The 121,012-nt window shown below is 51.7% G+C and overlaps 10 protein-coding genes and 1 long non-coding RNA gene across 26 annotated transcripts; 5 read left to right on the top strand and 6 right to left on the bottom strand.

Moving 5' to 3' along the window:
- Positions 1-254: 254 nt before the first annotated feature.
- Positions 255-7,042, bottom strand: CPLANE2 (ciliogenesis and planar polarity effector complex subunit 2). 2 transcript variants are annotated; one of them, XM_034401606.3, is made up of 6 exons: positions 6,938-7,042; positions 4,211-4,841; positions 2,714-2,866; positions 2,342-2,466; positions 2,088-2,224; positions 255-1,236 (listed from the first exon to the last, which is right to left on the bottom strand). In XM_034401606.3, the coding sequence occupies exons 2-6, from the start codon at positions 4,416-4,418 to the stop codon at positions 990-992; spliced, it is 870 nt and encodes a 289-aa protein (XP_034257497.1). In that variant the 5' UTR covers positions 4,419-4,841; positions 6,938-7,042; the 3' UTR covers positions 255-989. The 2 variants fall into 2 exon arrangements, with proteins under 2 accessions (XP_034257497.1, XP_087735128.1); XM_087879002.1 differs by lacking the exon at positions 6,938-7,042 and having other exon boundaries at positions 4,211-5,176.
- A 104-nt stretch (positions 7,043-7,146) lies between these two features.
- FBXO42 (F-box protein 42) lies at positions 7,147-24,727 on the bottom strand. 2 transcript variants are annotated; one of them, XM_034401605.3, is made up of 10 exons: positions 24,431-24,727; positions 19,185-19,457; positions 17,853-17,969; positions 16,365-16,499; positions 11,725-11,878; positions 11,517-11,627; positions 11,328-11,424; positions 10,280-10,336; positions 9,161-9,280; positions 7,147-8,427 (listed from the first exon to the last, which is right to left on the bottom strand). In XM_034401605.3, the coding sequence occupies exons 2-10, from the start codon at positions 19,441-19,443 to the stop codon at positions 7,288-7,290; spliced, it is 2,190 nt and encodes a 729-aa protein (XP_034257496.1). In that variant the 5' UTR covers positions 19,444-19,457; positions 24,431-24,727; the 3' UTR covers positions 7,147-7,287. The 2 variants fall into 2 exon arrangements, with proteins under 2 accessions (XP_034257496.1, XP_087735127.1); XM_087879001.1 differs by lacking the exon at positions 24,431-24,727 and adding an exon at positions 22,824-23,157.
- A 674-nt stretch (positions 24,728-25,401) lies between these two features.
- On the top strand, positions 25,402-32,008 carry SZRD1 (SUZ RNA binding domain containing 1). 2 transcript variants are annotated; one of them, XM_034401565.3, is made up of 4 exons: positions 25,402-25,467; positions 28,922-28,971; positions 29,260-29,514; positions 29,892-32,008. In XM_034401565.3, the coding sequence occupies exons 1-4, from the start codon at positions 25,417-25,419 to the stop codon at positions 29,992-29,994; spliced, it is 459 nt and encodes a 152-aa protein (XP_034257456.2). In that variant the 5' UTR covers positions 25,402-25,416; the 3' UTR covers positions 29,995-32,008. The 2 variants fall into 2 exon arrangements, with proteins under 2 accessions (XP_034257456.2, XP_034257457.1); XM_034401566.3 differs by lacking the exon at positions 25,402-25,467 and adding an exon at positions 25,660-28,384.
- A 568-nt stretch (positions 32,009-32,576) lies between these two features.
- On the top strand, positions 32,577-39,260 carry NECAP2 (NECAP endocytosis associated 2). Of its 2 annotated transcripts, none has more exons than XM_060684499.2 (8): positions 32,577-33,022; positions 33,390-33,490; positions 34,240-34,353; positions 35,085-35,166; positions 36,474-36,582; positions 36,836-37,004; positions 37,658-37,757; positions 38,623-39,260. In XM_060684499.2, the coding sequence occupies exons 1-8, from the start codon at positions 32,928-32,930 to the stop codon at positions 38,666-38,668; spliced, it is 816 nt and encodes a 271-aa protein (XP_060540482.2). In that variant the 5' UTR covers positions 32,577-32,927; the 3' UTR covers positions 38,669-39,260. The 2 variants fall into 2 exon arrangements, with proteins under 2 accessions (XP_060540482.2, XP_060540483.2); XM_060684500.2 differs by having other exon boundaries at positions 32,580-33,022; positions 34,240-34,344.
- A 126-nt stretch (positions 39,261-39,386) lies between these two features.
- Positions 39,387-66,796, top strand: CROCC (ciliary rootlet coiled-coil, rootletin). 5 transcript variants are annotated; one of them, XR_015729941.1, is made up of 35 exons: positions 39,387-39,874; positions 42,885-43,070; positions 44,271-44,354; positions 45,648-45,745; positions 46,299-46,464; positions 46,665-46,771; positions 47,684-47,899; positions 48,001-48,097; positions 48,411-48,503; positions 48,627-48,833; positions 50,306-50,505; positions 52,476-52,658; positions 52,942-53,086; positions 53,741-53,887; positions 54,238-54,468; positions 54,855-55,048; positions 56,035-56,162; positions 56,742-56,908; positions 58,052-58,231; positions 58,644-58,778; positions 59,185-59,328; positions 59,499-59,737; positions 59,993-60,152; positions 60,702-60,869; positions 61,638-62,016; positions 62,100-62,293; positions 62,392-62,512; positions 63,382-63,545; positions 63,811-64,022; positions 64,169-64,393; positions 64,525-64,674; positions 64,878-65,078; positions 65,300-65,431; positions 65,720-65,848; positions 65,953-66,796. XR_015729941.1 is itself a non-coding variant. In XM_087878997.1 (35 exons), exons 1-35 carry the CDS (start codon positions 39,734-39,736, stop codon positions 66,037-66,039), a joined length of 5,814 nt encoding a protein of 1,937 aa, XP_087735123.1. In that variant the 5' UTR covers positions 39,387-39,733; the 3' UTR covers positions 66,040-66,796. The 5 variants fall into 5 exon arrangements, 3 of the variants coding, with proteins under 3 accessions (XP_087735123.1, XP_087735124.1, XP_087735125.1); XR_015729940.1 differs by having other exon boundaries at positions 63,811-64,026; positions 65,300-65,619; XM_087878997.1 differs by having other exon boundaries at positions 63,811-64,026.
- Positions 66,791-71,291, bottom strand: MFAP2 (microfibril associated protein 2). 4 transcript variants are annotated; one of them, XM_034401579.3, is made up of 9 exons: positions 71,239-71,291; positions 69,360-69,441; positions 68,944-69,021; positions 68,785-68,817; positions 68,386-68,466; positions 68,183-68,221; positions 67,876-67,963; positions 67,441-67,514; positions 66,791-67,225 (listed from the first exon to the last, which is right to left on the bottom strand). In XM_034401579.3, exons 2-9 carry the CDS (start codon positions 69,397-69,399, stop codon positions 67,122-67,124), a joined length of 537 nt encoding a protein of 178 aa, XP_034257470.1. In that variant the 5' UTR covers positions 69,400-69,441; positions 71,239-71,291; the 3' UTR covers positions 66,791-67,121. The 4 variants fall into 4 exon arrangements, with proteins under 4 accessions (XP_034257470.1, XP_034257472.1, XP_060540484.1 ...); XM_034401581.3 differs by having other exon boundaries at positions 68,944-69,018; XM_060684501.2 differs by lacking the exon at positions 68,183-68,221.
- On the top strand, positions 70,225-97,527 carry LOC148111875 (uncharacterized). 2 transcript variants are annotated; one of them, XR_015729942.1, is made up of 3 exons: positions 70,225-70,365; positions 88,728-88,870; positions 97,433-97,527. It is a non-coding gene; the product is annotated as an uncharacterized LOC148111875 (long non-coding RNA). The 2 variants fall into 2 exon arrangements; XR_015729943.1 differs by lacking the exon at positions 97,433-97,527 and adding an exon at positions 91,306-96,758.
- ATP13A2 (ATPase cation transporting 13A2) lies at positions 72,592-97,617 on the bottom strand. 2 transcript variants are annotated; one of them, XM_087879000.1, is made up of 29 exons: positions 97,449-97,617; positions 94,229-94,302; positions 92,357-92,524; positions 91,659-91,717; positions 90,792-90,894; positions 90,461-90,540; positions 90,240-90,317; positions 88,850-88,919; positions 87,686-87,820; positions 87,180-87,246; positions 86,586-86,717; positions 86,187-86,354; positions 85,943-86,053; positions 84,873-84,919; positions 83,656-83,844; positions 83,363-83,569; positions 82,543-82,656; positions 81,658-81,814; positions 81,032-81,152; positions 80,219-80,343; positions 79,679-79,821; positions 78,720-78,830; positions 78,338-78,417; positions 77,056-77,208; positions 76,230-76,326; positions 75,002-75,225; positions 74,663-74,814; positions 74,390-74,562; positions 72,592-74,106 (listed from the first exon to the last, which is right to left on the bottom strand). In XM_087879000.1, the coding sequence occupies exons 1-29, from the start codon at positions 97,480-97,482 to the stop codon at positions 73,936-73,938; spliced, it is 3,543 nt and encodes a 1,180-aa protein (XP_087735126.1). In that variant the 5' UTR covers positions 97,483-97,617; the 3' UTR covers positions 72,592-73,935. The 2 variants fall into 2 exon arrangements, with proteins under 2 accessions (XP_087735126.1, XP_034257469.3); XM_034401578.3 differs by lacking the exons at positions 90,240-90,317; positions 90,461-90,540; positions 90,792-90,894; ... (2 more) ...; positions 94,229-94,302; positions 97,449-97,617 and having other exon boundaries at positions 81,658-81,811; positions 88,850-88,943.
- A 4,712-nt stretch (positions 97,618-102,329) lies between these two features.
- SDHB (succinate dehydrogenase complex iron sulfur subunit B) lies at positions 102,330-108,303 on the bottom strand. Its single transcript, XM_034401571.3, has 8 exons — positions 108,080-108,303; positions 107,809-107,954; positions 105,802-105,887; positions 105,530-105,666; positions 104,299-104,412; positions 102,971-103,072; positions 102,705-102,827; positions 102,330-102,579 (listed from the first exon to the last, which is right to left on the bottom strand). The coding sequence occupies exons 1-8, from the start codon at positions 108,149-108,151 to the stop codon at positions 102,502-102,504; spliced, it is 858 nt and encodes a 285-aa protein (XP_034257462.2). The 5' UTR covers positions 108,152-108,303; the 3' UTR covers positions 102,330-102,501.
- Positions 108,304-108,330: 27 nt separating this feature from the next.
- LOC148111874 (uncharacterized) lies at positions 108,331-118,076 on the top strand. Of its 3 annotated transcripts, XM_087879005.1 has the most exons (12): positions 108,336-108,599; positions 109,925-109,971; positions 110,346-110,484; positions 110,661-111,808; positions 111,917-112,154; positions 112,345-112,579; positions 113,225-113,271; positions 113,392-113,560; positions 113,745-113,791; positions 114,268-114,314; positions 114,446-114,563; positions 115,325-115,433. In XM_087879005.1, exons 6-12 carry the CDS (start codon positions 112,363-112,365, stop codon positions 115,352-115,354), a joined length of 675 nt encoding a protein of 224 aa, XP_087735131.1. In that variant the 5' UTR covers positions 108,336-108,599; positions 109,925-109,971; positions 110,346-110,484; positions 110,661-111,808; positions 111,917-112,154; positions 112,345-112,362; the 3' UTR covers positions 115,355-115,433. The 3 variants fall into 3 exon arrangements, with proteins under 3 accessions (XP_087735130.1, XP_087735131.1, XP_087735132.1); XM_087879004.1 differs by lacking the exon at positions 115,325-115,433 and having other exon boundaries at positions 108,331-108,599; positions 114,446-114,611; XM_087879006.1 differs by lacking the exons at positions 108,336-108,599; positions 109,925-109,971; positions 110,346-110,484; ... (1 more) ...; positions 111,917-112,154; positions 115,325-115,433 and adding exons at positions 115,806-115,943; positions 116,100-116,430; positions 116,506-117,447; positions 117,637-118,076 and having other exon boundaries at positions 112,381-112,579; positions 113,418-113,560; positions 114,480-114,563.
- LOC132709783 (vomeronasal type-2 receptor 116-like) lies at positions 113,282-118,031 on the bottom strand. The gene is made up of 2 exons (XM_060684514.2): positions 117,292-118,031; positions 113,282-117,194 (listed from the first exon to the last, which is right to left on the bottom strand). The coding sequence occupies exons 1-2, from the start codon at positions 117,880-117,882 to the stop codon at positions 116,943-116,945; spliced, it is 843 nt and encodes a 280-aa protein (XP_060540497.2). The 5' UTR covers positions 117,883-118,031; the 3' UTR covers positions 113,282-116,942.
- Positions 118,077-121,012: the final 2,936 nt, after the last annotated feature.

Below are 121,012 nucleotides of genomic sequence, written 5' to 3'. Positions count from 1 at the left end.
CAAGTCCAACACACATAACAATCCCCAAACACACTCCCACCCACCACAAATTCCCCACCCCTAAAACCATCCAAACATCCACACAACAGACTAAATAATACTCTCCAACAGCTCACTGATGGTGGCCCTTTAGTTCATTGTTGAGTGCAATTATAGCTCTGGGATAAAAACTATTCAGAAGACGTGCGGTCCGAGTTTTAATTGTTCTGTATCTTCTGCCAGAAGGCAACAGTCCAAAAAGATGGTAAGCAGGATTGTAAGCAAACGATTTATTATAAAACATGGAACAGATGGTATGATTGGCTGGAAAAGGAATCTAAAATTAATGGATGGTGTATAACAAAAGAGAAGATATTATAATGAAATGTTACATTTAACGTGTAGTAGGTATGCATATAAAATGTATTGATTATATGAATAAGTATGTAACAAACAAAATGTGTATGTATATAGTCGGCTGAAAGATCAATTGGATATTACTAAAAATGCCGGTATTGGAAAGCTGTAAAAGTGTAACTCAGGTTTAAAAGATGTAAACGTTTAATTGTAAAAACAATTTAAAAAAATAACAACCACCTGTGTTGAATGTTGACTTGCTTAGGATGACTTGAGACAAGAGGTGGGTTTTTTTTCTTGGGGCATCTGTTGGCCGGAGAGAATTCAGGGCAGAGAAGCCACCGTCGTTTCCAAGTAGGTGAGATCCAATTTGCTCTTACCTGGCAAGAGAATCCGTCACGAACCTGCAAATAACTCTTGGGAAGCTCACAAGTTGGATCCGTGGAGGCCTTGCCCTCCCAGGCTGCCTTCTGTCCCCTCTGCCTCCTTAATGCATTTTTACCACCGAGGGAACCCAGAATTCGGCCCAAGGGGCTTCCCTGCCAGCAAAGCAGAGATACAAAGATTCTGATGCAAAGATTGGAGTTTAAAGGCCATTAAGGAGCTATCAAGGAGTTCCGCTGAAAGAAAACCCATGCGGCAGAATCAGGATTTCAGGGAGCCAGCGCTTCTGGGACCACAGGGCTCTCCCCTCCAGAGACTAGGCCGGCCGCCACCTGGTCCTGCCTCCAGAGATGTTCGGCGAGCCTGTTCAAGAGTCGGGCCACCTCAGCTAGGCCAGCGTATCCATCCGAGGGCTGCTCGCCGACGTTCTTTGTCCGCAAGATCGGCAAACCCCAGGTGTGGGAGAAAGCCGCCATGTCCGATTCCGTCACATCCGTGTGGGCAAACTGGTCAAACCTGGAGACGGTTGGTCAAGGAAGTGGAATCGCCAAGCGCTAAGAAGGGCACCTTCCGAGCCCATACTCGGCCTGAGCCAATTCTTCCACTCTGGAATAGGCTACGGCGAGTGTCAGCAACCCGCGGCTCCGGAACCGCATGTGGCTCTTTGGGCCCTCTGCTGGGGCTCCCTGTCCCATCACTGGCTGGTCCCGCCCCTCGCCCTCCCCTCCCAGTCACTCCTCACCAGGCCTTGGAAATCCGAGAGATACAGACAGAGTGGGGGAGAGAGGGAGAGGGGGAGAGAGACATGGATACACACCGAGAGAGAGATACAGAGACAGAGGGGGGAGATAGAGAGGAAGAGGGGGAGAGAGATACAGAGAGAGGGGGAGAGAGGGGAAGATAGAGGGGGGGAGATAGAGTGGGGAGAGAGACATAGAGAAAGGGAAAGGGAGAAAGGGAGAAAAGAGTTTTGTGGATCCCGGTGTTTTTTAACAACTGGTTCTCTGCCCTAATGACTGGCTGGGTAGGTATGGCTAGGGGGTCATGTGACTAGGAGGGAGTGAGTGATGTGGAGTTGACCACGCCCAGCCAGGTTTTGTGGCTCCTGGAGTTTTTTTTTTCTGTGAGAAACGGGTCTAAATGGCTCTTTGAGTGTTTAAGGTTGCAGACCCCTCTTAATCCTTGCAATGGTTGTATTTTAATCTAGTGGGGTTTGAAGGGTTATTTATGTTATTTCTTTGATCAAGGACAGGCTGCAGGAAAGAAAAAGACAGATATTGTGAAAAACCATCTTAAAAAGAGGCAGGCTGCCCCCACCCCTCCCCCAGGGCCCTTCCAAGTCTGGCGAGAAGCCCTTTAAAGGATACTTGGTGCCCACAACCATTCGGACCACGTCCCTGGCTCCGTCCGTCACGCGAGAGATTTGGTGAGGGAGGTCGAGAAAGGACGCGCGATCCGTGAAGGAGAACAAGAAGAGGACGGCGTCCGCTTTCTCTCTGCAGGCCTGCGGGGAACGGAGGAAAAGTCAAGAAGGCTTTTCCCAACTCCGAAAATTAATAGGGGGGTCTACAAAGCGGCATCGTCATCTCCCCCATCCCTGCACCCCAGGACTGACTCTCACGGGTAAAACGTGGTCAAATTTTCTCAGCACGGCTTCGCCGCAGTCCCAGAAGGAGAATCTGAAAAAGAGCACTCTGCCGCTCTCTCGCAGTTTTGCCGGCCAGTAGACGAGGCTGGTCTGAATCCCTGGGAAAGAAAGAGTCGCTTCAGCTGGAGTCATCCGGGGAGGCGACTCCTAGAAAAGCCCCCCCTCCCCGGGCTCAGGAGAGGGTCTCAGGGCTGTCTCGCAGAAGGATCCCCACCACCCCATCCAGTTTGTGGAGCTCTGCCCTTGCTTCTCCTTTAGCCTGGGACAGCTGTCCTGAGTTTTAGGCTTACAGGTGCATCCTTTGCCTTGGGGACAGGAGGAGGAGGAGGAGGAAGCAGGAGTCACCTGTGGTCTCGTGATGCACCAGGGGCACCTCCAGACCGGCCAGCTTGGCCACCAAAGCGGTTTTTCCCACGCCGCTTTTGCCCGAGACGAAGACCTTGTAACCGGCTATGTCGGCAGCCGCATGTGGAGCCAGCACCGGCCTCTCGATCAGTCCTGGGGAGAGGGAGAGAAAAGCCCCTTTGAGAAGGCCGGCTCTAACAGCGGCTAGAATTGTATTTGCACAAAATTGGAAAGCAGATAAAATCCCATTGGAAGGAGACATTATAAAGAAAATTTTAGAATGTGCAGAAATGAATAGATTAACATTGAGAATAAAAGATAAAGAGGAGTCGATGTACTTCAAGACATGGGAAGATATTTATGATTGGTTAAAAAGGAAATATGAATAAGGGTATAGAGATAAAATAGATAGAGAACAGATGGGAGAAAGCAATTAGAAAAATAGATACCCAGATGATGCCAAGTAAAAAGAGAAAGGGGGGGGCGTTAAAAGGGGGAAAATGAGATATTATAAAAATGTACACAAATGATGAAATAAAAATAAATATTAATCGACTAAGAAATTGAAATGAGAATAAAGATAATTAGAAAATCGGGGCTGCTCGAATACCACTTTAAATTGAACTGAAAAGGGAAAAAACAAGAGAGAAGGGAAGGAGTAGAGAGAGAGGAAGGAAGAAGAGAGGAGAGGAGAAAGAAGAAAGGGAAAAGGAGAGGAAGAAAGGGAGGGGAAAGAGGAGCAGAAGAGAAGGCTAGAAGGGAAGGGAAGGGGAAGTAGGAAAGAGAAGGAGAGGAAGAACGAAGAAAGTAGGAGGAGAGAGGAAGGAAGAGAAGGGGAGAAGAAAGGGAAAAGGAGAGGAAGAAAAGGGAGGGGAAACAGGAGCAGAAGAGAAGGCTAGAAGGGGGGAAGAAGGGAGGAGTGGGGGAAGTAGGAAAGAGAAGGAGAGGAAGAACAAAGGAAGTAGGAGGAGAGAGAGGAAGGAAGAGGAGAGGAGAGGAGAAAGAAGAAAAGGAAAAGGAGAGGAAGAAAAGGAAGGGAAAAGTGGAGTAGAGGAGAAGGTTAGAAGTGGGGAAGAAGAGAGGAGTGGGGGAAAGGAAGGGCAAGTAGGAAAGAGAAGGAGAGGAAGAATGAAGGAAGCAGGAGGAGAGAGAAAGGAAAAGAAGGGGAGGAGAAGAAGAAGAAAGGTTGGGGTAAAAGTAAAAGGTAAAAGAGCAGTCCCGAAAAAGTTAAAATGAAAAATGAAAGTTAATTTTGTTTGTTTAAAAAATCAAAAAGAAATAAAAAAAAAAGAAAAGAAAAATGAAAGTTAAAAGATAAGATGAATGAAAAATGATGGATAAATGAATGTACGTATAAATGTGTTTATGAGAAATTAAAAGAAAAAACTTAAAAGAAAAAAGAGAGAGAGAAAAGACCGGCTCGCTAGCGAGGTGATCCTTTGCCCCGAATCCCGGGAAGCGCGGAATCTCCCGGGGGTTTCAGCCCAGCGACCTCACCGAAGGTTCGGCGCTGCGTCCGGCGCAAGAGCGAGCCCGAGTAAGCTCTGCCTTCCTCCGTGCCGTGCCAATCCGGGTCGATCACGGATCCCGGGCGGACGATCATCCTCGCCCTGCGGGGAAAAAAAAAGGACTCGGCTTGCGCGAAGGCTGCGCCGCAGAAAGGTTGCCGATCCAGGGCTAGGATCGCTTCCCTTCCTTCGCGCATGCCCGTACCGGCCACTTTCACTTCTTCCTCCCCTCCCCTTTTTTTTTGGGTGTGACGTCAGATCGGTGTGGCCCCGCCCCCTGGCAATCCTGGCACTGGGGACCCAGGTGTAATCCGAGGATGCTGGACAAAACTGGAGATTTTCTTTCTGCCAACGCAGCATCTCCTGCGGCGGGGCTACGCCGGTTGCCTCGCTTTTCCGTATAAGGAAGGACGTGGGGGTCTCCGTCCCTGCGTCTGGAGGAGCCTGACGGTGGCAGGAACTGGGCATGGCCAGTCTGGTGGAGAGAAGGACCAGGGGAGACAGGATAGCCGGCTTCCAATATTTGAGGGGCTGCCCCAGAGAGGGGGGGGGGTCACGCTATTTTCCAAAGCACCTGAAGGCCAGACAAGGAATAATGGATCTTGCAAGAGATTCAAAACCTAGAAATAAAGGGAGAAATGTTCTGACGTTGAGAGCCATCAACCCGTGGAACAGAAGTTGTGGGAGCTTCATCACTGGAAGTTTTCAAAGAATCTGGGCTGCCACCTGTCAGAAATGGTGTAGGGTCTCCTGCTGGGGGGGGCGGGTTGGACTAGATGACCTCCAAGGCCCCTTCCAACTCTTGTTAAATCTCTGTGTGTGTGTGTGTGTGTGTGTATGGAGGGAGGGGGGAGGATAGTAGCTGCCTTAAGTCACCCACTGCGCTGTTCACTTCCAGGGTGTCTTGGGGGCGGGCTCACACGGCGTGGAGGGGACGGCCGTGGTTGTTGCTCCTGCAGGAGGAGGAGCCCAGAGGGAACTGAACAGGTGTGTGCATGTGCATCATTTACCGCTCTCCCATTAGAAGGGGAGGCAAGCCGCAATTCTGCAAGCGACTGGGGGTGTGGGTGGGTGGGTTGCAGCTTTCAAACGTGTCCGAGTCCTTTACCTTGAAAATCCCTTCAACGTTGAGTGACCAGAAACTGGAGACCGGTGGAGCTGGAAAATGGCTCCTTGCGGCTTGTGAAAGACTTGGGCTTCCCACCCGTGTCTTTTCCCTCCAGTGGGTGTTTTTAGTCCTTCGAGTACGTGCAAGGTGGAAAGGCCTAGGAGGGCATGGCCAGGTGTAGCGTCTTGGGGGAGGGGGGGAAAGGACTTTTAAGAGTCTTGCCAAACTGTTCCTAAGGTGTGTGTGTGGGGGACGGGGACACAATCAAAATATCCCTGCAATCTGGGCAGCCTGCCAGGAAGCTTCGACGTGCAGCTTTTCTCTCTGCTGGGAAATAAAAGCCCAGGCGCACCCCACCCTCCCACCCCCCGAAAGGGGGAGTGTGGGAAAAAGCCACAGGGCTACAAGCCTGGCACAGGATTCCCACTGTGGGCAGCTGCCAGCTAGGAGAGCCCACTACGCTCTCCCTTTCCCCAGTTCACTGCCCAAATTCACCCCCACCCAGTCATTAAGAGGGGTTTCTGTTTGGGTGACCAGAAGCAAAGACTGAGATTACATGGCAAGATATTCAAGCATGCTGCATTGGAGGTGGCTGACATTCCCACACTTCCCCACAACCCCCCTCCCGATGTCCCCCTTGCCTGAACTGTGGGAATTGGCTGAAGCCGTGGGCCTTTCAAGCAGGATGTGTCGAGCGCTGCCACTCAAGCTGGGGTGGGGTGTCTGCCCAACAGCCCATCCTGACCCTCATTTGAGCTGCAGCTGGTTCTGCCCTTCCCCTTCTTTTGCCCCCTCCCCCCCCCACATTTCAGGGGTGAAATCCAGCAGGTTCTGGAGAACCGGTAGCGGAAATTTTGAGCAGTTTGGGGAACTGGCAAATACCACCTCTGGCTGGTCCCAGGAGTGGGGTGGGAATGGGGATTTTGCAATAACCTTCCCTTGGAGTAGGAATGGAGATTTTGCAGCATCCTTCCCTTGGAGTGGGGTGGGAATGGAGATTTTTCAGTATCCTTCCCTTGGAGTGGGGTGGGAATGGAGATTTTGTAGTATCCTTCCCTTGGAGTGGGGTGGGAATGGAGTATTTGCAGTACCCGTCCCCTGCCATGCCCACCAAGCCATGCCTACAGAACTGGTAGTAAAAAAAATTGGATTTCACCACTGCCCCATTCCCTCATTTGGGGCTTTGTTGGACTACCTGGGGCGAGACCTGGACCTCCCATCAGAAGCTCAAAGCGTTGTGGCACCACCACAGCGGTAACACGAGTGGGAGCAGCCATTCCCCTCAGCCCTCCTTACTTGCCCGTGCATGGCTCTCTCCACCCTGTATGGGAAGTCTTGGCTCATAGACTGCTCTGAATGAGGCAGAGCCCCAGGGAGTGGGGGGGTCACTCCTGGTCCCTGGGGGCTTCTGCTTCTCCTGCAGGCCCCCCTTCAAAACCCCAACGCCCACCTTCAAAGACTAGGAGAAGGCCGCAAGGGTAGAGGGCGGCCGTCCCTACAACAGGGCTGGCTTTTGGATGCTTCTTCAAACCTCCCGCCTGGCTGCCGCGTCCCATTGGTGCCCCGCCTGGCCACTTGGCATTTGCCCACACTGGCATTGGAACTAACCGAGGGCCTGGCTTCTTCTCCCTGCCTGATTTGACTGCCCGCCTGCACTCAGCTCGGAGGCTACTCAGCTACGGCCAGATCCTGCTCGGCCAGGTGTCCCCCGAGACGCGTATCTTTGAGCCTGGCGCATAAACTGTCCTTTCTCTTGATAGAAAAGGGGCTTCAGCCTGGCGCCCATGCTGGGAATTGGGAGGAAAGGCTCGGTGCCATTTGCGTAGATCTCTTTTATTAGTGGGTGGAATGCCACAATCACAGCCTGCTTGACAGCGTGCCCAGGGCAGGGCTAACGGGTTTGAGGGGGAGCCTCCGAGCCAGGGCAGCCGAAGAGGGAGGAGGCGGCCCCGGCCGCATTATCTCTTTGCCCGCACGAAGTACAAGGCATTTGTTTTGGGATAGTACTTGACGTTCTGCTTCTTGTCCATCAGGCCGCCAAAAATGATCACTTCCCCCCGCCCCTGGACCACCGTGTGCAAGCTGGTCTCGGGGGGTCCCACCACGGAGCTGCCGTGGAACACCTTCCACTGGACCCGTCCGCGCCCTTTGACCTCCTTCACGTCCAGCACATACATCTGCATGGGCTTGCAGTTCACGCTCTGGTAGAGAGGCTTGCCGACGTTCAGCGACTGAGGCGGGTGATGGCCCAGGCGGCGAGCAATGGGTGGTAAGGCATGCCCATCTCCTTGGGCAGAGCTGGGTCGAGCGGTAGCAGGAACGGCTGCTTCGGCAGGGTTGGCGCTGCTCTGGCTGCCTGGGGACCCCGGCGAGGACACCCTGGGCGGGCTTCTGACCGCCAAAGTGGGCAGGGCCTTTGAAGAGAGTGTTTGGACTGCCTCTAGGCTCCGCCGCAGGGCGCTAGGAGAGACAGCTCCCATCAGGGAGCTGGACACATGAGGCGGGGTGTGAATGCCGTTGGTCTGATCCGGGGGATTCCTGAGGCCTATCGTGCCAACCGTCCTGTTTTCCACACCATCCGGCTGGCAAACCAGAGAAGGGGGTTTGGCCTCCCAGTTCAAGTCTACGGCGGCCAGTCGCAGGTCCTTCTGATCGGGGAGAGAGCCCCGCCTGGGTGCCAAAGAACGACCCGCCTTCAGCTCATAGCCTTCTGCGACGGAAGCCGTGCTGGGCGAGAGCAGCTGGAGAGGGCTGTCTGGAGAGGCCCCTCCTGTGGCGGTGGCGGCAGCAATGCTGGGAGACAAGACCTCACTGCCGTTCAGCACCGGCGAACTATCGTCTCTAGCCGGCGACAGGCTTCCTTCCCGGGACCCGCAGGGCGTCTGCCTCTGCCCCCGGGGTCTCAGGGTGCCCCAGCGGCCATTCACACAGGGAGCCTCATCTGCTGTCCGAACAGGAGACTGAGAGCGGCATTCTCGTGTCTCGGGAAGCAGGGCGGGTGGCGTGGCGCTGATGGGAGAAGGACGAGAGTTCAAGCTAGGGCTGAGCGGCGCCCTCCCGCTGGGGGCTTGGCTGAAGACGACCACGCACTGCCCCACCTGGAAGAGAAGAAACAGTTAGCTCAAGACGGACACAGGACCGGTTCCGCAGAGCAGCCTCCCCGGAAACTCCTAAATGCTGGACTCGACAAGAGGCAGGGGGAGAGGAAAGATCCCACTGGGCATTCCCCCCACTGTGCCATGTCAAGCAGCCCACTGTTAGCTTAGTGCAGTGATGGTTTACCCGTTTTGGTGCCGAGTGCCCAAAGCGCGTGCATGCGCAAATGCACGCATGCGTGCCCGAACCCCCAAAATACAATGCAAGTGCCCCTTGCGCATGCACCCCACATCCGTGTATTCATGTGTGCCCCTGCGCATTCGCCCCAGCCCCCCCACGCCCGATTTTGGCTTTCAGGTTGGTGCAGGTGGCCTTCCAGGCCCAAAACAGGGTACGGGGGGCACGCACAAACCCCAAAATGCAATGCGAATGCCCCTTCGCATGCATCCCGACCCCCGCGCATGTGTTCCCTGCATGCCGCCCCCCCTCCCCCGTGCATGCGTGGCAGAGACCTGAAGACCGGCAGGGGGCTTGCACACATGCGCGGTGGAGCTGGGCTGCGGCAACTGTGTGCCACCTGTGCCATAAGTTCACCATCACGGGTTTAGTGCCTTACACCACACTCTTAAAATCGGAGCTGCCACACACCTCGGCTCACCCCCTTTCTGGGTTACGAGGAGGTACGGAAGAGGAAGGAGAATTTCTACCAGGGATCCCTTTTGCCCTTCCCTTCACCTTGCATGCCGGGTGGCACCACAATTCCGGGGCTCCGTGGTCTTCGTTCTCCACCTTCAGGGGCTGCCATGCCCACGGACGGTCAGATCTCATATGCAGCAGCCAGGCGTCCTTGAAAAGCTGCAAATCGGGGGAAAGCTGAAACACCCGTAGGACGGGACCCTCCTCCTACCCCTTCTGCCTGGCCCTCCTCTAGCGTTGTTCTCTCGAGAGCAGACTTAGCAGTCCTGAAAGGTTTTCGTCACCTGTCTGGCATGCTCTATCTTTCCTCCTTCTGGAGAAGACGGGTTTTTTTTAAATATATTTTTTATTATTATTTTTTTAAATATACATTGTGTGTGGACAGAGTTGGTTCTGGGGATATCATTCATATTAATCCAATTCGCAGTAACAATATTAATAATCTCTATCACATTTATCAACATTATATTATTTAAAAATACATAAACAAAAAAATGCCTAACTCCTCATCTTTATCTCCATTTTTCATCTGTATCTTTCTTGTTCAATCTAAACATTTCTCTATTATGTATAGGCAAAGTTGTTTCTGGGTATCATTCATATTAATCAAATTCACGCTAACAATGTTAGTAATCTCTATCACATTTCTCAAATTTAAGTAATCCTCATATTATTTTAACATACATTAAAAAGATGCCTAACGTGTAAACTTCTAATCTTTCTATCTATTATTTTTGTTCATTCTATAAAAATTTATATTCTAATATTTCCCCTAATTTTATTTCTGCCTCTTTCAGCTTATAGTCAGGCTACTTTAATATTTAAAGGGCAATTCTTTCTATCCATCATCTCTTCTCCTCTTTAGTGCTTCAATTCTTATCCATTTTTTAATTCGCCTCCCATACTCATCTTTGTCTCTATCTTCATCTCTATCTTTCTTGTTCGATCTAAACCTTTGGAGAAGACGGTTTCTGCATCACCTCCCCAAGGAGTAAACCTTTGCTAGGGGGCAACTCGGACCTGGTGGCCGGAGGAAGATGTGCATCGCCCCCTGTGTTGACCGGAGCCTTTTCAAACAGATGCCGTGCCAGACACGAAAGTCTTGGAAAGGCAGAAAAGGGGGTGAATGGCAGGACAATCCTAGCTTTGTCTACTCACCGCATTTGGACCTCCGCAACCCCCAAGGATCAGGATGGTTTCGTCGTCTATGACAATCTATGACAACAGGGAAAGAAAAGTCCTAGAGAGCTCCAAGAAGGCCTGGCTGGCACAGGCAGCAATGCCATCAGCTGATGGGGAAGGAGTTCCAGGGACATTCCTTCCCACCCCCTTTGCAAACCGAGCTTAATATCCCAAATCTATGGAGGGAAGACCAATTGGGGGTGTTCTGATCCAGCTCCCCAAACACGACCAATCCTCTGATGTGAACTCAAAAGATTCTTTTATTAGGAGTGCCGGCAGCCCCAGCAAAAAAGTTTCTCTTTGAAATGCAGGCTAAAGTCTGGCCGGCCGGCTGATGAATAGTTGTCTGCCACACCTATTCATCTCCGCCCCCTGCCTTTTATCCCCCGAGCTAGGGTGGGGCCTTGCTAGCAGCGGTGGCTCTTCCTTCCCAAGGACTGGCCCACGGATTTCTACTGCTCTCCTCTCCTCTGCCTTCTGTGCATCAGGCACTGGACCCAGCTGTTCCTCCTCTTCCTCATCAGCCACCTCCAGACCTGGGGACTGTTGACTCTTCATCTGAGGGCTGACGGACGGCCCAGGCTCCGTCTCGGTCTCTCTCTCTGCAAGCTCCATTCCCTCTTCCCCCTCGGAGCTGTCAGGTTGCCCTGATGCTGACTCCCACGCCTCCTCCTCCTCCTCCTGATTTGCTGGAGGGGCTGGCGGCCGACAGGCCACAACAGGTTGCCTCTTCTGGGACGATGCCATTTCTGGTGGGAAATGGTCTGCCAGTCCCTGCTCCCACTGGCACTTTCTTGACTCTGGGAAGGCCTGTCTCTGGGCAAAACTCTGTGCCCAACAGTCTGAGTTTCCATCTCCCGCTTCTGCCAGGAAGGACCGACACCAGAGGCAGTTGCTTGCTTCCTCTCAATATTACTGGAAAAACCAGGGCTTTAATCTGACAGTTGGAAGACTCGTTTCCTTGGGAGGAAAAGCGGGATGCTTTCTGCCTGCCTCATTTACGGTAAGAGCTGCGAACGCTAACCTGAGATTGGCCTCCTCGTGGGTGAGGCCCAGGGCCGGAGATGTTTGGCTTGGACCAGGTCCAGTGCTCCAGATCGAGGACCCATACGTCGCTGCTCCTGCAGGGGGAAGAGCGAGATGGGAGGAATTCGGGGACGGCTTTTCAGAGAGCGTAGAGATTCGGAAAAAGGAGGAGCGTTGGGAGACTTACATCTGCCGTGACCCCAGAGAGCCTCCGAAGACAATCATCCGGTCCTGGATCACGCAGGAGGAGTGGCCGGCCATCGGAGGAGGGCCGTGGGTGGTCACCACGCAGTTCCACCTGGAGGAGGAAGAGTGGGGGTTTAACGCTAAAAAAGGCGGGGTGCATGTGTTTTCTCAGTGAAAACCAGGCGCCCGAAACAGTTAAACACTCTTACCAATTTTTGGAAGGTGAGTAGGTGTGTATTTCGTCAAAGAACCTCTCCGGCTGGTGCAGGGGGTAAGGGCTCGGCCGCGTCCAGCCGCCAAACAGCACCAGCAGGTCCTTATACACAACAAGGGTGGCTCCGGCTTTTGGCGATGGGTAGGAACCTGCAACAGGAGAGGGTTTTTTTTTTTTTTAGCCGATGTCCCCCAACGGGATTCCGGACCCTCGCCTGGTGGTTTTGAGTCTATAGATTAAACAGTTTTTGGGAAGAGCCATTTCCTTGCTCAGTGTTCTGACTTAGGCCTCCCAAGAGCATGAAGCAGACTCCTTGTCCTGACAAAAACCCCTTTTTATTAGGTTACTGTGAATTCCTCTCATTCACATCCAGCAAAGTCTTTCAAGGGAGGATTTACAGGCACAGACCTTATCTGGCTTGGAGAGCTGCCAGGCCGATATCTTCAAAACTTGGCAAGGAGTCACGAACCAATTAAGCGAACTAATTTGTCTCCTGCAAACTCCACTCCCCTTTCGCTCCTCTTTTATTCCCTCTGGGAGGGGCCATTCATCGTCCACCTGTAGCTTTACTCCTGAGTCGACCCTTGTTCTTTAGCTGTTCCCTTCATCTGGCAACTCTGAGAATGCGCACACTGGGAACAGGCTCCAGCTGTTCTTCTGCCCCACTGATGTCCGACTCCGAAGGCAGCTGATAACTGGCATACGGCCCTGGCCCCCTCTCTGCCTCCGACACAGAGCCCTCATCAGAGCCTTCCCAAGACTCCAGGACTGGCCCATGCTTCTCCCCAACCTCCTCACTGTCCGAATCGGCTGCTAGCTCTCAGGAACTTAGTGTTTACTGGCTGGATGCCTTTCCTGTCGCCAATACGGAGTTCACTGTATGACTACCTGTATTGTCGTCTTTTATCGACCTTGCAGGGTGGAGTCTGGGCAACTGAATGGAGCTAGCAGAGTGTTTTAATGGCCAGATGCCCTTCCTGTCGCCAATGTAGAGTTATTATTCAGCAGATATATATTTTCATTGTGCCCGGAGAGAGAAATATCTGCCTCTACACCTAGGATTGAACTCACAGCCTCCTGATTGTGAGGTGAGAGCTCCACCTCTAGGCCACCGCACTACTCCATGTTCAAAGCTACTTATCCTCCTTCCCAATTTCAAGGGTACCACTGGACGATGCTCCTGGCAAGAGAAATAGGAGAGGCCCCACTGGGCAGGGCAGGGCTGAGTCCAGAGCCAGAGGAACGGGGGAGGGGGGCCCCTCTGTCTGCCTTCAATCCTGTCTCCTACGACTTGCTGAGACGTTGAAGGGGGGCCCGATTCCAAAGAAAGCAAGTCTGGGGCCAAGAATATACTGAGACCAGATGACCAGGCAGCTCTCTTCCCTCTGAGAAAACGGGGGTGGGGGTAGTCTATTGCCCCCTCCAAAAAGCTGTACAGCAAAGGTAAGTGCAAGGGGGAGCAGCTGACCTCACTCCTTGGGAACTTGCCGCTTTTGACATGTTCAACGCGACCCCCAGGGATCCTAATTGGGGAGGGGGCTATTTATGGCCTGGGGGTCTATAAAACGAACCGTCCCAGACTTTTCTAAAATAGGCAGCTAAAGTTAGAGCCCTGGAACCCAGCGGTAGGGGGGCTCCGGTTGGCAATTCCCCGGAGAAAGCAACTGAATTCCGCAGGAGGCGGATAAGGCAAGCGGAAGGAAGGCCTGGCCCCAAAATAGCCCCCTTTGCCCACTGGGGTGCTCAGAAAAACAACCCAAAACGGCAAGGGAGCCCAAGGGAACCTAGCAGCGATCAAGGGCCTTGATAGTACAGTGGTCTAAGCACCCTGTTATTAACACAGCTGCCTGCAATTTACTGCTGGTTCGAATCTCTCCAAGGCTCAAGGTTGACTCAGCCTTCCATCCTTTCTAAGGTAGGTGAAATGAGGACCCAGTTTGTGGGAGCAATAAGCTGACTTTGTATAAATATACAAAAGGATGAAGGCTATTGCTTAACGCATTGTAAGCCGCCCTGAGTCTCCGGAGAAGGGCGGCATATAAATCAAATTAAAAAAGGGGGGGGGAACTGGGGGGGCGCTGAGGGCCCGCCAGGTTACCCCAAGTCTCACAAAGTAGCAGGTTAGAGGTTCCGTTTCCTAACAGACGGATGTGTGTCCCGGAACGGGCTGTATTTCCAGGCACCCATTAAGAAACTTCTTGCTTTCATTTGCTGGAAGTCTGCCTTCGGGAATTTAGCTCCCACGGTCGTTTAATCTCGTCGGATGGTGGGGAGGAGAAAACAAGCTCCGGAAACCTGTAATTGCCGCTCTCATTAAGCAGTTAACTTGTAGGGTTTTTTTTTTGAAAAGGCGGTATTGCCGGCTCTTTTCAAAGGGAAACGTCGTGAGAAAGACCCCAATTTAGCTCTAAGGACGTTTTGCCAGGAGTTTGGGAATCGAGGAGGGAAAATAAGAATCACACTTTGAACGGGTCACTAAACGGGATCCATATCCTTCCCTGCAGATGGTTAATGGCTCAGGGATCCCAAAGGGAAGAGCCGATAACGCATATTCCACTTGTCCTGGGGTGGGATGGATGGCCGGGTGATAGTTCAGCTCAGTGGGGAAGTAGTAGGGTGAGCGGAGTGCTTTGGGCTGCTATGTTCAAAGCTACTTATCATCATCATCATCATCTTTTATTGACCCCATAATCCCTTGCGGGTGGAGTCTTGGGCGACTGAATGGAGCTGAGTGTTTATTGGCCGGATGCCTTTCCTTTTGCCAATGCGGAGTTATTATTTAGCATTGATTTATTTATTTGTCCAACTTGTATGCCGCCTTTCTCCGAAGACTCATTGTGCCGAGAGAGAGAGAAATATCTGCCTCTACACTGAGGATCGAACTCACAGCCTCCTAATTGTGAGGCGAGAGCTCCACCTCTAGGACACCGCACCACGGCTGCAAATAAAGGCTTTTAAAAAAAATCTTTTGGGACTCCAAAACTTTCTAACAGGGGAACTCTGGAGCAAGCGGCACTTGCCGGACTGTGACACAAGCCACTCAGTGGTGCTTCTTCCCAAGGCTGAGAGGACGGAGCCCTCTGGGCCTGCTCTTTTCCAAAAAAAAAAAAACTGGGCTGCAGGGATTGGCCACTGCCTTCCTGAAGAGATGGCTGTTGTCCGCAGTCTCAAACCTCAAAAAAGTCCCCTCTCCTTCCCCTTCAAAAAGCAGCGTTGGCCGAAAGGGGGGAAACGCTGGCTTGCGGTTAGGGAAGGACGCCCGTCCTTGGGCCTGGAGCAGGGGTGGGCTTCAAAATTTTTAGCAAGGGGTTCTCTGCCTGGTGGGTGTGGCCATGGTAGGCATGGCCTAGTCAGCCTCCTGCACCACGGCTGCGGTGTGTGTGTTTTTGCCCTCCCCGGGCTCCGGAGGCTTTTTTTGAGCCTCCGGGAGGGAGAAAACGGCCTCCCCAGGCTCCGGAGGCCCTCCAGAGGCCAGAAACGGGCTTCCTGAACTTCTGGTAGGCCTGTTTTTCATCCTCCCTGCGCGCACTTATTTGCTTCCAAAACTGGCCATGCGGGGACTCATGGGAGGGACAGGCGGGGCCAGCCAGGAGTGGGATTTGGGGGTTCTCCAAACTGCACGGAATCTTAGTTAGAGGTTCTCCTGAACCCCTGCGAACCTTAGCAGCCTTGGAGTCTTCCTGCCCCTTTCTACATTTAAAAGGCCTCCCGAGTTAACCTTCTTTTAAAGGTAGGCCTCCTGAGCACCTAGCCAAAATGTATTTTGTATCAACACGCAAAGTAAATAAGCTTGGGATTTGAATGGGTGGGGGGGGGAGGGCTTTTGTTTATGACAAAAGGGTTGCCCCTCCTGGTGTGAACTGGAGGATGGTGAGAACCTGCTGATTTCCCACACTCTTTTTTTCTGGCTGGTGGCTGTAACTAGCAGGGACATGTCTGATCAGCTTGATCAAATACCTGTCCCAGGAACGCCCAGGGAGTCCTTGGCCTGGAGGAGATGGTGAGAAAAAAGGCAGGCGGCAGGGCAAGGCCGCCAGAGAGCTTCCCACCCCTCCCGGAGGCGAAACAGGAGCTCACCGGGGTCATCCCTTCGGAATTGGCCAATTAGAGCAGGGGGTCTCCAAACTTGGGATCTTTAAGACTTGTGGACTTCAACTCCCAGAATTCTCCAGCCAGCCATGGCTGGCTGGAGAATTCTGGGAGTTGAAGTCCACAAGTCTTAAAGGTCCCAAGTTTGGAGACCCCTGGATTCGAGTCACCTGAGAGAGTTGGGATGCCCTCAAAGAGGCCACCCACAGGGGATTTGGGAGTGGGGGTGTCCCTTTCCACCTGGCTTTTCTTTTCAGGGAGAACCTCTTTTCCCCTTGCGCCATAATACTGTCTCCTCTCCCAATAGCTAGAGAGCTGTGAAGGAGAACAGGAGATTGGGGACACCCAACCCAAAAGGCAGAGTGGAGGAAATCAAAAGAAGGCTGGGTCCCTGGAATCAAGTTTGCCTCCACCTGGCCGCAGGTGTCACGTTTCTCCCCACATGAAGGCAGACAGTGCCCACCCACCCCCCCGCTGCTCTTTTCCCCCAGAAATGGGGCAGGTGCTGCAGCTACCGGGACACCCCCCCCCAGCCGCGCCCCTCACCTGAGGCCAAGGGCCGGATCCATTCCTTGCTGTTCAGGTCGAGTCTCCAGAGGTCGTTAAAAGCTGCGTTGCAACTGCTCTGGGTGCAGCCCCCAAAGACGTACATGGACTGATTGGCATCGTAGTAACAAGCACCTAGAAAGCAGCAGAGCAAAAAAAAAACAGGCCAGCTTTAGAGCTGCTTCTGCCAACACCCCAACATTCTCCCCGCTCCCCCCCCCGCCCCGAAAGCCACAATTTCTCCTTTGAAAACCCACAAGGTGTGTGCTACTCCAGTTGATTCTTTTTGTGTATTATTTAATGCCCCTTTCTGTCCTGAACACAATCCTTCCACCCAGGGGTGGGATCCAACCGGTTCGCTGAGTGCGCCAAACCGGCAGAATCCCATTACTGCATCCACCCTATCCTGCAGGATCAAGCGGGATTACGAGTGGTTAGAATGCAGCATTGCAGGCTAATTTTGCCGACTGCCAGCAGTTCAATCCTAATCGGCTCAAGATTGACTCAGCCTTCCATCCTTCCGAGGTCGGCAAAACGAGGAGCCAGATTGTTGGGGGGTAAACCGCTTAGAGAGGGCTGTAAAGCACCGTGAAGCGGTATATAAGTCAATATGGTGGTTTACAGCCTCCTCTAAGTGGTTTACCTCCCAACAATCTGGCTCCTCGTTTTACCGATTTCGGAAGGATGGAAGTGCCATTGCTGTTGCTATTATTTAATCTCCTCTGAAACGGAGGAATCTAGACAGATTTTATGCTTGCCCCCAACTGACCCCATACCCATTGTGACCGCCTGGGTTTAGAAAAAACGCTGTTCCCTTTACATAGCTACCCAATCTTAGCATTCTGCTCATCCAGATCTCATCTGGAGGGAATCGGAGAAGTATAAACACTTGAAAATAACTACAGCGAGAGATCGGACTCCGTAGAGGCGGCTCCAGAAGAAGCTTCTAGAACCTTCCGCTTCCCAGCTAAAACAAGGGAGGGGCCTCATCTGTCCTCAGCTGCTGCAGCCTCGCTCCACAGCCTGTGCCCCCATCCAACCTCTCCGGGAAAGGTAAGAGTGTGGGCTTCCCCAGGGGGCTAAGAGCAGGGGTGAAATGCTCCCGGTTCGGCCAAACTGGTAGCGATGGTGGCTGGTGGTTTGGAGAACCGGTAGCGATGGCGGCCGGTGGTTTGGAGAACCGGGAGCGATGGCGGCCAGTGGTTTGGAGAACCGGGAGCGATGGCGGCAGGTGGTTCGGAGAACCAGTAGAGATGGTGGCCGGTGGTTCGGAGAACCGGGAGCGATGGCGGCAGGTGGTTCGGAGAACCGGGAGCGATGGCGGTGGGTGGTTCAGAGAACCGGGAGCGATGGCGGTGCAAGGCTCCGCCCACCCGCCCGGTCATCATTACGTTTTTTACCCGCTGCACATGTGCACAGGGTCCACGCGTAAACAAGTTGGGAAGGTTTTCACCTCGGGAGTGGCGTCTTGGGCCACTTAGTACTTACTGTGCGAGAAGCGCTGGGTGATGGGAGTCCCCGGATAGGGATAGGTGCGGCTCTCCCACTGAATGTTCCCTTCCTGGACGGACTTGATAAAGCCGTGGTAACACTGGTGGGCGACACCTGGAAGAGGAGGGGAGAGCAGCGAGAGAGTGGGACTGGGGATGGATCTTCATTTGCTTCGGGGGCAGCAAACAGAGAAAGGCCGAGTCTGCCCTGAGGGAGCTTTTGGGGCACTTTCCAAAGATTTCAGGGGTCTACCTTTCTCCGCTTTTTTTTCCATAACACAAGAGGCCAACGCACTCTTTGTGTTCTCATGCCCGAAGACTAGTAGTAGAAGAAGCCAGCATCTCACAAAAAGGTCCTCAAACTCTTAGAGAAAAGCCCAACAGCTGGGGGGCGGGGGGAAGGCTAGTTTGCCACCAATCCTCCTCTTCCTCTTTTAACGACTCTATAATCCCTTGAGGGATGGAGTCTGGGCAATTGAATGGAGCTTGAGTGTTTACTGGCCGGATGCCCTTCCTGTCGCCAATGCGGAGTTGTGTTCAGCAGATATAATCTCAGCGTGCCCAGGCCTCTACCTAGAATTGAACTCACAGCCTCCTGATTGGAGAATATTTGTAGCTCAGGGATGAAATGGGGGGTGGGGGGTGGGGGTTCCTCGGTGCTCTCTCTGAGAGCAAAGGAAAGATCCAAAGGCGGGAGGGGGGAAATAGTCTTCCTTCCAGCCCCCCGCCCTCTCTCTGCTTTACCCGTTTCTGGCATTCTCATGAGCTCTAGAAATTTCTGGAGTTGCCAGGTTACACAACGCTGACACAACTGTCTGCTTGCCCGGTTCCAGGGGTGGGCTTCAGATCCTTTAGCAACAGGTTCGCTGCCCCATGGCTGGGTAGGCGTGGCTATGGTGGGTGTGGCCTACTCGGCCACCTACACCATGGGGGGGGGGGGAGTTTTTCACCCTCCCCAGGCTCTGGAGACTTCCCCTGGGGTCCGGAAGCCGGAAACAGGACCGTTTCTGGACTTCTGGGAGGCCCGTTTTTTGCCCTCCCAGACCTTCCGCGTGGCCCCTTCACGTCCCTGGGCCGTGTGGAGACTCCTGGGAGGGGAGGGACGGGGTGGGTGTGGCCAGCCAGGGGTGACATTTGGGGGTTCCCCGAACCCCGGCAATCCTTGGCTAGAGGATTGCCTGAACCATGCTGAACCCCCAGGAGCCCACCCTTGCCCGGTTCCCATCATTGCCCTTTTGCTGAACGGCCGAACTTTCTCCCAACCTGTTTGGGCCTAGAAAAGTACCCAGAAGGGGTTAAAAAAAAAAATACACACACAACTTCGCTGTACCTTTGATGAGCCGATACCACTGCTTGCAAACGAGGGCGGCTGTTTTGTGCTCCTGATACGGGGAGAGGAAGGACAAGATATACTCCAGCACCTCTTCTGGCAACTCCTGCATGGACCGGTGAGGCCGAGCCCCTCCCTCCTCCTCCTCCTCCGGGCGAGCAGCACACACTCCATCCTCCTGCTCCATGGTCCCTTCTGCCACGGCGTCCTCGGAATCCACAGCCATGAAGCTGTCGTCGTCGCTCTCTGAGTTAGCCATGGCATTCCAGTCCCCTGCTCCCCCCCAAAAAAAAGAGGGAGGGAAAGGCTATGGGTTATCGGCTGGGTGGGGGGAATCCTTCTCTTAGCAGCCCACACCAATTCGTTGAGCTGGGCAACTCGGGAACCCCTAGAACAGGGGTGTCAAACTTGATTTCATCGGGGGGCCGGAGTGGACGTGGCCAGCTTGATGTCACTCGTGTCAGGGAGGGGGGCGCCTGTGGTGACTCGAGTGATTTGCCGATGAAAACAGGCTCCCAAGCTCCGTTTTCAGCTGGGACGGCCTCCTGCAACCCTCTGCCAGTGAAAACGGAGCTCTGCAGCCCACCTGAGCTCCATTTTCGCTGGCAGAGGCATTGTGCGCCGGTCCTTTGCTTTTCCAGGCGACCCCATGGGCCAGATCTAAGCATCCCTCGAGCTTGACATCCTTGCCCTAGAAAATGGACTCAGGAGGTAGTCATCTGCTGAGTCCCCTGCCAGCATATCCATTTGTTTTCCTGGGAGGGTGCGTGAGAAAGGAATATTTATATATATGTGTATATATTTTCACATCCCTGTGCTCTGCTCAGAACCCTCCTGGCACCCACTCCCAATGCACAGGAGCATCCGGGCAACTCGGGAGCAACTGGGATGGGGACTGCTCTGTGGACATCCGGCCCTCCTTGCAGATCCTGAGGCGACGTTCCGAGAGCTTTTGGTTTAGGATTAGAAGCAGCCGTTCTGTCTGTGGCTGTGATTGATCGATCTTCGGGTTCTTCCAACCTAAACTCAGTTCTTTCCTTGAAACGAGGTTGCAGTGATTGTGCCTTGTTCACCCCACTTCATGCAGTCCGCTCAATGATCCTCCCCGCCCTGGACAGACAGGTATGCTCCAGGGGTGGGGTGGGGGGGGAGACACAGGCCTCACCTGGATGGGCAGGGAGGAGCCGGCACACCTCTACTCCCCCTACTTCTCTGGGAATCTGTCGGCCCTCCCAGGTAAACCTGGCAGGAAACCTCCATCCGGTGAGCTAATGCTCTTTATTACCAGTTTCCATTAACACACAACCTTGGAAGCTGGATGATGTAATACAAAGATCTCGCCACCATCCTTAATCAACTGAGCTGACTGTTAATCCATTGGGGGCTCCTGCCTCTCTCGTCGGATTGTTTCCTAAGGCAGCACCTCTTCCCCTACCCCTAAGGTCATCTGCACGTTCAATTGAGGAAGAATGGGAGGAAGATGAGATCTTGTGGGAGCTTCAGCCTTTTAAGATGCAGCTTGCTGTAAAGAAAGTGAAGAAGAAGGGGCCCGGAGGCCAAAATCCATGAAGAACGGTTGCAGGAACCGGGCATGGCTAGTCTAAGGTAGAGAAGGACCAGGGGAGACATGACAGCAGTCTTCCAATATTTGAGGGGCTGCCCCAGAGAGAGGAGGGGGTCAAGCTATTTTCCAAAGCACCTGAAGGCAGGACAAGAAGCAACGGATGGAAACTAATCAAAGAGAGAGGCAATCTAAAATTAAGGACCACACTAGAAAAAAGATTTTGAGATTCTAGAAAGAGTGCAGAGAAGAGCAACAAAGATGATTAAGGGACTGGAGGCCAAAACATATGAAGAATGGTTGCAGGAACTGGGTATGTCTAGTCTAGTGAAGAGAAGGACCAGGGGAGACAGGATAGCAGTGCTCCAATATTTGAGGGGCTGCCCCAGAGAGAGGAGGGGGTCAAGCTATTTTCCAAAGCACCTGAAGGCCAGACAAGGAATAATGAATGGAAACTGATCAAGGAGAGATTCAGCCGATAGATAAATAAGGAGAAATTATCCGATGGTGAGAACCATCGACGAATTGAAGAGCTTGCCTCCAGAAGTTGTGGGTGCTTCATCACTGGAGGCTTTCAAGAAAGAGACTGGACAGCCACTTGTCAGAAATGGTATACAGGGTCTCCTGCTTGAGTGGGGGTGGGTTGGACTAGAAGACCTCCAAGATCCCTTCCAACTCAACTCAACTCAACTCAACACTCCATTCTATTCTCCATGCTGGTTGGGGAATTCTGGGAGTTGAAGTCCACAAGTCTCAAAGTTGCTAAATCTGGAGATCCCTGTTCTAGAAGCTGAAGGCAAAAAATGGAAGAAAGGCCAAAGAGTTCTGAGACTTTTCCCCACTTCCTTTGGGAAAAAAGGAGCAATCTTCGGACGGACGTCTTACCGGAAAAAGCTGTTTGAAAGTCTTTCTTGCGGCTATTTGCTAATTACATCCTCCCAGATTGTTCCGATCGTCAAGTAACACTTCCTTCGGGAAAAGATCAAAGGGGTGACAGTACCCGCTCACCTCCCACCCCCCCAAGGATCAAGGAAGATGTCCATCCCTCCCTCCCTCCACCGCCAAGCCTCCTGAGAATCTCTCAGATGTTGTGCAAGTGAATCACGACTTTTGCATAAGGCCTGTTGCTCATCTGAAAAAATATGGAAGGCTGCCCACATTGGATCAGAAAGATCCATCCGGGAATCTTTTTCCTTACAGGAAGTTGTGGGAGCTTCATCACTGGAAGCTTTCAAGAAGAGACTGGACTGCCATCTGTCAGGAATGGTGTAGGGTCTCCTGCTTGAGCATAAGTGAGACTGGATGACCTCCAAGGTCCCTTCCAAGCCTGTTATTTTAATATTCTAAAGACTCTGGGCCGACCAACAAATTCCACTTCCTTACCACCACAAGTTTCTGCGCGTATAGAAGCTGCCCCCCTCGCTCCCGGCCAAAAAAAGCATTTGCAGCTTAAAGGGGCAGCCAACCATCTTTTGAACCAAGACTCGCAACTGCCCCCAGGAGGCATCCCAGTCTATCCATCCGTCCATCCATCTAATTCAATTCAAATTCAAATCTAAATCTTTATTATCAGTCCACAATATACCGTGTTCTCCCGAAAACCAGACCCTGTCTTATATTTTTTTTGAACCCTGAAAGAAGCGCTTGGTCTTATTGCTGTGTGCTCAAAAGCCCGATTAGGCTTATTATCAGGGGGGAATGTCTTATTTTGGGAGAAACAGGGTATGTACTATGAGATTGGTTCAGCTCCCTCAGTGCACCCCCCACACTCCCCACAGACAATACAACTCAAAGTGAAGACCGAAAATCCCTAACCCAACAAATTGTATTAACAAAAAACCCAGTCCTATTTTGCACCAGTGTGAACATGTTACACGTTGCACCAGCCCTGCAAGTCCATCATACTATGTAGTAGTAATCCATCCATCCATCTATCCACCCACCCAGAGCAAATAAGAGGATGGGGGGAGGGTGTTTCAACCTATTTTCCAAAGCCCCCAAAGGCAGGACAAGAAGCAACGGGTGGAAAACTAAATCCAAGGAGAGAAGCAACCTAATAAAGAGGAATTTCAACCAACCTGGGCTATTATTATCCACCCACCTAAGGCAACTGGTGTTGCGTTCAGGAGGGGAAGCAACCTGGAATTCAAGGAGAAACTTCCTGACGGCGAGGACAAGTTAACCAGTGGAACGGCTTGCCACCAGAACCAATTTCGTTGTATACACGATGTACCACGATAATAAAGGCTATACTGTACTAAGTTGTGGGTGCTTCCATCACTGGAGGTGTTTTTTTTAAGAAGAGATTAGACAGCCGCTTGTCTGGAATGGTATATACACCCGCTCAAGCAGGTGGCCCTATATATATAGGGACCTTGGAGGTCTTCTAGTCCAGCTCCCACTGCTCAAGCAGGTCTCTCTCTCTCTCTATATATATATATATAAATGTTTATGTATGTTTGTGTGTGTGTGTGTATATATATACATATACAAACACACACATATATATATACACATATACATACAAACACAAATATACATATACACACATATACATACACATATACCTACATATATATATATATATATATATATATATATATATATGTGTGTGTGTGTGTGTGTGTGTGTGTGTATACCTATATATATATATACACACACACACACACATACACACACACTTTATATATACGTATACATATAAACACACACACATATACATATATATACTGTACACACATATACATATTTATATATACATAGGTCTTTGGTTATTCGGGTTTTCTCCCGCGTAAAATTGGAGGTTTCTTGGCAACGTTTTGACGAAACGTTGCCAAGAAACCTCCAATTTTACGCGGGAGAAAACCCGAATAACCAAAGACCTACATACAAACACCCGCGAAAACCTCAGAAAACATTTATATATACATTTACACACACACACATATATACATATATACACACACACACACACACATATATACACACACCCACATATACACACACATATATACATATATACATCTATCTATCTAAAATTTATATTTTTGCTGATAAAGAAATAAAGGGAGACTATTATAGATCTATTTCAAGAATGCCCCCTCCCACATGTTGAGGTAGAGCAGGAGTCTCAGTAAAAACACACACACACACAAACACATATATATACACGTATACATATTTATATATACATACATACACACACATATATATATATATAAAGAGAGACCTGCTTGAGCAGGAGGGCTGGACTAGAAGACCTCCAAGGTCCCTTTTCCAGCTTGATTGAGGGATTCAGCGCAGAGCCAGCCAAAGGGGAAACGCCCCGGTCGAAAAAACCTCCTCCCCCATTTCTCCCCCCCCCTTTTCTTTTTCTAGCGGGCTGCAGGGCTTTTATAACACTTTATAAATGGATTAAATTAAAGGAAGGCCCGGCTCGGCCCAGGACCTCCCGCTTCCCTCCCTCCCTCCTTCCCTCCAGCCTTCCTGTCTCTGCGCCATCGGCTTCCCCGGGCTTGCAGAGCCGCTTGCGGGGCCGGATGAGCGGCAGCGGTCGCCTCGCCTCCCCTACCCGTCCCTCCCTCCCTCCCTCCGCCGGCCTTCGCCCAGGGCCACCGTCCCCGGGGCAAGCCGTGCTTGGGCGGCGGGAAGAAGTCGGCTCGGATCTGAGGGGAAATCGCCTCACCTGAGATCGCGCACCCCACCCTCCTCCTCGGTCGGTTTCACAGCGCTTCCTGCCGCTTGGGCGGGCGCCCGTAGGCCCCGCGGAGGCCGACTTCGCGCACGGCTTGGACCTTCCCGGCCGCCGTGGCCGCCGCCGCCGCCGCCATCTTGCAGCTGTTCCCAACCGGGAAGAGAGCGAGAGAGGGCGCGAGGAAAGGCGGGGCGATCTTGGGCGCGAGTGGGGGGGGGTGGGACGCATGCGCGCGCAACGCGTACACGCGCGCGCGGGTGGGGGAAAGAGACTCCGCCTGGAGGGCGTGGAGCGCATGCGCGCGGGCCAGCCCCCAGAAGGTCAAAGCTGGGAGGGGGCGGGGCGGCCGCCATGATAGGCGTGGCGGAAGGACGGTACACGGCTGGGCAGGCCAAAAAAAAAAATTGCGCCCGTAGCTTTTGGCTGCTTCCCCCTCCTGCTCCCCGCCGTTGCACACTATCTTCGGCAGGGAGATTGTGTCTCTCTCTTTTCCACGCTCGTGGAAGAGAGACTTAAGTTGCGTGTTTTGCTTCGATAGGCGGGCTAATGGGACACTCGCCCTCACAAGGCCGCACATATCCACTTTCGGGGGTGGGGAGGGCAGGTGAAAATTCCCCGCGAATTAGTAGTCGGGATTTAAAATGTAGCGAGGCCGAGAGACCAAAAAAAAAAAAAAACCTTTCTGCGCTAATTGGGAATGGCTGAGGGAGAGGACGCGCATGCGCAAAACCCTTCCGAGGCCGTCTCTTCTGAGGCGGGCGGGCGGGCGGGCGAAGAAGGCATTGACATCGGCCGGCAGGGGGCGCTCCGCGCGGCAAGCCAGCCAATCCCAGGAAGAGGGACCGTCGGCGCAAGCGCGTTGGCGCGAGCCGACGCCAAAGGGCGGGGCCCGGCCCGGCCGCGTCCCGCCGACAGGCTAGGACTGGGCGCCCGCGCGCATGCGCTCCGGGCGGGCTGGCGGCGGAGGGGGCATTACAATGGAAGATGAGGAGGTCGCCGAGAGTTGGGAGGAGGCGGCCGACAGCGGGGTGAGTCCCGCCGAACGCCGCCGAGTCCCAGCGGGGACCCCGGGGAGGAGACGGACCGTCCCCTCCGAGGGTGGGAAGGGCGAGAGCCGGGTGGGTGGGTGGGTGGGCGAGGCATCCCGGGTCGGCCGAGGCTCTTTAGGCCTCTTAAAGGGGCCGTGCCCCCTTTTTTTTTCCCCCACCCCAGCACGTGGTCTCGGGGCCACCGGCTTTCCCTCTCGGCCGGGAAAGGCTGAGACGCCGGGCGGGACAGGCGGGAGCGGAGATGATGAGCCCTTCCGCCTGCGGACGAAGGAGGAAGGGAGGGAAGAGCCTCCCCGTTGCAGGGATTATCCTGGAAGTGGATTTGGGGGGTGGGGGTGGGGGTGGGGGCTGCAGATTGGAGCCAGGGAGGAAATCCTTGATTTATGCAGGCAGTCCTCGACATTACGACCACAATGGAGGAAACCCCCCCCCCACCTTGACATGGATGATGTTGTTGAGTGAGACTTTTCCCTTAAGCGAGTTTTGCCCCGTTTTACGACCTTTCTGGCCACGGTGGTTGTTAAGCGAATCACCGCGGTTGTTAAAAAGTGAGTAACCTGGTCGTTCAAGGAATCTGGCTTCCCCGCATTGACTTTCGCTCGTGGGAAGGTCGCAAATGAGTGAAATCCACTTATCGTCGCAAATGGGAGCGTTATCTTCTGTGCGTGCACACAGGTGTCCTCTGTGCATGTGCAGAGTGTCAAAAATGGGACCTGATGACGTCCGGGCGGGTGGGTGGAGCCTCCCGAACGCCGGTGCTACCGGTTCGCCCGAGTCGGATAGAACCAGCTGCATTTCACCACCGGTTGCAAAAGGGGATCATGTGACACACACACACAGAGGATGCGGCAACCGTCATAAATAACGAACCAGGGTCTGAACGTAAATCACGTGACCGTGGGTGGGTGGGGGGGATGCTTCCAACGGTCAGAAGTGTGAAAGATGGGTCGCGAGTCGCTGGGGTTTTTTTTCTCCGGTGCCTTTCGTTGTCACTTCGAGCGGTCACTGAATGAACCGTCATAAATCGAGGACTAGCGGTAAATGTAAAAGGGGTCGCTTCCCGAGAAACCTTTCATTCCACGCTTTGCCGGTGTTGTATGCGCCGTCCCTTTGCGGGCGTCTCGCTCTGTGCCCTGTGCAAGGGATGCCCCTCTGCTGTTTTTCGTGCATTGATTTTGGACCGTTGTTTAATTCTTCCAGGACTGCAGAGCAGGGGCTAAAAGCAGGCACATCCCAGGGAAGGAAGGAAGGAGGGAGGGAGGCTTCACAACTGTCTGCCAGGAACCCAAAGGGAAGGTTACTTGGGGAGCCCTCCTGGCTGTGTTCCTACAACCCATCTCTTTTAGGAATGCAAGAGCTCCCGCCTGCCACTTCCGATTCCCACTTCTTTGCCCACCCTTTGGATGAAGGGAGGACTATGTGGGGCAGAGAAATCTCTATAGAGTAGGGGTCTGACACAAATTGGGGTCTCTGTATGTGTATATGTCGCTGTCATTCAGACTTCTGGAACCTCACCTGCAGGTTTGACAGCCGCTTCCCGTCCTTGTGTCCGTTCCGTCTCAGCCTAACGGATTTGGCGCCGGACTTGTTTCCCATAACCCTCTGCGGTCACCTTGCCTTTTCCTTCCTCGCACAAATACTCTCACTGAATTTCGCTGTTACCATCTGTAATTTTTAGTGACTATACTTATTTAGGGACGCGGTGGCTAAGGCGCTGAACTTGTCGATCGAAAGGTCGACAGTTCAGCGGTTCGAATCCCTCGTGCCGCGTAACAGGGTGAGCTCCCGTGACTTGTCCCAGCTTCTGCCAACCAAGCAGTTCGAAAGCAAGTAAAAAAAAATGCAAGTTGAAAAAATAGGGACCACCTTTGGTGGGAAGGGAACAGCGTTCCGTGCGCCTTTGGCATTGAATCATGCCGGCCACATGACCACGGAGACGTCTTCGGACAGCGCTGGCTCTTCGGCTTTGAAACGGAGATGAGCAGCACCCCCTAGAGTCAGGAACGACTAGCACATCTGTGCGAGGGGAACCTTTACCTTTACCTATACTTATTTATTGCATTTATATACCGCTCTCCCCCTCTCCAAATCTCACAGAGTCGCTCTGGAGTAAGGTGCTGGTTGGCTGCTTCTACCGGCTGCAAATAATTTAATGGGAGGGAGGGCAGGACAGCTTGTAGGGAGAATCCATGCTCTGAATGAAATTCAGCAGGGAAGGGAGGCGGCACCCTCGCCACCGAAAATGGCGGTGTTCAGAGAGGTGTCAACTGACCTGAACCCCAGAGCCCAATTTTGGCCAATGGGCCCCATGTAAAATGAACTGCTTGGATAAGACGAAAATCTTACCAAGGGGGTTCGTGTGCGTTGAGTTCGCTGGAGAAGAAAAACTCATTCAGCCAAGCGAGCTTCCCTTCACTTTCAAAGATTAACTCGCCCTCCAGACTTTGGACTACAAAGCAAATGCAGTTACACCTTAGCGGGAAAGCTGTTAAGGGAATGTCTTATTGCAAAACCCAGCCGCAGGAAGCAGGACACGGCTGAAGTGTGCTGTCCCTTAGGCCTGGCCTCAAGGAAAGGGCCACCGGAGCAACTATTCCCTACATAGCCAACCAAGACAGCCGTGGTTGAGCTGGGACCACGTCCCTGCTCTGGGAAACTGCCACCCCTTCAGACACCGTCATGCCTGAAGGAGAGTTCAGCCGCCAACCGGCCAGGCTGTTGGGCCACCTCTAGCGGCATCGCTGGCTTGGAATGAGAGAAATGGTCTCCCCAAGTCTCGGATGGAGAACAGGTTCTCATCTTTCTGGTTACCGATCTTTAATGGTGACATCCCCTCCCCTCCCCCTACCATGGTTTTGCCAGTGAGAATGACCGGGCATGCCCTGTGCTCATGATGGTAAGTATGCCAGTGGAAGTTATCCGAGGCACTCGATCAGCCGGGCCAAAGGCACCGCCTGTGACTCTCTATAGCAGAGAAGCCCCGTCTGATAATTTTTTTTAGCTGCTGATCTGGGCAACCTACAAAACCAGGCTCTAATTTTATCTCGCCGTTTGCTCAAATGCGAAGCGTCAGCAGACCGCAGCTGCCAGTCGATCTCACGTCTGGCACGAGCCCATTTCGATTCTGATCTGTGGATAAGGTTCACCCTGGGCTCCTTTCCCAGGGAAGGCCTTGGCTTTCTCCCTCTGAAAAGCAAGGGATTGAGAGGGTCTTTCTCTCTCTCCCCCCCCACCCTCTTCCCTTCTTTCTTTCTCTCTCTCTCTCTCTGTGGGAACCTCTTGATGCTTCAAAGATGAGTTAGTTAACTGATGTGGCATTGTCTTGCTGGGAAAGGGAGGGCCAGGCTTGTCGCTTGGTACTGCAAGGTGTCTGACACCCCCCCGCCCCCACTCCCCGAGGGATGGAACTTGACCCACTGACCTTGCCTTGCAGGAAATAGATAGACGACTGGAAAAGAAACTGAAAATCAGCCAAAAAGAAAGGTAAGAATCATTCCGTAGCATTCACGGCTGGGAAAAATAGGAGTGGCGTCCTGATTTTTGTTCTTTTTTAAAGATTCCGTCTTAAAAATGAACAGCTAAGCCCTGATTTCTGCTGATTGGTCAGAAAATCTGGATGGGCAACCAAGAGAATAAGCTTGCGTTTCGGTGAATAGGCAGAGGGCCTTAGTTCAGAGGACCGGTTGAGAGGTGGGGGGTTTTTTGGGGGGGAGGGGGCAACAGCACAAAAAATATTGTTTCCCGCCCTCCCCCCACTCTTTCCTTTTATAGCAGGAAATCCAAGTCCCCACCCAAAGTGCCGATCGTAATTCAGGACGACAGTCTTCCTTCGGGCCCTCCTCCGCAGATTCGGATCTTAAAGCGGCCCACGAGCAACGGGGTACTGACTAACCCCAACTCCACCAGCCGACCTGCCTTCCCAGTGAAGACCCTGGCCCAGAGGGAAGCCGAATACGCAGAGGCCAGGAAGCGGATTCTGGGCAGCGCCAGTCCGGAAGAGGAGCAAGAAAAGCCTATCCTTGACAGGTAAGGGAGCCCTGGCGCAGCTGCTGCCGCCACTGCCACTGCCAAATTTCTCTGCGCCACTCTCCCTGCTGCCTGAGGCCAAGGTCCTGTCCGTGCCCAGAAGATGCGGCCTGCTGGCTCAGCTCAATCCTGTCCCATTGGGCTCAGCTTAGGGGAAGAGGGGGAGAGAAGCATGTTCAGAAAGCCGCTTCGAGGGCCTTGGGTCTTTAATCTGAGGGGGATCGGTTTCCCAAGGGAGGGTCTCCTCATGGGCCTCCGTGGGGCTGGGCAACCTATCCTCTTCTTAAAGCCGAGGCTAATCTCTCCTTTGGACTCCCAGGGAGGGGAGAGCTTTTAACTGGACTGAGTGTTCTTTCCCCCCTCCACCCTTCCCTCAGGCCCACAAGGATCTCCCAGCCGGAAGACTCGAGGCAGCCCAGCAATGTGATCAGGCAGCCGCTGGGCCCCGACGGTTCGCAGGGCTTCAAGCAACGCAGATAGGCTTGGCTGGCCGACCAGCCGGTATGAAAGCAGGGTGCTCCCCTTCCTCAGCAGACCAATGGACTTGAACCACAGGGGCGGGACTTGCCCGAAGCGTCCCCTTGGCTCTTTGCTGCCTCTCGTGACCCTCAGCCCAGGCACTGGGACTCCTGCTGCGCCTCCCCGTAGAATTGACATGCCAAGGTGGGCGCACCGTGGGAGGAGCAGGCAGCGGGGCAGGCTTCTCCTCCGGGGGACCGGGTTGCTGCAACTTGCCTGCTGAAGCGAGGCTCCCCGCCCCTCACTCCCCGACAAAGGAATGACTTCTCCCGTCGGCTCCCTCTGGCATGGGAAGCAGGAGGGATGGGGAGGGCTCTGCTTCTCAACATGTGCGTGTCGGTGCGTGTTACATTTGGAGCAAGGCGGAAACGCGACGGGTGGGCAGAAGGTGTACGCAAAGGTTTGATCCTTTGCTTTTGGGGTGGGGGGACGGGATGGCTTTGGAGCCCTCACGCACGGGAAGTAGAAGCAGCAGCAGAAGAAAAGAAGGGGTGTGTTAGCTGTTTAACGTGTTTTATCTCTTGAGAAACGGTAGTTGCTAGTGTTGAGAGAAGAGGGGAGTTGAGAGAAAGCGGCGGTGGGCGACTCTTCCTCTTCCTGCTTGCTGCCGCTTTGGAACGAACAAATGGAGGAGGAGGAGGGCGCGTGTTGGGCCCGTCTTCCTACCGGGCCAGCTCCGCCGCTTCGTGAGCTCCGGCAAGAGACCCCAGCGCCTCTGCCTCCGTGGGATGGAGTTTGGGAGCCCTCCCGGTCTCGACCGGCACTCCCTTGCGCCTCTTGGTGCTGCTTCCAGACAAAGAATGGGGGGAGGCCTGCTTTTCGCCACTAGGACTCTTGAGCTAGGAATATAGAGTAGTTCCTGTCTCCCATCGTGTCCTGCTCGGTCCTCGGGAGGATGCCCAAGTGTTGCTTGCGCTGGCCATGGACGTCAGGCCGAGCTGGTGAGGCGTTTGGCCCCGTTCGTTCTTGGGGTCAGTCCGCTATTTGGAAGGCAAAGAAGCGGGCGGACGGGCGGGCGGAGAAGGAGTAAGGTCTAGAAGTCGGTAAGAAGGTCTCGAAACGGGACGGGTCACCAAAGACTCCAAAAGTCTTGAATCACGGGCCTAGATGCCGCCGTTAGGAACCATTTTCAAGATGGCCTCCCCCCCCGCCCCCCGGGGGGGAAGAATGGATTTGCAGTGATGGGAAGGCTCACTCCGTGCCTGGCAGGGCCTCAAGCAATACTCCTTTTAGCTTTTTCCCAGGTGGTCAGACAAAAACAAAAAAAACACTGGAGGGGGCTGGTTAGGAGACCCCTGCCCCGCGCGGCAAATGCCAAGTGTCAGGACCAGCTGGGGCTTTGCTCCTTAGCAGCCATATTGAGTGTGGGGGAGGGAAAGGCCCTCCCCACACCACTTCCAGGTGCCTGGGCTAGCTCGCTTCACTGTGTTTTCCCAAAATCTGCCTTTCTCGGGTTTTCGCTGCCTGGTTTGAGGAGGAGAGAACCGGTGTGTAGAAAGAAAAAAGGGAGAGGAGATGGGGAGGGGGGCGTGTTAAGTGTCTCTCTTGTGTGTGTATGGGGTGTGTGGTGGGGGGGGCGGAGGTGGGTTGGCGGGGCGGGATGTGCCGGAGGAACGGTGTCTCTTTGTACATCAACACAGGACGTGTATGGAAAACGCCGCAAAAGAAGGAAGCGACCGGTCAAAAAGAGAAGTAATAATAATGATGATGATAAGAGAAATAAAAAAACTACCTGTGTACAAAAAGTGAAGGGAAAAAAAAAAAAACACAACCGGCTGGCTCTTGAGTGGGTACCCTCTCTTCTCTTTCCATCCCTGCCTCTTTCTCCCCCTCCCCCCCTGTTTGCTTTGCTGACCCCCACCCCAGATTTTCCGGCTGGCCTTTTTTCTCCCCCCCCCAAAACAGGGGCTGCCTCCCCCTTTTAACCCCTAGAGCTGCCTCGCTCTCCAACCTTGGTAACTTGAAGCCTGGCGGACTTCAACTCCCAGAATTCCCCAGCCAGCAAAGCTGGCTGGGGAATTCTGGGAGTTGAAGTCCGCCAGGCTTCATTGCTCTACTATTGCTGCCCCTTCCCAGAACCAGGAAGAGGTTTTTTTCCCCCCCATCGGTTCTTTTAACCGCTGACTTGGGGGGGGGGCATCAAGGGGAAGGCAAAGACCCCCACCACCAGTGACCCAATCGGGGAAGGGGGCACTGAGGCTCAGCCGATCCCAGGGTTGGGGGGGGGTCGTTGCTGTGGACCCGCGGGCCGGGAAGCAGCGCCCTTCTGGGGGGGGGAGGAGGGGGGATAGTTTTATTTTTTTGGGGGGGTCCCTGCGTTGGGGCAGGGGAGGGATCGACGGTAAAGCCCCTTCCCCCCCACCCCACGGAGGCGCTCCGGGGAACTTCTCTTCCAGGCAGAGCTTGCCATGCGGACGAAAGATTTACACGCTGTGTTTAGTGAAATAAACGCGTTCACTTTTTTTTTTTCCCAACGTTGTCCTTTCCTGCTTCTTATTCGAGGGGTGGGGGGCAGTTCGGCGGTTCGAATCCCCTAATAAACAGGTCATCTGCGTGTGCAGGGGGTTGGACTAGATGACCTCCAAGGGACCCTTCCAACTCTTACTGTTTAAAAAAAAGAGACGGATCGGAGTCTTTTCCTCCTCCCCACCTCCAGTCCCACCCCAGCGTCGCTGCAACCGGAGCGGACCTTCCGCCGACCCGCCAGAGGGCGCCAGAGCCGCTCTATTAAAGACATAAGGGCGTGGGCGGGGCTTCTCGTTTCCTCCCCACCCACTCACTTCCCCGCGGCTAGGAAGTGACGACAGGTCGTTGCCTAGCGCGGAGCAAAGGCTTCTGCGCATGCCCGGAAGAGCCCAGCGGTTTTGGTGTGGGTGTCGGTGGGAGGGGCGAAGATGTCGGAAGGCGAAGACTACGAGTCCGTCTTGTGCGTCAAACCGGAGGTTCACGTCTACCGGGTGCCCCCGCGGGCCTCCAACCGCGGCTATCGGTGAGTCTTCCCCCATCCGGCGGTCGAGTGTCGCTTCGCCCTTGTGGGGGCGGTGCGGGGTTCCCAGTCCCATCATTCCCTGGCTGAGTGGACCGGCTCCCCTGCTGGGTTCTGGGCATGCGCAGAGAGATCTGCACGCATTTCCCATTACCCCCCCTTTAAGCCAAACGTCGCCGCTTGAAGGCTTGTGGACTTCAACTCCCAGAATTCTCCAGCCAGCTCTGCTGGCTGGAGAATTCTGGGAGTTGAAGTCCACAAGCCTTCAAGCGGCCAAGTTTGAAGACTTCTGCCTTAGCCGGTGGTGGGGAGACTCCCCAGGGTGAGAAACAGGGCTGGAAGGCCGGGCTACCTTCGCTTTTCCTCCTAGTGCCGCGGAGTGGCAGCTGGACCAGCCGTCCTGGAGCGGCCGAATGCGCATCACAGCCCAGGGCAACGTGGCCTTCATTAAGCTGGAGGACAAGAATTCGGGTAAGGGGCCGCCCTCCAGGTGGCTGAGGGTCTCTCGGCAGAGGGGTGGGGAGGGCACGGCCCAAGGGATGCTGTTGGGCGGGCGGGCAAGTGTTCGGAGACTACAGTTGGTCCAGAACGCAGCCGCAAGAGCAGTCGTGGATGCACCTAAGTACACCCACATTACACCAATTCTCCGCGAGCTGCACTGGCTCCCTATTGTTCTCCGGTCACAATTCAAGGTGTTGGTTATTACCTTAAAGCCCTACATGGCTCAGGGCCAGGGTATCTTCGAGACCACCTTCTACCGCGTAACTCCCAGCGATCCCACAGAGTTGGTCTCCTCCGGGTCCCGTCAGCTAAACAATGCTGGCTGGCGGGCCCGTGGGGAAGGGCCTTCTCTGTGGCTGCCCCGGGTCTCTGGAACCAGTTACCTCCTGAGGTCCGGACCGCCCCCACCCTATTGGCCTTCCGAAAAGCGGTGAAGACTTGGCTCTTCCGGCAGGCCTGGGGCCGTTGATCTCGCTCTTGCGATCTTGTGAGATCCGGCCATAACTGGTGTGAATGGGTTTTAATATTGTAATTTTTAGATGTTTTTATAATGGTTTTTTTTTAAATGCATTGTAAGCCGCCCTGAGTCTCCGGAGAAAGGCGGCATATAAATCGAACTAATAACAACAACAACAACAGCAGCAGCAGCAGCAACAGCAGCCAGAAGCAGCAAGCGGATCGGCTGCCCACCTGGCACTCCTTCCCTTCTCTTCCCCCAGGAGAACTTTTCGCCCAGGCTTCCGTGGACCAGTTTCCTAGCATCGCCGTGGAAAGCGTGACAGACTCAAGCCGATATTTCGTCATCCGGGTCGAAGATGGGAATGGTACGAAGGGTGAGATGCTTTGGATCCTGCCCTCCTTGGGTGGGTGGGTGGGAAATCCGGTCTTTTTTGGGGGAGTGGGGGGAGGGAGGCAAAGCTAATTGTGATTTTACCTGGAAAGCCTCCTCTTGTCTGTGGCATCCGAGCCCTGTCCTTGGTGCTGATGGAGGAGACTTTCCCCCAGTGCTAGGCAGAAATGATTCTAAGCGAACCTCGTGAAATGCTCTTCACTCTTTGTTTCCTTCCTTTAAAGTAGTGTGCAAGGCTGTGGGCAGCCCTTCCTTGGGGCCATCCGCCTTCCCCCTTCTCTATTTATCAGGCTGCTTCCCAACCTGGGGCCTCTTCTGCGAATATTCTTGAATTCTCTTAAGCTTCCGCTTGGCTCTCCTCTCGCAATGCCTCTCCTCCTTTGATAACGCCGAATCTTCTTTGCTATCTATGGTAACTCTCTGTTAACCAGCTCCACGGGCACCTGTGCGGGGCTGCGGCCCATCCCTAGCAGATAGAGAGAATGGAGGTTGAACCTTTTTGGCACCCTTCCCTAGTGGGCCTGTGGCTTCTCACCGGGTCAACAGCCTGCGTGGAGAGGCCCCTTTTGGCCGGCTCTGCTGCAATCTGGAGCTACATGTGTGATGCTTTGGTATGACTCAGCTTTCCTGAGGTCTTGGTTCCAGGCTTCCCGGTGAGCTAATCTACAGCCAAGCGACTTTCCGCCACCTTCCTGAGCTTAGTTTTCCTTACAGGGCGCCGTGCATTCATCGGAATTGGCTTTGTTGACCGAGGGGATGCTTTTGACTTCAATGTGGCGCTGCAAGATCATTTCAAGTGAGCAGCCTTTCCTTGGTGCCAGGACTCTTGCCGGAGGCTCTTTTCCCCAGGAAGGGAAATCAGCAGAGCGGTCTCCCCATGACCAATCAGACAGCTGGTCCTTCTTGACGTGCGCCCGCCACTCAAAACCTGGCAAAAAATCTGGCATCTGGGAACAAAACGGACAACCTTTATTTATATCATGTTATTTACGTTTATTCGCTGCCCGTCTCGGCTGTCACGCAACTCTGGGAGATTTGAAATTTGATGAAACAATATAAAAGAATCAACACAGTTAAGACAAGGGATGTATTAAAAATAAAGAGGAAATAGCTAAGGTAGTTGGGGGCAGATACAATAGAGCGGAGGTGGGGTCTTCTGATATTATAACCAACTCCAAGACAGCACATGCCCCCACCCTGGCTAATCTGTAACCTTGGCAGAATGACTCCATTTTAGCAGCCTTCCCAGGCATTGGGTGAGCACCAGTGGTGAAATTCAAATTCTTTTAGTACTGCTTCTGTGGGCGTGGCTTTGTGGGTGTGGCAGGGGAAGGATACTGCAAAATCCCCATTCCCACCACTCCTGGGTGAAGGATACTGCAAAATCTCCATTCCCACCTCAGTCCAGGGGAAGGATACTGCAAAATCCCCATTCCCTCCCCACTCCTGGGGGAAAGATATTGCAAAATCTCCATTCCCTCCCCACTCTGGGACCAACCGGAAGTGGTATTTGCCAGTTCTCCGAACTACTCAAAATTTCCGCTACCAGTTCTCCAGAACCTGTCAGAACCTGCTGGATTTCACCCCTGGAGAGCGCCCTCTGAATCTGGCAGGGTAAGGCAGGGCTGTCAAATACGGGCCGGATGTGTCATGTGCTGGCCACACCCATGCCTGATTTAGCAAAGGGGGGGGGAAGTCCGTGACATGTGACAATGTGAGTTTGACAGTCCTATTCTAGAGGGATGGGGAAAACCATAGAAAACTCTCCAGTTCTCCTTGCCTCCAGGTGTTCCAGAAAGATCTCAAGAGCCGTATCTGGGCCAAATGGGGGAATATAAGATCCAAAGCAACGAGGTCGGGCGGGGGCACAGATTCCATCACTGCTTGTTTCTCACCCCTTGTTTCCAGCTCTAGAGGGAAATACAGATATGGGAGGAGGCCACCTTTGCTACGTGGATTTTTTTTTTCCAGGAATAGAAACGTCTGTCTTAAGTAACTGGCTTCTCCAAGGGGAAAATTCTTCCTTGTTCTGCCCGCATCTTTTCTTGCTCTCCACCGCTTTGTTTTCTTTCTCTCTCTCTCTTTTTCTCTCTCTCTCCGCAGGTGGGTCAAGCAACAGACCGAGTTAGCCAAGGAAGCCCAAAACCCAACCCAGGGCCCCAAACTTGACCTGGGATTCAAAGAAGGGCAGACCATCAAGCTCAACATTGCGGTGAGAAAGGCCTTGTCCAGGGGTTGGGGAAGAAAGACAAGATGCACTCAAGCACACTTATAAGGTGGTGCAGTGTCCCCGTCAGCTCGGTGGGCGGTTTCTGCCATGTTTGAGTCGTGGGAAGGGGAGCAGAATCCTGAAGCCCGACGTTCGGGAAAACCCTCCTCCTCGGGCTAACTTCCATCCTCAACTGGGAGGCTTCCGAATGGGCCTGAAAGCTTTTTGGTCTCTCCCCCCCCCCCCCCACTTGCAGAACATGAAAAAAAAGGATGGCTCCTCGGGAAGTAGGCCAAGAAGTGCGGACTTCATGGGACTCCCCCTTCTTCCCCCACCTCCAGGGGGAAAGACCCCCTTCCTCCCCACACCTGAAGAAGAGCTTCCCTTGCCTCTTCCGGGAACCTCAGCAGATGCCGTCCAAACAGGTCTGTGTAGGTCCTCGGGGGTGGGGGGGGAGGTGAAATCCAATTTTTTTTTTACTACCGGTTCTGTGGGCGTGGGGTGGCTTAGTAGGCGTGTCTTAGCTTGGTGAGCGTGGCAGGGGAAAGATACTGCAAAATCTCCATTCCCACCTCACTCCAGGGGGAAGGATATTGCAAAATCTCCATTCCCACCCCACTCGGGCCAGCCAGAGGTGGTATTTGCCGGTTCTTTGAACTGCTCAAAATTTCCGCTACTGGTTCTCCAGAACCTACTGGATTTCACCCCTGGGGGGGGGGATTCACTTTGATACCAAACTGGAAAAGGGAGCTCCTGCTTTGAGACTTCTTTAGTTGTCTGGTGGTAGGTGGGGTCAGCTGGGGCCTTTTACACCCACTCTGAGGACCACAGACCTCATTTTTGCCCATCATCTAGCTGTCCCTTAGTGCAAGGGTCACCAACCTTTCGGACCTCAGGGACCATTAAATTCATAATTTTAAATCCCGCAGACTACGTTATGCAAAGGTCTTTTTTCAGGAAATGGATGCATGCTAAGTAAACAGGGCTTCTCTTTGCCAGCTCAGACAAAAGCCCTTTCTGCGAGGAACATCTGGAAACGGGAAACACAAAGCTAACCTCTTCTTCTCCCCACGCTTAGTTTGCCAAGCAGATGTTGCCGGGTCTCAGCCCTCACAGCCGCCAAGTTCTTCAAGAGAAGCTTTTGCAGACATCTGGGGAGATTTCACTAAAGCTTCCGGGTGAGGAGATGCCCCTTTGGGTCATGTTTTGGGAGGCTTAAGTCCTGCCCTGCCAGCACATTATCCCGCTTCCAAAAAAGGACAGGTAGTGGAACTATTGGGTCCATACAGTGGGGAATTGTCTTGAAGTCCTCCACCATGAAAAAGTTAGCATTTCTGTCCCTTTTAAATTCTTGTAATATAGTTTAGATCTTACCAAAGAATTTGCCAGTCCCACTATTTACCATAATTTTCGGATTATAAAACGCACTTTTTTGTCTCCCAAAAGGAGGTGAAAATGTCTGTGCGTCTTATAGACCGAATATTGCTGAAGCCCCATCCACTGGCCGGTCGTTTTTTTTGGCCTCCGCACGCCCTGTTTTCAGGCCTTTTTAGCCCGTTTTTTCCAAAAAAATGGGCTGAAAACAGCTTCAAAAACAGGCCAAAAAAAGCCTCGAAAATGGGCTGAAGGAAGCCCGAAAACAGGCTGAAAAAAGCCTTGAAAACATGCGCACAGAATCGTCCCCTGTCATCAAGCCAGAAAGGTTTTTGGGACCGCTGGTATTAGCGCATAAGCTTTCAAAGATTCTGGCAAGAGGGGCGCCACGGATGACAAGTCATCATTTCAGGTGACTTCTCTTTTCCTCCCTCGGAAATTCTTGCGGGAGTCCTTAAGAGCGTCGGCGGGGGTGTCACTCCGGCATGGACACTGGCTAAAATTCCTGGAGGTTGTTAAGTGCCCCTTGCTGAGCGCAGGAACTTCCAAGCCCCTCTGCCCCCCGAAAAAAATGAACCCCCCAGATGTGGCTTCTTGTTCCATCAGGTGTCGGGGTGATGGTAGTGGTGGAAGTCTGCCGCTCACGGCCTGTGTTTTGTCTCCTCGAAGGTCCGGCTCTCAACCTCAGCAGAACTCCGACTGGGTCCAGTTCTGAAGCAGAGGCCCAAAGGCCAAAGAGTGGGACCCCCCCCCTTTTGTAACCCAGAGACCGGGAGATGGGCCGCGTACCCCGTTGCCTCTTCCGACGGATCCTCTGCCTGGATGGGTTTCGGCTTTGGCTTCGGACCTTGCGGCGAGGCAGAGGAGGGCTTCCCTGCCGATCACCTCGCGCCCTCTCTCTCTCTCTCTCTTCCGCCAGCACCTGGGACTTGTGTGGTTTGTGTGAGTGTGTGTTTTGTGTGTGTGTGTAGGGGGCTGCAGTGGTTTAAGTGCCAGCCCGCCGCTTGTGAAGCGGAGATTTTCTCCGCCTGCTCTTCTGTCTCCCTTCCTTCCCAAGGGGGACCACTGTACTTTGGTGGGGGCTGTGCACAGTTGTGCCGACTCCTCGGCCGAGCCATAGGATAACCAACAATGTTGGTTTAGGGCTCAAGAAGAACCCAAAAGTGTTGGGAAAAGCGTCCGCTGCTTTTGGGAAGGGACTCCATCCCTTTTCTCCTTGCTGGACTCCTGTCGGGTCACTTGAGTCCAGTTTTGACCGTCTCTCCTGCACTCCGTTTCCGAATTAAAAAAAAAACTTTTCCCGCCAACTCAGTCTCGCAGTTCCTTGATTTGACCACTTGGGGGTGTGGGAACGTTTCGCGGGTTGAGCCGGAATGGCCTCGGGCGGCCTCCGTAGGCAGACAAGAGTGGGCAACGCGCACGCGCAACGCTTTTCATGCCCGGCGCCATAGCAACCGGCGTTGTGAGGCGAGCGGGCCTCGCGCCTTTATTTATCCCCGCCGGCGTCTGAGGGCAGAAGCCGCGTCTCCCCGTCCGGGGTTCGCAACGCGGGCGCTCGACGGGGGAAAAAAAGGGCCTCGGCCTCTGTGACGCGAAGGAAGACAGCGACGACCCTCCAGCGCCTTCAAACACCCCCCCTCAGACACACACACACACAACCCCCAGCGCGCGCGCGCAAAGGGTGCTGGGAGTTGTAGTCGAGCGCCCGACTGAGTGGGAGTGACCCCCCCTCCTCCGCCGCCGCCGCCTCAGCCTCTTCTTTCCCGGGGGCGAGCGAGAGATGTCGTCGTCGTCCCTTCTGTCCGTGCAGGAGGAGAACCGGCTCCTGCAGCAGGAACTGTCCCGCGTGGAGGACCTGCTGGCCCAGAGCCGAGCCGAGCGCGATGAACTGGCCATCAAGTACAACGCTCTCAGCGAGAGGGTAGGGGGGGGGAGGGGGAGGCGGGGGTCCTGGGGGGGGAGGGGGAGGGGAGATGGGTCTTGGGAGGGGGAGAAGGAGGCCGACGCTGCCAGAGGGACCCTCGCCCCAAAAGGAGCCGGGTGCAGGGGGGTCCTCGACCTACGACCGCAACGGAGCCCGAAGTTCCTGTTGTTAAGGGAGAAGACAATAAGAAGAGAAGAGAAAGAATAATAGAATAGAATTAGAATGGAATAGAGAGGAGAGGAGAAGAGAAGAGAAATGAGAAGAGAATAATAGAAGAGAATTAGAAGAAAATAGAAGAGAAGAGAAAGAAGAGAAGAGAAAGAATAATAGAATAGAATTAGAATGGAATAGAGAGAAGAGAAGAGAAATGAGAAGAGAATAATAGAATAGAATTAGAAGAAAATAGAAGAGAAGAGAAAGAAGAGAAGAGAAAGAATAATAGAATAGAATTAGAATGGAATAGAGAGAAGAGGAGAAGAGAAGAGAAATGAGAAGAGAATAATAGAAGAGAATTAGAAGAAAATAGAAGAGAAGAGAAAGAAGAGAAGAGAAAGAATAATAGAATAGAATTAGAATGGAATAGAGAGAAGAGAAGAGAAGAGAAGAGAAATGAGAAGAGAATAATAGAATAGAATTAGAAGAAAATAGAAGAGAAGAGAAAGAAGAGAAGAGAAAGAATAATAGAATAGAATTAGAATGGAATAGAGAGGAGAGAAGAGGAGAGAAGAGAAATGAGAAGAGAAAGAATAATAGAGTAGAATTAGAAGAAAATAGAAGAGAAAGAATAATAGAATAGAATTAGAATGGAATAGAGAGAAGAGGAGAAGAGAAGAGAAATGAGAAGAGAATAATAGAATAGAATTAGAAGAAAATAGAGAAGAGAAAGAAGAGAAGAGAAAGAATAATAGAATAGAATTAGAATGGAATAGAGAGGAGAGAAGAGGAGAGAGAAGAGAAATGAGAAGAGAAAGAATAATAGAGTAGAATTAGAAGAAAATAGAAGAGAAGAGAAAGAATAATAGAATAGAATTAGAATGGAATAGAGAAGAGAGAGAAGAGAAATGAGAAGAGAAAGAATAATAGAATAGAATTAGAATGGAATAGAGAAAAGGAGAAGAGAAGAGAAGAATAATAGAATAGAATTAGAATGGAATAGAGAGAAGAGAAGAAGAGAGAAGAGAAATGAGAAGAGAAAGAATAATAGAATAGAATTAGAATGGAATAGAGAGAAGAGAAGAGGAGAGAGAAGAGAAATGAGAAGAGAAAGAATAATAGAGTAGAACTAGAAGAAGATAGAAGAGAAAGGAGGAGAAAAGAGAAGGGAAAGTAGAATAGGAATGAGAAGAGATGAGAAAGAATAATAGAATAGAATAGAATAGAATTAGAAGAAAATAGAAGAGAAAAGAGGAGAGAAAGGAGAAGAGAAGATAAAGAATAATAGAATAGAATTAGAAGAAAGAAGAGAGGAGAGAAGAGAAAGAATAATAGAATAGAATTAGAAGAGAATAGAGAGGAGAAGAAGAGAGAGAAGGGAAGGAGAATAGAAATGAGAAGAGAATAATAGAAGAGAATTAGAAGAAAATAGAAGAGAAAGGAGAAGAGAGAAGAGAAGGGAAAGTAAAATAGGAATGAGAAGAGATGAGAAAGAATAATAGAATAGAATAGAATTAGAAGAAAATAGAAGAGAAAGGAGAAGAGAAATGAGAAGAGAAGAGAAAGAAGAAGAGAAGAGAAGAGAATTATAAGAGAAGAGAAAGAAGAACAGAATAGAATAGAATTCTTTATTGGCCAAGTGTGATTGGACACACAAGGAATTTGTCTTTGGTGCATACGCTCTGAGTGTACATAAAAAGACAAGATAACATTCATCAAGAATCGTAAGGTACAACCCTTAATGATAGTCATAGGGTACAAATAAGCAATCAAATCATACTAGGAAACTATTAGGAGACTATTTGTTAAGTGAGTTTGGCCTCATTTTTTTACGACCTTTCCTGTCATCGTGTTTCAGCGAATGGCCGCGATTGGTAAGTGGGCAACGCGGTTAAATGAATGTGGCTTCCCCCATTGCTTCTCAGGAGGTCACAAAAGGGGATCACGTAACCCCAGAAGGGACATTGCACCCGTCATAAATGCGAGTCAGTCACCAAGCCTCTGAATGTAAATCCTGTGTTTGGCTGGGCTAGGGCAGGAGTCTGCAACCTTAAACACTCAAAAGAGCCATTTGGACCCGTTTCCCACAGAAAAGAAAACACCGGGAGCCACAAAACCCTTCCTGTGCCTGACTATTTCTTGAGCGGCCACAAAATTAGCATATGTAGTTGAATTAAACCTTCTGTTTTCTTCTGAAACTTTACTTTTCTTGGATTTATCCATGGTTGGCCTACCGGGAGTTGAAAAGCTCAATAAATTGCGTGCTGGTGGGTGTCGCACATTGGCGGTTGTGAGGCATATTTTGAGTGACAGGGAGCCGCAGCAGAGGGGTGAAAGAGCCACATGTGGCTCCAGAGCCACAGGTTGCTGACCCCTGGGCTAGGGGAACACAGCTGGGACTTCTGCTCTGTAAGATTGTCTTGTCCTTCCTTCACCTAATCTGCTGGTTGCCTCAGTAGCCCTCCGCACACTTCCCTTCTGGCCTCTCTTCGGGTCCCTCTGTCAGGTGGCTCGAAGGAGGGTGTGGGGCGGCTCGTAGAAGCAGCATTTCGACCCGACGCTCTGCTTCTTTTCTGAGCTGAATTGTGACTTAGGGGCGGGCTGTACCCAACAAATGGGGCTAACCAGGTGAGCAGAGAATAGGAGGAATGTGGCGATTCGGCCAAAAGGCAGGCAGCTGAGTCCCCCCTCCTCTCGAGAGAAGGGTTGCGCAGTGAGCTCCACTCCTCACTCAGGCTGGTTCCTCCAGTCCAACTCACCTCCCAGAGCAGCCGCTCTTGTGTGTGTGGGAAACCCGATGGGCGCAGTGTTAAGGCAATCTCAGGTATGTAGTAGCTGGTTGTCTTTGACTCAGCTGGAGGATGCGCTGCGACTGGAGACGGGAGAGCAAGAGAGCCTGGAGAACAGGAGCCTGGCCAAGCAGAACATCGAGCTGCGCCGGCGGTTGGACGAGGACCAGGCGTCCTACAAGCGCAAACTGCAGGCGTACCAGGAGGGACAGCAGCGGCAGGCGCAGCTGGTGCAGAAGCTGCAAGCCAAGGTGGGTTGGGCAGCCGCTGGAAAAGCCCCCTGTGTGCCTCCAGGTGCTTCAGGCTCATTGGCCTGTGTGTGTGTGTGTGTCTTTTGATTGCAAGGCGCTTCCCTGCCTCTGCCCTCTCTCAGTCCTATTTCAGGTTCCAGTTCACCTGAGTTAGATCACAGAGTAAAGCTTCGAGGATTTTCCCTCTCGGCTTATGGTACTTATGCTTAAGTCTTCGTTTAGGTCTACCGTATTTTTCAGAGTATAAGTCGCACCTTAGTTTTTGGGGAGGAAAATAAGAAAAAAGCTGATTGGCAGGTGGGTCGGCCACTATGCCCTTCTGCAGGGGTGAAGTTAACGCTGGCATTGCAAGACCGAGCTAGCTTTTCCTTCAAGAAGATCTGCCCTGTCTTGGAAGCCAGCAGTAGCCAAGATGCAAGGTCTCCTCCACCTGCTCGCTGGGCCAATGGCTGCAGTTGTGTCTGCTCGTGTTGTGGCCTGTCGGCTGCCGGGGCCCCTCCTCTTTTAAAATTTAAAAGAGGAGCAAAGGCACGTGGGCCTTTGCAGGAAGCAACGTTATTAATTCTGTTCAGTCTGAAGTCTGAAGCTCTGTTTGATTCTGGACCCCGTTTGGCTTTGCCAATTAGGTCTTTGGCAGCATGTCAAGGGAGATAAAGGTGGGTGATTATCAGCCTTATCCCGAAGGACTCTTTCCAACTATTTGGGACTCATCTGTGAATGAACAGAATTCACAGCTGTTAAAATAAAACAGGCTTTTGGGACTACTTGTGTGTTTTACCGACTCAGGAAGCCTAAGTCAGAACAGGAGAAGAGAGGGGAAATCTATGGACTTCTATGGGCTGATCCTTGGGATGGAAGAGCCACTGCTACTAGTGAAGCCCCACCCTCACTCTGGGGATAAAAGGCAGGGGCCGGAGATGAATAGATGTGGCAGACAACTATTCATCTCCCTGCCGGACAAACTTGTTAGCCTGCGGTGAGAAAGAGAGACTTTTTGCCAGGGCTGATGGCGCTCCTAATAAAGGAATCGTTGATTGATTACAAAGGGTTTGTCGTGTTTGGGGAGCTGGGTCAGAACAGCTCGGCACAATTTTATTTATTTTTATTTATTTTACTTTGATTTATATGCCCCCCTTCTCCGGAGACTCAGGGCGGCTTACAATGCGTTAAGCAATTTTCTTTTCCTTCCTTCCCTTCTAGGTTTTGCAGTACAAGAAGAAGTGTGGGGAACAAGAGCAGCAGCTGCTGGAGAAATCCACAGAGCTGGAGCATCAGCAACTGGTGGTGAGGGGTGTTTTTTCTTCAGTGTAGCAGGCCAGGGCGAGATCACTGGGCCGGGTGGCTTCTTGGTGCCAGCTGTCCAGTGCATAGAACTCCATGTGGACTTCAGGGCTGTGTGTGAATTGTAGAATTGCCGTCCCCCATCTCTCTCTCTCTCAAGATTATTTTTTCACAGTGTTTTAAGTCCTCCGCTGTCGCTACCTTCATCGGCCCACTTTCTCTGCCTTGGGGCTGGTTAATGTCGTAGCCCAATGGCACCAAGTTCTCTTGACAGACCCAAGTCCTTCAGAAGTGGCATTATGAATAGAGGGCTCAAGGATGGAAACAAAATTGGTTTTCATGTTTTGAGGTTGAACCTGACCGAGATTTAAAGCTTACCCCAAAAGATCCCAAGTCTCGGATACTCAGAAGGAAAACCTTGATCCTCTTTGGATCTGTGGCATCAAGAAGCCACTTTCCTCCCAGAGAACTGGGATCTCAGGGTGAGGGGAATTTTTTCCAACCGAATAAGCGATCTAGTCATGGAGTTTGCGCTGAAGGGGGAAGTGGCTGGGCTTAAGCAGATGTTCCAAAAGAAAGAGGCCTAGCTTAGAAGAACCTCATGTTCTGACCTAGGCTTCCTGGAAAGCATAAATCACTATTTTAGTCCCCCCAAAAAACTCTTTTATTGAGGCGGCTGTGAATTATGGTCATTCACAGCCCGTAATGATTCACAGTCTCTGACGATTCCGACAGACGTCTGCTCAAGTTGACACAGTCTTTCAGGGTAACGTTGATAAGCACCCACCTTTAGCTCCCTTGAGTCCTAATTGCCAATTAGTTTTGCAAGGCCAAACAGAGCAGAGTCAAACGGACTTCTCGGAGCTTGAATTGACTATATGAACTAATTGCTTCCTGCAAAGGCTCACGTCTGTTTGCTCCTCTTTTATGTCTTATGGGAGGGACCAATCAACTCCAAGCCTTACTCCTGAGTCGCCCTTCTTTTTCTTAACTGTTCTTGCCTTCTGGCAGCTCTGTGCATGCTCGCACTGGGAACAGGCTCACACTGTTCTTCTGCCTCGCTGATGTCAGATTCCGGAGGCAGCACATAACTCCCAGATGGCCCTGGCCCCCTCTCTGCCTCCGACGCAGAGCCCTCTGAGCCTTTCCCATGTTCCTCCCCAACCTCCTCACTGTCCGACTCTGCTGCCAGCTCTTCAGGCCGCCGGTGGACCACAACACCTCAGCTGAACCCTGGCAGGTATGCTGGGACCTGGTCCTTCATTTTGTTTCATCTCTTGCCCTTTAACCCTTCAGGGCCACTTAGACATGTCTGAGATGCATCTATGTCACGACGAGGATCCTAGCAACGACCTGGAAAACGCTCTGATCCGTTTAGAGGAGGAGCAGCAAAGGTGAGTCTGAAGAAAAGCTACGACTGCCCCGTCTCCATTGGTTTCGTGTACAGGCAGTCCTTGATTTACAACAGTTCATTTAGTGACCGTTCAAAGTTACAACAGCTCTGGAAAAAGTGGGTAATGACCGTTTCTCACAGCTACGACCTTTGCAGCATCCCAGCAATCACGGGATCTAAATTCAGATGCTTGGCAACTGACTCGTATTTATGACCGTTGCTGTGTCCCCATGGTCATGTGTGATCTCCTTTTGCGACTTCCTGACAACAAAAGTCAATGGGGAAGCCGGGTTCACTGAACAACCGGGTTACTCGCTTATCAACTGTAGCAGTTCACTTAACGGTGGCAAGAAAAATGGGGCCAAACTCACTTAACAAATGTCTCCCTTAACAACAGAAGTTTTAGGCTCCATTGTCATACGTCGAGGACTGCTGGTATTAGTCTGATTCCCTGGCCCGTCCGCTTTGCCTCCAGCACCCCTGTAAGTGGGGTGAACATTTCCTTGTCCCGCTGGGCATTGGGCAATGATGCCCTTTTCCCCTCTAACCGTCAGGAGTGCCAGTTTGGCCCAGGTCAACGCCATGCTGAGGGAACAGCTGGAGCAAGCCAACGTGGCCAATCAGGCCCTCAGCGAGGACATCCGAAAGCTGACCATGGACTGGACGAAAGCCCGAGAGGAGCTGCAGCAGCGGGAGGCAGAGTGGAGGCGAGAGGAAGAGGTTTGGGGCTGGAGACCTTTAGGGACAGGAACGGGGGGTGGGGGGGGGTGGCAGGGAGAATTCCTTCCAGATTGAATAGGCCGGGCAACAGCTCGACCAAATTGGAGGTTCCTGAAGTCCTGAGACGACAGTCAGAGTCCCCGCAGAAGTCAGTAGGAGCTGTCCTCCTCCTTTCTCTCTCTCTGTCTCTCTCTCCTCAGTCGTTCAACGACTATTTCAGCAGTGAGCACAGCCGGCTGCTCACCCTCTGGCGGCAAGTGGTCAGCCTCAGGAGGCACTTCAGCGAAACGAAGAGCATGACGGAAAGGTTAGCGTTGGGACTAAGGCGTGGGCAGGCAGAGCTATCAGCTTTGAAACTGGAATTGGCAAGGCGAGAAGCCCTCAGGAACGGAGCATCCTCTCCGAGAGCTAAAGGGGCATTTCCCCAATCAAGCAATCTCAAGACATGTACTATATCAGTGATGGCTAACCTTTTTCTCTTGGTGTGCCAAAAGTGTGCGTGCGGGCCGGCACCCATAATGCAATGCATGACACACACACCTGTGCTGCGTGTGCACACGCCCCCCTGCGAATGCACACGCGCGCCCCCGCGCAAGTGGGCGAGGGGTAGGATTCAAAAATTTTAGCAACTTTTTCGCCCTCCCCAGGCTCCGGAGGCTTTCCTTGAGCCTCCGGGAGGGCGAAAACAGCTTCCCCCAGGCTCTGGAGGCCGGAAATGAGCCTGTTTCCGCTCTTCCAGAACACGCGTGCCACTCCCCTGTGCTCCCCACCCATGCACACGAAATCCCCCGTGCATGCGCGCGCATCTCCCACATGCGCCCCGCTCCCTGCGCATCCCAAAAATCAGCTGGCCGGCGGGAGGCGCGCATGCGCAGTGGAGCTGAGCTGAGCTGAGCAACGGCTCGCGTGCCTGCAGAGAGCACTCTGCATGCCAGCTGTGGTATGCGTGCCATAGGTTCGCCATCACAATACTATATTATGTTCAGCCTCCATTTGCCACTTTCCTGGGCTGCACCGCATTTGCGTGCCTGTTTCTGCGCGAGATCTCTTCCCCTTCTGCTCCGCTTTTCCTGTGCTTGCCGGAATTGCCAAGCACCTTGAGCGATGAGGGGCCCCGGGAGCCGTAGCCTCACGTTCATCCTCCCTGCCTCCAGGGAGTGCTTTTAACAGGAGCCCTTCTTCTGTCTCTGCCATGCAAAGGTTCCGCTTCCTCCTGTAGGGATCTCTCGGAGTTGAAGAGCGAGCTGTCCCACACGAGCCGTGCTGTGAACGCCACCTGCCTGAACCTGAGCGGACGCCTTCACCTGTCGGAGAGCACAGCCAGCGCAGCTGCGGAGAAGCAGGTGCTGCTGACAGCTCAGCTGGAGGACAAGGTCAGGGACGTGATCCAGCTGCAGGTCCGGTGTGACACCGAGAAGGTGGAACTGAGTACCAGGTGGGCTGGGGGGTGGAGAGAGAGGAGGGCATGCTCCAAAATTGGCTCCGCTCTTAGGAGCTGTGGAGGGCTGACTTGAGGGGGCTTTCTTCTGGCTTCAGGCTCAGTGAAACTCTCTCAAACCTGGAGCGCCTGAAAGGGCAGAACCTGGAGAAGGGCCGGACGATTGAAGGCTTGAACCACAAGCTGGAGACTTTGGTGAGAAGTGGAGGCAGGACGTTGGCCTTGGGGGTGGGGAGTGGCGGGGACGGACGCTGTGAGAAACAACCCCAGCTGAGAGAAGGCCGTTTGGGATGCTGGGATGGGGGAGAGAGGGAGAAGAGACACACTGGCAGAGCTGCCTTCCCAACTTCAGGCGGAGCTGCCTTCCAAATTTCAGGCGGAGCTGCCTTCCCAATTTCAGGCGGAGCTGCCTTCCCAATTTCAGGCGGAGCTGAGTTCCCAATTTCGGGCAGAGCTGCCTTCCCAACTTCGGGCAGAACTGCTTTCCCAACTGTCCTTATCGTTGCAGGAAGCCTGCCGTGCGCAGGAACAGTCTGTGGAGGTGGAAGCCCTGAGGAGGGAAACTGAGAAGCTGCACCAGGCGCTGCGAGAGATTGCCCAGGTACGGCCTTCCGGGGGCAGGCCACGAAATCTTGGAGCTGGGCACACATCTGGTCTTTGCAGCTGGCGGGCAAGTGTATTTCCTGCATTCCGATGGCTCGTTTCTTCTTGGCCCATCCCTCAGGCAGTGATCTTGGACACTGAAGGCACCGGTCACCTCCCACCATCCGACCCAAAGGCTGACGTTTCGGCCAGCAACGGCACCGGCCTGCGGGGCTTGCCCTCTCCCTTGCGGAGCTCCTCGCCTCGACGCAGCCACTCCCCTGTCTTTGCAGTCTCCACCCTGGCTATGGTGCAGTCCGCCCTACAGAGACGCCAGCTGCAGCTGCAGGTGGGGAAGGGACGGGGGCACCCCTGGCACCCCAGGAAGGAAATGTTAAATGAAGCTTTCACTTTATTGTGTTGGGAATGTTTATCCCTGGTGATTTTAATGTTTTTATGCTGTAAGCTGCCCAGATTCACGTCAAAATGCCACACTTGGAATACTGCATTCAGTTTTGGTCGCCACGATGTAAAAAAGATGTGGAGACTCTAGAAAGAGTGCAGAGAAGAGCAACAAAGATGATTAGGGGACTGGAGGCTAAAACATGTGAAGAACGGTTGCAGGAACTGGGTATGTCTAGTTTAATGAAAAGAAGGACTAGGGGAGAGATAGCTGTCTTCCAATATCTCAGGGGCTGCCCCAAAGAAGAGGGAGTCAAGCTATTCTCCAAAGCACCTGAGGGGCAGGATGAGAAGTAATGGATGGAAACTAATCAAGGAGAGAAGCAACTTAGAACTAAGGAGAAATTTCCTGACAGTGAGAACAATTAATCAGTGGAACAACTTGCCACCAGAAATTGTGGATGCTCCAACGCTGGAAGTTTTTAAGAAGATGTTAGATAACCATTTGTCTGAAGTGGTGTAGGGTTTTCTGCCTAAGCAGGGGGTTGGATTAGAAGACCTCCAAGGTCCCTTCCAACTCTGTTATTCTAAGATGGGAAGCCAAATTAATGCGGGATGGGACGTGGGGCCGGGAGCGCATCCTGTTCCCTTCTCAGCTGGATGCTTGACACCCCCTGCCTCCTGCTGCCCTCTTGGGAAAGCCCCCTCCTCCTGCCACAGAGGTTCTCTGGATGGCAGAAGAACAGGTTCGTTTTGTGGGGAGGCAGGAAGACCATCCTACTGGATCTCTCACACATTTTCCCCATTCCTGTTGAAATTTCTGACTCTTCCACTTCTTCAAGACTTAACCTGTTTTGGGGTGACCCCCAGCCATGGGGATGTGTCAGAGTGTTTACACTACTGACACTGACTACTATTTTGAGACAACCCAGGAGCAAAATACAGGACACAGAGGTTTTGTCGTTACAAACGGTGGTTTATATACGAGACTTCTATATACATACATACACGGGGTAGGCACATACCAGGCAAGCAATCAATCTTCAACTCTACATAGAGAGCTACAATGCAGATAGAACAAGATGAGGAGAGTGATACATGATGAGAGAGAGAGAGAGAGAGAGAGACCCTCTCATGGCCTCCCTTATATAGACATCTTAAAGTGGCAGTAACGCTGCTGACTCATCATCATCTTGATTTACAGCCTTATAATGGCTGGTCAGCTTTAAATATTCATTACCCTGACAGGATGAGAAAGTTTCAAAAAGAAAGCATGGGTAGAATAGACGGGTTTCCCTGCAGTTTTCTGCATTGGCTTGATTCTGCTTTCCTCAGCACATGGCAGGATGGGTGGGGCAGTGAATACTTTCCTCTTGGAAGTCTGTCCCAACATGTGACTCGGTTTATCGTTGCGCCCAGGAACTCCGGGGAAAATATGAGGCCGCTCAGGATCTGGTGTCTTCGCTGAAGAGGCAGCTGGCCGAGGAGAACCACGAGCGACAGTCTTTGGAGCAGACAGTCCTGCAGCTGCGGAGTGAGGTGGAGAGTCTCGCTCGGGCCAGGGAGGAGTCAAGCCGGGATGCCAATCACTTCCGGTCGGCGGTAGAGTTACTGGGCAGGTAAGAGGAGAAGTCTGGGGTCCCCTGAGCTGTGCTTTCCAAACTGCCCAAGGTTTGGGGTGGTGGGTGGGTGGGAGAGGCTCGCTCTGTCTTTCTGGGTGAGCCGTGGGATGCCTTGCTTTGTTCTGACCGAGGCTTCCCAAAAGCACGAAGCAGACTCCTTGTCCCAGCAAAACCCCTTTTTATTAAGCTAATGTGAATTGCTCTCATTCACATCCAGCAAAGTCCTGGCAAACAGTCTTTCAAGGTTGAATTTACAACCACAGACCTTATCAGGCTTTGGAGAGCTGCCAGGCCGATATCTTCCAAATGCAAGAAAAGACTTGGCAAAGAGTCTCTTGAGAGTCACAAACAGATCTTCGCACTAATGAAATGAACTAATTGCCTCCTGCAAACTCCACTCCCCTCTCGCTCCTCTGTATTCCCTATGGGAGGGACCATTCACCATTTACCCTTTGGCTTTACTCCTGAGTCGGCCCTTGTTCTTTAGTTGTTCCCTTCTCCTGGCAGCTCTGTGCATGTGCACACTGGGAACAGGCTCCAGCTGTTCTTCTGCCCCACTGATGTCTGACTCCGAAGGCAGCTGACAACTGTCAGATGGCCCTGGCTCCCTCTCTGCCTCTGACGCAGAGCCCTCATCAGAGCCTTCCCCAGACTCCAGGACTGGCCCATGTTCCTCCCCAACCTCCTCACTGTCCGAATCTGCCGCCAAGTCTGCTGGCTGCTGGTGGGCCACAACATGCTTAGGGCCTGTGTTTGTGCTCGGCATTTGTGCTTCGCCCGTTAATGCAGACTGAAGGCTCTCAAGAGTAACTGATTTCCACTCCCTTTTCCTTCCACCTTTTTGAGGTGACGCTGCACTGTAAATTCAGACTGAGAAAGTTATTCCTTCCTTGGGAGCATTACACAAATGCTACAGTTTGCTCTCTAGTGGGTCTAAATCAGGGGTATCAAACTCAAGGCCCGGGGGCCCGATCCGGCCCACAGGGTGCTTAGATCTGGCCTGCAGAGCTGCCCTGGAAACAGCGAAGGACTGGCCTGTGGGGCCTCTGCCAGGGAAAACGGAGCTCGGGAGGGCCACTTGCAGCCTTCCTAAGCTCTTGTTTTCGCTGGCAGAGGGTTGCAGGAAGAGGCCATCACAGCCAAAAACGGAGCCCGTTTTTGCAGGCAGAGTGCTCGGGCCACCACAGGCGCCCCCGATATGAGTGACGTTGAGCTGCTCCCACCCATCCACCTCCACCCCCCGAGGTCAAACACAACCCTGATGCAGCCCTCAATGAAATCAAGTTTGACAACCTAGAACAGGGGACAGCAACCTGCGGCTCTGGAGCTGCATGTGGCTCTTTCACCCCTCTGCTGCGGCTCCCTGTCATTCAAAATATGCGTCACAACTGCCAATGTGCGAAGCCCGCCGGGCACGCGATTTATTGAGCTTTTCAACCCCCGGTAGGCCAACCATGGATAAATCCAAGAAAAGAAAAATTTCAGAAGAAAACACAACGTTTAATTCAACTACATAGGCTAGTTTTGTGGCTGCTCAAGAAATAGTCAGGCTCGGGAAGGGTTTTGTGGCTCCCGGTGTTTTCTTTTCTGTGGGGAAACGGGTCCAAATGGCTCTTTTGAGTGTTTAAGGTTGTAGACCTTTAATTTGCTTTATTCCAAGAGCGGGCATTTTTGCAACGTTGATGGCTAATTAGCAGTGAAGCCTGTGTGCCACCCACTGTCCTCTCCGCTAAAAGCATAATTTGGGCTGCAGCGGCTTCAGAGCCCCCCCTCCTCCAAAATAGGCTCTCTGTGATGACCCTTCAAGCAGAGGCATTGACGAGAGGCTCAAAAAACGTGGCCGCTGGTAGCTGGCCTGCTCTTCCTCTCCTTTCGAGAGGCCTCGGGAAGGGCAGAGCTGCCTTGACCTCTTCTCTGCTGTGTTCCCACAAGGCTGTGGTTGTTTCCCCCCTCCCACCCCAAATCAGTGAGAAGCTGTCCTTGGAGAAGAGCCTCCGGGCTGCGGAGCAGGAAGTGGAAGAGCTGCGTCAAGAGAAGGAGAAACTGCAGCTGACCAGCAGCGACCTCCAGCACCACCGCAATGCCCTGGAGGAGGAAAGGGAAGACCTCCTGAAGGATCGAGAGCGTGCCTGGAAGGAAGTGGAACAGAGGTAGATGGGGGGCTGGGTTGGAAGCCCCCTACCCAGCCAGAGGTGGAGAGGCCTTGTTCATGGCTCAGTACCCCCCCCCCCCCCCGGCTAAGCTGATGGTGGGGCATTGAGTAGGGAAGCTACGGAGGAGTCCCAATCCAAGAGTTTCGGCAGGAGGAACCCCGAAGGACGGGGGGGGGGACTCTGGCCTGCCCTCCTCTGGGCTTGTCTATCTCAGGTATTCAGAGCCTGTTGCGTTCAGCCGGGGCCCCTGTGGTCCCTCCTCTCTTTGCCCTGCTGACAGCCACAAGCAGCTGGAGCACCTGGAGGCCGCCAAGTCCAGTCTGAAGAACGAGCTGGTGCTGACGAAGGAAGCCCTCAGCCATGTGACTCTGGAGAAGGAGGTGTTGGAAGAGGAGAAGGCCAAAGCAGCTGAAGCTCTGGCCAAGGCAAGGCGCCCGCTGGAGGTTCAGGACAGGGAGGGAGCAGGTTATGTGTTGGGCCCACCTTGGCTGGAGCAATAGCAATAGCAGTTAGACTTATATATTGCTTTATCTGTCTAAGCGGTTTACAGAGTCAACCTCTTGCCCCCAACAATCTGGCTCCTCATTTTACCCACCTAGGAAGGATGGAAGGCTGAGTCAACCTTGAGCCGGTCAGGATTGAACTGCTGGCAGTGGGGCAGAGTTAGCCTACAATACTGTATTCTAATCATTGGGGAAGGAAGGAGGAAAGGAAGGAAGAAGAAAGGAAGGAAAATAGTAAATAGCACTTAGACTTATATACTGCTTCACAGCTCCTTCTAAGCTGTTTACAGAGTCAGTTACCCCAACAATCTGGGTCTTCATTTGACCCACCTCGGAAGGATGGAAGGCTGAGTCAACCTTGAGCCTGGTGGGATTTGAACTGCCAAATTGCAGTCAGCCGGCAGTCAACAGAAGGAGCCTGCAGTTCCGCACTCTAACCACTGTGCCACCGAGCAAAGGGACTGCTTGCCAGCAGCCCTGGCCTCGGCCCCAGGATGCCCTTAGTCCTGAAGCCGGTTGTGGCCTTCATGCGAAGAGGCTCCTGTTTGCCACCATTGCGTTCTTCCTCCCATCTAGAACGAGGGGAGCCGGGCCGAGCTGGAAGTCGCTCTGAACCGGCTGAAGGCCGAGGAGGCCTCCATGCGCGATTCCCTTGCCAAAATGAGTGCCCTCAACGAAGGGCTGGCGCAAGACAAAACGGAGCTGAACCACATCCTCATCCAGGTTAGGGGGCTGCGAGTGGTGAGTGAGGCCGGGGGAGTTGCGGGGAGGAATTGCCCTGCATCCAGAACTGTTGCAGGGTCATGCCCGAGTCTCCCTTGCCTGTTTTGTGTGCGATGCAGAAGCCAAAGGTCAGGCCCTGTAGCCTTTGCTGAGGGGACCATAGATGGCCCTCGGCACAGAGTGTCCCATGTTCTGCAGTGGCTTCAAGGGGAATGGGGCAGATGGGGTGGGATGGGACGGGAAGAGCCAGGCTTTTTCCCTTGGGAAAATGCCAAGGGTGGTGCGGGTGGGAGGAGCAGCAGCAACACCTGCCGTCCCTCACAGTGGCCTTGGGCATCTCCTTTGGGCAGCTGGAGGAGGAGAAGGCATGTCTGCTGAGCAGGAAGCAGGAAGCGGAGCTGGAGAAGGCCTGCATCCGGGACGACCTGGCCCGCTTGGTGCAGGAGAAGCTGGAGCTCGACTCGGAGCGGCGAGGCCTGGGCCATTCCCTGCAGGCGGTGGAGCAGAGCCAGGAGGCCCTGGAGCAGGAGCTGCTGGCCGTGCAGGGGGAGAAAGGGCAGCTCCAGGAACAGCTGGAGCAGGTAGAGAGCAGCTGCAGGGATCTCGGATCGAGGGGCCTTTTGTTCAGAGCAGAACCCTGTTCCCCTTCACCCTTCTCGGTTGCCCTATAGGAAGGACATTGGTTGGGGGTTGAAATCTTGCAAAACCTGCCTAACAGGCAATCCATGCAGGGGCCAAACTGCTTTAAGGGAATCCTTAGCTGGACCTGAGTCGCTTGATGGTTCTGTGCTGAACAGTATTTGCCACATGCATGCCTTCCTTCATTCCATTCTCTGATCCCAGTTGCCCACAAGCTTTAAGGGTTTTGTCTTGCTGGGAGGTGGCTTATCCTCTGGCTCGCATGGGCGGGCACCAACTTGGCAGAGCCTTGGCAACAGCCCTCCGGCCTTTCTCCCTCTGTCCTCAGCTGTCCCGCCAACGGAACGCAGCCGGCAAGGAGCTGAGCCAGGCGTGCCAAGAGCTGGAGCGCCAGAAGGAATCTGCGCTCCGGGTGGCCCAGGAGAAGGAGACGCTGATGAAGGAGAAAGCCGGGCTGATGGTACAGGTGGCCGCCTTGGAGCGGGAGAACCACTGCCTGCTGGAGGAGCTCGCTGGCCTCAGGTGGGTGCCCGAGAGGCTCTCTGGGTGGTAGTCACAAAAGGAACGCCGGTATGCTCGTAACCCCATAGTGGCGTGGCAGCTTCTGTGCTCGGGCTGACAGAAGAGCAAGGAGGAGATCGGGACAGTTGTGTTGTGGCCCGCCAGTGGATCTGGCAGCAGATTCGGACAGTAAGGAGGTTGGGGAGGAACATGGGCCAGTCCTGGAGTCTGGGGAAGGCTCTGTGTCAGAGGCAGAGAGGGGGCCAGGGCCGTATGCCAGTTATCAGCTGCCTTCGGAGGCAGACATCAGGGAGGCAGAGGAACAGCTGGAGCCTGTTCCCAGTGTGCGCATGCGCAGAGTTGCCAGACGAAGGGAACAGCTAAAGAACAAGGGTCGACTTGGGAGTAAGGCCACAGGTGGACGATGAACAGCCCCTCCCAGAGGGAATAAAAGAGGAGCGACAGGGGAGTGGAGTTTGCAGGAGACGATTAGTTCATTCCTGCATTCTTGCCAATGAAAGATATTGGCCTGGCCGCTCTCCATGCCTGATAAAGTTCAGTAATTGTGAACTATCTTGAAAGACTGTGGGAGAGGACAGACTTTTTGCTGCAGAGGAATTCACTGTCAATTAAATAAAAGGGGTTTATCGGGACGAGGACTCGGCTTCGTGCTGCTGGGGAAGCCTAGAGCAGAACAAGTTCCCGCTGTTCTTTCTCCTTTCTCAAAGGATGACGGTTGGCCAGAATCAGGTCTGGGGGGTGGGCGGGGAGGGGTGTTCTTCCTGCAGCCACGCAGTAGCTGAAGCCCTTTTCTGTCCTGGGGAAGCAGACCTGGGCTCAGCGTGCATCATTGCCCTCTGGTCCCGGTTGACTAGCGCGCCAACGAGTACTGGTGGGGGTAGGTTAACCCTCAAGCTGCAGATGGAAGGCCTGACTGCAAAGACAATGAGGCTTAGCCTAGCCCCCTCCCCTCACAACCTGACCGGGGCGATCCTTGTTCTGGCTAGGTCTGGAAAGGACTCCCTGGAAGCCTCGCTCTTTGAGACCCAGCAAAGATTAGCCCACCTGGACACCCGGAGGGAGCAGCTGGAAACGGGCAGCCAGAGCTTGTTTCTGGCCAAAGAGGCCTTGCAAGGTACTGGGAGATGGAGGGGAATGGAGGAGTGCCTTCCTTCCATCCCTTCTTGGGGAGAGGGAGGATGGGGTCTTTTAGTGGAATGTGGACCTACTCGGAGACCCCCTTTATCTGCCTCCAGCCCAGGAGAGGGAGCTGTGGCCAGGGGACAATTTACCCCCAGGTGGGCTGGGTACCAGAATCTCCCCTTCTCCTTTGCATGTAGCCTGTTTCCCCGAAAATAAGACCCAACCGGAAAATAAACCCTAGCATGATTTTTTTTCAGGATGCTCGTAATATAAGCCCTACCCCCAAAAATAAGCCCTAGTTAAGATAGTCAGCAGATGGAGGCATTTAGTACTGTATTTCCCCCAAAATTAGACCTAACTGGAAAATAGGCCATAATGTGTCTTTTGGAGCAAAAATTAATATAAAACCTGGTCTTATTTTGGGGGAAACACGGTAATCGTGGCCCTTGATCCTTGGGCAGAGGGGTTGGCAGGGCACTCCTTCTTTGCAGCCCCCCCCCCGTCAAACTTTATCTGTCTTATCTTACCCTGCTCTCCCCCCTCCCTCCCTCCCCTGCCCCCCCCCCACCAGCGGAGCTTGCAAACGTCCACAAACAGATGGAGACGGAGGTGAGCCGCCTGGAGAGGGACAAGGAGCTCATGGCCCAGAACCGGGCCTTGGCGGAGCAGGAGGCCCAGGCCGCCCGGAGGAACATGCAAGCTGCCCAGGCGGAGGTCGAGCGACTCCAGCGAGAGAAGGTAGCATGGAATCCGGGCCTTGGGCTGAGGCGGGAGGCCTGTCGGAGGGAAGTCCCTACGGGAGAGGGGCTTCCAGCAGGAATGCTGTTCTGGCCCTGCAGCCTCACGGCTTTCTCCACATGGGAAGGAGATAGGTGCAGTGGAGAAATTGTGGGAGAGGCCAGGGACACTTTGTCCAGTCTCGGGATGGAGCAGGTGATGCCTCCTGGGCACTTCCCTCCTCTGTGCACTCTTCCTCTCTCCCTCCCTCTCTCCTCTCTCTCTCTCTCTCTCTCTCCCTCTCATCTTTCTCATCTCTCTCTCTCTCCCCCTCTTTCTCTCTCATCCCTCTCTATCTTATCTTTCTCTCTTATCTCTCTCCTTCCTCTCTCCCCCTCCCTCCCTCCTCTCAACTCTCCCTCCTCTCTCCTTCCTCTCCCCCCTCTTTCCCTCTCATCCCTCTTTCTTATCTTTCTCATCTCATCTCTTTCCCTCCTCTCTCATCTGTCTCCCTCTCTCATCTTTCTCTCATCTCTCTCGCTCCCTCCCTCCTCTCGCTCCCTCTCTCCTCTCTCCTCTCTCTCTCATCCTCTCTCTTATCTTTCTCTTTCATCTTTTTCTCTCATCTCATCTCTCTCCGTCCTCCTCCTTTCTCTTTCTCTCATCTCTCTCTCTCCCTCTCATCTTTCTCATCTCTCTCTCTCTCACCCCTCTTTTCTTATCTTTTTCTCTCATCTCTCTCTCTCTCATCCCTCTTTTTCTTATCTTTCTTTCTTATCTCATCTCTCTCCCTCCTTTCTCTCTCCCCCTCCCTCCCTCATCTCTCCCCCCTCTTTCCCTCTCATCCCTCTTTCTTATCTTTCTCATCTCATCTCTCTCCCTCCTCTCTCATCTTTCTCTCATCTGTCTCCCTCTCTCATCTCTCTCTCGCTCCCTCCCTCCTCTCTCATCTCTCTCTCATCCCTCTCTCTTATCTGTCTCTTTCATCTTTTTCTCTCATCTCATCTCTCTCCGTCCTCCCTTCTCTTTCTCTCATCTCTCTCTCTCCCTCTCATCTTTCTCATCTCTCTCTCTCCCTCCCTCCCTCCTCTCTCATCTCTCTCGCTCTCACCCCTCTCTTTCTTATCTTTTTCTCTCATCTCTCTCTCTCTCTTGTCTGGGCAGGAGGCGCTGCGGCAGGAGCAGGAGGCCGAGCGGGACCAGCTGAGGCACCAACTGAGGCAGGAGCGGGAGGATCTGTTGGCCCAGCACGAGGCCGAGAAGGAGGAGCTGAGCGTGGAGGTGTCTGCTCTGCAGCGGGAGCGGGATGAGGACCTCCTGCTGGCCGAGAACGAGAAGCAGCAGGTGAGGAGGGGAGCCCCTTGGGCACAGTGGGGGGCCCTGGGGTAACAGAGGCTGCTGAAGGGAAGGTTTTTCTGGGGAACGGAGACAATCCCTTGCTGGGATTAGGAAGAGGAGAGAAATGCCAATACCCCTCCCCCCCTTCACCCTGTGCTTTACAACCGGCAGTGGCGTAAGTGCTGCTGAAGAAAGAGATAAGATGTTGGCTAGAAGCCTTCAAGAGGGCTGGGAGCACACGTCATGAGACCAGAGCAAACTCCTAGCTGGTATAAACAGAGGTCTGAATCCCCCATTGGGAGCATCACTGGCCGCCAGCAGCTGGTCCTCCCCTATTTGGAGGTGCGGTGGTTGCGGGGTGCTTTTCTGTCCCAGCTGGGGAAGCTCCTTAGGTGACCTTGACCTTCTCTCTCTCCAGGCACTCTCTGTGAAAGACTCGGAGAAGGCCGTCCTCCTGGAGAAGCTCCTGGCCACCCAGCAGAGCTTGGCCAACATCACCCTGGAGTTAGAAAGGCAGAAGCGCGAGAGCCGTAGCTGCCAGGAGCAGGAGCGGGTAGGGGGACTGGCGGGCCCTGGAGCATCGCCCCAGGGTAGGGCAGAGCCCTTATCTGCCAACAGATGACATTCTGTGCCCAGAAAGGGCATTTCCCCTTCCTTCCTTCCTTCCTTCCTCCCTCCCTCCCTCCCTCCCTCCCTCCCTCCCCCTTCTTTCCTTTCCTCCCTCCCTCCCTTCTTTCCTTCCCTTTCTCCTTCCTTCCTTCCTCCCTCTCTCCCTCCCTCCCTTCTCCCTTCCTCCCTTTCCCTTCCTTCCTCCCTCCCTCCCTCTGGGCAACTGGTGGGTTGAATTAGGAGCAGGGGTCTGCATGGCCTCTTCTGTCTCGCACTGGTTCTTTGTGTGTGTGTGTTGGTTCCTAAGCAGGCATGAAACTAACTGATGGACTTTTTCTATGTTTAACCAGAACACCACCAGTGCTTTGAATGCGGAGCTGCGAAATCTGCGTTCTCAGTTGGAAGAGGCCATCGTAGGGCACAAACGAGAGGCAAAGAGCCTGCAGGACCAGGCCAGGGACCTGGCAAAGCAGCGGGAATCTGCCCTCTGCGAGGTGAGGGGCCACAGTCAGCAGGGAGGAGAGTGCCAGAGTGCCGTAGAGGCTGGCAGGCAGGCAGGGAGGGAAGGGCTGCGTTTGAAGATGCTCAGCTGCAGACCTTCAGCCTAAGGTTAGCCTGCAGATGTTGCTTGCCGCAGAAACAGAAAGGGAATCCCACTGTTTAGGTGGAGGAGCTAAAGACGCGGCTGCAGCTGCTGGAGGATGCTCGGGAACTGATCCGCCGAGAACTGGGGGAGGCCCATCGCAAGGTGCGCGAGGCCCAGGAGGCCTGCGATCTCCAACGTAAGGAGGCGGCAGACCTGCGCCGTGGCCTGAACGATGAGGCCAAGGAGAAGGAGGCCTTCCAGAAGTCCAACACGGAGCTGCGGATGGCCCTAAAGCGGGCTGAGAGCGAGCGCATCAGGTGGGGCCTGAGTTGAGTCCCGAGGCTGCCGTTAACACCGGCCGCACGCATCATGCCTCTAGCCGACTGGCGTTAAAGCGGCGTTACGGCGTTTGGACTGGAGACTACTTCCCCACGCTTCTGAAACTTCCAGGGGTTTCCGTAGCCCGGTCTGGAGCCGCTTTCTTTGGAAACAGGATGGGCTCACAATTTCCCCACTGAAGAAGGTTCCTGGTTTTTTTTTTTTGTTTGTTTGTTTTAAAAATCCGTTTCCAGTTTGAAGCGCGCGACTGAGGAGAAGGACCAGAAAATTTCAGTCTTGGAGGAGGCCCAAGCAGCTGCCGGCAAGGAGACCACAGACGTGCGTAGCAGCCTCCAGGAGGTGGAGCAATCGCGGTTGGAGGCCCGTAGAGAGTTGCAGGAGCTGCGGAGACAGGTGTGGGGTGCAGACAAGAGGGGGCCTGGCCAGGCAGACCCCGCAAGGGTTGGGGATCTCTGGCAGGGAGGGAGGGAGGGGCAGGGGAGTTCCCAAGGCTAGACCCCTCTGGATGTTTTTTTCCTTCTCTCATCCCCTCGTAAGTTACTCCTTTCGGTTCTGCTTTGCCTTCCTTTCCATCTTGGGGTGGGGTGTTCTTTGGTAGCAATAGTAATTAGATTTATATACCACTTCACAGTGGTTTATAGCCCTTTCTAAGCGGTTTACAGAGTCAGCCTATTGCCCCTGACAATCTGGGTCCTCATTTTACCCACCTCGGAAGGATGGAAGGCCGAGTCAACCTTGAGCCTGGTGAGATTCAATCTGCCAAACTGCTGGCAGCCGGTGATCAGCAGAAGTAGCCTGCAGTACTGCACTCTAACCACTGCGCCACCGCGGCTCTTTGGTCCCTCCTACAAAATGCCTTCGGAGGACTCGCTTTCCTTCCTGCCCTGCCCATTGTGTCCCCCCCCCCCCTCACAAGCCTCTTGGCCCTGTCTTTTTTCTCAGATCAAGATGCTCGACAGCGAAAACAGCAAGAAGAACAAAGAGGTAGCCGAGCTCCAGGCACGGGTTGCCCTTGACGAACAGCGAGAGGAGGAGAGCCGGCGGGAATCCTTCGGCCTCAAACAGAAGATTGTGGAGAGTGAGGCCGGCCGGGAGTCGGCCCGGAAAGAGGTGAGGCTGACTCCGAGTTTAGTTCCAGCTGAGCTAGTTCCAACTGTTCTGACCTAGGCTTCCCAAGAGCATGAAGTGGACTCCTTGTCCCAACAAAAACCCTTTTTATTAAGTTACTGTGAATTCCTCTCATTCACATCCAGCAAAAGTCTTTCAAGGGAGAATTTACAGTCACAGACCTTATCTGGCTTGGGGAGCTGCCAGGCCCATATCTTCAAAACTTGGCAAGGCGTCTCGGAGAGTCATAAACTAATTGTCTCCTGCAAACTCCCCTCCCCTTTCACTCATTCCCTGTGGGAGGGGCCATTCACCGTCCACCTGTGGCTTTACTCCTGAGTCGACCCTTGTTCCTTAGCTGTTCCTTTCTCCTGGCAGCTCTGTGCATGCGCACACTGGGAACAGGCTCCAGCTGTTCCTCTGCCCCACTGATGTCCGACTCCGAAGGCAGCTGACAACTGTCAGACGGCCCTGGCCCCCTCCCTGCCTTCGATGCAGAGCCCTCATCAGAGCCTTCCCCAGACTCCAGGACTGGCCCATGTTCCTCCCCAACCTCCTCACTGTCTGAGTCTGCCACCAGCTCCGCTGGTCACTGGCGGGCCACAACATTCCCAAGGCGAGCTTCTCTCTCCGGCCTAAGATTGCCAAGAAAGGAGGACTGTGGCTCTCACTGTCCATTGTGCCCTTAGGACGTGCCCATCTGGCTGAGCAGGGTTTAGTGCTGGCCACCTCCTGGCCGCCTCTGTAGTATCCAAAGGCCTCTCCTTTCAGCTCCACAACCTGCAGCGGAAGCTTATGGACCTGGAGCAGGAGTCGCGCCTACGGGAGAAGGGGCTGTTGGGGAGCCTGGAGGAAGCCCGCGTCACTGAGAAGAAGCTGCTAGACGATGCCCGCAACCTGGAGATCAAGCTGGAGAAGGCCCAGGTGGAGGGGGCCGAACTGGGCCTGAGGCTGAGCGCGGCCGAGGGTCGTGCCCAGGGCCTGGAAGTGGAGCTGGCCCGCCTGGAGGGGCTGAAACGAGAGGCGGAGTACAAGCTGGGTAGACTTCACTCGGCCCTCCGACGGACCCTGGGGGTCAGCCGCAGGGGCCGTGTCCCCGGACCGAGGGTCAGCGGTGGCTCCCCGAAGATACTTTTCTCCCCTCCCAAAGGTAGCTCTCTCTCTCTCTCTGACGTCTACTTTAGGTCTCTAGTGCTGGGCAGGCGACATCCGTGTCCTCTTGTCTCTCTGCAGGAACCTCTACTGCTGAGGGGCCCAACAGCAGCCCTGCCTCGTTGGCCAGCGGCCCGTTCTCCCTCCCCCTCTCACCGGAGCGCCCTCCGTCTCCCAGCCAAGCCGGGCAGCTGGTGGCAGACATCGACCCGGAAGTGGTTCAGAACGTGCTGCGAGACTTCCTGGAAGAGCTGAGGGAGGCCCAGCAAGAGCGGGTATGAGGAGAGGAGTTTTGTCCGGCTGCAGTGGTGAACCCCCCACCCCAAGAAACCCACCCTTAGTCTGCATTTTCTTCTTGTCTTTCGGGATCCAGGATGAAGCTCGTTCCCAGCTGGGTGGCCTGAAGTGTCAGCTGGCCGAGACGGAGGCCCAGCGTGACCTGGCCAGCAGCCGTGTGCAGCAGTTGCAGAAGCAGGTGGCCGCGTGCGAGGAAGGTTAGCTTTCTTCTCTCTTCCCAGGAAATATACTGTATTTTTTGGAGTAAAAGACGCTCTGGACTATAAGACGCACCTACCTTTTTTGTTGAGGAAAACAAGAAAAAGAAATCTGCCTCTGCCTCCCAGCAATTTTGCCTCATTGCAGCAAACAGCAAATATCCTGCTTTACTTTCATTTTCGTTTTCAGCATAGCTTGATTAGCACAAGAACATCTGCTCCCAGCAATTTACTCCTTGCAGCAAGCAGCAGAGGCCTGCGCAAAACAGCTGACAACAAAACAGCTGAGAGTCAGGAGGCTGATCCAATCAACTTGTGCTAATTAGGCTGTGCTGAAGCTGAAACAAGCTGTTTCTTCTTGCTGCAAGGAGGTAAACTGCTGGAAGGCAGAGGCCAAAGGGTGGGGGCCAGTGGGTGGGCAGGGCTACATTCGGTGTATAAGATGCACCTAAATTTTCACCCCCTTTTAGGAGGAAAAAAGGTGCGTCTTATACTCCGAAAAATACGGTAAGTGGCTGTGCTTCTGAACAGAGAAGCTGGGGGCGAACACTTCCTTCCATGCTTCGTTTGTTCTGGAGACGGCTTTTCTCACTGGATACTTCCAGAAAGAAGAAGAGATTAAGCAAGACCCTTTTTCTTCAGAATAAATACGTGTCAGTTTTGTAAAGGCAGTTGTTAAAGAAAGCACAGCAGCATTTGGCAGCCGAGGCAGAATGGTTGACATCTTCCCCTTGGAGGGGCTCCTTCTTTCGCTTTGTGCCGTTGAGGCTTGGCCCATGGGACACCGGAGCTGCCCTCCTTCCCCACAGAAAGGGTAAGACAGCCCCGGGGAGCCCATTCCTGAGCGCAGGTGCCCGTTCCTTCTGTAGAGAGGCGCAGTCTGGATGGGAAGCTGACTGGAGCCCAGACGGCTTTGATGCTTCAGGAGGAGACCCTGCGCTGGAGTGAGCGAGAGCGCAAGGCCCAGGCAGAGAAGTTGGCTGTGCTGGAGCACGACTTGCAGGCGGCCTCAAGCGAGCGGAGGGCCATGCAGGTGGGTGTGCAGGGGAACCAGGTTCCTCTTTAGAAACCAGAAAAGGAAAGGGTGGAGGTGAAAGAACCCATCCCAGCTCTGTCTCCTGAATTCCCAAGTTCAAGAACCAGCCCGCGGAGCCGAGGGGATGGCAGCAAAGCTGGCCGTGCTCCCTGCAGACCTCACCTGTTTCCCAGCCGGCCACCTCCGGATCAGCTCAGCCTGTCCCTGCCGGGCAAGTCGGAAACAATTATGATCACTTTTTCCACCTTATCGCTTGTTCCAGGAGAAACTCAGCAAGATGAAGGCCAACGAAGCCAAGCTGGAGGTGGACAGACGACGGCTGAGAGACTCCTTGGGCAGTTCGGAGAGCCGCAGCACCAAGCTGGAGCTCCTGCGGCGGTCGCTGGAAGGGGAACTGCAGCGGGCCAAGGTGGTGCTGAGTGACCGCGAGGCTGAGCTCCAGCTTCTTCAGGAGCGCGTCGCCCTCATGCAGAGGCAGGTGAGATCCTGTGTGACCACAGGGGCCTCAGCACGACCGCCCCCGGGCCCAGCCTTATCCCCTTGATGGAAGTGCACAGAGAGGAGCCTTAGGCTGCACTGCTGCCAGCCAGTTTTATTTTGGCTCATTCCCGCGACACCAGGTGACTGAGAGCGAGGCGAGAGCCGGTGCGCTGCAGCACTCCTTGGACCAACTCAACCTCTCGCTGGCCAAAGCTGCCGATTCTGAGACTTCCCTGAAGGAGAAGGTGCAGGGACTGACGGCCACCTTGTCCGAGAGCCAGAGCAGCTCCGTCTCAGCCCAGGAGAAGCTGCTGCAGTTGCAGAAGGCCCTGGCAGCTGGGGCGCACGAGCAGAGAGTCTTGCAGGTGGGTGTGTTTTGGGTGGAAAGACCGGGGCCCCACTGGTAGCGCCTTCCTTCACCAAAGGTGCTCATTGCTCTGCCGAGAGAGACGAGCCCCCATCCATCTATCCATCCATCCATCCTATATCCCTTCAGGAGCGACTAGACGCAGCCCGACATGCCCTCTTGGAAGCAAAGAAGCAGAACGGAGCACTTTCGGAGCGCCTCCAAGCCCTAAAGGAGCAGCAGGCCGAGCTGGAGCTGCAGAAGGAGCAGCTAGAGGGGCTGGGGAGACAGCAGGAAGAAGTGAGTCACTTGAGCCCACAGCGATGCCCCTGGTTTTCCTCGCCATGAGGAAGCAGACCCACGAGGCCAGAGCCTGAGGTCCGGGTGGGCCGAGATGCCTCCCGGGCGTTCCTAAAGAGCTGGTTTCATTCCCGGGATCAGCATGCAGTGGCGAGTTGTGCCTGGAAACTCGCCCTCCCATGCCCTCTTCTCCCTGCCTGCAGCTGCTGCGCCAACGCCAGGAGGGGGAGGCGGTGGCCCTGCGGAAGCTCCAGAAGGTGCAAGAGGACCGGCGCCTGCTCCAGGAGCGCCTGGGCAGTCTGCAGAAAGCCCTGGCCCAGCTAGAGAGCGAGAAACGGGAAGCCGAGCGCCTGTCCCTGCGCCTGGAGAAGGAGAAGGGCGCCCTGCGGAGGACCTTGGACAAGGTCAGTCATGCTGCTTTGGAGGAAGCGAGAGAGGAGAGGCCTTGGTGAGGCCTGGAGGGGACCAAGAGCAGGTTTCCAGAGGGGAGGGAATGAACTGGGCATGGGGGCTCAGTTAACTGAGGGGCTCCCGCAGAGTGTTTTTTTCCGCTAAATCCTCTCCTGCTGGGTGTGTGAGTCGTGGGGGCCTTTGTGCCGCAACTGAGGCGTGGTGGGATTGCTAGGTGGAGCGCGAGAAGCTGAAGACTCACGAGGACTCGGTGCGGCTTTCGGTGGAAAAGGGGCGCCTGGATCGTTCCCTCACGGGTGCAGAGCAAGAGCTGATGGGAGCCCAACAGCAGATACGGCAGCTGGAGGTAACGGTGGCCACGAGGTCTCTGCCGGTACCAAATGCATCCTGCCCTCTGGATGCCTCGAAGGCGTGTGTGTCTCAGCCCTCGCTAGCTTCCTGAATAGGAACGGGAGGGGCCCTCCACTCCCTGGCCTGCTGGAGGAAAACCATGAGCAGCTCCCACGGGCTCCCCAAAGGACAACGCTGGCCCAGGTGGAGACTTGAGAGGGAAAACAGGCGGGACAGGGCTAGTGGGGGTCTCCTTGAGGGAGCCAGATGGACATTAATACTGACATTCCCTCGGCTGAACTAGACGCAGGTGGCAGAGCTGGAGCAGGCCCGGGGAAAGAAGCCCCTTTGCAAAGCGGCTGTCCTACAGCGGCAGGAGGGTGAGCACCTGAGCGGTTCCCATCATCCTGGAAGCAAAGGGCTGGGAGAGCAGGTGAGCTCCCTCCCTCTTGGGGACTCTGGCCCAGCTGCGGTGCTGCTGCCCCTGGACCCCCTCACCTGGATACTGAAGAGGCTTTTCTCCCCCTCCCCACTCAGATTTCGACTCTGAAGGAGCAGCTGCAGCAAGACACCCAGAAGGGGCAGCTTTATTTCCCGGCTTCCCCTCTCTTTTCCGGACACTAACTGTGGCGGCAGACACGCAGAGGGAGCCGAGTCCCACGTCTCTAAAAGAGTGCCACGGCAAGAGGGGCCACTGACCTCCAATCCTTCAGATTCACACGCGGCGTAAGGTAGTGCAAACTGCTCCTTTTTTTTTTCCCCCTAAGGCCTCGGTTGTCTGAACAGTTTTGTTACTTCTCGGATCCAAACTGAATGAGAAGGAGAATTTGTTCCCCATAAAGATGACCGAAAAAAAGCCCCCGGTGGAAACAAGCGGCAATCCATGCCGGACTGGTGCCAGAAGGCTCCATTCCTTCCCTGGTGGAGAACGAGGGGTATCTGAGCGGGTCCTGGCCTGGTCTTTGGCCGGGGAGAGAGAGTCCCCCACCCTCCATTGCCGGGAGCAGCGTTTGTGTCCCAGGATGGGCCGAAGGGCATTGGAGCTCCTCAACCAAGGATTTTTTTAAAAAATTTAACCGTAGATCCTAATCAGGTGTGTATTTTTCTCTGTCGGGGCTCTTTATGTAGCAGCCAATCAAGGAAAGTAGAAAGTCATATTTTTTTTTTTTATATCCGCGGAATTGTTGGTTTTCCAGGCTTTGCTCCTGGTCCTCATTATGTAGACGGGGAATAGTTTGTAATGAAAGACTTGAGCGTTTCCCCCCTTATTCCCCCCCCCAATTCTATTTGGAAGGGTCGTGAAAACCCAGAGAGGAGGGGGTCCCGTAGCTCCACCATCTCCTGCCAGAAAAAAAATGGACTTAAATGAATCAAATTGTAACATGTTTGGTCTATTTATTTTTTAAATCGTTTTGTAGAAAAAGGGGTGGGGGGGAAGAACGGTCCGTACAAAAAAATATAACTTGCAATTACAAGACAATAAACCCAACTGGTAGCTCATGTGACGGTCGGCATTTCTGGAGGGACGAGGTTGGGTCCCTGTTGAGAGACTCCTGCCGTGTCCTGCCTGAGCAGCCCTGCAGGTGTGTCACTGCCGCGGCGGGGAAGGGGGCCAAGAAGGGCCGCTGTTCCTCTGGGCACGAACCAGGGGCATCATCCGTGGTCCAGAAGCGCCTCCCGTCCACTGCCACGACCCCTTTCCCCACTCAGCAGCCGCCACAACTCCGAGCACAAGAGGTGGCCATAGTCTGGCAAAGGCCGCTGGTCGCCATGATGCCGCACTTGGAGAATCTGTCGCGACAGAGGTCGGCTGAGGGGGGAGAGAGGCAGGAGGGGAGCCACCATCAGGAGTTAGAATCCCCACATTTCCTTCTCCATACACACACACAGACACAGACACAGACCCGTCCCCCAAGTTTTAGGCAAAGCTGTCCCCAACACTGCTGGGAAGCAGTGTCCTGAAACGGCTGCCCCTGTAACCTTCGCGACCGGTGGGCCCAAAGGCCCTTCCACCTTTGTGCGTACCTCTTAGGAGTTCTTCATGAGCGCAAACCGTACGGACGCAGATCTCCTTATTGATCACGTAGACCCTACGGAGGCTGAAAGCGGAAAAGGCCAGACAATGTCTCCCTTTCCACACCACCTCACCACGACCGACCCTCCGCTGGAAGGAAGCCTGGAAGCTGCATTAAAACATGCCCCCCCTCCCAACCCCCCCCCCACTGGTGCGCCTGAATCGGCAGGCAGCCTCCCTCCCCTCTCCCGCCTGCAAAGCTTTCCGTAGGATCGGCTGCAGCGTTTCCTGCAGGGACATTGCAAACACACCAGCACCCTCCAAAGTCTACATGGGAACCTCGCCTGCCGTGGGGAGAGAAGCTTGTGGTAGAATGCTCCGCCGGGGGTGTGTGAGTGAGCGGGTGGGGGGATAGGTTTGGTCCTGATCCAATTGCAGCCCCTCACCTGTAGAAGCAGATCTCATTCAGACACTGTTTGCAAGGCTTGTAAATGGAATACAGCCTGGTGCAGGGGTACTGCTCCTCCTGGCAGTCTGGAGACCCAAGAACAAGACAGGGAAGGGGGGGGGTCTCCATTCAGTCCCAAGAATCTTTAGCTTGCTTTGCACCCGCCCTCTCCCCAGCCGCGTAGGCCCGGGAGCAGTAGCCGCCGCCTCTGTGACAAGAGGAAGGAACCCGGCGGCACCGAAACCAACTTGTTCGTTGCAGACCTCAGGAAGAGGGACTGATTTCAGAGCTGGCGAATCTCTTACCAAGGGGCCCCGGTTCAGTGGGCTCCGTCTCAGAAATGTCTAAGGGAAGGGGAAAAAAGCCCAGATAGGAGCAAGGTATGAGTAACTGGGAGCATGGAGAGGGTGTGTGCACGGAGGAAGCAGCTGGGCAGAGTCAGGAAATCAGAGCAGGGAGGAGCTCCCTTCCGACAGCCTCCTCCCACCCCGCCCCACGGGCTCCTCACCTGGGGTTGGGGCGGGAATGACCTCCTGCTGGTTCTGTTGCTGGGACTGGAAGTGCTCCTCTGGAGTTTGGGGGGACAGATCTGCAGGGCAGAGGAAGAGGGAGGGTACTTGCTTTAGCCAAGCCCTTTGCCATAGGAGTCCACAACCCCTAGGCTGTAGCCCACTACTGGGCCGCGACCTGTTCAGAACCGGGAGGCACAAGTGGCATGTGTGTGTGAGCGCGTGTGCGAAGCTCCCCTCGAGCAAAGCGCCCACCAACCACTCAAGAGGAACTATCCCCACTTACACACACACATACATACACCCCACTGGGCCGCCAGTCCAGAAAGGTTGAGGACGGCTGCTTTACGAGGCAGGCAGGTGGGCTGTGCCAGGTTTGGCCTTCCGGGCAGACTCACCGTTCCCGGCGTAATCGTAATAATCTTGACTCTCTGAAAACAAGGAAGAGAGAGGCCAGAGGGTATATCAAGCTCCTGTAAGAGAGCGGGGTCCACCCTCTGATCAGGATCGACTATGGCTAGCCGGACAGGGGCCTCTGGACCCTTGCTGGTACTCACCAATTTCGTAAGGGGCATACGGGGGCTCGGGGTAGGCGGGGTCATCGAGGTCATACTGCCCCTGAGCCAGAAGTGCTGCTGAGAAGGGAGGAGAGGAGGAAGAAACTGAGGCCGGCTATTTCAGGGTGGCCGCGCATCTGCCCAGGTGGGGCCCTTCCCAGCACTATCGACTCGGAGAGCCGCCGCGGATGGGCCTTCTTCCCCTTTCACGCTTCTTGCCCGGCGGGGGAGGGGGTTCTTGCTTAAGTGACACGGACGAAAGTTGGGCATCCCTTTCTGTGGGCCCCTTGCCTTGTATGTGCAAGGGACCCCTTTGCACACACACCCCGGCCTCCCCAAGCACTTGGGAAAGAGGAGAGCTGAGGAGCTCTGGGCAGAAGACGGGAGGTGACCGGGAACCCAGCTATGCCGCTCACCTGGCAGGCAGAGGAGGAGAAGGGCCAGAAGAGTCCTCATGCTTGTCTGCGGAGCTACAGAGGCAGCTGAATTGGAGCCGAGCTAAAAGACACAGGACATTTGTTAGATTGGAAGGAAGAACTGTCACACACAGACAGAAACCCCCCTATAGCCTTTAAAAAGTTGCGGTGTCGACCCAGAAACAATCTTGGTCTGGTTCCCAAGCTTTCACTGTTAGAATGTGTGGGGAGAGAGGCAGGATTTGCAACAGGGGTGCTATTCAGCAGGTTCTGAAGAACTGGTAGCGGAAATTTTAAGTAGTTCAGAGAATCAGCAAATACCACCTCTGGCTGACCCCCGAGTGGGATGGGAATGGGGATTTTGCAGTATCCTTCTCGGAGTGGTGAGGGAACGGAGATTTTGCACTATCCTTCCCCTGCCACGCCCACCAAGCCACGCCCACAGAACCAGTAGTAAAAAATTTTGAATTCCACCACTAGTTTGCGATGTTTCCGGTAAGGCTCAATTAGTGGACCTCTGCGTCGAACTGCCCGGGGTAGCCTCTAAACACCCCGTTCTTACCACAGGCCAGATTCTCCCAGCAAGGATGCTGGGATCTCTTTCCCCCATCGCTGCATCTTCACAGGCGTCTTTTGAACCCCTACGGCTAACCCAACCTTCTTGGTCTCTTCCAATGAGGGGTGGGACGAGAATGCTGCTTCCAGCTGATCTCCAAAGATCAAAGCATCCTTCCCACCCACCCCTTACCTGCTGGGATTTTTCCGTGCCCAACCCTGCAGGAGTGGCGAGGGAAAGTTGGGCGGAAAAAAAATAAGAGGACTCGGCCGCTTCAGGCCAAGCGACGACACACTTGCTTCTCGCCGCAGAGTTTAAGAAAGTGATCCAGGAGCAGATCCCGCCGGGTGCCCGAGCAAAGTTTCCACGGCGCTGTCCTGTTTCCCACTGCAGCAGAAAGCTTTTGCCCAGTGTACCAGCCAGTTCTCTCCAGCACAAGAGGAGCCCGAGGTAAGGCTAGCCCGTAAAAGCTTTCAGGCTCAGAAAAGCGGTCCAGAGAAGCTCAGGTTGGCTCAGCTTTCCTGCCAGACCAGGTAGGCGTGGGGAACGTGCTGCTGATGGGGAGGGGGGCGGGCGGGTGGAGGTAGGGCCGGGCTGCCCCAAGGCCCCAGTTCCCCCTTTTCCTGAGTGCCCCCCCTCTTGGCTTCCCTTCTTGTGCTCAGCAGCGGAGGTGCGAGGGGGAAGGGTCTCAGATGCAGGAGGCTTTAGAGAAACCAGATGCACATCTGGGAGCAATCAGACAGCTTTTTGCAAAGCCAAGAATGGCCGGCAGCCCTCCACAACTCCACCTCCCCATCCCACCCACCGACTCACTCACTCACCCCCCCTCCCCCCCTTTGTACATGCAGGAGAACAAAAGGGGATCCCCTCCTTCTGGCCGCAAGGATTGAATGGTCAAATTCAGGGATGTTGAAGCAACAGCCCCCTCCCCCTCTGTTCCCAAACAAGAGTGAGACCACCGGTCAAGTCAACTTCCTAAAAAAGGGACACCCCCCCCCCCATTGAAGTCCAGACTTCAGGGAATGAGGGGGAGGGGGGGCTTCCTACCAAGCCAACTTTAGTTGCCAGGCAAAAAATTCTTTTAATCTTTTGTTAAACCTTTCTTTGGGGATTTTTGCCCTGGCATTGAAAAGGGGGAGGAGGAGGAGAAGGGGCTGGGGGCTTTTCAAAGAAGTTTCTTTGAAAGGTAAGCCTTTCCCTGCATGGAAGAAAAAAAGGGCAGCTCCAAAGGAGCATCCACTTGCATTCCTTTGCAAGTGCTGACCGTGAAGCGCCCCTTTTCTGCCTCCCCCCCACGGCCCGTGGCGCCCCTCAACCACTTACCAAACTTGGGGGTCTTTCTCCCTCTCCAGCGGCTGACTTTGCTCTCTCCTCCTCGCCTGGGTCTTGCTTTCCAAAGAGGCTGAAGGAGCCAGGCCTCCACCACCGCAGCCTCTCTCCCGGGTCCTAATGCCAACTTCTCTCAAGGACTGAACTTTTTTCCAGAGGTGTTTGTTCCCCCAGGCTGCAGCTGCAGCGCCGAAGCCATGCTTACGGGGAAACTGGCACACACCGGTGTCGTTCCACCAGGGGGGTTTTGTTTCAAGGGTCCACAGCGGAGTATTACAGCGATCCCACTGTTTGCCGGGACTCCCTAGTGCGATGCACTCTTTGGCTTGCGGAGAAGGAGGGAACTGGCCAGCTCCTTCCACGGCTTTTGGACAGGAGGTGATCCTCAAAGCCTCCAGGTTTAGAGGCAGTCTACCTTCATCATCTGAGACAGGCAGAAAGGATCTCCTGTTAGAGGTGGCGCGCCGCGGTGGAAGGATTCAAACAAGCTGCCGTTTCTTTCTCTGGCCAGTTTCTCCACCGCCACTGGGAATGCAGACACGGGGGGGCCTATGGAAGGTGCGTGGGAACTACCGATTGGCTTCGGCTCTGCCGATGGGCGCTTCCAGTCCATTTCTCAGCTGTTCTTCTCTTAGGGGCAGAGAGCGGCTCCAGCAAGGCCCACAGCTGTCTTTTTTTCAGGATCGCTTCGAGAACGGGGCTGCCTGGACCAAAAGACTCTCTGCTTGCAAGACCCGGGACAGCCCTCTTCTCACCTGCCTCTTGCCCAGGCCACCTTTTAAATGGGTGTCCTGCCTCTCCTTGGCATTTCCCCCCATCCCATGTTCGTCCCAGACCTTCTTCATACAAAGTTACTCATTTAATACATTATTGCTTCTGTGATGGTTAATTGTTCCGTAGTAAGCCCTTCTGCCTTAAGGGATGCGGTGACACAGTGGCTAAGAGGCTGAGCTTGTCGATCGAAAGGTCGGCAGTTCGGCGGTTCGAATCCCTAGCGCTGCGTTAGCGGGGTGAGCTCCCGTGACTTGTCCCAGCTTCTGCCAACCTAGCAGTTCGAAAGCACATTAAAAAAAAATGCAAGTAGAAAAATAGGGACCACCTTTGGTGGGAAGGGAACAGCGTTCCGTGCGCCTTTGGCATTGAGTCATGTCGGCCACAGGACCACGGAGACATCTTCGGACAGTGCTGGCTCTTCGGCTTTGAAACGGAGTGTAGCACAGCCCTCTAGAGTCGGGAACGACTAGCACATATGTGCGAGGGGAACCTTTACCTTTACCTTAAGCCCTTCTGAATAGCCAATTAACTAAACATGATTGCTAATATTAAGAAGAAACTGGCAAATATATATACATACATACATATACATATGTATACATATACAGGCAGTCCTCAACTTATGACAGTTTGCTTAGTGACTGAAGTTACAATGGCACTGAAAAAAAGTGACTTACGACCATTTTTCACACTTAACGACCACCACAGAGCATCCCCGTGGTCATGTGATTTATATTCGGATGCTTGGCAAAAGGTTCCTGTTTATGACGGTCGCAGTGTCCGTCGCAGATGGGTGTGTGTGTGTGAGACGTGATCCCCTTTCGCGACCTTCTGATAAGCAAAGTCAGCGCGGAAGCCAGATTCTCTTAACAGTAACAGTGTTACTGATTTAAGAACTTCAGTGATTCACTTAACAACTGTGGCAAGAAAAGTCATAAAAAGGGGGGGGAGCAAAACTCACTTAATGAATTTCTCACTTAGCAACATAAACTTTGGGCTCAGTTGTGGAGTTAAGTTGAGGACTATCTATATACATATATACATTTACACACAAAGACACACACACACGAAAATACTACCGTGTTTCCCCGAAAATAAGACCCTGTCTTATATTTTTTTGAACCCTGAAATAAGCGCTTGGCCTTATTACCATGCACTCAAAAGCCCGATTGGGCTTATTATCAGGGGATGTTTTATTTTGGGGGAAACAGGGTAGCCAAAGCAAAACAGACCGAATGGCCCAGCTCTTTCTGGCCCTCTCTTGCATGGGCTCCCTTTTTTCAGTTAGGGTGGTAGTGGGTTACAGCAGCCATCCCCCCCAAGGCTGCCCATCCATAAGAAGCTGATGAAGAATCCTTAACAACTAGAAATGGCAGCCAGAGGAACCCAGGCAGAGTAGAGCAGATCTCTTTGCAGTGGAAAGTAGACCTCCTCTGTGGAAGGGAACTTGATTCCCAGACTGGCCAGGGAGCAAGCCCTTGGAGACAGCCTTTATCTTCCTCTGGCTTGAAGTTCTGATGTGGGACAAGTTCTGCACCTGCTGAAATTCCCTGTCCAGCAGTAAAGGGGAGATTGTTCTCGCCTTGGATAAAGGGAGGTCTCCGGCGGCTTTCTCTTAGCCAGCATGTGGTTAAGGAAAAAAAAAAGCCTGCTTGAGGAGGAGGGGATTCAAGGAAGACACAACACCCCCCCACCGCCCCCCAGAGTGGCCAGAAATCTCGGGTGCTTCCCGTGGCTTCAACCGAGAGGCTGGTGAAGATGGATTCTTCTGTAGCACAGCAACTCCGCTATCGGAGTCTCAGAGTTGCCTCTATCAGTCGACGGAGGATCCCAGCAGAGGATGGAGCTAGATCCAAAAAGGAACCTCAGCAGAGACCCAGCGGGCTTTTCCTCCAGCTAGAAAGTCGCCGACTAGCGTCATCTTGCAGCGGGGGGGATTCTGGTGGGGGCGAAGACAGGTGCGTGGAGAGGCGGCCACGAGCTCTTCTCCTGGCTGAGCTCCCACTGCAGCTGCTTGTACAGTTTTTTTGATGCCTTCTTGCGTCGCAGCTTCCGGAAGCCGTTCAGCAGGCCGTGGTCCAGGCCCACCTATGGAAGAAGCAGACCGGGAATGGGTGACACCTGGAGCCACTGTGGCTAGCAACAGCAGCAGCCTGATGCTCCATGGACAGATGCTCCACCGCCGCTCGCTTTCCTCCCCCTGCCGCTCAGCCGCTCAACAGTCCCATTTTCCCAAGCCAAGTCTGGCCCAGCCAGAGGAAAAAAAAAACGGGTCTTGGCTTGGCCTTCACAGAAGACAGGCAATGATGAACTGCTTCCACTGCCCTGGACAACAAAGTCTGCTTTCCCAACTACATTGGTCCTTCGTTACCTCCAGTACAAAAGCCGTGAAGAAGTGGAGAGCAGCCATTCCCAGCAAGATCACTTTGAAGCTCAGGTCGCCGGCGCTCTTCAGACGCAAGAGCTTTTGCATGAAGGTCAGCGGGTAGACTGTCAGCCAGATCATGACACCGGTGAGCAAGAGTAAGGCCATCAAAAACGGCACTGAAGAGCAAGACAGAGACGAGGCTTTGGCGGGGCCAGGCAGGAGAAACAGGCCTGACTCATCCTGGGCCTCCAGGGTTTGCTGAACAGAAGCACTTACCGTTAGTATAAAGCGGTTTACGGAAAGGGCGGCCTTTGGACACGACCACTGCCAGGATGAGGTACTGGAACCCCGAGGTGCAGAAGATGACGGTGTTCTCATAATTGGGGAGGTTTGCAGGGGCTGACAGAGTGCTGTTCAGAGGGGTGAACCTGAGAAGAAAGCGGGCAGGTAGCTGAGTCTGGGTAGGTGGCAACCCTGCCCATCCCCCCCCGATTGCAGAGGTCGGAAGAAAGGCCGACCCACAGCAGGCTGAGCTAGCTGGCCTCCGCAGGGCCCGAGCAAAAGCAGCCAGAGAGATTCAGCTGCTGGCCTTCCTCTCTCTCTCTCCTCGCTCACCACTGCTGAGATACGGTGATGAAGTAGATGATGACCAGGACTGCGATGATGAGAGCTGTTTGGAGGCAAAGGCTGCCTAGGACGGCAAGGCTGATCAGGGCTCCTTGTGGGCGCTTGAGGCCCAAGTCCTCGGCAGGCTCCGTCTTGCCCATGAGAGCCACCATAGTGGTGGTGATGATGAGGTCGATGAACAGGAACTGCCCATCGCTCAGGTTGGTGTTGAGCTAGACGAGGGGGAGAGAAGGAGGGAAGGACAGAAGAAACGGAGAGATGCAATGGCCGCCCTGCTGAGGAGGGCAGAGCCTCCTCAGAGTCTCGGATGCCTGGGAAGCCCTGCTCGTTGACTTGCGTCACCTTCCCCCCACTTGGGGTTCTGCCAAGAAGCAGGAGCCTCCTCCGGTCTAGGGTCATCCCAGCCAGGAGGTCCTTCTGATCCTTGCCAGAAGTTCCAATTCAGGCCTCCCTTGTTCTAGTGTCATGATGGCAAACCTATGGCACGCGTGCCCAAAGTGGCACACAAAGCCATTTGCCCAGCACGCCTTGCCTTTTTGTCTTCCAGGTTTCTGGTGTGCATGTGCACACTGATCAGCTGTCCTCGTGTGCAGCAGTGCCAAAAACCAGCCTGTGTATGCGTGCCAGACAGCTGATCGTCGGCTGTGTATGCGTGCTAGAACCTGGAAGTTTGGCTTTTCCACAATGCAATCCCTTTGCATACGTGACAGTGCCGAAAACCGGCGTGCGCACGCACGCCGGCCAGCTGATCGTCTGGCATGCATGCACACTAGAACCCGGACGTTCGGCTTTTCCAGAGCGCAGCCCCGACGAGTGCAAGTGCATGCGTGCAATGTTTCCATGCAACCTTTTCGGCACTTGGTGCCAAAAAGGTTCACCATCACACTTCTAGCACGTTGGGTGAATCAGTTTGTGTTTTCCTTCCGGGGCTCAGTGGAGGTTCTGGTTCCTGCAGCTCTTTTGCACATGGCTATTTCTGTTCCCGTTCAGAAGCCGCTAATTTAAGCCCCTTTTTTAAGCTTCTCTGTTGGTTGCCGTCATGCATTTTGTTTTTACTTGGGTGTCGCTTTATGTAGTTCCCGTACCTGATGCCATCCCTTGGGCAAACCCCACGCCTGGCGCTCGGGTTTCTAGATTTCGCTGCTTGCAAACTTTCACCTGGGCTCCGAGATTCCCCGAGAGCCAAAAGGGCAGAGAAGGAAAATGGCCGCCTTACCGTGTACAACAGGAGCACGGAAACGAATTGCGTGAGGCTGTAGAATGCCATGTATTTGAAGAGGCCAAAGGAGGTGACCAAAGAGCATCTTCCTTCCCTAAAGGGGAGAAACGGACGGTCATCCTTCTGGGAGTTGGGGAATGGGTTCATCTAGGATCAAAACAGTTGAAACTCCACCCCAAGCTGCCATTCTTGGAATGGAAACTTGGACAGATTTGACAGAGGGGAAAAGTTAAGCCTGGATTCCTGACGGAGAGAACTTCCGTTGCTTAGCCAGGTGCTTGAAGGCTGGGAGATGGTCAACATAAAAGATAAAGGTTCCCCTCGCACATATGTGCTAGTCGTTCCTGACTCTAGGGCACAGTGCTCATTTCCATTTCAAAGCCGAAGAGCCAGCACCGTCCAAAGACATCTCCGTGGTCATGTGGCTGGCATGTCTAAATGCCAAAAGCACACGGAACGCTGTTCCCTTTCCACCAAAGGTGGTCCCTATTTTTTCTACTTGCATTTTCTTACGTGCTTTCGAACTGCTAGTTCGGCAGAAGGTGGGACAAGGAACGGGAGCTCACCCCATTATACGCAGCACTAGGGATTCGAACCGCCGACCTTTCAATCGACAAGCTCAGCATCTTAGCCACTGTGCCGCCGTGTCCCTGACATGGTCAACATAGCTTGTTGCAAAAGGGGGCAGGATTTGAATGTCCCACTCCCAAAGGTGTCAGCAAGACTCCCGGCCTCTCCAGGAAGAGGAGAACCTGGATGGGAGAAAGGAGGCCGAAGATTCCGCCACCGGCGTCTCTCAAAGAGCTGGCTTCATCCCACCTACCTAATGGTGATGGGGACGCACTCGATATTGGCCCTCTGGGAAGTGAACGGTGCTGCGGCCGAGGCCTCTGCTTCGGAGAGCGAGATGCCCACGTCGGCTGCCTTCAGAGCCCCACAGTCGTTGGCCCCGTCTCCACACATGGCCACACAGTAGCTGTAGGCAACACAGGCAAATCGTTCCCTAAAGTGGAAGACTGATTCCCACCCACCTTGCTTTTTTTCTTCAAAAAAGGGAATGGGGGGAGCTGGTCTTGAGTACAGTTAGTATCTTTCAGCCCACAACCTCCAGCTCATTTATTATTTATTTATTTATTTATTTATTAAATTTATATTACCGCCTATTTGCCCATGGCGACTCAAGGCGGCTTACAGAATATAAAAAACACATTTAAAAACAGTAAAAACTAATAAAATATCAAATAAATTAATGTAATAAAATCACCCCCCAACCTCACGCCCCGGCGATAGCCGATCACACGAGCCATTTCATGGCTCCATCCCTCTCTGGGTTCCCCAGGCCCGCTGGCAGAACCAGGTCTTCAGCGCCTTCCGAAAGAGAATTAGAGTAGGGGCCGTTCTAATCTCTGGGGAGGATGATGTTCCAGAGAGAGGGAGCCACCATGGAGGAGGCCCTTCTTCTGGGTCCCACCAGGTGTATCTCCCTTGGGGATGGGACCCGCAGCATTCCCTGCCTCCCTGCTTTAATGGGTCGGGTAGATGTGACCGTCAAGAGACGGTCCCTAAAATAATCTGATCCCAAGCCATGAAGGGCTTTAAAGGTGACAACCAGTACCTTGAATTGCACCTGGAACCAAATCGGCAGCCAATGCAGCTCCCGCAGGAGGGGTAATACATGTGTACACTGGGGTCTGCACAAAACCATGTGGGCAGCTGCATTTTGCACCAACCGGAGCTTCCGGATGCTCTTCAAGGGCAGCCCCATGTAGAGCGTGTTTCAATAGTCAAGACGGGAAGTGACTAAGGCAGGAGTTACTGTGAGTAGGGATTGCCGGTTCAGGAAAGGGTGTAACTCATGCAGCTTACTTTAACTTCTGCCTTCCCGTTCTCTCCAAATGCAACACTGGTGCTGGCTATTCTCAATCTCACAGGCCAAGGCCTCCCTTTGGCTCTGAAGCTGCCAGGCTTTAGGTTCACAAGAGGGGGCTTGTTCGGGATCAGATCCTTCCCATGATTACACACACACACACACACACACACACACTTTTGCTCTCCCACCCATCAGAGGGATGTGGGGAAATCTTGCCTCCAGCCCCCATACTTACTTTAAACGTTGCAAATGCTCAACCAGGCGAGTTTTCTGATCAGGTAACATCTGTGCGAAAATAGTGGTTTGGACTAATATCTGCAAAGGACATCAAGAAGGGGAGCGTGAGCTGTGCCGTCGCATCTTGGATGATCAGGAGTTGTTGCCGCCACTGAGAAAGACACTTCCAGGAGGAGTCGAGAGGCATGATCGCCGTTCTGCCTCTGCTCAGGTGCCAGGTGGAGGCTTAGCTCAACTCTCCCATCAGCCCAATGTCAGAAGGCAGGCTGGTCACGAGAACCCTGGGAGAAGACCAGGAACAGGCACGTCCCGCAAGAAGGGACGACTGGTCTGAAGAGACCAGAGACAAGTGAACCAGTTCCTGTCCCCCACGGTGTTACCTTGGGCAGGAGGGCTGGGAAGCACTCGCAGAGGACAGCAAAGGATTTCCCGTTCAAGGCAAAGGAGCACGGCAGCTGTTCTGGGAAGTTGCTTTCTTGCTGGTGCACATCCTGTGAAACAGTCCCGTAGCCAACTGGATTTTTCATCCATGCTTGGCATCCTGCATCAGCAGGAACCTGGTTTTGGTAGGGTTTTCTCTTCACCCTTCCTCCCTCCCTCATATTACAGTGGACACCTCCCGCTTTTATCTGGAAGGAAGCACTAGCTATGGCTGGGCATGACCCATCATGGTTGACGGTCCATTCAGATGACCGGGATTGCAACGGGAAGACTCTCAAGCGTCCCACTCAGTCATCTAGCAAACGAAGACCCCTGGCCATTTGTTTTTGTCAAGAGTATACTTTACTGATGCTTAAATGGTTACAGAAGTAGTGTACACTGAATCTGAAGTTTTCCTCTTCCCCCTCTCCTCCTCCCCACCTCCCGGCTATTTGTAAATGTCCAATTAGGTGCTTATATATTGTTTAGGATGGGGACGCAGTGGCTCAGTGGCTAAGACGCTGAGCTTGTCAATCAGAAAAGTTGGCAGTTCAGCGGTTCGAATCCCTAGCACCACGTAATGCTGTGTAGAGTCGGGAACGACTAGCAAGTATGTGGGAGGGGAACCTTTACCTTTACCTATATTGTTTATGAAACAGGCTCTCAGTTCCCAGCTCTGCATCTCGCTACTTGACCTTGGCTGGCTGTAGCTTCTCACAAGGCTCCGCTGGACTTCCATCCCCCCCTTCTTCCTTACATTCCAATCTCCCCCCCCACACACACACCATTACTAATGTCAGGCTGTCAGCTCATGAAGCTTGGATAGCAGAGATGCAGCCATGACAGCCTGACCCTTCCCCGAAAGAGCCCCTCAGCCAACTGTGGTCACGGAGGGGGTTCATCTAGGAAGAGATCTCACCTTGAGCTGCTCTGAAGGAGTGAAGGTGAGGGCAGCTACCTTGCCGCGGCTGGGAGGTGCAGCGTTCACGAACACCACGCGCTCCTGCGCCGCCACCATTTGGCAGCTCCTCGCCACGTTGACTGCAGTGAGCATGTTGTCTCCTGAGGCCGAAAGAGCAAAAGGAGACATGAGCCCAACAGTCCATCCTCAGGCTAGAAGTGGTGGTATTCAGCCGGTTTGGACTGTTTGAGCGAACCAGCGGCGGCAATCGTCCCTGCACTATGCCGTCCAATTTAACCACGTTTTGGAGGCTGGGTACACGCGCAGAAGGTGTACGCACGAGCAAAGCATATGCACGGAAGGCCGGGTATATGTGTGGAAGGTGCGTGCGCGAAGCGAGCGTGTGTGTGCACAGCGAACCGGTGGTAAAAATATGTGAAACCCACCTCTGGCTAGAAGCCACCGACATCCCTCCCACCGTTCAAAGTCTTGCAGCCAGAAGAGAATCCTCTCCTCTCTTCTCCCCAGCCTTCCCGGCCCCTTCCCCGTTTTTCTCACCTGTGACCATAACGGTTTGGATCCCTGCACTGCGCAGCACACGGATGACCGGTGCTGTCTCGGGTTTGAGGACGTTCTTGAGGACTAGGAACCCAAGGAAGACCATGTCCGTCTCTACCCAGTCTCTGTCCAAGGAGGAAGCATCCATCAGCGGGCCTTGCCAGGACCCATGGTGTCATTGAGAGACTTCCCTGCTCTGTGCCAAAATCCCCTCTGCCCAGCCTCTGCCCAAGTGCACCCAGAGAAGGGCTGTTCACTCTTCATCCATTGGTTGCAACGTCTTTAATAATATAAATATTATTATAAGCTGGCTCGTATTCTTCTTGCAATGACCTCAATCCACCGTCTTTTCTACATTTCCCAGGTATCCTGCCTTTTCATTTTATCTCTGCCGTCTCATTACAGTGAAGAATTTTGCATTTCTCCCCATTCATTGGTGAATTTCTCTAGGAAAAAAATCTTCCTGGATTTTTGCAGCTGTTTCCCAACCCATCCAGGTATGTGATAGGTGTCCTCCTCCATCGATTTTTCATCATGTAATAAGAACGTTAATAGCCAGAAGGCTCGAGGATGCCACTGTATGTCTGGCCAGGTACTAGCAAGGAGCAACAACCGATGTGGCTTCTGTGACATCCTGCACTTAATGCCCTTGGACATCAAAATACCACCAGTATTTGAATACCAAGTCAAGACTCCTTTATCTCAATTGTCTCCTAAGAAGTTCACCCAAAGAGGAAAACGATGAGTTTGCCAAGGAGAAACCCGGAAGCCAGGCTGGCAGGACAGAAGGGCAACGATCTGGAGTCCACCCACCTGGTCACCTCCTGGGCTTCTTCAAAGCTCCCCACGGCCACCAAGGGCTTATAAGCGAGGCCCAGAACGCGGAACCCGCTGCTTGTCAACTGTTGCAGCTGCTGGGGAAAGTCCTCGGGGACTGCAAAGCAAAAGGAGAGAGCGGCCTTTAGAAGAGGAAGACACGCTGTCAGAAAGCATGAGGAAGACCCTCCCCCCAACCGTCGAGGGGTGGGCTTCAAAAATTGTAGCAAGGGGTTCTGTGCCCGGTGCTGGGTGGGCGTGGCCATGTTGGGCGTGGCCTCCTGCACCATGGCAAGAGAGAGAGGTGTTTTTGCCCTCCCCAGGCTCCGGAGGTTTTTCTCAGGTCTCTGGAGGCCGGAAACGGGCCCAAATTTCCGGTAGGCCCATTTTTCGCCGTCCCTGAGCCTCCACATGCGCCCTGAACTTACCTGCATCCAAAATGGGCCGCGTGGGGACTCCGGGGAGGGGAGGAGTGGGCTGGGCCAGCCAGGAGTGGGATTTGAGGACTCTCCGAACTGCACAGAACCTTAGCTAGAGGTTCTCCCAAACCCCTGCGAACCCCCAGCAGCCCGCCACTGCCTCTGCTCCCATATATGTCCTCGAAAGGAGACTTCAGCAAAGACCTGATTCTTTCTTGCAGAGGCCGGCCACCGTCTCTGGAGCTCCCTTCATGAAAGCCTCCACGGGGCTATTGCCGGGAGCCTTCCCCAGAACACTCATCCTCCGCAGAGCTGAAGAAAACGGGAAGCGACGGAGGACAGCCATAGGGACCGGGGTCTTCTGTGGAGAAGAGGCCACAGCTGAGCTCCCGAAAGCAGCCCCGAAGAAGGGGACAATTTGTGAAACGAGTGAGAGGAAGTGGGGTTTTCCCGGATGCCTCGCAAACCAGTGGTGGTATTCAGCCAGTTCTATCCGGTTCGGGAGAACTGGTAGAAGCAGCTACAGGAGGCTCCGCCCACCCGCCCAGACGTCATCACATCCAGTGGTGAAATCCAAATGTTTTTACTACTGGTTCTGTGGGCATGGCTTGGTGGGCATGGTGTAGCTTGGTAGGCCTGGCAGGAGAAGGATACTGCAAAATCTCCATTCCCACCCCACTCCACGGGAAGGATACTACAAAATCTCCATTCCCACCCCACTCCTGGGGGAAGGATATTGCAAAATCCCCATTCCCTCCTCACTCTAGGGCTAGCCAGAGGTGGTATTTACCAGTTCTCCGAACTGCTCAAAATTTCTCCTACCGGTTCTTCAGAACGTGTCAGAACCTGCTGGACTTCACCCCTGATAACGTCCCAATTTTGACAATCTGCGCATGCGCAGAAGGTCCTGCGCGTGCACGGAGGTGGCGCATGTGCTCACATTTGCGAACCGGTAGCGAAGGTAAGTGAATACCACCCCTTCCGCAAGCCTCCTTCGCCCAGGTTTCTTTCTGCATTGTGCTCAACCTCTGACGAGGAAGGCTGTGAGCCCGTCCCTCTCTCCTGCCATGAGGAAGGATAGAGCCTCACCGTGCCGGGGAGCTGCTCTCTCAGCAGTGGGGGAGCTATGACCAGCAGAGCTCCAGTCCCAAAGTCCTGTTCCAGGCAGGCCTTCACCTCTGGCCCTTCGGTTTCTACCAGAGACTGCAAGAAGCAAAGAGGAGGCTAAGGAGGGGCCGCCTTGTCCCGTGAGAAACATGGCTGCCCCTTGAATGGATCCCACTTTAAAGCTCAACCATGGGGAACGAGGGTTAGCATGGCAAAGATGAGCAGAAAAGACAACAACTAAAAGTGACGGTTACTGGAATTGGAGTCACATCTGACGCTGGTCTTGGACCTCTGGGGACCTCGGGAAGAATACTGCAAAATCTTCATTCCCACTCCACTCCAGGGGAAGGATACTGCAAAGTCCCCATTCCCTCCCCACTCCAGGGGAAGGATATTGCAAAGTCCCCATTCCCTCCCCACTCCAGGGGAAGGATATTGCAAAATCCCCATTCCCTCCCCACTCCAGGGGAAAGATATTGCAAAATCCCCATTCCCTCCCCATTCCTGGGGGAAGGATATTGCAAAATCTCCATTCCCACCACACTCTGGGGCCAGCCAGAGGTGGTATTTGCCGGTTCTCCAAACTACTCAAAATTTCCACTGCCAGTTCTCCTAACTGCTCAAAATATCTGCTACCGGTTGGTCAGAACCTGCTGGATTTCACCCCTGATTCTTCTCCCTTCTGGAAAGGGAACCACCCCCTTCCCTTTTCATTCATTTCTGACCATACAGGAGGACGTGGCCAAAGAGAATCCTGGAAATGGCATCCTTTGTTCCCTAAGCAAAGAGGCATGTTTCTCACCCATCCAGTAGACTCCAGCATCCGGAGATCCACCGGGTCACCTATAGGCTGATCTCCAAGCAAAGAGAGGGTGTGGCAGGTGGCCAGACAGTGGAGCAGCGGCCCATCGGCCAGGCGACGGAGCTCATGGACGATGGGCAGGAAAGAGCTGCCAGCCTGGGGAACAACTCCCCAGATGTCCATGCCGTCAGCGGTAAGGGTCCCTGTCTGGGAAGAAACCTCAATCAATTAAGAGTCGGCTAAGATCCTTGGACAGGCAGCCCAGGACCCCAGCACCTTTCCCGGGGTCTCACCTTGTCAAAGCAAACCAGGCGCACCTTTCCACAGAGGTCGATGCGTTGGGGACTGATACAGAAAATGCCCTGGCGTTTCAGCCGACCTTGAGCGTACATGGTGCCCATCGTCATCGCAGCTGGCAAGGCTGGGGGAACAGCCACTGTCACAATGTCCAAAGCACGGAGGGCTATCAGCCACCGGGAAACCTGCCAACGGTGACTGCGTGAGAAACAGGTGGGCACAATGGCTTCCCAGCTACCCAGAAGGCCAACGGAGATTGGAACTGAGGTTGCATTAAGATTCTTGGTGATGTTCAATGGCAAAACTTCCATATGGGGGAAGGTCAGATGGCCCCAATCTTTCTAAGCCTGTCTTGTACCCAGACCTGCTGCCATCTGAGGCTGACTGTTATGGTGCACCAGCAGCCCATGGAGCTGGCAGTGGAGTCGGACAGTTAGGAGGCTGGGGAGGAACATGGGCCAGTCCTGGAGTCTGGGAAAGGCCCGGATGAGGGCTCTGCATTGGAGGCAGAGATGGGGCCAGGGCCATCTGGGAACAATGCGCAGACTCCGGAGCCTCCAGAGTTGGACAGCAGAGAGGCAGAGGAACAGGAGGAGCCTGTTCCTAGTGCAGCATGCACAGAGCTGGCAGTAGGCAAGAGCAGCTAAAGCAAAAAGGACGACTCGGGTGTAAGGCCAGAAGATGATTGGCCCCTCCCAGAAGGCTTAAAAGAGCAGCAAAGGCTCTTGGGCTCTTTGTAGGAAAGCAGCAGTGCTACATTTGTTTCTTGTTGGCGTCTCTTGTTTTCTGAACTTCATGGGGCTTTGCCAAGAAAAACCTTTGTGGGGGAGGGGGGCAAAGAAGACAAAGGTTTGTGATAAGGCCAAAGGACTTTTTCTGAAGGATTTGTTTTGGAATTAATTTGGGCTAAGCTGAGAATGAAGTAATTCTCAGCTGTTTTAATAAAAGATGTTTGTTTAGGACTGATTGTGTCTGGTAATAACTACTCAGGTCTAGGTCACAACACTGACTCCATGCGCCCCCAATAAGAGAGACCCAATGAGTGGCTGGCCAAAGAGGCCACCAGTTGAAGGAATTTTGTCACCCAACAGGTGAGGGCTGTGTGTTCCAGTGCAAAGGACCTTTGGAGTAGTTCTCATCTGGAGACCTGGGGGGCGGGGAAGAGGGGGAAAGTGGTGAGAGAGACTCCGAGGCCCACAGGCACTGAACCTACCTTGTTTCTCTTTAAGATGATGATACTGTAGATGGTCCCAATGACGGCTGGAGGAAAGAGGAATAAAAGTTTTGGGACCCCAGCAGTGGTGAAATCCATTTTTTTTACTACCGGTTCTGTGGGCGTGGCTTGGTGGACGTGGTGTGGCTTGGTGGGCATGGCAGGGGAAGGATAGTGCAAAATCTCCATTCCCACCCCACTCCAGGGGAAGGGCCAGCCAGAGGTGGTATTTGCCGGTTCTCTGAACTACTCAAAATTTCCACTGCCGGTTCTCCGAACTGCTTAAAATTTCCGCTACCGGTTCTCCAGAACCTGTCAGAACCTGCTGGATTTCACCCCTGAACCCCAGCAAATAAGGCTGAGTGAGCATCAGAGCAGCCCACACAAACCCACAAGGAGAGAGACAAAGTTGGCGGCACTATCGGAAGAGGCCTTGCAGAAGGAGGTCGACCACAGAGACTCCAAGTAGACAAGGACCCACAGGCAGGATATATTGCACAGAGGTGGCCAGAGGTGGCAGGGCCCAGCAGCTCCTCAGCTGCGTAGAGGCAGGACATGTTTCGGGGCCACATGGGATGTGCTGGGGACCAACGATGATTTCCATTCCAGCTTCTACTAATGCAACAAGGCTACCCCCAGCAGAAACAAATTGTCTAAAGATGTCAGAGGGCCAGCCAAGCTCCCAATGGGCTGCTGGGGAAGGAGATAATGTTCCCAAGTACCGTCTGTAACTATGCCCTGTCCAAAAAAGGCTCCACTTATACGTCCCTGAACTTTTTGGCTCAAACGAATGATAGTGGTTAAGCACCTTCAGCTGGTCCAGATTCTTAATGGAAGCATTTTGAACCCATTGGCGGATGGTCTCTTTCCCCAGGTCTAAAACTCTAGCCCCTACCACATCTTCTCCAGCCTCCTCATTGTCTGACTCGAGTGCCAGCTGCACAGGCTGCTGAAACAGTACCACACCAGTCTCCTCGCTGTCGGAATCAGCTACTAGCTGCACAGGCCGCTGACGGGCCACAACAGACAGTGGGTGCCTTTTCCGCTTTCAGTACCATGTGTGAACTTACCCAAGATGGCAAGGAAGGTGACAAACTTCCAAGCATCGTTATGAAATCTGAGCTTCAGTGGTTTGGGATGAAGGATGGAGCTGATGAGATCCCCTTTGGCTGTGTAGAAGCCTGGAGGGAGAGGAGGGAGGGAGACAGCAAGGCTGGGCATGAGATCAGGGGTGCAGGGCAAACAGACTCTGTAGGAGATTGGACAGTCTCGATACTGGCAGGGAAGAGAAGAAATTCCCTGAAATGCCCTCACCAGTGCGGGTCACAACTGCCAGGATGTCAGCATCTCCGTGGGATCGAGCCTGGATGATTTGTGTCCCACAGAACAGGGTGTGTCGTTTGTGATCTTCGGAGGAATAGGTGGTGTTGGCCTCTTCCGGGCTTTTAGGCAAAGGGGTCTTCAGGACTGGTGTGCTCTCCCCTGGGAAAAAGCAGACGGCTTGTTGGGGAGCTCCAAGAAAAACTTGAAAGCAGCCACGTCACTTGAAAGCAGCCACGTCAGCCAGCGCCAGGGTGCCACTGAAGTCTCCGCAAGCAGGAACATGTCAAGCATTTGGTGGAGGATCCAGGCAGGCAGGTGCTGATGGAGGCTTTAAAACAATGAGCAGCTTTGGGCCCCCCCCTGCCCATGTCCCCCCTCCCCCCAGCTCACCGGTCAGAAGGCTTTCATTGACCACACACTCGCCGTTCAGCAATGCGGCATCGCAGGGAACCAGCATCCCCTCTGGAGAGACCACGAGGACGTCTCCTGGCACGAGATCCACGGAACTCACCACCACTCTCTCTGGTAGCCAAGAAAGGAAGGAACTCAGACCGTGCCTCCCATCCCGCCCCCGGAAGAATTGGGTTGAGAATTGTGCCAGGCCTTCTTTGACCTTGGAGGGGCATCTCCCTTTTCCAGCTTCTCCTGGAAGGGAGGATGCTGTCAATTAGTGGACAACTGAATCTGACTGCCCTGTTTGGGCGCCATAGTCTAGAGGGAGCAGGTGCCCTCGCTGTTGCTCTCGGGAGCAAGAGGCTGCTTCAATGGGCCTTCTCCTTGCTTCCCCCCCAAGAAGGAACCAACAAAGACTGTGTGCGGCAGGAAGGAAGAAGCCCAATCTACTAGAAAGATACCATGACATGCAGAACGAGGGAAACTGTTCTGGTGGATGACCCAGTTGAGAAGGAGAGTCCAGCTTCAGGCTGGAGCTCCTCTTGAGATCCACCAGGCTGCTGCCCAAGAGGTCACCACATGATTGCTCACCTCCAGAAGGTCGGCAGATCTGCACGCTGCTCACCACTTTTGCCATGTCCCGGAGAGTCCTGTTTTGCTGAAAGGAACCAAGGCCTTGGTTAAGGGCTAAGCAATAGTGGTGTGGCATCTCTGGGGTACTGTCGGTCCCTTGTCCCACTGTAGTGATCGGCTTGAGGGGCAGGATGCAGAGATGGTATTCAGCCGGTTCAGACCGGTAGTAGGGCGATCTGGTAGTTCCAACGATCAATTGGCCCCGCACCCACTCTATCCTGTCCTTTATTTTTCCTGCTTTGTAGTTCATCTCAATCACGCAGCACAGCTGATTCTCCCCCCTTGCTGTTCTACTTACTGTTGCTGACTTGGAAGGTAAGCAGCTGAGCTTCTAAATGCTCCATTTTCAGCGCTGCGTGCAAGCACCTTTCACTAAACCGGTTGTTAAACCGGCAGCATCCCGCCACTGGCAGGGTGGATTCACAAATTCAGTGGGGAAGGGGAAAGTTGTGGCCAGTGCGCACCTTTTTGGTGACGTAGAGAGAGAGTCCGATGGAGATGGTGGAAATGATAAAGATGCAGGCCGCGTAGGAGTAATATTCTTCACAGATCCATAAGGTGATGCTGAACACTTGGAAGAAGTAGAATAAATTCAAGATCTGCAAGAGAGGAAAGGAAGTGGGTACGTTTAGCCCTTCATTGGTACTTCCGCCTTCACTCTTCGGGTATCTGAAGAGCCTTCCCAATGTCAACTCGCAAAGCATCCCTGGCCTGCTCTCGAGTTGCCATAGGCAAGGGGGATGGGAAACTGGTGAAGCAGCACAGCAGCCAAAAATGAAAGCACATTCCAGACATATCTCTCTCAAGGCTGTCTCCCAGGGTTACCCACAGCTGCCGGAGGGAAGTGATTTCTACAACCCGCAAAATTGCTCCGTTGGTGAATGTGACTGATGACACACCCTGGGGGAGGGGGGAAATAGGTTCAAGATTGGGCCGTAAATTATGTGGGGTCAGAGTTGGTTTCACTTGGAACGTGCCGACATGAAGGTCCTAATATGGATTTCTTTTGAAGCTTGGCTTGAGACTCATGATTTAATTAAGGCATCCATCAGAACCCTGACACCCCTCCCTTAGCTAATGAGCTCCCACAGGACCTATGATTCAGAGGAGAAGCCAGGAATCCCCCTCCCTCCCTGCCTCGAAGGTTCTGCAGAGGGGCCTCACGCTTGCCTCTCTGCAGAACGAAATAACTCCTTCCAAAGAGACCGAAATAGCACTTAGCACTTACAACAATCTGGGTCCTCATTTTACCGACCTCGGAAGGATCGAAGGCTGAGTCGACCTTGAGCAGGTCAGGATCGAACTGCTGGCAGTCAGCAGAATTAGCCTGCAATACTGCATCCTAATTTGCCCTAGCGCCCAAGAGTTCACAGTTGCTCCTTTTATTTTTATTTTTTAATCTTTGTAACTTCTGACTTTGATTGATGTGGGCCGACCAGAGGTGCTGAGACTCAGATGGCATATGAGTTTAATCCCTTATCATTGCTCCTGTTCTCCCTGTTTCAGAGCCAGACAGAAGCAGAAGCTCTTCTGATCAAGGAGCAGAGCCCAGCGACTGGCCCTTCCTTGCTCACTCACTCGTGTTGCCGAAGACAGGCTAAGCCTGCCTGCTCAAACCGCTGGCTTACCTCATCCATCAGCAGCCAGAGGTATGACTTCACCGGCACGTCAATCAGGTTTGGGCCGTAAATCACCTTTCTGTCAAAGGAGGGAGGGGTTCAAGGAGCACACAGTTTTAGGAAAGCCGCAGCCATTCCCCAAAGCCCATTTTAGCTAGCCAGGTATCAGAGCTTCAGTGTAGAAAATATGGACTCCCCATCAGCCTCCTGCTAGTTTCTTGTACTAAAGAGAGTTTAAATGTAAGACTGTGTGGGGGAGAATTTGCTAGTCGACAGCCAGCTCTTACGGAGCTTGGTGTGAAAAGTTGGCTGGCTTGACACCCCAGTAACACTTCCTGATGGCAATAGCACTTAGACTTATATACCGCTTCACAGTGTTTTACAGTCCTCTCTAAGCGGCTTATAGAGTCAGAATATCTCCCCCTAACAATCTGGGTCCTCATTTTACCGATCTCGGAAGGATGGAAGGCTGAGTCAACTTTAAGCCAGTCAGGACTGAACTGCCGAACTTCTGGCAGTCGACAGAATTAGCCTGCAGTACTGCGTTTAAACCACTGAGCCACCACGCCTCATTCTATAAGCCTGATGCAGGGGATGAGACCATGCCAGTCCCCTCGGAGCCAACTGTTCCCCACAGCCGTGCTGGAAGAGTGAGGCCACCAACGAGAGGAGACCCCTCTGGGAGTGGCTGGTGGATTTTGTGCAGCTCGGCCGAGAGACGTTAATGAGGCCTGACACAACTCTCCTTTTAACTGAGGTGGAAATCAAGAAGGGAATGAAAGAAAGTGGCCTTGCAAGATCTGATCTTTTTTTCCCCCCAAATAAGTCCCTCCCCCCCCCAGAAAAATCGGTTTACTACAGTGCTAAACATTGGTGGGATTCAGACGGTTCGTGCCGGTTCGTGCAAACTGGTAGTTAAATTGCTGACTGGCCACTCCCCTCCCAGCCCCTTCCAGGAGTCCCCATGTAACTCCCAGGTAAGTGCAGGGAGGCCTACTAGACCCAAAATGGGGTGCAGGGGTGTGTGGCAACCCCCCCCCCCTTGCAGCCCATTTTCGCTCCCAGGAGGCTGCAGGGATGCCTATTAGGTTCAAAACAGGGTGTGGGGGGGTCCAGTGGCCCTCCACAGTGCGTTTTCACTCCCAAGAGGCTGCAGGGAGGCCTACTAGGCCCAAAACAGTGCACAGGGGGGGCAGTGCATTCCCTCGCCCGCAGCCCATTTTTGCTCCATGGGGGGTACAGGAGGCCGAGTGCTGCCTGTCACACCGCATGGCCACGCCCACCATGGCCACGCCCACCCAGTCGGTCATTAGGGCAGAGAACCAGTCGTTAAATTATTTGAATCCCACCACTGGTGCTAAAGCAGGGAAATACTCTTTCTCTAAAGGGCGGGACGTGCCTGGCAGATTGCTCTTGGATGCTCAGGCCGCGGCAGGAGAGGTGGAGATCGGAACAAGTCCAGCCTTCATCCAACGTGCTGCAGAAACACAGAGGAAGAAAGGGGCGGGTTGCATTTCTTCTTGGACGGATTAAAATCCGAAAGGTCCAGAGGCCGGTTAGGCTAGCCAGGACTGGCCAGGCCCCACATCCTGTAGAGAGCCCCCAGGGAGAACTTCTCACCTCGCCCTGCAGTAGGCTTGCCGTCTTTCCACCCAGAGATAGTGCAAGCCTTCGAAGGAGTAATAGCGAAGGACGTTTTTCTGAAGAGGAGAGGAAAGGGGGACGAGTTAAGGTCTCCGAGGCGGCAGCAGCAGCAGCTGGCCATGGCCGGAGGAGCTTCCTCTGCCCAGCCTGCTTTGTGCCATGGCAGGGATGGTGTCTGTGCCCCAAAGGACTGGGACCCTGCCTGCCTTCAGGGAGATGTGCCCCTTTGCAGAACAGCCTCGTCAGGGGATCCCCATCGGTGAGCTGCTCAGAATGGATCCAGGGTCGCCCATCCTGGAGTGCTGACCTCTTCCTTCTGGTGCAGCTGTATGGTGTCCCGGCTTCTTGCTTGGTCATCCGAAACTCCCACGGCGATAGCGCTCCTCCCCTCGTCTGTTCTGGAGTCGAGGCTTCCCAGGAAGAGAGAGGAGAGGACAAGGCGTTTTGGAAACCAGGAAGGTGGCCCCTATTGTTTAAGAGCCCCTGAGCTGGTGAGGAAGGTCAGGAGGAAGTGCCGGTGGTGTGAGGGGCAGATGGATGCATCTGACTAAAGCAACCTTAAACACTCAAAAGAGCCATTTGGACCCGTTTCTCACAGAAAAGAAAACACCGGGAGACACAAAATTGGGTGGGCGTGGCCTACTCAACGTCACTCACTTCCACCAGTCACATGACCCCCTAGCCACGCCTACCCAGTCATTAGGGCAGAGAACCGGTTGTTAAAAAACACCGGGAACCACATAACCCTATTGACATCTATCTCACTCTTTCCCTCCTTCCCTCCCTCTCCCTCTCTCTGTATCTCTCTGTCTCTGCCCCAGCCACTTCTCCAACACTTGCCGCCGCCCTTACCTTCTCAGGCCAGGTGAGGAGTGACTGGGAGGGGAGGGCAAGGGGTGGGGCCAGCCAGTGGTGGGATCTCCCGACAGGGAGCCACAACAGAGGGCCCAAAGAGCCGCATGAGGCTCTGGAGCCATAGGTTGCTGATACCCAGACTAAGGTCTGCATCCCCATCTTTCCTCTTACCTGCGCAGAGCACCTGGTCAGCCTCCCTCTTGGCAGTAGGCACCTCTCTCTTTCTCCCTGCTGACTCCAGGTGCAGCCACCGACGTACTCCCCCAGCCCCCTCAACACCTTCTGCCAATCAGGGAAATACATGGGAAGGGCTGCTCACCTGCCATCTTCGATCTGCTCTGTTTGGACCTTGGATGCGAAACACCGTCCCGACTGATCCTGGAAGAAGAGGGCGGGAACAGCTGATGGGCAGAAGCGCCTCTTCCCCGGGGAAGAGCCAGTGGCTTTGCAGAGAGGCAGGGGTGGGGATTCTCGGGTTCGGGAGAACCTCTAGCTAAGATTCTGTGCAGCTCGGAGGGCCCCCCAAATCCCACTCCTGGCTGGCCCTACCCATTTCATCCTGCCCAACCCTATCCAGGAGCCCCCTCGGCCCGTTTTGGATGCAGGTAAGTGCAGGGCGCATGTGTGAAGGCTCAGGGAGGGCGAAAAATGGGCCGACCAGAAGTTTGGAAAGGCCGGAAACAGGGCCGTTTCCAGCCTCCAGAGGGCCTCCGGAGCCTGGGGAGGCCGTTTTCACCCTCTCGGAAGCTTGAGGAAAGCCCCCAGAGCCCAGGAAGGACAAAAACGCCCCCCCTCCCCCACTGTGGTGCAGGAGGCCGACTAGGCCACGCCCACCATGGCCACCCCCACCCAGCAACTGGGCAGAGAACCCCTCGCTAAAGTTTTTGAAGCCCACCCCCGGGGAGAGGAGGAGATGGGTCCAAAGCCATGGGAGCTTCCAGGGGCCGCCCAGGGGCCCGTTGCAGTGCCCAAGCCGGCTGGGGCCCCTCCTGCCCAGCTCTGCCTTCAGGCACTTACTCGGATGAGCACCCAGTCTGCCTGGCCCAAGGGGCAGGGCGTGCATTTGGCGTAGATCTCCAGGTGCGGCTTCCAGTGGAAGATGACGAGGGGGAGCCCCAGAGTGAGCACGGAGACCGAGTGGCAGAGGAACGTCTTCCATGTCTTCCTCTGGTAACCCTTCACTTCCTGGGGAAGGAAGAATTGGCGATTGGCAGGAGAACCCGGGCAGGAGTTTCCTCACCCGCGGCAGCGTCCCTTAATATAATTAATAGGTTCTATCATATCTCAAGACTTAAAATGGACCCCTAACATCAGAAACGTCATCTAAAAAAACACAACAGAGAATGTTCTTTCTGCGCCAACTCAGGAAGCTCAAACTGCCCCAGGAGTTCCTGATCCAGTTCTACAGAGGAACTACTGAGTCTGTCATCTGCACCCCCATAACTGTTGGGTTTGGCTCTGCAACCCAACAAGACAGACAGAGACTTCAGAGGATCATTAGAACTGCTGAAAAAACAACGGCTACCAACCTGCCTTCCATGGAGGACCTGTCTACTGCACGAGTCAAAAAGAGGGCTGGGAAAATATCTACGGACCCCTCGCATCCTGGACATCAACTGTTTCAACTCCTACCCTCAAAACGACGCTATAGAGCACTGCACACCAGAACAACTAGACACAAGGACAGTTTTTTCCCCGAACGCCATCACTCTGCTCAACAAATAATTCCCTCAACACTGTCAAACTATTCACTAAGTCTGCACTACTATTAATCTTCTCTTCCTTACTAGTATCTATCTCTTCCCACTTATGACGATATCCATGTTGCTTGGATCTTTACAACTTATATTGTTTTTATTTGTTTCCTAGTACTATTTGATAGCTTATTAGTAACCTTGACTGTCACTTCAGTGTTGTATCTTTTTATTCTTGATGAATGCATTTTATTCTCCTTATGTACACTGAGAGCATATACACCAAAGACAAATTCTTTGTGTGTCCAATCACACTTGGCCAAAATTCTATTCTATTCTATTCTATTCTATTCTATTCTATTCTATTCTATTCTATTCTATCCTATCCTATCCTATCCTATCCTATCCTATCCTATTCTATTATTCTATTTTTCTCCTATTCTGGCAGAGTTCAGGGCCATGCACTTCCTGGTAACACCCGAAGCCTCCAGGCCCAGCCATTTGGACTCACAGCTTAATCCCTTCTGGATTTCTTAAAACCTCCAGGATACAAAAGGCTTAAGAGAAATGCAAATTTATCTCATTTCCTCATGAGCTTCACCTCAGACATTGGCCTCAAGCATTGAAAGGCTGGCCTTAGCCGCCCCATCTTTGGAAAAGCCCTCTTCTAGTTCCCGGGATCGACAGTCCAATGAGGCACTGACTCTCCCTCGGTCCTCTAATCCCCCCCCCAATTCTCCTCAGGGGTGGGCTGCTGGGGGTTCGCAGGGGTTCGGGAGAACCTCTAGCTAAGATTCTGTGCAGTTCCGAGAATCCCCAAATCCCACTCCTGGCTGGCCATGCCCACCCCATCCTGCCCTTCCCAGGAGTCCCCACGCGACCCATTTTGGATGCAGGGCACGCGTGGAGACTCGGGAGGGCGAAAAACAGGCCTACCGGAAGCTCGGGAAGGGCCTCCAGAGCCTGGGGAGGCCGTTTTCGCCCTCCTGGAGGCTCAAGGAAAGCCTCCAAAGCCTGGGGAGGGCAAAAATGCCACACACACCCGCCATGGTGCAGGAGGCTGACTAGGCCACACCCACCATGGCAACGCTCACCCAACAACCGGGCAGAGAAACCCTTGCTAAATTTTTGAAGCCCACCCCTGCTTCTCCTCCCTCAGCCTCAAAGGTGCCCTGTTTGGAAACTCTCTTCTTACTGTAGAGGGTTTAGGGGGGCTCTGCTCCAGAGAATGGTAATTCAGTTGCTGATCTCCCGACAGGCTGCTATTACCTAACAAAGGAGAGAGGAAGCAAAAAAAAACCAACAACAACTCGTCAGCGTCCTTGCAAGACGGAGTTTTTCTCTTTGCATGAGACGACGACATAGGACGGGAAAATCCCGCCGAAATCATTTCTTACTTCCTCAGGCGGTGTTGAACTTCAGCTCTGAGGTAGCAAAACAGGTCTGACTGCCCAAGGAAGAGGCCGACTTTTTCATTGTTTGAAAACAATGAGAAAGATAGAGATGTACAGATTAACAAGAGTTGGAAGGGACTGTTCTGCCCCAGCTACGGACCCCAAAGAACGCAGGACACACAAAGTCCGTTCAAACCTTGGTTTACTAAATAAATTTATTTATTTATTTATTCGAATTTCTATACCGCCCTTCTCCTTTCGGACTCAGGGCGGTGAACAGCCAGATAAAAAACATCTATACAAACATCACAGTTAAAAAATAAAATTAAAATAATTTATAAATTTGGCCCATAATTTAAAACTTGTCAATTAAAATAAATTTTAAAATTTTAAAACTAACCCTAAAATCAGGACAGACCGGCTAGCTGAAAAAAATAAGTTTTTAGGGCCCGACGAAAAGTCCGGAGGTCGGAGATCACTCGTATCTCTGGGGGTAGATCGTTCCATAGGGTAGGTGCCACCACAGAGAAGGCTTTTACAACATCGGCTGTTAATTAATTGCATTAACAACGGCTGTTCAGCGGCTTGAAAACTTTTCCCCTGGGAGAAGGGGGGAAAGAGAGCCGATGGGTGTGGGTAGAGCTCCCCAAAAGCCCCAGGTTTCTTTTTAAATCTGGAGCTTAAAGGGTGAGAGCTCCCCGGGAAGCCCGTCATTGCTCCGGACCTGGGACGTTTCTGCTTCAAGCAGAACTAGGCGTCGCGACCACCCCAGCAACTCAACTTTAAAAAAAAAAATTTTGGGACTTGAAAGCTGGCAGAGCAAATACAGGAGAAACCAAAATGGCAAGTACTGAACTTTAACTCCGAAGAGTCTATCACTTCCCTCTGATTTTCTATGAGAGAAAGGGAAAATAAGACGGCGTTTGATTCTAACGAGGGCGTGGAGAAGTGAAAGTTAGTTACAAAATATCATGTGGTGCTGAAAGTCCCTGTTTAAAAGAAGAGGATTTTATTTTAAAAGGACTTTTATTTAAAAAGACTGGTACCATTTAAGGACTGGAATAATTGATTTAGTTGTTGGAAAAGTATAAAGTGAAAGTCTTATTAGAGAAAAAAAATGGCTGGTTTTTTTGAAAGTGATGAAGGCTCACCATTACATATATCAGTAAATACACAAATACTGACTGTGGATCTCTTTGAAGAAATTTTAGAATCATTTACCTCCGCGTTTGTGGAAAGAATGGAAGGGCTTTTCAAGAAGGACTTTACACAAACTCGAAACAAAGATACAAGTGAAGATACTGTATTGTTCCAGTTACTAAACAACAAGGAGTTGCTGAAGGAGGCGGCGGACGAAATAACCCAGTTTAATGTGCCTTTGGAAAATGAAATGGAGGTTTTTCAAATTAAGAAGGAAAGGCAGAGAGGCTTGAAGGAGAGCAACCAGGAAACAATGAGAGACATTTCTTCAGAGGCTTTGACACAGACAACTGGAAAATTGTCAGGAAGCGTTGGGATTTCTTATATAAGAAGGAAGATTCGAAGTGGAACTTTACAACTTTTTTACAAAAATGGATTCCCAATCGCAGTTAAAGAGGTGTTTTTACTGAAAGGAACTACTTTGCAAAGAGAACAGGATTGTAAGGTTCAGCAACTTCAGTTAAAAATCCAAGAACTTATAAAAATAAAAGAAGGCGGAGGAAAAAGACTGAAGCAAAAGGTTCGCAAAAAAGTCAGGAAAAAATGGAGAAGGAAAAATTACAATCCTCTTTTTTGGGGAGGATAGTAATAGTGAAAACGAATGATAATACCTGTATAAGTTATATTATAGGGAAAATGAATGATTTACCTATATTTAGGGACATGATTTGTTTTGAAAAGTTACATTAAATAACGTTATGATTGAATTGTTATGAATTGGTGAAGAATTTATATAAGTTTATGGGTTAAAAGAAAAATATTGTGGATGTAAAAATTATGGACAGTGTAGATCATTCAATATAAGTTTATGGGTTAGAAGAAGGATATTACTTAAGCTTTTATATGTTGTTTTAAATTACATTAATACCATATTAAAGAATGCTTTGTTGAAGAATAAATATAAACTTGTGGGGTATAAGGAAAATATAAATGGTGCAAGGGTTGAGGGAAGGTTTTTGACAATATTTTATATGGATATTAAACAGTGAAGATGTTATTTGATTATACGTAGAGGATTTGTAGAGAATAAGATGAATAAGTTTATGTAAAGCTACTAAGTAAGGAATGTTTTCAAGAAGAATTAATATAAGTTTATGGGGTAAAAAGTAAAAATAAAGTTTCTACAATATATTTTATTTGAGATTGGTTTAAATATTTTGTTAAGGTATTAATGTATGTAAGGGTTGGAGATCTGATGTTTTACTGTAGAAGAAAGAAGACTTGCTTATTATTGAAGAATGGACAAGAAGGAAGTTGGATTGATTACTTTCAAGCAATAATTGGTTTAAATAGTTATATTTAGATATGAACAAGGGGAGTTAAAGTGCAAGAGGGAGTTAAATCTATAGATAGCTTATTTTTTTTGTTTGTTTGTTAAATGCTATACCCTGTATTTGCTCTGGGAAGTCAAGGGGGGTGGGTGGGAGGGTTGGGACAGGAGGGGGGAGGAGAGGGGGAAAATGTAAACTTTTTAAAAAACTTTTCAATTAAAAAAAAAGTCTTTGATAATCCCAGTGGGAGCCATGCGATCATCAGAGGCTTTTTAAAAATTACTTTTAAAAGCATTTTTTTGGCCGAAGAGGTTGTAGAAAAAATGCTTTTAAAAGTTAAAAAAAAAAAAGCCTCTGATGATCGCACGGCTCACCTGGACATGGGGGGTGGGGCAGGAATTTTTGCTACCGGTTCTCCGAACCACCACCCGCCATCGCTACCGGATTGGGTGATCCGGTCCGAACCGGGAGCATTACACCCCTGGCAGCAGCTGGATTTTGGCTCCCCCCCCCCATCCCTCTTCTCTTTTTAAGCCCTTTCGCCTCTCACCTGGCAAGATCCTGGCACACTCGGCAGCCTCCATTGGACAATCCAGCTTTTCCAAACATCCTTAAGAGAACTGCTCAGGACAAGCTCCCCCCTGTCCCATGGGAAACGAGGGGAAGCTGAGCCCAGCCATGCAGGTAGGGCAGTATTTGGGTGGCTCCCCGAAAGCAAAGTCCTTTTTGGGGAGGGGGAAACTCCAGGCAAGGGACTGGCATAGTATGGAGCTGGGGGGTGCTCAGAACAAGCCTCCCCCCTCCCATGGGAAAGCTGAGCCCAGCCATGCTGGTAAGGCAGCTTTTGGGGGGAGGGGGCGAAGGCAAAGTCCTTTTTTGGGGAGGGGGAAATTCTGGCCAAGGGTGCTGAGTGGGGTGGGGAGTGGGGACTCAGGGCAAGCTAGGGCAGCACTCAAGGACCAGCCCCCTCCCCCTCTCCCATGGGAAAGGAGGGGAAGCTGAGCCCAGCCATGCAGTTAGGGCAGCATTTGCCCACCCAACCCCCCCCCCCTTGAAGGGGAGGGGGAAACTCCAGGCAAGGGACTGCCCCATTGCCGGGTGGGTGGGGGGCGCTCAGGACAAGTTCCCCCTGTCCCATGGGAAAGGAGGGGAAGCTGAGCCCAGCCATGCAGATAGGGCAGCATTTGCCCCCCCCCCACCCCGAAGGGGAGGGAGAAACTCCAGGCAAGGGACTGACATAGTATGGGGCTGGGGGGTGCTCAGAACAAGCCTCCCTCCTCCCATGGGAAAGCTGAGCCCAGTCATTCAGGTAGGGCAGCTTTTGGGGGAGGGGCGAAGGCAAAGTCCTTTTTTGGGGAGGGGGAAACTCCGGCCAAGGGTGCTGAGTGTGGGGGGGGGACTCAGGGCAAGCTAGGGCAGCACTCAAGGACCACCACTACCCCCCCGGAAAGGAGGAGGGAAGGGGACAGGATAGCTTTTGCCAAAGGCAAAACCATCTGCTTCTCTTGGGAACCCCCCTCCCGCAAAGCCGCCTCCTTACCGGTCGAGGGGCGGCGGTGGTGAGACCCCCTCGGTCGCCGCTTTGCCTTCCGTCCAACGACCGGGGCCGCCCGCAGTGCTACGTGTCACCTCGCCTTGGCCCGCGATCAAGGAAGAGCCCGGCCGAAGGGACTTGCCTTGGCCAGCCGTGGGTGGGGGGGTGGAGGCACCGGGGCGTTAGCCGGAGGGAAACCGGTCGAAACTCGCCCGCGGGCTTGTCCCGGGGCTCCCCGAGAAGGCAAAGCGGGAGAATAGCGGGTTCCGCCAGAAACGCCCTGCGTGCGAGTCCCGAGCAGCCGCCGAAGCCTCTGTCTCTAGCTCTAGCTCTCACTCTCGAACCGGCAGCACCGGTTCCAGCAGGTGGACAGCTCCGTTCGCCCACCAGGGGCTGCCAGCCGAGTTGGAGGTGAGCTGGGCGAGTTCGGGAACCTCTGCAGCAGCTGATCGCTCATCGGGGGGGCGGGGCCGGCGCTCGCGGAGGCTGCCGGGAGAAGTAGTCCTATATGGAGTCCGACTGAAGAGCCCCCCCCCTCCCCTCTCCTGCAGTGGTTCCTATAGAGGACTCGTTTTCTGCTATCTCCTCCTATTGGCTGTTTAGGATTTCTCATTTTTTTTCTCCCTTATATAGCAATAGCCCTTAGACCAGAGGTTTTCGAACTTGGCAGCTTTAAGACTTGTGGACTTCAACTCCCAGAATTCTCCAGGCTGGAGAATTCTGGGAGTTGAAGTCCACAAGTCTTAAAGCTGCCAAGTTTGACGATCTCTGCCTTATATACCGCTTTCACAGGGCTTTGCAGCCCTCTCTAAGCCAGGGGTCTCCAACCTTAGCAACTTTTAAGCTTGGCGGACTACAACTCCCAGAATTTCCCAGCCAGCTTTACTGACCGGGGAATTCTTGGAGTTGAAGCCCACCAGGCTTAAAGTTGCCAAGGTTGGAGACCCCCTACTCTAAATGGTTTACAGAGTCAGTCTATTGCCCCGAACAATCTGGGTCCTCATTTTACTGACTTCAGATGGTTAGAAGGCTGAGTCAACCGTGAGCCAGTGGCTGTTGTACATTGTGACCTTATGCACCACAAATTCCTTTTGTGTCCCATCACACGCTGTCAATAAAAATATTCTGTTGTTTTCCTTCCCTCTCTATTCTATTCTATTCTTCTTCTATTCTCTATACTCTATGTATTCTATTCTATTCTTTCTATTCTATTCTAGTTCTATTCTTTCTATTCTATTCTAATTCTATTCTTTCTATTCTGCATTCTATCCTATCCTATATCTATTCTATTCCATTCCGTATTTTCTTTTCTATTTTTTTCTATTCTGTTCTGTTCCATTCCATTCCATTCTGTATTTTCTATTCTATTCTATTCTATTCCGTATTTTTTATTCTATTCTATTCCATTCCATTCCATTCCATTCTGTATTTTCTATTCTATTCTATTCTATTCCATATTTTTTATTCTATTCTATTCCATTCCATTCCATTCTGTATTTTCTATTCTATTCTATTCCATTCCGTATTTTTTATTCTATTCTATTCCATTCCATTCCATTCCGTATTTTCTATTCTATCCTATCCTATTCTATTCTATTCCGTATTTTTTATTCTATTCTATTCTATTCCATATTTTCTATTCTATTCTATTCTATTCCATATTTTTTCTATTCCATTCCATTCCATTCCATTCCATATTCTCCATTCTCTTCTCTTCTACATTCTATCCCATCCTAGTTCCTATTCCTCTTCTAATCCCAGTGGCGAGGAAGTTTACATTTCTCTTCCTTAAACTGTGTTACAAATTGTGTTCCAAATCAAAACAAACAACCTTGAGGGCAAGCCGGTATGCTGTATGGGTCGCCCCCCCACCCCCATTTTATGTTCTCAATCATGGATGGTCCTTATAAACACAGGCGAAACGACTCAGTTGAATTAATGCCATTTTTAATCCCGTAAGAAATTCCAAATTCCGAATTTACTGACTAATGTGGCATGCCAACTCTTGCTCCCATGTGCTTGCAAATGACTATAAGACTTTCCATCACTTGAAGGCTTCTTCCCCTCCTTGCTTATGTACATAAATAAAGAGGTGTTAATCTACTTTTCTGGATCAGATTTTATTTGGGCAAATTTCACTTTTACCCCAACATTTATGGCTTATCTGCTGTTTATTCAAGAACATTTTATGTTGTTGTTCTGATTTGCTCTTCCCTTTCTCTTTTCTTTTCTCTCTTTTTTTCAGGTAGGTGACATGATTAGAAGTTAAAAAGAAAGGAAAAGTTTTTTTTTAATAAAGGGTGATACGATTAAAAACTAGATAGAAATAAAGGAAGGGGGAATATCAATGTATACATTTTTATATAATAAAATGAAAGCAATAAGAGAAAACGTGGAATAAATGAACAATGATAGATTGCAATGACACTATAGAGCACTGCACACCAGAACAACTAAACACAAGTTTTTTTCCCGAACTCTGCTAAACAAATAATTCCCTCAACACTGTCAAACTATTCACTAAATCTGCATTACTATTAATCTTCTCATCCTTTCTATTGCCCATCTCCTCCCACTTGTGACTGTATGACTGTAACTAGTTGCTGTATCCTTACAATTTATCTTGTTTCCTAGTATTTGATTGCTTATTTGTACCCTATGACTATCATTAAGTATTGTACCTTATGATTCTTAACGAATGTATCTTTTCTTTTTATATACCCTGAGAGCGTATGTACCAAAGATAAATTCCTTGTGTACAATCACACTTGGCCAATAAAGAATTCTAATCTAATCTAATCTAATCCAAATGCGTATTATTTACTAGAAATATGTAAGTTGATTGAATGTAATAATTATGATTAACTTTAAGTTTTATTTGTATTAGAATGTATGACACCCAGATGTCACACTTCCCTCACTTGAAGGCATTTATATACATTTATATATTTGGTACATTTATAAAAAAACTAGCTGGACACTCATGCTTTGCTACGAAACTATGTGCTCAGGCTTGATAAATTGACACTTACAGCCTGAAACTTAATGTAGAATGTGTAACTCCGTAGCATCAGAGTGTGTTAATATAATGCAACTGGCAGTTGGAACAGAGGGAGAGTGGGAGTAGAATGTCCCAGCCTGCAGCATCCATCGGTATAAATTTGACTAGCATCCTGTCAGTGTGTGTGAGAATTGAGGGGTGTTTGGAAACTCAAACAGTATTTGCTGTGTGAGCAAAGAGACAGGAAGGAGGCTGGGCGTGGCTTAGCTCAACTGTTCTGTAGTACAGCTGCTTGCTGCTGTGAAAGTAAAACTGAAAGTGCAACTCGTCTCCTCTGCTTGTATTTTTGCATTTGGAACAGATTTCTTTTCCGGTGGGGAGGGGGAGTAGAACTCCTTAGCATCAGAGCGTGTCTCATAATAATATAGGAAATACTAATGCTCTGATGGTCATTTTGAAAAATCCTTTCTTAGTGAAGCACCTAGAAGCCAAGAGGAACATACGTGGCAAATTTCAAGATTGTAGTCTTTACGGTTCTGGAGATTTCGCGATTATGGCATGAGTGGTTTTCACTTTTAGATAGATAGATAGATAGATAGATAGATAGATAGATAGATAGATAGATAGATAGATAGATAGATAGATAGATAGATATAGATAAAAAATAAAAAACTTTGGGGGGAAAAAGAACGTTTTGCTGAAGAAATACAGGCTGTTCATGAACTGAAGAAAAAAAAGGGGGGGGGGAAAGCTGCAGTTGACCAACCCGGCTTTCCTGCCTCAAAGACTCCCCCCCTCCCCGGGTCTTTTGAGCCCTGTGCCGAGGAGTATCTGCCCCTTGAGAGAGAAGCCAGAACTGAAGAGAGAGAGGGGAAAAGGAGAGGGACAAAGTAGGAAACTGTGTTTTTTTTTTAATTAGGCTTTACAGGTTTCACTGTACAAGTCCACACAACCAAGGCGGAGTCTGTGACCCCACTGAAAACCCACCTATAAATTAAAGCCCCCCACCCACCCCTCTCTCAACAGGAAGGCAGGCTGTGCACACGGGGGGGTGGGGTGGGGGAGTGGCTAGCCGTGGGCCGCCTTCTCTTTGTACGTGGCCATCATCTTCTTGATTTCGGCAATCGCCTTCCCGGGATTCAGGCCCTAAGGAAGAAACAGTGATGGGGGGGGGGGAAGGGGGAACGGAGGGGGTTCCCGGGCACAGCTCACGCCTCGCTCGCCCAGCCGCCATCCCATCCCAGGTGGGGAAACCAGCTCCCGGCACCCACCTTGGGGCAGGTCTGCGTGCAATTCATGATGGTGTGGCAGCGGTAGAGGGAGAAAGGGTCTTGCAGCTGGGCCAAGCGCTCCTCCGTGTAATCGTCCCGGGAGTCGATCATCCAGCGATAGGCCTGCGGGAGCAGTCGCTCTTGGGAAGAACTGCTTCCGCCTCCTGTGCCTTAGAGCGGAAGCCCACCTCCCAATCCAGCACTTGCTGAGACAGTGGCCAGCCCAGGGGCAGGTGGAGAGTTTGTCTTCCCAGCGGCCCCATTACCTGCATGAGCACAGCTGGGCCAAGGTACTTGTCCGCGTTCCACCAGTAACTGGGGCAGCTGGTGCTGCAGCAAGCACAAAGGATGCACTCGTAGAGCCCGTCCTGGGAGAGCAAGAGAGAGACGCCTCGTGAGGGAGGCCGAGAGGGAGAAGACAAACTCCTTGAAGAGGCAGCCAGTGTGACCCTGTAACCCACCAGCCCCTCTCTCTCTTTCTCTGTATCTCTGTCTTTATCTATCTAATCTATCTCTGTATCTCTATCTCTCTCTGTATCTATTTATCTGTATCTCTATCTAATCTATCTCTGTATCTCTGTCTCTTTCTCTGTATCTCTGTCTCTGTCTCTTTCTCTGTCTCTCTCTCTGTATTTATCTATCTAATCTATCTCTGTATCTCTCTCTGTATCTCTCTATTTATCTGTATCTCTATCTAATCTATCTCTGTATCTCTATCTAATCTATCTCTGTATCTCTATCTCTCTGTGTATCTCTGTCTCTTTCTCTGTCTCTCTGTCTCTGTATTTATCTATCTAATCTATCTCTGTATCTCTCTCTGTATCTATTTATCTGTATCTCTATCTAATCTATCTCTGTATCTCTATCTCTCTGTATCTCTCTGTGTATCTCTCTATCTGTCTATATCTCTCTCCATCTCTCTGTGTATCTCCCTGTGTATCTCTTTATCTATCTAATCTATCTCTGTATCTCTATTTATCTATATCTCTCTGTATCTATTTATCTATATCTCTCAAATCTGAATCTCTCTCTCTCTATCTCTCTATCTAATCTATCTCTGTATCTCTATTTATCTATATCTCTCTGTATCTATTTATCTATATCTCTCAAATCTGTATCTCTCTCTCTCTCTCTGTATCTATCTATCTAATCTATCTCTGTATCTCTATTTATCTATGTCTCTCTGTATCTATTTATCTATATCTCTCAAATCTGTATCTCTCTCTCTCTGTCTCTGTCTCTGTCTCTCTATCTCTGTATCTCTATCTCTCTCTGCTGGGAGGAAAGCAGCCTCCCTCCTTCCCTGCTTTTCATCCTGCAGTCCCTTTTGGGACTCCAAGGAAACTGTTTTAGGGCTGTCCTGGGGGAACCAGGAAATCCAGCGCTCGCCACGTATTTGGGGAGAACAATCTAGCATTAAGCTATTCCCAAGAAGAGGGGAGAAGGAGAAAGTGCACGCTTATCCATCATGGGGTTTCGGTGAGGCACCGAGGAGCTATAAGGGCCGGCCAGGAGAGGCAGCAAAACTCTCAAAAACAAGAGTGACCAGAGGGCTGCTGTCAGCTAAAAGAGGCAGGAAGGAAACAACAATAACCAGCTTATCCCGATCTTCTATGGACTGCAAATACTCTTTGCCCTGGTTCGACTCATCCTTCTTCTTCAGGTACGGCTGGATAGCTTTGTATTGGGCATAGAAGTTGCTCAGATCCTAAAGGAGGGAGAACAAAGACATCCTGAGTTTACACACTGTACCAAGCCCTAATTAAAGCATGAGCCTCAGGTCAAGTCTCAAAAGAAATCCAGTTATTTATTAGCAGCTATTCATGTTATTCAGTTATTCATGTTGGCACGTTCCAAGTGAAGTCAACTCCCCACATAATTTACAGCTCAGACTTGACTCTCCTTCCCCCAGGGTGTGTCATCAGTCACATGGAGCAATTTTGCAGGTTGTAGAGATCACTCCCCTCCGGTTGCTGTGGGTAACCCTGGGAGACAGCCTTAAGAGAGATATGTCTGGATTGTGCTTTTGTTTTTGGCTGCCGTGCTGCTTCACCATTTTCCCATCCCCCTTGCCTATGGCAACTCGAGAGCAGGCCAGGGATGCTTTGCGAGTTGACATTGTGATTGAAGGAAAAAACGGTTTTTGGAATAAGCCATAACGGCTCACGTAAAAGGTAGCTTACAAGTACAGCAGCACATATGTACCACGCTAAGCCCCAAACTACATGACCAATTCAGGCTGAGCATGATGGGTGACAGCAGGTATAATTGTATAGCTCAGGGGTCGGCAACCTTAAACACTCAAAGAGCCACAAAGGTCCTAACCGGAAGCCCCCCATTCAATTCTGGAGCCGACCGGAAGTCCGGTTCCCCTACCATAGAGTCTCCTCCCAGCACAACATCCTTTTTTTCCTCTGCCAACCAGAAGTACAGTTCCCCCACCGCCACCACCATAGAGTCTCTCCCTAGCACAGCATCCTTTTCCCTCTGCCCACCGGAACTCTGGTTCCCCCACCGTAGAATCTACTCCTAGTGTGGCGTCCTTTTTTCTCTACCTGTCCTAATCGAAAGCCTTATCAATTGTGGAGCCGACTGGTGACAGAGAGCCACAGCAGAGGGATGAAAGAGCCACATGCGGCTCCAGAGCCGCAGGTTGCCGACCCCATGATATAGCTGGACTGTAGTGAGGTGAAGGCTGCCAGGTACAAAACACAACACCCACCTATCTGCCAGTGCCCATTTCCCAACTCTAGACCCCATTCCAGATCTAGAATCCATTGGGGAAGGTTGGGGGGGTGGGGAAACCATCCGTTCCCTGGACTTACAGGCACGAGGTCTTTCACCACATACATGTGAGGGAGAGGGTAGATCTTGGTGACCTTGTTGAGATCTGTGTCGATCCTCTTGGTACAAGCCAGAGTGTTTCCTCCATTTATGTTCATGGCACACGAGCCACAAATGCCTGCGGGGAGACAAGAGAACCGAGAGCTTTCCAAGGAAACTTTTGGGATGGCGGTCAAACTTACAGCCTCCTCCTTGTCCTCCTCCGGATTGTCTGCCCTCCGGAAGCCGGACCGCAAAGGTGGGCCACTCTCACCTTCTCTGCAGGACCGGCGGAAAGTCAGGGTAGAATCCATTTCATTCTTGATCTTGATCAAGGCATCGAGAACCATCGGGCCGCATCTGGCAAAGGAGAAAGCGCCAGCTGTCAGGAAGTGCCACCCCCCCCTTTCCCCCCCCAAAGGGTCCGTTTTGCACAGTTTGCAGAGGGGAGATTAGGCAAGCTGTTCCATGGGTTGATCGTTCTCACTGTCAGAAAATTCCTCCTTATTTCCAGGTTGAATCTCTCCTCGATCGGTTTCCATCCATTGTTCCTTGTCTGGCCTTCGGGTGCTTTGGAAAATAGCTTGACCCCCTTCCTCCTCTCTGTGGCAGCCCCTCAAATATTGGAAGACTGCTATCCTGTCTCCCCTGGTCCTTCTCTTCACTAGACTAGCCAGGCCCAGTTCCTGCAACCATTCTTCCAGGCCCCTAATCATCAGAATAGAATGGAATGGAATGGGGAATAGAGTAGAGTAGAGTAGAGTAGAGTAGAGTAGAGTAGAGTAGAGTAGAGTAGAATAGAATAGAAGAATAGAATAGAACAGAACAGAACAGAACAGAACAGAACAGAATAGAATAGAATATGGGGAGTAAAGTAGAATAGGAGTAGAGTAGAGTAGAGTAGAGTAGAAGAGAAGAGAAAATGGGGAGTAGAATAGAATAGAATAGAAAATGGGGAGTAGAGTAGAATAGGAGTAGAGTAGAGAAGAGAAGAGAAGAGAAGAGAAGAGAAGAGAAGAGAAGAGAAGAGAAGAGAAGAGAAGAGAAGAGAAGAGAAGAGAAAAGAGTAGAATAGAATGGAATGGAATAACAGAGTTGGAAGGGACCTTGGAGGTCTTCTAGTCCAACCCCCTGCTTAGGCAGGAAACCCTCCACTACTTCAGACAAATGGTTATCCAACCTCTTCTTAAAAACTTCCAGTGTTGGAGCATTCACAACTTCTGGAGGCAACTAGTTCCACTGGTTAATTGTTCTCACTGTCAGGAAATTTCTCCTGAGTTCTAAGTTGCTTCTCTCCTTGATCAGTTTCCACCCATTGCTTCTTGTCCTGCCCTCAGGGGCTTTGGAGAATAGCTTGACTCCCTCTTCTTTGGGGCAGCCCCTGAGATATTGGAACACTGCTATCATGTCTCCCCTCGTCCTTCTCTTCATCAAACTAGACATACCCAGTTCCTGCAACTGTTCTTCATACGTTTATAGCCTCCAGTCCTCTAATCTTCTTTGTTGCTCTTCTCTGCACTCTTTCTAGCCCCAGATTTTTAGATCTGCTAACCTACAACCTTGTTGTCTATGTTTAGCCCGGTTGCTCCAGCGGTGTTGGGGGAGCTGAGGGGCTGGCCTGCCCCGTGGAAGAAGGGCAGCGATTTGGTAGCGGGGTCTGTGTGTGTGTGTATGGGGTGTCTGTGTGTGTCTTTGTGTGGTGTGTGTCTGTGGGTGTCTGTGTGTGTGTATGTAGTGTCTGTGTGTGTGTCTTTGTGTGGTGTGTGTCTGTGGGTGTCTGTGTCTGTGTGTGTGTCTGGGGTGTGTCTGTGTATGGGGTGTCTGTGTGTGTCTTTGTGTGGTGTGTGTCTGTGGGTGTCTGTGTGTGTGTATGTAGTGTCTGTGTGTGTGTCTTTGTGTGGTGTGTGTCTGTGGGTGTCTGTGTGTGTGTATGTAGTGTCTGTGTGTGTGTCTTTGTGTGGTGTGTGTCTGTGGGTGTCTGTGTGTCTGTGTCTGTGTGTGTGTCTGGGGTGTGTCTGTGTATGGAGTGTCTGTGTGTGTGTCTTTGTGTGGTGTGTGTCTGTGGGTGTCTGTGTGTCTGTGTGTGTGTCTGGGGTGTGTCTGTGTATGGGGTGTCTGTGTGTGTCTTTGTGTGGTGTGTGTCTGTGGGTGTCTGTGTGTATGTGTCTCTGTGTGTGTGTGTATGGGTGTGTGTGTGTGTGTGTGTGTCTATGTGTGTCTATGTGTATGTGTCTGTGTGTGTATGTGTGTCGCCCATCCCCTTCGGGAGGGGCCCACTCACTTGTTGAGGTCCATCTCGTAGACCTGCATGCGGGGCTTCTCTCCGAGGTTATCCGGGCTCCACCGGTACACGGCGAACCTCTTCAGGCGCGGAGACGTCTCCGTAGCCGCCGCTGCAGCCGCCCCGGATTGAGCTCTGCGACGGATCTGCAAAAGCGAAGGGAAAGCGCAGTCGCCCTCACTGAGGACTAGAAGCTTGAGAAGTCCGAGCCCGCAGGCGGAGAGCGTCCCTTTCCCTTCCCTTCCCTTCCCTCCCTTCGTCCCTCGCTCACCTGAAGCAGCGCCGCGCCGCCCCTTCCCCTCGCCGCCCCCCAACCCGCCACCGCCGCCCCGATCAGCGCCATCCCGCGCCCTCTAAGTGACGATCCCGCGTCCTTTCGGGTGGGGGGGGGAAATAGTGGACGCGACTGCAGCTGCTTCCGTGTTCTCCCGCGTAAACCGTCCCCCACTTCCGGTTCAATTCCCTCCCCAGCATGGCCGACCCTCGCTTCCTGTCCTGTCGCGAAAGCGGTCCCTCCGACCTCACTTCCGGTTCCTCACCGAGGCCGCCCCCCACCCTCCCAAAGGACCGAGGTTTATTTTTCCCGAGTCCTGTTTGTTTCCGACGCGCCCCTTCCCACCGGCCTTCTGTGGCCGCAGCTCTATAGCGGGCCCGGTTAGTCAGCAAAGAAAAGGATATTACCTACGGAGGAGCTGCCGCCGCAGCTTTGGCCAGCCCGTGCCACTCATTGTCGCCCCTAACATGGTGGCCGCTGCTGGAGGGGGAAACTCCCGAGCCGGGAGTGATGGGGCGTAAGTTCGAGAGACTGAGTCTCTTTGCGCTGCTCTGCGCACCTGCAACGCTCAAGCGAGAGTATAGGCGTCGTTCGGCTTCCGCCGCAAACTTCGGGTTCTTTTCAGAGGGCGGACGCTGACTGCAACCCTACGACTGGGGTGGCACGTATTTTTTCGTTTGTTGACCATTGTTGGGCAACATTAACCTTTGTTGACCACTGTTGACCATTGTTGGCTTCTGTTCACCACTGTTGACCAAGGTTGATCAGTGTTGACCGCTGTCAATCACTATTGAATTTGGTTGACCCCAACATTAAACATTGTTGTTTAATGTTGATGAGGGTTGACCACTATTGACATCTGTTAAACAATGTTGACCACAGTTGACCAATATTGACCACCATGGACCAACATTGATGTCTATGGAATTCTGTTGACATTTGTTGAGCAGCACTGTTTTCCTGTAAGGAGAAACTGCTGATGGTTACACCAGAAATACAAAAACTGAATTGCTAAACACACAGAGACAAAACACGCAGTTATGTTTAATATTTTTTTAATTTAAGAAAAAGTTTCACGTTTCAAGTGAAAAAAGCAAGGAGGCTTACGGTGAACAATGTTCAACTCACTACAGAAAAGGAGGAGCTCTGCAAAGGTTTGGAAGAGAAACTGAGCAAGGGAACAATTTAAAATGAAAATTAAGAACAGCAGAGATCCAAGCCCATCCTCCCTTGCCCAGAATATCTTCTCCACCACCATTGGCCCTTTGCCTAGTTTTTTGGGTGGGGTGGGGGGTGGGGCGGAGAGGATGGAGGGCAGCAGGAAGTCTCCCTTCTAGAGAAAGCCCTGAAATGTCCTCACCCAACCCAAAACCTATCTTTGGATTTTCCGAATGAAAATGTTCATGCTAGGACTTTCCCTTCTAGGTGCCAATAATTATTATAATATTTTATTTATTTATTTATTTTATTGAATTTCTGTACTGCCCTACTCCCAATGAAATAAAACACATAGATATACAAAATGGCAGGCATCTTTCTCAGCACATGTCATAAGACCTTGGCTGGGCTGTCCTGGCTCATTCTCAACTGCTACCACTGCAGGGATGGCAGGAAATTTTTTCTACCGATTGAATAAAAAAGTCCAGCGGAGAAATAAAGGTAGGAGACAATTAAAAAGACAGAGTTATTATCTACTTAAGTTTAGCAGGAAGTGTGAAGAGTTTAGATGCCAGAAATATCAGCTGGCACCTAAGATTTGGGAATAAAGAGCCCAGATAAAGCTGCTGGTGTAAGAATGAATGTCAATAAGTTTGTGTTTTAAAGAAGTCTTATTTTTTTCAGTGGTACCAGAAGAGCAGCTGGACTTTGGCCTCTGGAGACACACTGAGGTATGTACTATATAGTCGCAACCAATATATAGAACATAAACAATGAAAGTAATACGTGCCAGCCAGTTGCCCCAATCCAACAAGGGTGTCCCCCTCAGCGGTCCATCACACAGCAGTCTATTGACTAAGGGAGAGAACCAGGATTCCTTGAAGTTGCTTAGAACTGACTTTCTAAAGAATTGATGGTTTGGAGGAACAACTCAAAACAGAAAGGATGGAATATAAGAGCCTCCTCTGCAGGGTTCTGCAGCAAGCTGGGGAGAAACAGGAGCTCCTCACGGAGAACAAACAACTAAAGGAACAACTGGACAGGTGAGAAATATTTAGTATCCCCTATCATGAGAGGGCTAATTTCTGCTTTTCATAATTTACAGGAATACTAAAATGATTCAGGACATGGCGGAGGAACAAGTCCAGCTAAAAGCTGAAGCAAAAGACCTCCGAATAAAAAACCAGAAATTTGTGCGAGGAGAAGGCAACAATCCTGCAGAATTTCAGGGAGAGGCTGAGGAGGTGAGAAACACGTAGACAGCAGCCCTGACTTTGGCAAAATGGCAAAACTAAATTACTTAAAAAGTAAGGCAAAGGAAGTGCCAGGTATTTTGAAGGAGTTTTAATTTTAAACAAGTTGGAGGGTTGGAGTGAAAACGTGAGGGGGCTATTTTCGCTCTTGTCTTCCACTTTTACAGAATCGATGGTTTGGAGCAACAACTGGAAGTGGAGAGAAAGTATAAGAGCTTCCTCTGTAGGGTTCTGCAGCAAGCTGGGGAGAAACAGGACCTCCTCACAGAGAACAAAAATATTCGAGGAGATGGTTGAGGAATGAGTTAATTTAAAAAAGGAAATCAAAGAACTAAAAATCAAGAACATGCCCCGAAGCCAAAAGATACTGGAGCAAAATTCAGAGATGGTTGAAAGACATACTCAAAGAAGAAATTGATTTGAACCCAGAAATATTTCTCCTGGGAATGGTAAAGAAAGGGCATGGAAAGGAAAAGGTCCACCTCCTAATACACATAACTACAGCTGCCAGACTGGCGTACGCTCAATACTGGAAAAAGAAAGACCTACCACCAGATGACCTTATAATTAGCAAAATATTAGAGTGTGCAGAGACAAGTAAATTAACATACGAGATAAGTGATGATGAAAACTCAGATTATGATATGATATGGGGAAGATGGTACGAATGGATAAATGATAGAATCAAGGAAGGAGTTAAAGGTGCGGAAATTAATTAGAAATGTATAGTATAAATGACACCAGATATTTTTTTCATGTATATATGTATAAACACTGCGAATCCGATGTCAAACAAAATTGCTATTATATTTTATTTGCCTTAAAAAAAATAATCAATAAAGTATATATCAAAAAAAAAAACAAAAAAAAAAATCAAGAACTGGAAGTTGAGCGAGGAGAAGGCGACCATCCTGCGAAATTTCAGGGAGAGGCTGAGGAGGTGAGAAGCATGTAGACAGCAGCCCTGACTGAGGGAGGGAGAGGACCAGGATTCCTCAAAGCAGCTTAGAACTGACTTTCTAAAGAAATGAGATCTCGTCCAGCCACTCCTGGACTAGAAGGAGGGCTTGAAGAACTTGGAAAAGCTCCCGAGGAATCCCAAAATGGATGGAAACATCTATTGTACTACAAACATCCCTAATTTTGTAAAATAAAGTTCCAAAAGAAGGAGAAAACTCATGAATGTCTGGCTCCTGACACTTTTAGTCCTACGTGTATAAAGTTAGGTCTACTTTGAGGAGCTCCTGAAGGAAAATTCCCAGCTTGTGGAAAACAACGCAGGACTCTGCAGGGAGCTGGAGGAGAAACAGAGGAGGTGAGAAAGTGCCAGGTATTTTTAAGGAGTTTTAATTTTAAGCAGGTTGGATGGATGGTTGTGAATACCTGAGGGGGCTAATTTCTCTCTTGTCTTCCTCTTTTACAGAATCGATGGTTTGGAGCAACAACTGGAAGTGGAGAGAAAGTATAAGAGCCTCCTCTGTAGGGTTCTGCAGCAAGCTGGGGAGAAACAGGAGCTCCTCACGGAGAACAAAAATATTCAAGGAGTTGGTTGAGGAATGAGTTAATTTAAAGAACGAAATCAAAGAATTAAAATTGAAGAACTAGAAGTTGAGCGAGGAGAAGGCGACCATCCTGCGAAATTTCAGGGAGAGGCTGAGGAGGTGAGAAGCATCTAGACAGCAGCCCTGACTGCGGGAGGGAGAGGACCAGGATTCCTTGAAGCAGCTTGGTTGAACCATGATTCTAGGATGAAGAACCTACCCTATAAGGGATGGAGGGATAGAGGAATATTAGAATGGGGAGGCCACATTTGACCACGTACTACGAAATCTCCCTTTCTCATTCTTCCAGAGCCAGAGACCGACCACCATGCTGAAGGGGCTGAAAGATCAGGAGGAGGACTTGGAAAAGCTCCCGAGGATCCCAAGATGGAGAGAAACATCTGCCAGGAGCTTCAAGTACAGGGAGCCTCCCCCTCTTCCTCCCCCTCCTTTCCTCCTCACCCCTTCCTCATCACCAAGGAGAAATGATTCTCTGTCTCAGCCACATCCAGCCATCCCCGAAAAGTGCAGGACAACAGAAGAAGGTGGTCTCGCTCAACTTCCATCGGTTGTTATTGCTTTATCTAGTTATTTTTCAGTTATTAATACAGTTATTATCATTAATACAATTATTATTGTTATTATCATCATTATTGTCATCGTTATTTCATTAGTCCTGGAAATGACCAGTCTGTGAATGACCGGAGTGTCCAACAGTGGCTCATGTCTGCACTCTTGTCTTATCACTTCACAAGTGTGCACCAGGAGGGACCCAAACCTCTCAGGGTCTCTCAGTGCGTGTGACCCTCCCTATTGAAAGGTCCACTGTTGCTGGAGGGGGCACCCCTGGCATCTCCCCACAGCTGGATCAAAGATGATGACGTCACAGCACATGTCCTAAGACCTTGGCCGGGCTGTCCTGGCTCATTCTCAACTGCTACCACTGCAGGGATGGCAGGAAATTTTTTTTATCATTTCCAGAAAAAAGTCCAGCAGAGAAACAGAGGTAGGAGACAATTAAAAAGACAGAGTTATGATCTACTTAAGTTTAGCAGCAAGCGTGAAGAGTTTAGATGCCAGAAATATCAGCTGGCACCTAAGATTTGGGAATAAAGAGCCCAGGTAAAGCTGCTGGTATAAGAATGAATGTCAATAAGTTTGTGTTTTTAAAGAAATCTATTTTTTTCCAGTGGTTCCAGAGGAGCAGCCCGTCTTTTGGCAACGGGGACAAACGGAGGTATGTACTATTTATTTCTTTAATTATTTGTCAACAAGTACCCAATGGGACCCAAACCTCTCAGGGTCTCTCTTTTAGCACGTGTGACCCTCCCTATTGAAAGGTCCACCGTTGCTGGAGGGGGCACCCCTGGCATCTCCCCACAGCTGGATCAAAGATGATGACATCACAGCACATGTCATAAGACCTTGGCTGGGCTGTCCTGGCTCATTCTCAACTGCTACCACTGGAGAGATGGCAGGAAATTTTTTCTATAGACTGAACAAAAAAGTCCAGCGGAGAAATAAAGGTAGGATACAATTAAAAAGACAGAGTTATGATCTACTTAAGTTTAGCAGCAAGTGCGAAGAGTTTAGATGCCAGAAATATCAGCTGGCACTTAAGATCTGGGAATAAAGAGCCCAGAAAAAGCTGCTGGGGTAAGAATGAATGTCAATAAATTTGTGTTTTTAAAGAAATCTATTTTTTTCCAGTGGTTCCAGAGGAGCAGCCCGTCTTTTGGCAATGGGGACACACGGAGGTAGGTCCTATTTATTTCTTTAATTATTTGTCAACAAGTACCCAATGGGACCCAAACCTCTCAGGGTCTCTCTTTCAGTGCGTGTGACCCTCCCTATTGAAAGGTCCACCGTTGCTGGAGGGGGCATCCCTGGCATCTCCCCACAGCTGGATCAAAGATGGTGACATCACAGAACATGTCATAAGACCTTGGCCGGGCTGTCCTGGCTCATTCTCAACTGCCACGCCTCAGTTGAGATGGCTGGAAATTTTTTTTATCGTTTCCAGAAAAAAGTCCAGCAGAGAAACAGAGGTAGGAGACAATTAAAAAGACAGAGTTATTATCTACTTAAGTTTAGCAGCAAGTGCGAAGAGTTTAGATGCCAGAAATATTAGCTGGCACCTAAGATCTGGGAATAAAGAGCCCAGATAAAGCTGCTGGTGTAAGAATGAATGTCAATAAGTTTGTGTTTTTAAAGAAATCTATTTTTTTCCCAGTGGTTCCAGAGGAGCAGCCCGTCTTTTGGCAACGGGGACACACGGAGGTATGTCCTATTTATTTCTTTAATTATTTGTCAACAAGTACCCAATGGGACCCAAACCACGGAAGTAAAAATGGCTCTTTTGGGTGAGGGGGCCTGGATTAACTGGGCTTGAGGGCTTTCCCTGTGCTCAGGCCCAACTTCCTCATGATCTCCATGGCTTTTCAGCAGAAGACTTCATGTGCCAGCAACTTGCCCCCAATCAACGAAGGGCGTCCCCCTCAGCGGTCCATCACCCCCCGTCCCCCTCAGGTAAGCAGTCTAAATCTTCTGGGGAATGTTTTGAGTGCCCATTACTAAGTATGACAAATTTTCATATGATCATCTTATTATGTGAAGGAATCAGGCTGAGAGATCAATTCTCTCACATAATAAATAACCTTTTCTTTTAACCAGGAGAGGCTACACCTGAGAATTTGTTTCATGTCGTAATAAGATGGTGAGGGTGAGGATAGTGGAGGGTGAATGAGTTGATTTAAGTAGAAGGGAATATGCTGATCTATGCTGGTGGATCTATGCTCTGTGAGCAATGCTTCTTGCAAGGAGCCTCCAAGAGGGGCCTGAATGAAGAGCAGGTGGATCCTGCCCCTCACACACATTCTTAGTTCTTCCTTCCAATCAGAGCATTTTGGGAGGCCAGAAAGAAGCTTCCCAATCTAAAGGCAGTCTACCTGTCTACCTGTGCATGTCTACCACAGTGCATCTCTACAAACCCCAATGCTGAAAATCAGTGGGGTAGCACCAGGCTTTCCAATTTGATTCCATTTTCAATGTAGCCACAACGGTTCAACAAACCCGAAGATGCTAATTTTACTCGAGTTTTGATATTTGACAGAAGAAAATTTTCGAATGAGTCTATGCAGACAGGCAGGCTCAGAAAAGGGAATCAAGATCTGAGTTATTCTACATAACTACTTTGCCAAAAGCGCGAAGTAAATTGAACCCCTCAATCCGAAATTCAAGTTAAAAAAAAAATCAGGGGTCTAATTTCTTTCTGGTCCTCGTATTTACAGCAACACAACACAGAAGGTTTCACCGAATGAGGAGCTCCTGAAGGAAAATTCCTAGCTTGTGGAAAACAACGCAGAACTCTGCAGGGAGCTGGAGGACAAACAGAGGAGGTGAGAAATTTTCAGACAGAAACCCTCACTTGGGCATAATGGCAAAACTAAATTACATAAAAAGTAAGGCAAAGGAACTGCCAGGTATTTTTAGGGAGTTTTAATTTTAAACAAGATGGATGGTTGGAGTGAAAACCTGAGGAGGCTAATTTCGCTCTTGTCTTCCTCTTTTACAGGATCGATGCTTTGAAGGAAGAGGTAGAACGAGAAAGAAAGGAATATAAAAGCCTCCTCTGAAGGGTTCTGTAACAAGCTGGGGAGAAACAGGAGCTCCGCACGGAAAACAAAAGACCGAAGGAACAACTGGACAACTGAGAAATATTAAGCATCACCTATCATGAGAGGACTAATTTCTGCTTTTCTTAATTTACAGGAATTCAAAAATGTTTAAAGAAATGGTGGAGGAAAGAGTTCAATTAAAAAAAGAAAATAAAGAATTAAAAATCAAGAACTGGAAGTTGAGCGAGGAGAAGGCGACCATCCTGCGAAATTTCAGGGAGAGGCTGAGGAGGTGAGAAGCATGTAGACAGCAACCCTGACTGCGGGAGGGAGAGGACCAGGATTCCTCAAAGCAGCTTAGAACTGACTTTCTAAAGAAATGAGATCTCGTCCAGCCACTCCTGGTGGAGGAATCTTACTACTCAATCTCCCCTTCTCATTCTTCCAGAGCCAGAGACTCCATCATTCACCAACCACCATGCTGAAGGGCCTGGAACTTCACATGGGGAAGGACAGGACCAGGAGGAGGACTTGAAGAACTTGGAAAAGCTCCCGAGGAATCCCAAAATGGATGGAAACATCTACTGTACTACAAACATCCCTAATTTTGTAAAATAAAGTTCCAAAAGAAGGAGAAAACTCATGAATGTCTGGCTCCTGACACTTTTAGTCCTACGTGTATAAAGCTAGGTCTACTATGAGGAGCTCCTGAAGGAGAATTTCCAGCTTGTGGAAAACAACGCAGGACTCTGCAAGGAGCTGGAGGAGAAACAGAGGAGGTGAGAAATTTTCTGACAGCATCCCTGAGTTTAATTGTTGGTCCAAATTTATCTCTAAGCTTCTGATGTTTCTAGAGAGAAAGAACTGAGGAAAAACATCTCCAGGTGACTGGTGTACAGAGACCAGCTGGTACCACTTAATAGTACAGAGTCCAAAAGAAACACAAGGGCGGACATTAGAACACTGGAAGACAAGAGAGAAACTCTTGGAGACATGAAACCTTTGATGCTGCCATATAAACCGGAGAAGGAATGGCTGAAAGCTTTTGGAGAGAATCTCAAAGCCAAGAAAGCCCCACAGAGGCTTCTTCTCAGCCATCCAGAGACTCCCTGGCAGGAAGACTCTTCTGGCATCCCTGGTCAACCTTCCAAAGGAAGGTCCTGGAGCTTCCAGAGTGGTTGGCTGGATGTATCCATAATTCTTCTCCAAGAAAAAGGAACAGAAACACCTCATTGAAATGTGCAGAAATGGATGGAAGCATCTGTTCAAGGCATTCAAGATTGACAGACGTCTATGGTAGAGTTCCACACTCCATGCCTTGAGGTGATCTTCCTTCTGAGGAGATCCTTTGGTGGGAAGTGAGGGATCTCCTCTTCCTTTTTCCTCCCATCGAGCACTGAAATGGCTTCTCCTCTTGCCTGTTTGGCTGCTGTTCCTCAGGCCTTTGAGGTCTCAATGGAGCTGGATATGACTCTCCTTCCAGGTCACGTCCAATTTCTTGCAGTGACATCAGATTTGGCTCTGAATCATTCTCTCCAACTCCCTGATAAAAATAAAGAAAAGCACATTAAAACAGCTTTTAAATAAAAGGGAATTTTACAATTCTTTAAATATCATGGTATTATCTCTCATGTTTTTACATTTATTCTGGTTGTAAGCTGCTCCTTTGTGTTCAGGTCTGGCCTCGGAAGGATAATGTAGCACTTGGGGATGAAGATGCAGATCAGCAGACCAGCACTGGAGGCCAGGATGGAGAAGACCTGCACAGCCACCATGTATTTCCCTTTGGTGCTCAGGTAGGTGGGCACAAAAGTCACCCAGACACTGTAGAAGACTAGCATGCTGAAGGTGATCAGCTTGGCTTCGTTGAAGGCCCCAGGCAGATTCCTGGCCAGGAAAGCCACCGTGAAGCAGATGGCAGCTAGGAAGCCCATGTAGCTGAGGGTGACGTAGAACATGACAACGGCCCCTTCGTTGCATTGCAGGATGGTCTCTCCAGGCTGGGAGTGGAGGTCAGAGTCAGGGAATGGGGGAGAAACTCCCAGCCAGATGGAGCAGATGAGAATTTGGACTGCAGAACAAGAGTGGATGATGGCGTTGGTGAAGATCTTCCACAACCATCTCTTCGCGAAGACTATAGTAGAGTTCACACTCCATGCCTTGAGGTGATTTCTCCCTGAGGGGATCCTTTGATGGGAAATGAGGGATCTCCTCTTCCTTTTTCCTCCCATCGAGCACTGAAATGGCTTCTCTTCTTGGCTGTTTGGCTGCTTCTCCTCAGGCCTTTGAGGTCCCAATGGAGCTGGATATGACTCTTCTTCCAGGTCACGTCCAATTCCTTGCAGGGACAACAGATTTGGCTCTGATTCTCATCAACTCCCTGATAAAAATAAAGAAAAGCCTATTAAAATGCAAGAATGAAAGATCTGTCTATGTAAATGGTGCGTTTGTGGCATTGGGTTCCTGTACGGGGGAGAGGGTTGGACTAGATGACCATGAAGGTGCCTTTCAAAGCTTACATTCCGTGATTCTATGAATGCCTGCAATACAGGTAGTCCTTAACTTATAACCATTCATTTAGCAACGGTTGAAAGTTATGACAAAGCTGAGAAACACAACTTAGAAGGGAGATCCTCACAGTGTCCCTGCAGTCACATAATCACAATTCAGGCACTAGGCAACTGGCTCACATTGGCAATAGTTAAGCATCTCAGGGTTACGTGGTGACCATTTGCAATCTTCTCAAGGGCTTCCAAACGCAAAGTCAACGGGGAAGCCAATGTGGGAGGTTGCAAGTCATGGTCAGGTGACGTCTCGCTGTTTCTTTTCCAACTGAAAACCAGAATTCCAGTAAACATTAAAATTAGCTATCTGGAAAAATTAGAGAAGGGAAATTAGAACATTTTTCCTTTTTAAATTCATCTGATAGTCCAATGAGGAGTCCTAACCAACCTTTCCCTGATCTCGTAAAAGCAATGGGGAAAGTGAGGCACAGAGACGGTGAAATCGGAAAACCATCTTTGGAGTCAAAGGCGACATTCAGACATTCACCGTTTCCCACCAGCTGCAGAATCAGAGAAGCAGAGTCTTTTTCTGGTCTCCATAATTGCCCTGGAGATGCTGTGAGGTCCTTCCTGCCCCCTTTTTCTCTGGGATCCCTTCCTGGGGATCACCAGGGGCCTCCGATCTTTCCTGGCCATCATTGGATCTAGTGGGAAAGAAGCCCTAAAGGAAAGAGATCCCTGCGTTGGCTGTGATGGGGGCTCGGAGGCGACATTTTGGACAAGGAAGATGGATGGTTGGAGAAAGAAGGGAAGGGTTCCATTTGTGCCAAATGCAGAAGCTCCTTCCCTCAATAGAAGACTGGAATACTGCAACCAATTTTGGTCACCATCCTACTTAAAAGATGCTGAGACCCTGGAAAAAGTGCAGAGGAGAGCAACTAAGGTGATCGAAGGCCTGGAGACTAAACCATAGGCTGCAGGTTTTGGGTCTGGCTAGTCTAAAGAAAAGAAGAATTAGGGGTGACGTGATAGCAGTATTTCAATATCTGGGAGGCTGCCACAAAGAAGACGGGGTCAAATTATTCTCCAGAGCTCCAGAGGGCAGGACAAGAAACAACGGATGGAAACTGAACAAAGAGAGAAGCAGCCTGGAATTAAGGAGAAACTTCCTAACAGGGAGGACAATTGACCCGTGGAACTGCTTGCCTCCAGAAGTTGTGGCTGCTTCATCACTGGAGGTTTTTAAGAAGAAACTCGACAGCCACTTGTCTGAGATCATTTAAGTTCTCCTGCTTGAGCAGAGGGCTGGACTAGAAGACCTCCAAGGTCCCTTCCAGCTCTATTCTATTCTATTCTATTCTATTCTATTCTATTCTATTCTATTCTATTCTATTCTATTCTATTCTATTCTATTCTATTCTATTCTAGAGGCGGAGGCCTCAGACACAGCCGGTCCCCCATTTTCTGGGCTGCTCTCTCATCAGCCCCCAGGAAGATCAAGACCGTTAAGACAGGGCGACCCCTGAGAATTTCATAAGTTGGTACATTCCAACGGTTCTCTGACTACCCAGAATCCCCCTGTTCAAGTGGTTCAGACCGAAGAAGCAGCAAAAACTGTCAGCTAAGGAAAAAAAAATAAACACCGTTGCCATGACTACATTTCCGAGCATCCATTTTGTGATTACCAAAGAGAATAGAATAGAATAGAATAGAATCCCCCATTTTCTGGGCTGCTCTCTCATCAGCCCCCAGGAAGATCAAGACCGTTAAGACAGGGCGACCCCTGAGAATTTCATGAGTTGGTACATTCCAACGACTCTCTGCCTACCCAGAATCCCCCTGTTCAAGTGGTTCAGACCGAAGCAACAGCAAAAACTCTCAGCTAAGAAAAAAAATAAACACCGTTGCCATGACTACATTTCCAGGCATCCATTTTGAGCTTACCAAAGAGAATAGAATAGAATAGAATAGAATAGAATAGAATAGAATAGAATAGAATAGAATAGAATAGAATAGAATAGAATAGAATAGAATCCCCCATTTTCTGGGCTGCTCTCTCATCAGCCCCCAGGAAGATCAAGACCGTTAGGGCAGGACGACCCCTGAGAATTTCATGAGTTGGTACATTCCAACGACACTCTGCCTACCCAGAATCCCCTTGTTCAAGTGGTTCAGACCGAAGCAACAGCAAAAACTCTCAGCTAAGAAAAAAAATAAACACCGTTGCCATGACTACGTTTCTAGGCATCCATTTTGAGTTTACCAAAGAGAATAGAATAGAATAGAATAGAATAGAATAGAATAGAATAGAATAGAATAGAATAGAATAGAATAGAATAACAGAGTTGGAAGGGACCTTGGAGGTCCTCTAGTCCAACCTCCTGCTTAGGCAGGAAACCCTACACCACTTCAGACAAATGATTATCCAACCTCTTCTTTTTTTCTTTCTTTTTTTTTTAAATAATTTTTTATTATTTTTTTAAAACAAAACATAAAACAAAACCATCATCCCCCTATTCAAAATTTACTGATTATCTAATTTCTCATATCGTCAAACAAATCAACCTCCTCATTTATAATTTATTTAACTAGTGCATTGTTGCTTCAAAAAACTTATTTTCGAATATTATATTTATAACATTCATTTCATATTTCATATTTCACTTCCATGTCTTATTATCTAGCCATTGATAAAATAAATCCCGTATCTGGTAGTATTGTTTATCTTCTTGTTCTCTAATTTCAAATGTCCATTTACTCATTTCAGCACATTCCATGATTTTCTTCATAATTTCATCTTGCGTTGGTTATTTTCTCATTTTTCCACTTTTTAGCAAATACAATTCTAGCAGCTGTT

This window comes from Pantherophis guttatus, chromosome 15, assembly GCF_059756535.1.
Source record: "Pantherophis guttatus breed Tessera chromosome 15, ASM5975653v1, whole genome shotgun sequence".
NCBI classification, from domain to species: Eukaryota; Metazoa; Chordata; class Lepidosauria; order Squamata; family Colubridae; genus Pantherophis; species Pantherophis guttatus.
Note: the sequence above shows the minus strand (reverse complement) of the source record. Positions and strands in the feature narration are given on the sequence as shown.

Bases quoted from the DNA above. Each gene is read 5' to 3' on its own strand.
- CPLANE2 (XM_034401606.3), bottom strand. From the start codon at position 4,418: ATGCGCGAAGGAAGGGAAGCGATCCTAGCCCTGGATCGGCAACCTTTC. The intron at 2,867-4,210 runs GTGAGGTCGCTG...CCCTCTCCCCAG, and splicing joins GACGCAGCGCCGAACCTTCG to GACTGATCGAGAGGCCGGTG. The intron at 2,225-2,341 runs GTGAGAGTCAGT...CGTTCCCCGCAG, and splicing joins AATTTGACCACGTTTTACCC to GCCTGCAGAGAGAAAGCGGA.
- FBXO42 (XM_034401605.3), bottom strand. From the start codon at position 19,443: ATGGCTAACTCAGAGAGCGACGACGACAGCTTCATGGCTGTGGATTCC. The intron at 17,970-19,184 runs GTACAGCGAAGT...CTCCTCTTCCAG, and splicing joins GTGGTATCGGCTCATCAAAG to GTGTCGCCCACCAGTGTTAC. The intron at 11,425-11,516 runs GTAAGTCTCCCA...TTCCCCCTGCAG, and splicing joins TCTCTGGGGTCACGGCAGAT to GAGCAGCGACGTATGGGTCC.
- SZRD1 (XM_034401565.3), top strand. From the start codon at position 25,417: ATGGAAGATGAGGAGGTCGCCGAGAGTTGGGAGGAGGCGGCCGACAGC. The intron at 25,468-28,921 runs GTGAGTCCCGCC...CTTGCCTTGCAG, and splicing joins AGGAGGCGGCCGACAGCGGG to GAAATAGATAGACGACTGGA. The intron at 29,515-29,891 runs GTAAGGGAGCCC...CCCTTCCCTCAG, and splicing joins GAAAAGCCTATCCTTGACAG to GCCCACAAGGATCTCCCAGC.
- NECAP2 (XM_060684499.2), top strand. From the start codon at position 32,928: ATGTCGGAAGGCGAAGACTACGAGTCCGTCTTGTGCGTCAAACCGGAG. The intron at 34,354-35,084 runs GTGAGATGCTTT...TTTTCCTTACAG, and splicing joins AGATGGGAATGGTACGAAGG to GGCGCCGTGCATTCATCGGA. The intron at 37,005-37,657 runs GTCTGTGTAGGT...CCCCACGCTTAG, and splicing joins AGCAGATGCCGTCCAAACAG to TTTGCCAAGCAGATGTTGCC.
- CROCC (XM_087878997.1), top strand. From the start codon at position 39,734: ATGTCGTCGTCGTCCCTTCTGTCCGTGCAGGAGGAGAACCGGCTCCTG. The intron at 43,071-44,270 runs GTGGGTTGGGCA...CTTCCCTTCTAG, and splicing joins TGCAGAAGCTGCAAGCCAAG to GTTTTGCAGTACAAGAAGAA. The intron at 56,163-56,741 runs GTACTGGGAGAT...CCCCCCCACCAG, and splicing joins GGCCAAAGAGGCCTTGCAAG to CGGAGCTTGCAAACGTCCAC.
- MFAP2 (XM_034401579.3), bottom strand. From the start codon at position 69,399: ATGAGGACTCTTCTGGCCCTTCTCCTCCTCTGCCTGCCAG. The intron at 68,818-68,943 runs GTGAGTACCAGC...CCTTGTTTTCAG, and splicing joins GTATGCCCCTTACGAAATTG to AGAGTCAAGATTATTACGAT. The intron at 67,226-67,440 runs GTACGCACAAAG...CTCCCCCCTCAG, and splicing joins TCATGAAGAACTCCTAAGAG to CCGACCTCTGTCGCGACAGA.
- ATP13A2 (XM_087879000.1), bottom strand. From the start codon at position 97,482: ATGGAGGCTGCCGAGTGTGCCAGGATCTTGCCAG. The intron at 84,920-85,942 runs GTAAGTTCACAC...TCTTTCCTCCAG, and splicing joins CACCTTCCTTGCCATCTTGG to CCGTCATTGGGACCATCTAC. The intron at 83,570-83,655 runs GTGAGACCCCGG...GTTTCTTCCCAG, and splicing joins GCCTGGTTTGCTTTGACAAG to ACAGGGACCCTTACCGCTGA.
- SDHB (XM_034401571.3), bottom strand. From the start codon at position 108,151: ATGGCGCTGATCGGGGCGGCGGTGGCGGGTTGGGGGGCGGCGAGGGGA. The intron at 105,888-107,808 runs GTGAGTGGGCCC...CTCCTTTGCCAG, and splicing joins TACGAGATGGACCTCAACAA to ATGCGGCCCGATGGTTCTCG. The intron at 103,073-104,298 runs GTTATTGTTGTT...TTGCTCTCCCAG, and splicing joins TAGAAGATCGGGATAAGCTG to GACGGGCTCTACGAGTGCAT.
- LOC148111874 (XM_087879004.1), top strand. From the start codon at position 112,363: ATGCTGAAGGGGCTGAAAGATCAGGAGGAGGACTTGGAAAAGCTCCCG. The intron at 112,580-113,224 runs GTGGTCTCGCTC...ATTTTTTTCCAG, and splicing joins GTGCAGGACAACAGAAGAAG to TGGTTCCAGAGGAGCAGCCC. The intron at 113,792-114,267 runs GTAGGTCCTATT...TTTTTTTCCCAG, and splicing joins GGCAATGGGGACACACGGAG to TGGTTCCAGAGGAGCAGCCC.
- LOC132709783 (XM_060684514.2), bottom strand. From the start codon at position 117,882: ATGGGAGGAAAAAGGAAGAGGAGATCCCTCATTTCCCATCAAAGGATC. The intron at 117,195-117,291 runs GTAAAAACATGA...TATTTTTATCAG, and splicing joins AGCTTACAACCAGAATAAAT to GGAGTTGGAGAGAATGATTC.